The sequence below is a fragment of the Haliotis rubra genome, unplaced genomic scaffold, assembly GCF_003918875.1.
Source record: "Haliotis rubra isolate DU_JTF1 unplaced genomic scaffold, ASM391887v1 Scf330, whole genome shotgun sequence".
NCBI classification, from domain to species: domain Eukaryota; kingdom Metazoa; phylum Mollusca; class Gastropoda; order Lepetellida; family Haliotidae; genus Haliotis; species Haliotis rubra.
The window spans coordinates 728799-872977 of record NW_025767003.1 but is presented as its reverse complement, the minus strand read 5'-3'; the positions used below and the strand labels follow the sequence as shown (position 1 = coordinate 872977).

General features: G+C 39.9%; 1 protein-coding gene across 1 annotated transcript; it reads left to right on the top strand.

Annotated features, from left to right (window-relative positions):
- Window positions 1-92399: 92399 nt before the first annotated feature.
- LOC124284215 lies at window positions 92400-123261 on the top strand. The gene is made up of 14 exons (XM_046720277.1): window positions 92400-92557; window positions 104997-105070; window positions 112204-112406; window positions 117980-118030; window positions 118257-118315; window positions 118600-118694; window positions 119264-119332; window positions 119891-120060; window positions 120211-120454; window positions 120580-120850; window positions 120991-121167; window positions 121432-121677; window positions 121814-122447; window positions 122622-123261. The coding sequence occupies exons 3-14, from the start codon at window positions 112211-112213 to the stop codon at window positions 122837-122839; spliced, it is 2430 nt and encodes an 809-aa protein (XP_046576233.1). The 5' UTR covers window positions 92400-92557; window positions 104997-105070; window positions 112204-112210; the 3' UTR covers window positions 122840-123261.
- The last annotated feature ends 20918 nt before the right edge of the window (window positions 123262-144179 follow it).

Here is a 144179-nt window from a genome sequence, read left to right as displayed (position 1 = left end):
TGCCGCTCTAAAATCCTACCAATACCGCTTTGATTGTAAATTTGAAATTACTGCACAGGTTGTGTTTGAAACGTATACAACGATCGAAAGTGGAAGGTAGGATGCTCGTAACTTGTCTGGGTTTATGGATAGCACGCATCAGTTTAACATGGATTTCCCACCATTAAACAGGCTTCGAACCAAGTTCTCCTTGTTATATACAATCAATGCAGAGCGCCAGGGAGGGTAGCAACGAAGTCTATAGATATATCAAAGCTCAGTATGATGCGACCCGCTAACATTCCGCGCAGAGGGTATTTAGGAACAACAAAGTATCATTATGTAGGGGGTGGGGTTGTCAAGCGGTAAAGTGTTCGCTCGTCACGTCTAGGACCCGGGTTCGTTTCCCCTCATGGGTAAAATCTGTGAAGCCTATTCCTGGTGTGGCCCACCGTGGAATTGTTGGAACATTGCTGAAAGCGGTCAAACCCCACTCACTCACTCACCATGTATGGTATGAACATTGGTAAACGCAGACATGTACAACGATCTGTGAAAATACAAGTACGATATCAGACATCACCAAGACATCCAACAGACACTCTACAGACACTCTACACACTCTCTACATACAGTTGTCTCAGCTTCTGCATTATCTTCCCATATAACCTAAGGCTTCTTTAAGTGGCATTTAGAAGCTGGTATGATGAAGATACTTTTTATGGATAGACAACTTCTTTACTGCAACAGATGCGATGTTTCGTTGTAAACGCTAACACCGTCATCAAGTAAATGAGCACAATGTTTTCTCATCAACTCAATGTCTCAATTCAAATTTTGCACGCAAGCACCTGTGTTTACTTGTGTTTATTCTTAGGTGAAATAAACAGCTCTGTGTCCTGATAGTATCACATGCGGTTCTCCAAACATGTAGTCAGAATTGTCTTGTCACTCTGAGTGAGTGCGTGAGTATGGTTTACACCGCTTTTAGCAATATTCCAGCAATATAACGGCGTGGGAGACCAGAAATGGGCTTCACACATTGTACCCATGTGGGGAATCGAGCCCGGGCCTTCGGCGTGACGAGAGAACGCTTTAACCAATAGGCTACTCCACCGCCCTTGTCACTCTGAATATCCCTATTAAATATTGAGTACTATGTTAAGTCTCCCTAGTTCTAAGCATTGAACGTCTAAGATATCGCTACACAGAGCGTTCTTAGCGCTGAGGTAATCGTAACGTCCATATCTTGACTTAGACTTACGGAAGTCGCAGTGCTTAGATGGTTTTGTTCAAGGGCGGCAAGACCTTTGGATTTACAACCCCGTGTCACTAATACAGCGCCCGACGACCCAGCACACAGCACTATCTTTCTTGGCTTCTAAGTATTCGCGGTGAGGGTCCATATTTTCAATCTTACAATTATGTCCCTGTTGTGTCCATGGTGACAACGAGCGACTGGTCATGACGTAATAGGGCTAACCAAACACGTGACAGCCATTGTCAAGCCATTGAAGGAAAGCTGTCGCGACCTGGTAATTGTCTGGGTGTGACATATGGCTCGACAAATTCTTGTGAAATGTGTTGTGCGCTGGGAAAGCATGGTGAGTGTGACGTCACAGAACTCGCACGTATTTCACGAGACACTAACAGGTTTACAATGGTTCACGTGCAAGTCGTGCTATTGTCTGGTCATGACGTTCCCGGATGTCTGCAATAAAGGTGCAATAAAGGTCTTCACTCGGCCAGTCTATATCGCGGGTTTGCACGAGCACACTGCACGGACTTTTCGTACAAAACATGCTTTCTTCTTTCTCCATATTTTGACAAGATTTCAGCAATGTCCTTCAATGGATGTAAAAAATCAAAAGCTGCTGAGAATTTATGGATTTGAAGCTGTTAAAACAGGAAAAAATCATTAGTTCAAATATTCTTATCATACATATGTACGCGCGTGCGGTTGCACTGATAATGAGAAGAGATGTTTCGTACTATCAGCGACTCGGGTTCCATTCCAAGATGGTTATGCTTGAAAAATGACATTTGCTAAAAACGGCAGATACCATATTACCTTAATTTATGATTATATTGTCATGGATCTGATGCTAGTCTTACCGAAATTAAATCACTTACAAAACGTGTACCAATCTGCATTCGATAAGGTCAAGAGTGATGTTAGTGTTAAAAACATTTTCCTCTCTGTGTTTCGTTATTTATGGAACAGTGAGTGAGTTTAGTTTTACGCCGCTTTTAGCAATACATGTATATATTCCAGCAATATCACGGCGGGGGACACCAGAAACGGGCTATACACATTGTACCCATGTGAGGAATCGAGCCCGGGTCTTCGGCGTGATGAGCGAACACTTGGCCACTACCTTGGCAACCTACCACCTAGATATACATCTCAGATATGTGTAACACAATGACAAACCTGCATCATATAGCTATTAGGCGGGCCTACCCCCAGTAATAAAACCAAAATATGTCTTCTTGAATATTTCATCTGCCTAAATACCAGCTGCCTGGCAAAAATATTATAAACAAAAGCATTAGAAGATTGGACCGTGTGCTTACGGCATGAAGCTGAAGGTTATTATGCGTTTTGATTGTTGCTTTTGAATGTGAACCAGACGATGCAGTGATTGATATTGGACAGACACATACACTGAAACCTCGCTAATCAGGACTCCTTCCTACGTTATCCTTCGGGAAACACACTACCTAATTAAGCGAGACAGTGCACTTACCTGCCATTTGTTAATGCCGGAAGGGCGAGGCACGGCTTTTATGGCCCTCTGAAGGTGTATCGTTTTGAAAGTATGGAATTGGTTAAATTAATATAATGGGCGATTAAAGTAAAACATAAGCATGGACCGGACCAAAGATGAGTGTGTTGTCATACGTTTGTATGTCGTAAAAAATCAGCTTAGGCGAGGTAATTGCACATCTTCAAGTATAACAGAAATGTTTCCTGAAAAACATTGCAATCGGCATGTTCAACTCACACACACACATATAGCGATAATACAAAACAAGCATGTGTTGAAATAAAGTCAAGTTCTCATGGATATACCCATATCTGATACATGACAATTATATGTTTGACAGTCATATATATTTCTTAACTTTGAAGATCCTGGTGGGAAAAGGGACCGTATCTTACCTTGTTCGTTCACTACGTTGACGATTTCGATGCTGTTGATACAGTTTGGATTATCAGGGTTCTACTGTATGCCTTTCATCACTGTAGATTTGTTCTTTAAACCACATACCACTACACTAGACTATTCAAAATAAGTTAAGGATCATTTGACTCTTCCGCATTATATATTGTTAACTTAAGTAATATAAACGAGTACCCCTTTAGGAACCGTTCCTACTTATGGCTAGGTCGCTGGTGTTTTAAGGGGGGTCACCCATTTTGTTCTGGGGAGGTATGTCCGGGGGTGGGGTGGGTAGGGGTGGGGGTGTCAGCAATTTTGCATATTAAAATATTTTACAATTATGCTTTAAAATTATGGGAAGTGGGAGGGGGTCATTGATTTTGTACATGATATGTGGGGGGGCCACTTACTTTGTACGTAAATTTTAGGGAAGGTCATTCACATTGTACATGCTTCTGCATAAAATCATCATCACCCCCCTTGCCATAATTTATGAATAGTCCCTTATTTCTTTTGAGCAATATAGATATACTGTTGTTAAACACTCTGTTGTGTACAATGCTGCACTGTTTTCATCAACACGCACATTCCATTCTCTTGTCAATTAAACAGGAATAGTTTCTCTTATCTGTGCCGCCTACGTCTGAGGGCATAGATGAAGCCATTCATGCAATTAATCCCTTTATAAACTGAAACAACAGCCTTCACGTGGAGCAGCGCGTAGCTCACAGTGCCGCCATGAAATGTCATTACCCCACCCCACGGGGTTCGCAGGGGGGAAGGGTGATGCTTTGTCCGGTTAGTAGAAGGAGGGGGTCATCGATATTAGTCCGATAAAACAGACCGAGCCACGCGCTCATGTAACACCCCCAGGAATCCCCGAGAACCCCCTGTCCTCACCCTGAGGTTTGCTTTGATCTGTACAGAGACACTGGTGACGTTTGTTTTTATTATAAAGGTGTACTTATTCAATGTTGTCCTTGACGAATAATTCTTAATGTAACATAACATCCCTGGTGAATTAATCGTGGATTGATTATTTGTTTATTATTACAAACCAAGTCCGAATTAAGATTAATTGGCAGTTTACGTAACATGAGTGGGTATTCTAATTTAGAATGTGAATATTGTGAATAACGTCCCAGAATTGTATAACAGTTCGTTTACATATACATATATTTTCTTTGATCATTACATAGAATATGAGTCTTCGTGTAAATTGATTTGATTCATCAAGCAGTTCACGTAATATCTGATTTAGGAAACTGTGAGAGACATACAAATATCGCTAGAAAGATAAATGAGTTTTTACAGTCATTAGGCTTGCACCTGTCTTTTCCCGACAAGTTGAGCTTCTGTATAGAGACAAATAGAATGTGTCAGATTTAACCTCCACATCAACGTCACTTCCATTCAAATAGGAGGTCATCACGCGTGTTCCTGTGAGAGTTGAGAAAAATCGTCTTGATGATGCTATTGACACATGAGGTGCCCTCTCGTGGTATCAGCTCCAAATACCATCGTCTACGGATTGCGATACATCAGCAGAATATTCACAGACGCCATTAAGCAACTACGTACAATGGAGGTCATGAATTGTATTTAAGACTCGAGGTCAAAAGGTAGAGGAGATGTATTAAACATGAAATACACCAGATACATATAGAGCTGGCATCTTTTGTTTATTTACTAGTTATTTTAAATTTCAATTTTGAAGGGTAACCAAATAACGATAAAGAGACTGTGGGCTACAATCTGTCTTCATCAACCTATTGTAACATATGGGTTAATAATGGTGACATGATTTGCTAGTCTATACGGATTATTTACGGATAGCCGTCAGAGAGCTTAACTATTTCTGAGGGTGTCGTTTAACTAAAAGACGTTGTTAATGAACAGTGAAATAAATTCGATTAAAGTTTCTATTTGCGTTTGATTTAACAGTGCATATTTTGTAATATCGTCTGGAGACAAATACCATCCAATCTTGGTGAAAAGATAGCCAGGTGAAAAAGATATCAATATTTTGTTTTTCAATATTCGTATTCGGAGATTCTAATCTATGCTTGTGAATACCTTGTCTATGAACCAGTCATATTACACATCATATCGCTAGAATAACAAAACTGTTCTTCGACATAAGCTGTCTGTCGAAGTGAAACTTCCATCGCCTTTAGCCAGTCCATGACAAAAACAAGATTGTCCCCAGAAATATTTTTTGGTCTGGCAACATCGGTGTTCGTGAGTTTCACCGAAGTGGGTAATGTCTAAGAAACGCGTGCATTCCTCTAAGATTCAGTTGACACGATGTGACATTTCTGAAAGACTGGTCAAAGCGCGTTAACCCACATCTTACTCAGACAAAAAGCAAGCAGCAACTTAGAAGGTAACGAAAATATATTTGGGCACGAGAATTAAAATCTGATCGCGTGTCTGTTTGTTTGCAACAAGATAATTACCTCAATTAACTCCGCACCAACACTAAAATGTCTTTTGAGAGTATATTCATGCCCCAAGCCCTCATATCCCAAAATATGACATGTCAATTTCAGTCAGTCAAACTTCAACAATGGTGGCGACCGTTCATTGTCAAACCTCGACAGGAATCTGATAGTTGATTGTAGTTGATAAATAATAATTGAAACACATTTATGATAATTATACATGTTAAACGTGCCTGTTCCCATAAATTATCATATTTATTATCTGATGTTTATAAGTGATAACACACGATCCGCAGGCTCCATGGTGGGATCCTGTCTGAACGCTGCTACCATCCGACAGTTAGTGTCCGAGCTCTGAATGGTCGCCCCATCATGCTGGAGTATTGAAAGGTCAGCTTTGGAATTAATTTCATATTGTAATGTTATTAAAACGGTGGATAATAATCATCTTTCTAACGCCGGAACAGTGACAAGGCTTAGGATCTGAAATGTTCCTATATCTGTGAATGGAATGTAGAAGTGATATACATGAAATGTGAACATTGGATGGCAACTTATGTATTACGAGGAACACGACGACGTTTCGAGTATATGATTTGTCCTTCATCATCTGGGTATATTTTTAGTCTTTCATCATCTGGGTATAATCCTTGTTCACCATATGGGTATAGTCTTACTCCTTCATCATCTGGGTACATTCTTGCTCCTTCTTTATCTGGGTATATTCTGACTCCTTCATCACCTGGGTATATTATTAGTCCTTCATCACCTGAGTATAGTCTTAGTCCTTCGTCACCTGGTACGTTCCTGCTCCTTCATCATCTGGGTACGTTCCTACTCCTTCATCATCTGGGAACATTCTTACTCCTTTATTATCTGGGTACATTCTTACTCCTTCATCATCTGGGTATAGTCTAAGTCCTTCATCACCTGGGTATAGTCTAAGTCCTTCATCATCTGGGTACATTCTTACTCCTTCATCATCTGGGTATAGTCTAAGTCCTTCATCATCTGGGTACATTCTTACTCCTTCATCATCTGGGTATAGTCTAAGTCCTTCATCATCTGGGTACATTCTTACACCTTCATCATCTGGGTACAGTCTTAGTCCTTCATCATCTGGGTATATTCTTAGTCCTTCATCATCTGGGTATATTCTTACTCCTTCACCATCTGGGTATATTCTGACACTATCCTCTGGGTACATTCTTACTGCTTCATCATCTGGGTACATTCTTACTGCTTCATCATCTGGGTGCATTCTTACTCCTTCATCATCTGGTTACATTTTTACTACATCACCTGGGTATATTCTTACGCCTTCATCACCTTGGTATATTCTTTCTCCTTCATCACCTGGGTATCTCCTTTCTCCTTCATCACCTGGGTATATTCATACTCCTTCATCACATATGAATAGATTTTGTCTATGCTATCGAATGTTTTCCATACAATGGGATAAATCGTATTCAGTAATTACGGCTAATTAATCCCACACAGCGGTGGGGTAGATAATATTTGTATATGTTAACCCCCTGTAGTGATGAAGATGTGATCAGCTGGACACGAGCCATGTGGGGAAAGTGTATTTCAATATCCACGGATCACTGGACATATTGTCCAACAAAGGAGACCTCTTCTGTAGCGGTCTGATGGTCGCCCTTAGATATCAGATGAGACGATAACCAAACTTTTAAAAAACTTAGGTTAGATTAGATCTTGAAAGTGATTTTTTTACTTGGGCGTTAAATCTGGGGTCTACTTACCCTGTGTGATTTTGTGCAGTAAAACCCACAAAGCACTCATGGACAATGCAGCTTTTTTTATATGAGCGTAAAATCTCAGGGTCTTGCCTTTATTGAATGTATTGGGTTTTTTTGGTACACCCAAAATAGGTTTTGAAATGTTATTGCTGATTAGATCGTGGATGTTATTACCCGCTCATCATTTCCACTTATCATTTGTACATCAAAATGTATTAAAATGAACATACGCTCAATACCTGGTTTTCTGAGGTAAGCATATAATTATGGAGTCAATGTGATGATTAATTTCAAATCCGTTGACATTTCACTTCATTCTCATATTTCCTTATACGGTAAAGTCTTAGGAAAGGATATCTTTAATACGATTATGACTACTCCACTGGCCCTGTTCATTTGCAAAATAGGGGCGGTGGGGTAGCCTAATGGTTAAAGCGTTGGCTCGTCACGCCGAAGACCCGGGCTCGATTCCCCACATGGGCACAATGTGTGAAGCCCATTTCTGGTGTACCCAGCCGTGATATTGCTGGAATATTGCTAAAAGCGGCGTAAAACCATACTCACTCACTCACAAATTATGGACTGTAGTACGACTGTGTGATTAAAATGTTCATGAATGCAGATTTGATCTCGTCACTATGTGGTTGGAATAATGTCGATGTGACCTAAAGCCCAACTACTCAAACGACTGTGTGTAAATACCCCAGACAACGAGTGGTTGATGTAATGAGCATCAATTCGGAGGGTATGATGACACCAGTCAGTTGACATAATATGACCACTCGTTTTGATTTATTTTATTTGAATCTTAGATTGCCATTTGAAAAAACATCACCAATGAATTATTTAGGATAAAGCATATTTCTAGAACGCTGTGCAATAAATATTGTCCATGAAACTGTCTATTTCATGTTTTAAGATAGCGTTATCCTAATCAAGAAGGTCAGTCTATATAAGAAGACATACAGCTTTATTGACAGTATTGTTTCGCCACTAATGCAGCTCAACTTGGCGTCAAAATTGCTTGATTTGAGAGTACAAATTCTTTACATCGGATTCGATTTTTCTTCATCATATAACCGCCATCGATGACTTTCCCGCCAACAAAATATGTTCTTTGTTATTCAAGTTTACGTTCTAAGCATAAACCCTTTCTTAAGTTTCAGAAGTAGGTCAAGAGTTGACAAACCGCATCGGAACATCATCTACCGGTTTATAATGATTTTCGAAAACTTCAAAACCTAAATGTGTACATACCGAAAGTTCAACATACTACTCCCTGTAGTCATACAAAGGGGAGTAACTGCTGCGCGTCACAGCGTCAATCAACCACCTGTTGCCGATCGCACGTGAAGTTCATTGTCAAATTGAAAAAGGATGGCCGTTGCTTAGAGGCGGGTCATTGATTGAAATAGAGAGGGTCAGTTATTGTTCTGAGGGGGGTAAGATTTGAATGCTTTCGCACCCTTGTGTCTTCAAGGGCCGTCAGCTGCCTAAGACGCGAATATTTTAGTGAAGGTAAAACAAGCGTATTTCTTCTAAATAATTCACGACAAACAGGCAGCATTCACTCATACTGTCGTGAATGGTTGGGTCTGTGTCGCGATAAACGTCGATATTGTGCCTTTGATAAATATTATTTTTCAAAATAATTAGATTGTAAAATATTTATAGATTAATTTATTGAAGACAAAAAACATTCTTTTTTCGAAACAGTGGGAAAACAAGCCCACGCAAAGATGCCAGTTTCACTATTAAATTACTGTACAAAACACATGACTGTATCAGATTGTTGAGATATTCATATCAGCTATTACACATCACCATGCTAGTATATGGACAGACAAGGTTGCAGCATTCAGTACTTAAGCTCGTCTTAACAGTGTCGTGTGGGATACCAGCGAGAAGACGTCAGTTTGAGTGAGTGAGTGAGTGAGTTTAGTTTTACGCCACTTTTAGCAATATTCCAGCAATATCACGGCGAGAGACACCAGAAATGGGCTTCACACATTGTACCAATGTGGGGAATCGAACCCGTTTCTTCGGCGTGACGAGTGAACGCTTTAACCACTCGGCTACCCCACAGCTCCTGGCAATATGGACAAGGCGCCCGATCAGAAGGTCCGTGGTTCGAATCACATCAAAGGGGACTCGGACATTGCATGGCCGCTACCCAGCATACTAAGAAACAAATAACTTGTAGTGTTGTACGCATAGGGCTCTCCTCGAACATCACACTGACACGCGGTGATTAAAGTGGATTGTTGTTAAAAACAGCGTTAAACCCACCCCACACACTCACTCGACTGTTGCAATACATTTGACTATGAACCTAATGATATATACTCATGCCAATAATGGTTGTCACCTCCCTCCCCACCCCAACCCCACCCACCCATTACACCCCTCTCCAATTAAAAAAATTGAAGGGGGTGACAACCATTATTGGCATGAGTATATAATGTATACATGGTAAGTATGCTTCATAAGTGCAGGGTTCATGCTGTTGATCCCTTGATTGTCTGTTCCATACTCGATTATTTACAGACTACCGCCATATAGCTGGAATATTACTGAATTCGGCGTAAAACTAAAGTCACTCACTCACTCATAAGTGCAGGGGGTGCGCAGCAGGGGCGTGGAGGTTGCATTATCAATCACAGACATGACTGGACTCTAACATCTAGTACCTGAAATGAACTTCTGTTACAGAAAAAAAACGGTTCATAAATTAAACCATAAACTATAATGAAAACGAGCCCAGAGGCTTTCTTCATTTTCAGAAACCATGGAAATCTAGACTTGCCACACATTCAAGACTCGCACGGGCTCTCTTGGATATACGTTTTTGTTTCAGGGTCTGACTAGACTAGCTTGACTGGCCATGATCATTTACAGACCTGGAGAGAATGTTGCGTTGGACTCCAGTGTAAAGGCGGCGGTGGGGTAGCCTAGTGGTTATAGCGTTAGTTCGTCACGCCCATGATCCGGGTTCGATTCCCCACATGGGTACATTGTGTCAAGCCCATTTCTGGTGTCCCCCGCCGTGATGTTGCTGGAATATTGCTAAAAGCGGCGTAAAACCATACTCACTCTCACCCAACGGTGTAAGCTACTCTCACTAACATATGATTTTATCAGACAAAAGGATGTAAACTTTATTTAGACAATGATTGTTGTTCTGTGCTAGAAAAGTCACCCCTGTGAAAGAACCGCTCATACACATGCACACAGACAAACACACACATATAAGGGGAAGGGGCCATATATTGGTGTTGCATAAGTTCTCCTAAGGTTCGGTGCTCAAACGTGTTATAACCATATACCACTCACTCAAGGTCAAATGGGTATGATAATATTATTGTTATAGCCTCGTTGTGGCAATGTGACAATTACTTGTGTAAACACAAACGTGCCCTTTGTCCCCAACAGGAAAAGTCGAGAACACTTCATGTTGGCGTTACGTCAAAGAGTGACATGTTTATAACAACTTCACCAGATGCAATACACACAGTCGACACGCGACAAAACTTCTGTCCCGTTTACTTTGCTACAGGTATAAAGACAGATTGACAATAGTTTGTTAATGTATATACATTGTACAACTGCAGACCTTCCACACGACATAATTCTAATAAAATCTCTATTCGTTTCGGGTACTGTGGTCGCTTTCGTCTTTTGACATTTTCATTGGGGTGAGTTAAAATCCGCGATGACATTTCAATGTGAACAACTGCCTTGTTCGGGGTTAATGCAAGGTTTTTAATCGCATTTCAGTCACATCTGGGTCAACAGTAAATGGAATTAAAATACAAATTAACCGCTTTGATGTAACTGACGTCCGCTGGCACTTGGCAGCTAAGGTGATGTGAGGTGAAATTGGGTTAAACGTCGCGTTTGGGATTAGTACACTTATGGAGAAGGATACACCACGAAAACATGCGCCATCGCCAGGGCTGCAGTGCTTGATGGCATACACATAAACGGTGATTGTTTGTTGGTTTTCTATCATTCAGAAATTTCCCAGCTATATCATATGACGGGAGAGCGTAAAAATCGACCCTGGACCAGACGATTCAGTGAGGTGAGGTGAAATTGGGTTTAAATTCGTGCTTGAGAATATTTCGCTCATATGACGACGTGCATGCGTGTGTATGTGTATGTGCGGCTGCTTGTACTAGCCCAGACTTAAGCTGGCTTTATAGTGCTAGCCCACTGAGATACCACGCCGCAGTGAAGCATGAATACCCCACTCAGACACATTATACTGACTCCGAGCCAACCAGTCCTTGTTGTACTCAGTAATGCAAAGCGCCAGGCAGGGACCAACAAGTACCATATGGGTGGATTTCAATCACAGTCCCTGAACCGCATGAATTTCTGCCTTGCCCTTTCTGCCATGGTAAAGTCTCAAGTCTAGATTTCCTCAGGTACAGAGAGGGGCGGTTGGGTACGCCGAAGACTCGGGTTCGATTCCCCACATGGGTAAAATGTGTGAAGCCCATTTCTGGTGTCCCCCGCCGTGATATTGCTGGAATATTGCTAACAGCGGCGTAAAACCATACTCACTCACTCGCTCAGGTGCAGAGTGGGTGAGTGAGTTTAGTTTTACGCCGCACTCAGCAATATTATAGCTATAGGGTTGACGGTCTGTAAATAATCGACAGACAATCCAGGGATCAACAGCATGAACAGCGATCTGCGCAAGTGGGAACCGATGACATGTGTCAACCCAGTCAGGGAGCCTGACCACCCGATCCTGTAAGTCGCCTCTTACGACAAGCATGGGTTACTGTAGACCAATTTTAACCCGGACCTTCACGGGTCCTCTGTTGCAGACAATCACTGGGGCTCCTTGTCGGTTAAGCCGCCTCCATGGTGTAGTGGTTAGAGCGTCTGCCCGGAGAGCGGAAGGTCGCGGGTTCGATCCCCGACTGCGTCATACCAAAAGACGTTAAAATATGGTACTTGTTGGTCCCCGCCTGGCGCTCGGCATTAATGGGTACAACAAGGACTGGTCGCCTCGGAGTCAGTATAATGTGTCTGAGTGGGGTATTCATGCTTCACTGCGGCATGGTATCTCAGTTGGCTAGCACTATAAAACCAGCTTCAGTCTGGGCTAGTACAAGCAGCCGCACATACACATACACACGCATGCACGTCGTCATATGAGCGAAATATTCTCAAGCACGATGTTAAGCCCAATTTCACCACCACCACCACCTTTTCGGTTTAAAAGGAATCATTTGTTGCCACTAAAAATATATATCCAGAGACTAAGCTTTAGTGTTCGTTTACCTTCTCTGAGTTTAGTAGCATTAGAATGCAAGGGATTCCTGGGCCTGACTGCATGGAGGTCTCTGTTTGCCTGACAACGGTTTTGAATTGCAATGCAAATCATGATATGCCGCTCAGCATGAAGTAAAGGCAACAGTAAAGTAAAATTGGAACTGAAACACCAAGGTGAAACATAATTTGAAGAATAACAACACAATTTCAAACAACATTGTCACATTGTCAAAACTAGAATTACCTGTGCTTTCACACGTTGAGCATTTCGAAAGAAAACCTGGCCATGTTTCCCAGACACATTAACTACGATTGATAATAATCTCCTCAATGCGCATGCGCGATGGATGTTAACGGTTGGAGATGTACATATCACTACATTAATCTGTCTGGACACTATTCTAAATGACGTCTATCAACACGACATTTTGTCACTGACCGTCTCACTGGCCTTGTTTATAGCCCAAATGGTTGTGATTGAGATTGTAGACAAGATTTCAACAGTCAACACACGTTTTTTATTGCATGTAATTTGTTGATGTATTTCCGGTATTACTTAATTTTTAGTTTAGATGGGAGGTGTGTTCACCAGCATAGTCGTCGATATTCCAACATTTTTCAAGCTATCAGCTTCTCTATTTTTGTCAACACAACGTTTCGAAGTTTCCCCTTCTGTAGGTGACTCTAATGAGGTAACTCCGAAACTTCGTATTTACAAAAATAGAAAACTTGATATATATATGAAGTCTTTGACTCTTCACTTCAGTTCTTCACTTCTAAATGACCTTCAAGTGTCACCATGGCGCCTAACAACATTTATATTTGTAGCACTGACTGACTGAGTATGGTTTTACGCCGCTTTTAGCAATATTCCAGCAACATCACGGCGGGGACACCAGAAATGGGTTTCACAAATTGTACCCATGTGGGGAATCGAACCCAGGCCTTCGGCGTGAAGAGCGAACGCTTTAACCACTAGGCTACCCATCCGCCCCTTGTAGCAACTAATACGGTGGGGAGTATGTATGTTTTTACTAAAGATGAGTGAGTGAGTTTAGTTTTACGCCGCTTTTAGCAATATTCCAGCAATATCACGGAGGGTGACACCAGAAATGGGCTTCACACGTTGTACCCATGTGGGGAATGGAACCCGGGTCTTCGGCGTGACGATCGAACGCCTTAACCACTAGGCTACCCCACCGCCCCTTACTAAAGATGAAGAAATTTGGATCTGGTATGATTTCAGACAACAACGTAATATTTCACTTGTATGAAGGGGAACACACTATCAACCAAGTCCTCATCATCATTCCCGTCATCCGAGTCATTACGTCGTCTCCTACGACTACAACTGATGAGGAACATTTCTAACTGGGAATAATCACCGTGTTCTGAAATTCGTTCTAGTCGAGCTTGTGAGGGTTGGTAATGCTGTCATAGACTGACATTAAGTCGCATATTAGAAACTTCTCATTCCAAGTCATTCCTCACTTTAGTTGGACTCGTTTTTTAGTATATTCCCTGACGTCCAGAGGGGGCGGATCCGGAGGGGTTGTTTGAAGGGGTGCGCGCGCACGCACGCACACACACACGCACGCACGCACGCACACACACACACACACACACGCGCACACACCACCCCCTTCCCCTTTCTCAAATAGCTGTATCCGCTATACAGACGGACTAACACTGTCAGAGAACAAACGGTTGTGAAAATTGACTGATCGAATGTACGTTATTGGCGTAACGTCAAAGTCAAAGAGTGACATGTTTATAACAACTTCACCAGATGCAATACACACAGTCGACACGCGACAAAACTTTTGTCCCGTTTACTTTGCTACAGGTATGTAGACAGACAGACAGATTGACAATAGTTTGTTAATGTATATACAACTGCAGACCTTCCACACGACATAATTCTACTAAAATCCATATTCGTTTCGGGTACTGTGGTCGCTTTCGTCTTTTGACATTTTCATTGGGGTGAGTTAAAATCCGCGATGACATTTCAACCGCCGTAACGATAATATATCGGACTAAAATGCCAGTAATACTGAATGAAGACAGATCTTCCTGCAGATGTTCATGGTGGCCGCTCGCTCAGGCCACTTTGGCTGCACTATCTTCATGGCGATGTTTGAATTGAAGGTCTCTATAACCCTCATAGGGGTCATGTCCGTACATGTGTTATGGAAATGGTTCCAATACGGATGCCAATAATGGCCAAATTGGCCCCGTCTATGCCCAGACTATCCCGCTGGGGCTGACCGGGGCGATCCCATGGTGGATCCCGTCTTGGCTCTGTCTGACCAATACGTTTAGAAATGCTACGTTTTAATCAGTTGTCTTGTTAAGTAGTCAAGTAGTTTTCGATTTCTAGATTGCCCAGTGATAAAAGCTGGCCAGACTCAATTTTCCGTCTGCACGTTTAAAAGGGAGATAACTGCGATGACAAAGATGTTCTAATGGCGAGCAAAATGGCCGCTCAGTGGGGAGTAGGGAATTCGATCATGAAAATATGGAGGTTCATTATACGGACAGCTGAAGAGGGGATGGGGTCTGGGGGTTATAACCTGCGCCCCTCCCACCAGGGGATTAGGGACGTGTGAGGGAGGGGTGATAATGATTTGGGGAAGATGTTAGATTGATGTGAGTGTCCACTGATAAAGATTTGACAGCTCGGCTTAGTGGGTCAAGGTTTGTTTTCAGATCAAATGAAGGTATTCCAATGAATGAAGTCACGGTGTGTAAACTGCCCAAACTGAGTAAATATCATTGTTCAATTGTCATGTTAAAACTAGGGAGAATGCGTGAATGCACATATTAACACGGGAAGTATTAATAATGAAATCGGGACCAGACAAATCAGTGACTATTATGACTTACAAGCAGTCAAGTCGCAGCACCCCTGACCTCACAATCCATGGATGTTTTTGCGTGGATATACAGAGAATCTTCTTTTGAAATCAAATATATCACCATGAATTGAGCCTTGCTTGAGTTTTCTCACTTTTAACTCGTGGTGATATATTTGATATAAAAAAACCCGCTCGGGTGAGTTTCATCCAGTATCATACGTAATTTGTCGTAACAAGTTCATTTGAAAACTTCCAAATACATCCAAGTACATACATACTCACATTTGTATAGCGCTTTGTAAGGCGCTTTGTTTTTTCCTCGATCACTGGATGTCAATCTCAACGGCACGTCGTATATCAATCTCAACTCCCTGGGGATCATACAACTCTTGCAGCCACTAGGCGCACCGAGTTAGTGTGGCTTTCCCATCCTTACGAGGTACCCATTCACAGCTGGGTGGAATGGGACACATAGTCACAGTACTTTGTCCAAGTTTACTGCACGTTGCTGTACCCGCAACTAGGTGTTTGCACGTATTCATGTGGCCACCATCTGGTCATATACCAACGCATTCGTGGGTTCTTTTAAGTGCACAGGGTTGTGTACTGTACACTAGGGTTTGTGACAACACTGAAAGAGTCTGCACACAAAGTTGACTCCAAGGTTTTTACACCCGGTCACAGGTGGGCTCGATCCCGTCACCTCAAGCTCGCTGGATCACTAGCTTTAACCAGTTCGCCCAACACGCCCAAAGTGAACAAGAGTTCACACATGTGCATAAACACGTGCACATGCATACCTCCATGTATTCACGTACGTGTTTGTGCCACCGGTGGGGCAGGATACGCTCACATTTTTGCGAACACATGCTCTGTCATCGTATCGCAAGGTGACAATCACTGGATTGCCTGGTCCAGACTGGATTCTTTACAAACAAAATCGCACACTCAAAGATGTAATATTGTTGAAACAAATATATATTCATGATATAGTCACAATTGTACAATCGACTCTACTTTAAGCAGAGATTTCTTATGGATGTGGAAAGGTTTTGTCGCGTCTATTCTTTGTACTCAGGAGTTGACTTCAGATTCACGTTGCTGGGAGATGAAACTTCTACCTTCCTTTTAATTCAAAACATGATGAGACCAAAACCAATATAGTGCCAAGCATTAAATATGAAACATTGTGTGAAAATTATAAATGACATTCTCTTTTCTTCATCATTGATCAGTTCTAACGTATCAGGAAGTCAATACGCACACGGTAGCACTGTCAGCTGGTGGATGCCCATACACATATCATTTCTTCCTTAACACTGCCCACCATCTGTTGTGCCAGTGTGATATCGCTGACTTTAACAGCTGATGTAACATGGGTTTGATGGAACATTTGTACGTATTCTTTGTATTGTATAATCCAGAGGGAAAGGGATTCATTTTCAGTAATCCTTCCGCAATCCGCGATGCTTTTTTGTAAACCCATCCTGGTGATATGTGATCCTCGTGCGATGTTGTATTTACATTACGGGGAATTGAAATGCTTTTTTCAAAGTATCAGATTCTTTTTACAACAATAAAGGACAACGAAGTAAAAAAATACACATTAATCTCGCCCACTCGTATCTTTGTGCCGATAACGAGACGTGAATAAAGCGATACGCGGAGAGATTTCATATTACTACCCGCGGAGTCAGGGTGGCGTTTTATGACCCCTCAATTTAATGTTCCCAGCTGCGTGTCTATAAAACTATACCTTAAAACAACCAGAGGTTACCCCAGCCCTTTCTACACGTGTATTTAACGTCCTCTATTGGTAGCCTATACTTCGTCAAATCAGTTTGTTTCCAGTTTTGACTACACAGATTTAGACATTTGTGTGATGTTTTATATATTTTTATATAAACATCTATCTGATCCTTGGTTCGCGATCCATTTGCTTATGGTTCTCAGGTGTGTGCACCGTAACCGAGTTCCTTCAGCATGGTAAACGTCTGAGATCTGCTCCTGTCTCGTCTCCCGAACCGGGGCGGTGGGGTAGCCTAATGGTTAAAGCGTCCGCTCGTCACGCCGAAGACCCAGGTTCGATTCCCCACATGGGAACAATGTGTGAAGCCCATTTCTGGTGTCCCCCGGCGTGATATTGCTGGACTTTTGCTAAAAGCGGTGTGAAACCATACTAACTAACTAACTAACTAACTAACTAACTCACTCACTAACTCACTAACTCACTAACTCACGCACTCACTCACTCCTCACTCACTCACCACTCACACGATGATTCTGTTCAAAGTTGCTCTAACCGAAGTTACTCACAAACAAAACCTCTGCTTCCTACCGATCCTGTAAGGGCCATACCATAGGCTGGTCCAGGCTTATTCTCGAAACGTTCGTAGCCCTACGAACTTCTTAAGCCCATTCTTAACACATTGGCTACGATCAAGCTTACGAATTCTTAGGGCTGCGAACGTTTCGAGAATAAGGGCCCAGGGGCGGTGCCACATACGTTCTTAATTGCTTGTACGAATGAGTTTAGTTTTACGCCGCTTTTATCAATATTCCGGCAATATCACGCCGGGGGACACCAGAAATGGGCTTCACACATCGAACCCGTTTCTTCGGCCTGACGAGCGACGCTTTAACCCCTAGGCTACCCACCGTGCCTGGTTGAGGAAGATAGATGCATGCTATCGTCAAGATTAACACGCATGGTTAGAAATGAAGTCAGGGTACACATCACCCTGCAAACGCATTTACCACCCCCCTCATTGTCTGGGTCATCATCAACTGCACTCACTTCACCTTCACGTTTGACGACCACACCCTCTCCTTCATGCAAAATTCCCTAAGTACCCTCAAACTTCTGTAAATCAATTTCACTCTTAATTAAATATAAAAAATCTTTAAGTATAATCCCACTCAAGGATATTTAACCACAGAGGCAAGTCCTTAATGATGACCTTGGTGTGACATTGACGACAATACCGCCTGGACATCGATTGACCGACCGCGCACCTGTTGGCACGTGGGGTACCTGCGCGTGCGTGCATGTGTTTTGTGTTCAGCTGACCACTGCGACTGACCACTTGACCATCTACAACCCGTGTCGTCTCGTTCAACCTATGGCCACAAGGGGGTTCTGCTAAACCTTTGATGCACGCCGATCACCCCTAATGACCAAAACATATCCTGGTGTCCAATATCAGATGGACACACTCATGTTAATTAAGTTCGGATCTAAACCTGTCTCCCGCAAAACAATAAAGTTCATTGATGATCGGCTGTGTTTGTTCCATGTCAGTTTCTGTATGGGTCGTGTTTATGTTAAGTGAGTGCCAGTGAAACAATTTCCGACCGTAGGCTCAAATGTCTTTGTGGTACTGAAGCAGGTACTTGTCATATTCTTCAAGCATCAACCAGCTGATGAAGTTCGCCAGCTAAAATTAGATGAGACACTTGATCAAGTCCATAGTTTTATCATATAGAAGTGAACACGTTTTTATTTTTAATGTGGTTTTAAACAAGTATGTGAGTATGGCTTTTTTAGTACAATTTCATCAATGTCTCAGAAGTAAACAAAACATTTTACCCGTCGAAACTGGGAATCGAACCTGGGCCATTGCAGTGACGAGTGAACGCTTTAATCTTTGTCCGTTCCATGTAAAACACAAATCGACAGTGACGACTTTGCCACTATGGCGTCATAATGTTTGAGGTGACGTCACTTATGAGTGTTGATTCTGTCCGTATTTTCAGTAACTTTGCTAAGCGTCAGTCGTTTTCAGATCTCTGTATTTTATGATCGTAGTTTAGAGTGGGAGGTGGGTGGCTCGATACCGAAACAAGCGTTAAAATATGGTGGTACATGTTGTCACCCTTGCTGGCGTTCAGCGGTTCGCTTGTAGTAAGTAAACTGTGTCAGAATGTGTATCCATGGTAACAACAACATGGGATACCAGTGGACTAGCACCATACAACCGTCATCTGTCCGTACTACAACAGTCAATAAAAGTACAATGATCCGGAATGAACTCTATTCACTTCGTCACTCTGAAGGCCAGGGTTCGATTCCCCACATCAATACAATGTGTGAAGCCCATTTCTGGTGTCCCCCTCTGTGATATTGCTGGGTTATTGCTAACAGCGGCGTAAAACTAAACTCACTCACTCACTTACTCACACACTCAGTGTCCAACTAAGAATGGGATGAGGTTAGGCTGCTGGAGCTGAGCAAGGAAAAGAATAGGATGAGGGTGATTGTCATACTGGTGTCTGAAAGACATCTTGGTATATTCACTTTACCTGTAAAAAGGGCACAGTCATGTGTTTCTTATGTGCTGTTGAATCCAAGACTGGCACTGTTTATGATCTATGGTTCGTCAGCACCATGCATTAGTTTGTGCGTTAAAAAGGCAAACACTTTCATGCCCAGCGATTCAGTTTTTATCCCTTTTTATTATTTCTTGGGTGAGGTGTGTGTTCGTGCATACATGTGCACGCGTGCGTGCGTGCGTGCGTGCGTGCGTGTGTGTGTGCGTGTGTGTGTGCGTGTGGTGTACTGTGTGTTGTGTTGGGATGGAGTCACTGCCAAACACCTAGGTTCAGCCAAAACAGAAGGTATGGTGGATGTGACCAGGTCGCAGTTCTGACATTGAATCATTAATTTTGAACATTGAATTTGTCAAAGTAAATTGCATTTCAAACTGAATTTCCATGTTTTACCTGTGACGTGTACATGGATGATTGCAAAACGCTCCCTTGAAGCTACATTCAATCAAACCCAAACAGTGTGGAGTTAAAAGTGAGGCGGATGCTGCGTCTAACTATCAGTCAGTGTCAGGCTGACCGTATACCTGTGTCATGTGAAGTAAGTTTTTTGTCGAAGTGTAAAACATTGCTGATTCCATTCACTGATTCCTATTTTTTGCCGGTCGATGTCATCTGAGATGTCACGTGGAAGGCGAGTCCGTATATATCATACTGGTCATCGGTTGAATGGTCGCACCTGTCTGCACGTGGGGTACCTGTGCGTCCCGTTGGCTTGGATTTTATATGTGTTTGTTTTATTTTATTGAAATCATAACAATAATAGTAAACCACAGCATCGTCCCATGCACCTGGCGCCACATGGGTATTCTGACTGGTTGGTGTTGTGTTTAGGGATGACTCTGGGGATAACTGATGATTTGTGTCAAATGTCGTCATGAACACACGGGCTATTTTCTTTAATCTGCGGAAATAGTGATATCTTTCACAGGTTTTGTACTGCATGAATAAAATACCTCGACCATCACGGACACTGTCTGCGTGACCACAATATCTGTCCACATGTGAGGTGCATACGTTGATAGTTTATCATTCAGAGTTGACCAGTTCCACTGACCACTTGACAGGGCACCTGTCGGTACGTGAGTTACCTACGCGTGCGGACTGACCACTTGACCCTCCCAGCCCACCAGGACGGGTCAGCATGTCATAGGGGTGCTGTGACCCATCCTTGAAAAATGTCACTGGTCACTGTAAATGACCAAAACACAAGACGCTACCCGATATCAACCGGTGGGACATCGTCGGGTTGTTTTAAGCCAACCCAGAACCGATGGTTTCTCCACTGAGACAATAAGACCTGCGTTATTAGCAGGTGTATTTACAGGTGTTGACAACTAACGCCGTGGATATCTCCCCCATTGTCTCCGGAACAATATCTCTAACGTATTGGTTTCATATAATCCCGAAACTCTCAAGAAGCCCTCAATTAATATGGGGGATAAAACCAATATACGTTTGACGGAAACAATATACACTCTCAACGTTCGAACCTGAGTGTATTAATCTCTGCTTGTTAGAGATCAGGACAATGATACGGTAGTTTTTTATTGACGTGCGTGTCTTGTTATCAAACAATCAACGCCTCACCCTTATAAAGATATCAATCTAAGAGGATCATATATACATTCGATTGAATATTTACCCATTAATATTTTATATCCGGAAGCGAGAAAACGATTTTATGAGATCTCAGGGCGATAATCGTCCGCCTATCTTTAGGCCATAAACGTCCACTGAGGTCTCGATCGTGTCCATCAGGTTGATGATATCAAACCCTTGACGACTTCAGTGACCTCATGTTCACCAAGGTATGGTCAAGTTACCCTTGTTGACCAATATTAGCTGGTCGTCTTAAGTTGCCTATATCTTCTGAACCCTTCGTATTCGGGACTTTGACAGTGACGTAATCCTTAAAGTTTGGTGTGGTTGTTGTTTAGCGACCTCGGCAATATTCCAGCTATATGACAGCGGTCTGTAAATAATCTAGTCTTGATCAGACAATCCAGTGATCAACATCATGAGCATCGTTCTACGCAATTGGGAACCGATGACATGTGTCAACCAAGTCAGCGAGGCTGACCACCCGATCCCGTTAGTCGCCTCTTACGACCAGCATGGGTTGCTGAAGACCAATTCTAACCCGAATCTTCACGAGCCCTTAAATTTAATTAGTTTTATTCATTGGTTCAACCATAAACAGCGGCATTTTAATTGACATAATTTGTTTAGGTAAGATCCATATCCACCTCGTCCTTTATTAATCGGATCAAACCTACTCATTGGATTTTCGGTATCACATTCGCAAATACCCGGTACAATGTTCAAGTGAATTTCCTTGCCTTTGCGTGTGTGTTTGATAGGGACCACTGGTAGGACTGGATATAGAGAACAGTATATATTTTTCATATACACAAGCTTGATAGGCGGAATCGTACAGCTGACTCTGGTTTGGGCAGAAGCTTCCAGCGTCAATCCCATATCACTCTATGTTCCAGAAACCTCTTCGATTATAATCCTTGCCAGTATGAGAGGTAACGACCTGCATCACTACGGGCTCTCCTCCCACATTAAACAGGCACGCTGTAATATAACCAAATACTGTTAAGACCGGCATTAAACTCAGTTTCATCATCTACCGCAAGGTGGGTTAAAGAGATAACGTATTTTTGGCTTGATATTTTCTCATTGCAATGCATCATGCTCATCGACCTTTAATGAAAGTAAAATTCTCATCAATTCTGCCATTTAGACAGATCAGATGATGTTATCTCTGACATAACGAGAATATAACTTGCGTAAACACAATAGTTGCTGAAAGCGTGATTGAAGCCTCCTTAATGACAGGGGGTGCCTCATCAGGGAAGGCAACTGTTTTTACCTAAGATGGCGTCCGTCACCAGGGGGCGCGACATCAAAGGCCACGAGAACAGCGTGCATCTTGAAGCCGTACAGGAATCGTTTATTCCTTTGCTAAAAATATGCTTTAAATCACAGTGAATCGGGAAGTCCGCACTTACACAATCTCTACAGAAATGTTGGCATAATCAGGGATACTCCGAGGAGTGACCACTCCCCCTTATATAGTCTCCCTGGCATAATTAAGCATTTTAAGACGACCAATAGCTGTGACAGAATCTCAAAAAGGATTAGGTGGTCATCTTGTTCTGAATTTTCTATGCCTTCATTATCTGTATACGGATCAACAGAACATGAATTTGTGGGAATACGTAAACTGAGGGGCAAAAGAAACGTCCCCAAAGTAAAATTGTAAAAAACATTTCTTCTGTTTTCGTTATGACGGAAATTTATTTAGGAACACATCTCCCGAACGCATCCCCACGCCTCACAGAAAGGACATCCACGTGGAGTTTTTTGTAAGCATGAAAATTGCTTTTATTCACGTTTTTTGCATGCTTCTGTGGAAACATACCCGTATGAAAGTACAGTATAAAAATTATGCTCGACTGTTCGAATTCATCACTTCAATACGTTGGACACAAAGAACATGCCTCGACTCACGGCAGAACAGAGAGAACGAGCTATTGGGATGTTGCAGCTGGGTGCTTCTCACAGTCACGTTGCAAGAATCATGGGTTGCAGCACGAAAACCATCACCAGACTGATGACACGCTTCAGAACAACAGGTCGGACTGCAGACAGGCCTAGGACAGGGAGACCACCTGTAACCACCCCTCAGGAAGACCGCCATTTACGGGTGCTTCACTTGCGCAACAGATTAATGACTGTGACGTCATCAGCAACAACCAGCCTTACCCATCCAGTCAGTAGAAGGACCATATCCAGACGACTCCGCCGATTCGGTATCAGAGCCTACAGACCATTCCGGGGCGTGACGTTAACGCGTGAACATCGACGTCGTCGATTGGCTTGGGCACGTAGAGTTCGGCAGTGGCAGCCGCGGAACTGGCGCCGGGTACTCTTCAGTGACGAGAGAGCCGCTTCCAGTTGAACAAAGCTGATGGTCGGGTACGAGTCTACAGACGTCGGAACGAACGCACAGCACGTTGTTGCGTTCAGGAAGTTGAGACGTTTGGCGGCGGTAGTGTGATGGTGTGGGGTTGGAATTTGTGGCGAGAGGAAGACTGACTTGTTGGTGATAGAGGGAAACCTGAATGCCCGTCGATACATTGATGTTGTTTTACGACCTGTCGTGTTACCCTTCCTCCAGCAGAATCGAGGCGTGTTGTTTCAGCAGGATAACGCTACTCCCCACACTGCTGTTGTTACCCGGAACTTCCTGAACAACAACAACGTAAACGTCATTCCTTGGCCAGCAAGATCCCCCGATTTATCACCTATTGAGCACCTATGGGATCATCTCGGCCGTCAGGTTAAGCAACGTCAACATCCCCCCACAGACAAGAAACGCTTTGGCTCAAGCTCTACAGGAAGAATGGCGTCGCATCCCACATCACGTGATCAGACGTCTTGTGCACTCTGCACGACGTCGTGTGGCAGCATGTATCGCTGCAAGAGGTGGACACACTCGCTACTGAGGAGTTGGACACTCAAAGACACTCTGTCAGTACTGATGTGCATGTGTTGTCATGATCGAAAACCGGACATTTGAACCTCCTGTGAAAAACGTCACAAAAACTCTACTTACAGCAAATTGTTTCAATTGTTCTGTAATGACAGTCTGCATAATATGTTCAAAAATTATATCAAACATTTCAACATTGAATTGCACGTGTTTGTATCATTTTATGATACAAAAATGATCGGGGACGTTTCTTTTGCCCCTCAGTTTATTAATCTATCGACGCTTTTTGAGTTTTTGTCTCGATAACAATGTATGAGTGTGAGTGAGTTTTACGCCGCTTTTAGCAATATCCCAGCAATATCACAGCGGGATTCACTCACACACTGTACCCATGTGGGGAATCGAACCCTTGACGAGCGGACGTTTTAACCACTAGGCTACCCGTCGAAAAGGTGAAAAGGTGAGAATATCCTGCCGAAGCACAAGTAACAAACACTTGCAAAGGCAAGTCATGTTGAAAAAATCGCAAAAAAGTAGTACAGCAAAATGGGAAATTGTCCTGATAAATGTAATGCATACCAAATATGTGCATCTGACGTATAATGGAGATAATGTTATTTTGTCTCTTTGTGGAGTGGTTTGTGTATTTTTATCTATTTGTGATGTATTTCTGTGTGCAGCCATTGATATGTTTAGCAATGGGTATGGATGAAACTCATCAAAGGTCAGCTATGAATCCCCTTTAATGCGTATTAGAATGATCTGCAAAGTATTTTGTTTGGTCGTCTTACTATTCGTGGTGAAATACACGACAAGTAGTGTTTGTTGTACGTAAACAGAACATGCTTTAAATAGGGTGGTGGAAGGCGTGAACCTTGCAACACCCCACTGCAACCCCCAAACCCACTTTCCAACCCTAATCCACGTTTTAGTGCGATTCGTCCATATATCAAGAGGGGGTCCGTTGTAAGCATGGCACTTCTACGAGTTTGTCTAATGTGCATATTCAACACTTGTGCTGTATTTGCATAATAAACGTGTTTATTGCATACAGCCACACCCTCTTCCTGCTCTCGCCTTCAGACACGCAGTGGATCTTTATGCCCAAGAACTCATTTATACGGGTGGACACACCCTAAACCTGAATGCGTTGGTTAAAGTGCGTCGACTTTACGACTGCAGCGTTAACAACAGCACCGTCGCTGAATTAAAGATCCACACCTACATCGTTCAGGTTAATCCACGGAGCTGGTTTAGAAATAATTTCTTTGTTTAGAGTGACACGTTTACAGCGTTAATGCTACCCGAGACTGGTCGTCCCGATTAAGTAATTGAATCTGTAAATCTCAGCTAAATGGTCTTCGAAAAGTGGTCACCTTTGGTGGTCAAAAAGTTTGTTTAATCTACTGCTATACTCTCTCATATTGTACGCTTCTATTCTTGTAATTTAAACTATTTTGTATATATCCTGTATATATTACAAATGTATATTTATTATTGTATATATTGCAAATGTATGTCATTTGGGCCAGTGGCCTTTGACTTGAATAAACATCTCTCACCAGTGTGTGAATCGCCTCTTGCTATGCACGCCTATCTCCATACATGGTCTTCCAGTGGAGATGATATTTTTAACTTACATGTTTATTTCATCGTCTGACTAAAAATTATATTATTTTCAAGGTAACGAGATAAGTTGAGCAATAATGATTTTAGATGAACATTTATTAGTTATTACCAATGCTCTTAAATAGTGTAAACATGCTCAGAAATAAAGAGGAAAACATACAGAAGTTTCGGCATAAAATGTCTAGTCACATCGACTGAAATATCGAGTCTTTGAAGGGCATTTAGAATTGATACACATAAAGGCGAGAGTTTTATGGATGTCAACTTCTTTATTGTGAAGGGTCACGACGTTTCGAAGTACTGTATGTTCTTACTCCTTCATCAGGTGAATGAAACAATTAGGAACAGACAGCTATATATGTAGATGTTAAAACAACAACAGTTATGAGATAACACGGCCAACCAGTAGTTAACTGGTAGATGGACAAGTGGAAGACAGGGATTGTTAATCCAGGCATGATTAAGATAACAAAGGTGGCAAGTTAACAAGGGATAAATATCGGTTTAATATTTTCATATAATTATGATATGATATAATTATGACATAGTTAAAACAAACACTGGTCGGCTCAGAGTTTGTATGCAGTAATCAAGTGAGAATGCATATTGAACTGACACATGATTTCTCAGAAGACTAGCACTATTATGGTGGAGAATATTAGTAGCATGCAAGTCGCGACAATCTCGACATGAAACCTATTTCACCTCACCTGTCTTATCAAATGTTCAGTAAGTATTTCGTTTTAACCAAAGCAGGTGTCATTTTCAGTTGGTAGCGAAAGTCTTATGAGGGAAGTTGACTGGTGTTATTTTATTTGGTGTTTATTATTACATCTTGGACCAGACAATCCATAGATTGATTTAATACCAACGATTCACACACACAATCAACCAAGTGAGTGAGGGAGTGAGTTTAGTTTTACGCCGCACTCAGCAATATTCCAGCTATATGGCGGCGGTCTGTAAATAATCGAGTCTGGACCAGACAATCCAGTGATCAACATCATGAGCATCGATCTATGCAATTGGGATACGATGACATGATTGTGTCAACCAAGTCAGCGAGCCTGACCACCGGATCCCGTTAGTCGCCTCTTACGACAAGCATGGGTTACTGAAGATCAATTCTAACCCGGATCTTCACGGGTCACTCAACCAAGAGTGACCATCCGATCAACCAAGTCGCGGGGGACGAACCGGAATCACACCTGGGTGATGAAAGGCAGTCGTGTCCATCGCATCAAATCGATACCCCCAACAGGGGCAGGTGTTTGTGACAGAAAATATAATCATCATGTCGTGACATAAACACCTTCAGGTGTTGGCATTAATATGACATAAACAAGCCTTCGTCTGAGGTGCGAAGCGCACACCTGTAATCAACGCGATGACACAAGGACAGGTAACAATTCCAGGTATGAATCAGGCGTGGATAGTGTGTTTGTGGGAATGTGTAGGTACACAATTCGTGAGATACGAATGCAAATGATTCGTAGAACACTCTGCAGGTTTTTGGGGTTTAATTTTTTGTTGTTTTGTTGTTGAAAGTATATCCACAGCTGATTTTGTTACCTGCTTTGGAACTCTTGGAACTACAAAGACGCCCCCTCACATCCCCGCAGCAACACTTTGGATGAAAAAATTGCAAACACGTGTCAATATGTTGCTATATATCTTAAGGTTAATTGTAAACAATAGCGATCGCATAATAGGAATTAGCTAAAAAAATCGAACCCTGACAAACACATCTTTGAAATTTCAGATATGTGTCAAAATATGCATACGCCACGTTCTCCCATTCGCTTAAGTTCATTGTTCATATAAATAATGGATTAATTGTACCACCACATGTGGGATAGGGTAGGGGTCACAGCTATAATACGACTCCCCCCGGGTAAAGGGTCCTAACCCTGACAGCCGATCCACGAGACACGTGCTCTTCGCCATGGCCCCGAGACCGAAGGAGAGAGACCCTTGCCCCGACCCGTGACATGTGTCGATATCAAATGTCTAGCACGAGTGTTGTAATAGGGTGATTTCAAAATACTCCTGCGAACCTCACCATCTCGCACTGATGCATTCAACAGGCGGTTCTGCCACACTGAGATTACCCGGCGTGCATGCATGGGAAACTGATATGAGCAACTAGTTCTCATGAGTGAGCAACGTTTTTCAATTTAAGGATTAATTATAATTGTTTGTTTTTTAGCCAAGTTTAACCATAAGGGCATGATATATTTTTTTATGTGTTTCACGTAGCAACAGAATTCTGAACATGGGTCGGTCGGTCGGGATTTTTTTTATTAAAAACAAAAGTATCTGAATAATGTTCTTGATTCTCATTTACTGTAATTCATATTACAATTTATCGCTATCTTTTGACTTGTGGCAGCGACTGATTAAGAGATAAATATTTTATATGATGAGGCAGAACGTTTAAGGTTCGAGTCGGCGGTGTTGGAATGACCCCAAAAAAGTTTTTCGGGGGGTCGGCAATAAAATTAGAGGGGTCGGTCGGGCGATGAAAAACACAGGAGATAAAAATGCTGCACTAATGACAGAATTTTTTTTTTTAAATTTGAATATACGACTTTCACATACCTTGTCCTTTGTTAAATTATGGTCGTTGTTTCCGGGAACACGCTCTTACGAGTGAGTGAGTGAGTGAGTGAGTTTAGTTTTATGCCGCTTTTAGCAATATTCCAGCAATATCACGGCGGGGGACACCAGAAATGGGCTTCATACATTGTACCCATGTGGGGAATCGAACCCGGGTCTTCGGCGTGACGAGCGAACGCTTTAACCACTAGGCTACCCCACCGCCCCCACTCTCTTACGACCATATTGCAGTATATCTGACATATTGTAATATGCAAAACAAATTGTTGGTTGGGAAAGTTAGCGTCCCCAAATCAATACATGTATTTAGCGATGGACGACTTATAGGTGCTGCTGTTCGAAGCGATCTTGGCGCTAACTCCATCCCTTATAACACAGACTTGATTTGTACAACGACGCCTAGGTTGATAAACTGTACCAAAATATTAGTGCGTCTTCTACGTGTTCAATAGATAACATGCCAGTGTGTGTAAGGGAAGATCGATTACATGTGTATATTCATCAGTGATGAAGGGGCATAGTTGGTACGTTCACCTAGAGGTCATCGAATCTAGAACCTATAAAACTGTGATTGATATAATGAGTGAATGTGTTTAATTTTACGCCGCACTCAGCAATATTCCACCTATATGGCGGCAGTCTGTAAATAAACGAGACTGGGCCCGACAAGCCAGTGATTAACAGTATGAACATCGATCTACGCAGTTGGGATACGATGACACGTGTCAACCAAGTCAGAGAGCCTGACCACCCGATCCCGTTAGTCACCTCTTACGACAAGCATGGGTTGGTGAAGATCAATTCTAACCCGAATCTTCATGGATGTTGCGAGTTACAGGGCGAAAAGTGTTCAGAAAGTAAACAAATTTGGATCTGGATTTGCACACTGCACACTTGGTACATTGAAACCATGTCAGTACCGACCCCGTTAATCCAGACAATAAATAAGCGCATCGCTAGACAAACACAGGTAATCGAACACATACTCTTTTGTCTTCATAATTCGTGTATCAAGTTGTCCATAATGTAGTAGACACTAAAAAAGAACTATAAGGTAAAAAGAATGTCATTTAGTCGAGTCTGAGGTTCGCAAAAGTAGGACGCAGGACCTCGTAAACGTTGTCCCAACCTAACTGATTTCACGTCTATCACCATTTCAATGGCCAGGTTCTGTTCAAGTGTGCATATTTTATGTTTCATTTCAAACAAAATTCCATTTGACAGGTACTTGAATCTGACAAACATTAGCAAAGAAATAAACAATTCTTCTACATATGTTTACAAGATGCACGCTGTGCAAATGGTCTTTGATGTCGCGCCCCCTGGTGACAGACGCCATCTTGGGCGACCAGAGTTGCCTTCCCTGATGAGGTACCCCCTATGAATAAAGAGGTTTCAATCGCTCTTTTAGCAAGTATTGTGTTTATGCAAGTTATATTCTCGTTATGCCAAAGATAACATCTACCGCCGTCGCTCTGATCTGTCTGCATGAAAGAATTGATGTGAATTATACCTACATTAAAGAGCCAGGAAAATGTTGTGTTTCAATGTGAAAATATCAAGCACTTGAGAAAGATGTTGTCTCTTTAACGCTTCATCCCTAATAAAGTCAGTGAATGGGTGAGTCGGGTTTAAGGCCGTCTTTAACAGTGTTTATGTTATAGGGAGGCGTGCCTGTATAATGAGGAAGGAAAGCCTGAATCGATAGATGCCTCACACGTTTATTTCTTTGGGGAAACATACAAAGCTATAAGGGTCATAACCGGGACGGGTCATATGTGACAATCATTCCTGAACACTGAAACATCTTTTATCGTTATTAAGAAAGTGTAATCCCAAATATAACATATGTTACATTTGGCCACTTTCTAAATTGCATTGTGTAATCATAGCTTTCGGTCGTTGGAGCCGTGCCAATTTAAACTTGTCAGAGGGGTACACAAAGTCCGCAGTCCAGTTGTCCGACTTCTATTTGTGGAAGTCGCGATAGCTGAGCGGGTTAGGCGGCTGACTTTGTGTGCTGGCGATTAGGTGCCTGACTCTGAGGGTGTGGGTTCCAATCTCGGATGGGACTCAATCCAACAAAAGTACTAGAATCTGGACTTTACTAAGAAAGTGTAATCCCAAATATAACATATGTTACATCGTTAATCAGAGTCGCAAATGTCTAGTGAAATCGTCCAGATTAACAAATCATGCATGTGGGGTCATACAGCCGATCCCAACACTATCGTCCCGATATAGAACAAACTTTATGGATAACAACTTCTTTTTATTCGTGAGTTAGTTCGTCTTTTTATTAGTTGTTATCCATAAAGTTTGTTCTATATTGTACTTCCCAACTTCTAAAATGCCACTCAAAGAAACTATCGTCCCGGTTGAGGTGTCTGGATAACCGAGGTTTCACTGTAGTCGATTGTATCACGGTGTCAAGTGATTGTGAAACCCATACTGATTGTACGCTGCTGGCGTAGCCTACGAGAGCGGTTGCAGTTCAAAGGGGTATTGGGATTCGAACCCAAAGTCAAGCCCATACCACATCTAACATCTAACGTTCACCCATTCCACATCTAACATTGTGTGTTCAGACATTTGTTCGGATGCACATAAACTGCCGTATTGCCCAGAAAATTAAGTTACGTGTAAGGTTGAAATGAGATTATTCTGTAAAAGCGAGCGGCGGGGGTAGCCTAGTGGTTAAAGCCTCCGCTCGTCACGCTGAAGACCCGGTTTCGATTTCCCACATGGGCACAATGTGTGGAGCCCATTTCTGGTGTCCCCCGCCGTGACATTCCTGGAATATTGCTAAAAGCAGCGTAAAGCTAAACTTACTCACTTACTGTAAAGGAATCTCGGATCGCTTAGTATATCTTTGACAACAACATCAAAACCAAAATTTATTTATTGTTCATACTTGCTACTCCGTTTTAATAAGGACATTCTCATCTTTCAATGATTCTAAATATATTTCTCATACTAATATCACATGTATATTTAAAGACAATGATGTATACATGTTCACATATTCCGTGGTATCTTTGGTTGAACCGAGTTAATACATTCACTATCCAATATGTTTAGGTTGTTTTTTAATTCCTGTGAATTAGGACAAACACGCTTTCAACGTTTCGACTTTCAAAGTATGTTAATTACACGTATAAGAGACCACTGCATGAGATTGTTTTGTTAAATTCTTGGCAAATTGAATTAAAAAACGATATGGTCAATAAATTTTAGAAGATGCAAAAGTTGATAGGTCCGTCGAATGGTAATTGCGGCCATGTTTCGAGGTGCATTCAACGTGACGAGGGATTCTCACGGTGCCATATGTAGATTAAATATAATGGCCCTGGCGTCCGATATATTATCATATTTGTCAATGAATGCCCGGATATACTATGGAGAGATAGTATCCGCACCACTGTGCCTCCGTAAATAACAATGCGTCGTATGCGTATTGTCGATATACGTATTGTCTGGAAGCGTATTGTCCGCCGGACACATCAATAATGCACAATGGCGAGTCTGTTGGCATCTCATCTTGCAGAAGGAAACACAAAAGCTCACTGTTTATTAAGGAAGTTCATGATATTTAGTGTAGTTTAATGCGGATTGGCAGGTATATATTATAACTGACAATTTTAAGGAGATTATTGTAAAATATTGTGTATATCATTATTTAAACAGAGCGCAATAAATCAATATTTGTCGAGGTTTTTCTTCATCATTATCATCTAGATGGCCGTAGGATTAATGATATCCTCTGGTTTATCCTTTGGTTTGTAAAATGTGCAAAATAATATATTTTAGAAATCAGTACGTTTTTACCACCTCGTTTTACCAATGTTCATACTGCACTCGGTAACTGTCACTGAACTCTGTATCGCCAGGATGGGTTTATCGATGTCTTTTGGAATTGTAAGATCGGTAGGAGTTACTTCTGGTCTTTGATAAGCGCCGGATATTCAGATGTTTCTGAGTATGATATACCACCGATTCTAAGTATGATATACGAAGGGTTTTCATGACATACAGACGATTCTGCCGGGACAGTGTACCACTTCTCCGTAAAATGTATATACAATTCTTCGTATAAATTATGGACGATTCTCCGTATAAAATATGGACGATTCTCCGAATGAAATAAGACGATTCTCTCTATGAAAAATAGACGATCCTCCGTATAATATATGGAATATTCTGCCTATGAAATATAGACGATTCTCTGTACGATGTGTAGACAATTTCAGTTTTAAACAATATTTGCAGATGAAGACCAATGTTTAAAAATCATTCAGTATGTTTAAAGACTGTCACACCGGCGCGTTAAACAGGATCTCACAAAGGATGAAACAAACAGGATGACAAACAAAATCTTAAAGAAGATCATAAAACAGGTTGACAAAGGCTCTGCATGTGTGTGCCGCCCTGACAGTTATCAATAATCATAATAATGATAATATTATTGATTATAAGAATGGCGATAATGATAACTCTCATGTCAATTATATCTTTTCTTGTCGACCACGATGTGCTATGATGACAATGAATTTCTATTCAACCATGCCCTTCACTATTGTCACAGTTTTGATGACATGTATGACAACTCGATATTAACTGAGGTTGATGACCAATCTCAATCATCAACAAATGAACTTGTAATAATCGCACGACCTTCACAGATAGCAGCACAATGAGACTCTATAGCGAACGTCTGTTTTTCCCTAGGGTCATACCACAGGGACGGGTCGGGGCGGGGTGGGTGGGGCCAGGGTGTGCTGGCATCCGCTCCCCTAGGGTTACAAACCCTGTTTCAATAAGCAGACCTCGGGTTAAGGAGGATCGGGGTTTTAGGAAAACCAGCGTTAGGTCACCTAACTAGCATTACTGGGCTAAAGGTGTTGGTTAGAGGCTTTGAGGGCTTAATGTGGGTCAAATCTCCCATGACCGTTGGATAAGCAGCACCCTGCACGTGCCATGGGGCTCCATTTCTCATACTGAAGCGTTAATGACAATATTTGAGGAGTTTAATCCTTTTGATCGGGGATTCGAACAGGCAGCTAATTACTGGGGCTTGAGATATTTGTCCGATGAAATTGAACACATGCAACGGATTGTGAAAAGATTTCATTATTTTCGGTACGTGTAAAATTCTCTAATCTGATTAATTGACCCATGTCTCTTCGGATAAAAAGTAGATAATCAATTTGATCACAAAAACTACTTTTGACTCTAGTTCACAGATATTCTACAAGTTTATGCCACACTAATGGCTTTGATTCTTTCAATGATAATCTCCGGAAAGAGGTGCCTGGATTGACATGGTCTGGGCAAACGAATGTTGACAGAGTCCTGTAGAACTTCTTTGAGTGGCATCTAGAAGTTGGTGTGATGAACAACGAAGAGAGTTCTATGGATATACAACTTCTGTAATATTAATATGAGCGACGTTTCGGTGTAGTGATAACTTGCTTGATAACGGCGTTAGTAGCTACACGCTAAGAAGTTGTATATCCATAGAACTCTCCTCGTTGTCCTGCAGAAAGCGTTACCTCCCTTATCAATGTTAAGGTGCACAGAACAAGATGATAGGAGTCAAACAAGTTAGGAAATAAATATACTGAAATACAAAGTACATACCTTATTCTTTATTTTAGAAATAACGGCTATGGGTCTTAGCATACATTTTGTACGTCCTGATGGCCGGCAACAATGTTGACATAAAGGAATATCTTGTATTTAAATCTGATTGTTTTCCCGTCTCGAATAACATTATAAACATAATGGAAATTTGAATTAATATGAATGAACTAACGAGTATTTTAAATGCCTTCAGTCATACAGTTTGGAGAACACGTGTTTCCACAATCTGTTCATGTCGTGCAATTGTTTATTATCTGTCTTAAAACTTAATTACTTACGTAGAGCTGAAGTCACCGATGCGTGTCGTAATGGCGGGGAGTACGTTCTGTGATTCCCTCTTTGCTGGTGGTCTTATGCACTTTGATGTTTGCCGACTCTTTCGCAATGTTAACTTACACACCGCGTAATCATTGATGCTTCTATTACAAAGCGGATAATTACTTCATCAATCTACACTTCGGACCAAAGCAAAACATACAAATGGACAAACAGGAGATGCCTGTTCGACGGTGATGTGATTTATTTGGCAAGTTCTTGAAAGGCATTTAGAAGTTGAACGAACATGAATACGTGACGCGTTTCATGGAGTTAACCATTGCTCCTTCATCAGGTAAGGAGCAAGAATTAGCTCTGAAACGTCGTATAAAGAATAAAAAGAAGTTGTTATCAATAAAAACGTGGCATGTATTCAAGGGTATCATAGTTCTTTTCAAGACCTTTAATTTGCAGTGTCACGGTGACTGTTCATGTTATAAGTTAGATCCATTTTGCAAGTGAACTCTTTTTGAGGGAAACAGAATTCACGGTTTGGGGGAAAGGCTAATTGGTTTAGTTGTTACGTACTACCCATGTAAAAATGTATATATGACATTATATGTCAGAATGATTTCGGATATCGTATTAGTAAATGGGATAAGACTTAGGTTTGAATGGCAAAGTAGAGTATCTTGGCAGGGTATCTTGCTGTAGTATCACGGAATATACCTTGCAATGTAGATATAATCAATGCCATATTGCTCCACATAGCTGTTGAAATATAATCATTTAATTAGCTGTACCTACCTTCTTACATAGCTTCATGATGATCTATTGATTGACTATTTCTAAATACTCTTGATATATAGCTGTCATATTGCTGAACACACCTTCTTACATAGCTGTGATGTTGCTGACGATATAATCATATATAGCTGTCATATTGCTGAATACAACTTATTACATAGCTGTGATGTTGCTGACGATATATTCATATATAGCTGTCATATTGCTGAACACACCTCATTACATAGCTGTGATGTTGCTGACATTACTGTCATGTGCACGTGTATATAGTTTCTGCATAATGTAGTGCGTAAATTAGTGCCAGATACATGGTCACAGGGAGAGAGAGATAAAATCTTTGAAGGGCATTTAGAAATGGAATACATAAGAAAAAAGCAAGATTTATGGATGTTAACTTCTTAATGTGAATAACACGACGTTTCGGAGTGTATGCTTGCTCCTCCATCAGGTGAGCAAACAAGATTTATGGATGTCAACTTCTATATTGTGAATAACACGACGTTTTGGAGTGTATGCTGGCTCCTCCTTCAGGTGATGGAGGATCAAACATACACTCAAGAACGTCGTGTTATTCACAATAAAGAAGTTGACATCCATAAATATTGCTTTTTCTTGAGAGAGATACTTCAAGTCATTTCAGGACCATTACCGCTTGACGAAATGAACACTCTTCAATGACACCACCTCATGAGTGTTCATAATAAATGTGTTCCGTCATTTGAACTTCTTACAATGTATTTTACAATTGATACACTCAACGGGAAGGAGCTGGGAAAATAGCCTTGGTTGCTGATTGTAGTTTATTACGAGTGTTCAAATGTCTTTCTGGATTGTGAAAGAAGAAGAAGAGAAGAAGAAATATAGTAAATTAACGTGTCACATGCTGCAATTCATTACAAAAGACATAATATTATCACCAGGATATAAAAACAGCATCCGGTCGTATGGCCTATGAGACTCAGATATCACAGTTGTATGAAAACATTGGTAATGAAATCACACCCACACATAGCACTTGAAAGTTGCAATTGTCAAAACACTTTTAGGTTTGAGGACGGTTGAAGATACAACAAGTTTATGCCTCTTTAAAGTCAGAGATAAAGCAAAGAGTGCACTTGAAATATGTACTTGTCGAAACAGTTTTAGATTCGAGGGCGGCTGAAAATGAAACTAACAAATAGTTAGTTAATTAAAAGTACTTTGCCAAGGTTTCTACAGAACAACATCATTTGTTGAATGGTAATTAATGCTTATACGGGGGCGGTGGGGTAGCCTAGTGGTTAAAGCGTTGGCTCGTCACGCCGAAGACCCGGGTTCGAATCCCCACATGGGTACAACGTGTGAAGCCCATTTCTGGTGTCCCCCGCCGTGATGTTGCTGGAATATTGCTAAAAGCGGCGTAAAGCCAAACTCAGTCAGTCAGTAATGCTTATACGTCTCATGTGGTCATCATTGATAATACAGGTTCTAAATTCCAGTTAAGATATGGTGTATTCACTGCCAGATGACGAAGACAAGGTAATAACTCATTTACCAGCGCTGGTCGGGAACCGTGTAGATGGGGAAGGCTTATTTGTATTGTATACAGGTAATGAACTGTTAGAAGCAGCCATGCACGTGTCTAAGTGGGAGGAAGTGTTGTATATTTCTACTACAGTTATTGACCCGTCAACGTAAAGATAGTCATCGACTTACACCAAGAGGCTGGGATATCTGAAGCAACACGTGACCTGAACATGTTTTAATGAAGGTATCAGCACTATGATATGGAGATCGAATATATAAAGCCACCAAATAGTTGTGGAAAGATCGTATCGTGGTTTGTGTTTGTTCATGAAATCCTTGAGTCAAGCTGTTTTCGGAGGGGACGCTCCATGGCTCTGTTTGAAAGTTTGCAATAGTAAGAGGCGGGCACAAGACGATCTTTGAACTATAACAATTGATTTTATGTATAAAACACCATAACGACCCTTTCCAAACTACATTTTTTACTGTTTCTATGGAATCAACATGTAAATATTTGTAATTTATATGTCTGTTAAGTTTATGCATGTACTGCACAGGGATACAATGATACAATGATTACGAAAATGTCCCTGCTCGATAAAATATCCTCTCTAGTTTAGTACAGATATTACCTCAGACACTCTCCCTCTCACTCACTGTCACACTCTCTCTCTCTTTCTCTCCCTCTCTCTGTGCATCTCTGTTAGTCTATCGGTCTCTCTCTCCCTCCCCTCTCTCTCTGTCCGTCTGTGTCTCTCTCTCACTCTCCCACATTCCCTCTCTCTCTCTCTCTCTCTCTCTCTCTCTCATGTCTGTCTCCCTCTCTCTCTCTCTCTCTCTCATTCTCTTCCTCCCTCTCTCTCTCTCTCTCTCTCTCTCTCGCTCTCTCTCTCTCTCTATGTGTCTCTCTCTGATAACAAGAAGTCTTAATGACACCCACGTAGCTGATGGATGTTGTGGTTACAAGTGTTTCGGTAACGTCAGGTAAAGATGTAAGCTACTGTACAATACCGCGCATGAATGTAAAACTATTGTATAGTTATGTCTTGAGCTGCGCTAATTAAACCACGTAACACTCAGCTTCCAGCATCAAAGGGGTAATGTCGTTACACGTTATTTTGTAAAACCTTCTATCTCGGGATTTACCAACAATACCCGGAAGCTGGTCAATCATCATTCCGTGAAACGGGAAGCCAAGTGACCAGTCAGACCATATAATCAGAACACATTTCGCCTTTTTTATGCAACGTTTCACAAAAGTCTAAATCTGGTTCAAATTGTACAATGCCTCAAGCGGCGTAACAGTTACCAAGCTCAGCGAGGACTGGATTAGCATATTATAAACATAATCATCTTTAAATACCTCTTTATCCTTTGATAACATACCTACCTGGGGAGAAAACTAGCGTTAACGAACATTACCTTTTCTGAACACCTGTGAAATGGCGGCGAAACTCTTTGATGTTTACCTGTGTTGTAGAGTCAAGGTGTAACATTGTTGGTTTTAATCTGTTAACGACAGATTGTGCGTCCGATATTGTTGATATATGAACAGGGCAGGGGTTTGAAACCCCAGGGGTGGAGCCGCGGCCCGAGGGTGGAGGAAACGTGCAGCGACGTTGAGGAGTAGTCTTTTAACTCACGAGAACCTATTAGAACCTATTAATACTGTAATGATTACAGGGAAAACGAACGATTCGTTTCTGTGTGTTTCATCTTTTGGAACCACCCGCTTTCGTAATGCTCTGATAACGTTAATGAATATTTGGCACAGTTTTTAACGTTTCAATGCAAATGCAATTTCTTAGAATATGTACTTTTTACAGCTGCGATTGTAAGTCCTTATATTTCAGTTGAAAAACAATGTCAACCATTTGTTTACATTTTCATGTATTATATTTTGTCAATTTTTAGTAATCTGTAAGCTTCTGACTTTATTGGAATGCTGACATGTCTTCAAATATGAAATTAGTTACACAATCACATGCATTATCATCATTGCAGGTTGTTTACGTCGTCAGACGGTATGCCAGTCGAACGTTTTCTCAATGTGTTAATATTGTTATGTCGTTATGACGTTTAACACTATTTAATTATATCTTATCCATAAAACTAAAGGTGCCTTATTCTTTCAAATTGTAAAAAAAATCTGAAAAAGGTTACTTGAGAAAAGTGGTTATGAGGGAGTGAGTGAGTATAGTTTTACGTCGCTTTTAACACTATTCCAGCCATATCACGGCAGGGGACACCAGAAATGGGCTTCACACATTGTGCCCATGTGGGGAATCGAACCCGGGTCTTCAGCGTGACGAGCGAAAGCTTTAACCACTAGGCTACCCTATCGCCCGATTGGAAGGGGAAGGTACGAGCTCCAGCTTGCAATTGGTAACGAGCGGCATGGATAAAGGGCATCACATATTGTAGTGTTGTGGAATGTCTTCCACTGTCCCCCAACTGAGGCTATTGTCAGTTCTTAATGAACTTTCAGCAGCTGGTCTGACCTTGTTCTCGCTGACCCCAGCACTCACCCAGAAACCACACATACATGAATACATATTGCAACCCCCATACAGAATATACAAACATATTCAAATATGAAATTTGAGAAGTGACACATACTCAAATACCTTGACTTTTCAGACTGGCGTATATCTAGAGAATTCAAACACATTCTTAATGAGGTAGGACTGTATAAAAGCTTCATGCTGTTCTTGTATATTAAAGATGAAGAAAAGAACTTAATATTTCACTAAAGATGCCCTGAATCTGTCACAGTGAATCGAAAGAAAATAAATACTAAACGAAAAGCATGTATTTACCGCTACGTTGGAATTCCATTCAGTGGCGTTCTGTATTAAAGATAATTATATGTGACCTTCACACGACCTAAATGACAAAAGGCTTCACAGACAAACTGACTGACGTTCCTGTCACATTGTGCGTCTTTAACTCGCCATGAAATGTGATTGTGTCACGTGACTAGATGACAATGAACCCTTGGGGACACACTCACCGTCTGACAAAAAGAAGATGGCTCGGGGACCGCACCAACAAAACCCCGCAACAGGGAACGTCAGTTCAAGGATATGGTCCCTGTTTGAAACTGTCAAAGAATTTGTCATCTTTTCATTCCCGTTTTACAGTTACGTTGACGCTGTTTCAATGGTGAAGAAGCTTTTGAAATTCTAGCTGAAGAGATCATTTCGTTCAACACCGCTTGTAGCTATTTCATAAACATATTATTAATGGGTTATGGTTATGAAAAGGTTCGGCATTGTGATGGGATGTTCGTTCATTGTGAGCCTGATCATCAGGAAGTTTAACTGTTTTGTGTTGGTCAAGGGTCAACTTTGTATTCACGCTGTTCCGGGTAATTTACTGTCGGTTCTATTGGTGGATCCAGTTATGACTGCAAGGCGCCCTCATACACTAACGCTTAGTCCCTGAATATATATAATATTGATATTTAGATTGAAAAGGAGCCCCAGTGAGTTGTGAGATTCCTGAACCTGGAGAAATCTAGACTTGCTTCATTTAGGGCTTTAGCATTGCAGGGAGGACTAGGCATTAGGCTCGTCAAACATCAATTCTTCTCGAAACACTGTCATAGTAACGTAATGTTTAGACCAATCAAGGTCTCATTGATACACTTCCATAAAATAGCGACTTCCGTCGGACATAAGTTACCGAAACGTCGTCAAATTTGCAAATGTTCTCCACATGTCCTCAATTTTGTGTTAATGCGATTAGGTGAGTGACTGAGAGTGACAGTTCGAATCCCGGATGGGACTCAATCCAAACGAGAGTTCTTCAATTTGTACTTCACTGAGAGAGTGTAATCCCAAATATAACATGTGTGTTACATTTGACCACTTTCTAAATGACATTGTGTATTCAAATACTCACTCATGTTAACACAGTGCTACAGACAGTATATTTCATCATCTGATCACAACAAGGATAACACGGAATAACTCGATATATTTCCAATGATGCAACAGAGTTCGAGGTATCACTGTTTCAGGGCAATAGAAATCAGGTAATTATGAGTTAATGCATGCATGTCCAACGGGGTGATTGTGGCCCCGGGCAGTGACTTTAATTAGATAATCCTGTATTTGTTTTGACAGTGCGTTAAAAACACTTTTCATAAAAAATAGATGACCCTGGTTACGGTTGTAAGCTTTGTGTGTTAACGTGTCACTTCGCAAGGATAATTACAGGTAGACAAAGACAAGCGTGTCCTTTTAAGATAATTTCAGAAATAAGGGGAGGAATAAGTGCCGAAGGACAAACAATCTTTTATTCTTTGGAATATGTTATTGATTACAGATGCGTTACTTTAAGTGTAATCTGGAGCCGTGAAAAATAAACGTCACTAAAGAAACAACAGAACCCTTACCTGTACTATACAGCCAGCGGGCGTACCGAGACGGAATAGGTCATGAGTTTCATGCTTTTCCACCTTGGGATGATTCCGGGTTCGAATTCATTCAATACAAACCTTACAGGTCGCAAGTAGTGACAGAGTAGATCGGATGGACCCTAGTCTTTGTACCCTAGTCTGTCTCACACTCCCTGAACCACATTATTTTCCCTACTGTCAAGCCCTCTCTGCAGTGCTAAAGCCCTAAATAAAGCAAGTCTAGATTTCCTCAGGTTCAGAATCTCTGGTCTCCCTGGGGCTCCCTTTTTAATTTAAATGGGCTTGTTTGTTACTATCAAAATTATATATATTCAGAGACTAAGCATTAGTCTAACAGACGTACTGTAGTCCATATTTTGCAAATGAACAGGGCCAGTAAAGTAGTCATAATCCTATTTAAGATATCCTTTCCTAAGACTTTACCGTATAAGGAAATATGACAATGAAGTCTTTTTGTACCCCTACGGCTCGGATTGCGGGCACATAAGATCAGCTGTTTGCATTTACAAATATGTATGTCTGTCAGTGACCGAATACTTACCTCAAGCGAACGTACAACAAACGAATCCCGGAAAGTACAAGAAAATACAAGAATCTGTACTTTGCTAAGAAAGTGAAATCCCAAATATAGCTTATGTTATAACGTATAACAACTTTGATTTTTTTCCAGATAATTGTATTCATGAACAATATTTTGATAGAGTGTTACTGAAAGCGACAAAATCATGTCCACATTCACAAGAAATCTCTGCGAAATAGGTACGACAAAACCCTTTCCACATCCATAAGAAATATCTTCTAAAAGTAGAGTCGATTGTATATTTGTGACTATATTATGAGTATAAATTTGTTTCAGCAGTGTACGACGTTGGTTAAACGAATTGAGTCTGAACCAGACAACCCAGTGATTGTCACCATACGACACGATGACAGAGCATGTGTTTAGGAATCACTATGAAATACTGATGATACCAGATGTTTGCGAAACGTTGAGCGTATCCTGTCCCTCTGGTGGTACCTGTCATAAACACATGCAAAGGCAAACCAATTGTTCACCTGAAAACCTAAAAACAACCTATAGTACAGATCAAAATACGCAAATGCATCAGGCATCATTTCTGTCAGTTAAGCGTCAAATGTGTAAACCATGTGTGTAATTGCATACTGTATTTCTAAAATGCCCTTAATACACACGTCCATATATACAGAATTATCATGGGGTGGTGGGGTAGCCTAGTGGTTAAAGCATTTGCTCGTCGCTTGGTAGGGTCGGGTTGGATTCTTCAAATGGTTATATGGTGAAGCTCATTGCTGGTGTCCCCCGCCGTGACATTGTTGGAATATTGCTAAAAGTGGCGTCAATCGATATTCACACACTGACGCACTTACGCACTAACTCACTCGCTCACTAACTAGCATCATCGGAACAAAGGCCGATTTAGAGAGCTAGGATCTTTCTGAGGTCATAATAATATTACTGAAATTTGTCGTATTAGTTTACTGGGTAGGAACAATAATGTAGCCAGCTTGGAAGAAAACATTCTGGCTTTCTTGTATTCATTTTATGAGTAAATGCCACTTGTTTGTTTGATGTTTAATGCCACCGAGTCTGATTATACATACAAAACAGTGATTGATATTATGAACACGTATCCACACCGACGGGTCATAAAAGTGACATATTCAAATCAGCTGCCGTGCGTTCTCATCGTAGAATAAATTAAAACTATATATTTTGACAATTCTTGTATTTGTGTCATCAATTAATCATATGTCTTTGAAGGTTGAACACAAGCATGATCTACCTGCTACAAAGATGGTTCCGTGATTCAGTTACGTGATCCCACAAATCTGCCATGAGCGAGATCTAATGACTACGGAAGTCTGTTCTTTTAACATACGGGCAATAAAATCAATTCTTCCTTTACCAATCCACGGTAATGGCCACTTGCCCGTCAAGGAGGAAATCCTGAATCATGCGAAAATGATTCTCTAGTCTTAGTTAATTCTGTAACATTGCACGATGTAATCCTTCCATTCACACACGGGTCACGTCTCTGTTTGGTTCACTTTACCCACAATGCAACTGTTACGTAATCACGTGACACAAAATGCACCTCTTCAATGGAGGAAGGATTGCTGGTTTAGTCGAGAGCTCTCGCGATATGCTTGAAATCAACTTACTTTGCTTCATTGTCAGCTTTAACGTTGTTTCAATAACTGCCGATTTACGAGAAGATTTAGAATGAAGTTTCTCTTAGTGAACTAATCTCACTCCAATGCGAAATCGCGTTCGAAAAATCCCAATGAGTTGTGCTTGCGCCTCAACGACAATTGGTTTGTGGCTGGAATAGTTTCACTTGATGTCAACAATAGATGTGTTATTCTACTGACCTCGGCATAGAGGACATAGTCACCGAATGAATACAGTTCTCGGCTCCGATCGACGAAGCGTTCGTAGCGCTACAACCTGTCGTAACGTTATGGTTCCTCGTTGTCTTACGAAAGTCTCAGGGTTACGAACGCTTTTCTATTTTTGTTCAATAATTTCAATAATTCACTTAAATAGATACATTTTTGGCAAAATATAGATATAAACCGTATTATACAGATTATTATATGACACTCCATTGAGGTTAATAATAACAATCACCATCATGACACCATATTAGTAACACGGGGCGGTGGGGTAGCCAAGTGGTTAAAGCGTTTGCTCGTCACGTCCAAGATCCGGGTTCGATTCCCCAAATTGGTACAATGTGTGAGGCCATTTTTGGTGTTCCCCGCCGTGATATTGATGGAATATTGCTGAGAGCGGCGTAAAATTAAACTCACTCACTCACTAGTAACACAAATTAAATACGCCGTTTTCGATAATCTAGTGCAGTCTTGGGTAATAATTTGGGTTTCTTAAAGTCGCACTTAGCAATATTCCAGTGACATGACGGTGACGGTGACGGTGACACCCTGACAAGCAAAAGAATGTAAAATTAGAATTGTCCAAAATACACTTTACTATACTACACAGTGGTGGAAAACTGCAAACCTAAGTTCCAGAGCAGAATAGCGATTCCGCTATTATGTCAGCCCATGCTCAACATATCATAATTATCTTGTCATATTCAGTATTTTATTAAGGAATTGCCATCATAGTGCTGTATGTAATTTACATCTAGCATGTAGCGCCCCCTGGTGATGACAAAATTCCAAGATGGCCGCCAAATTTAGTTTTCTATAGAATGTTTCAAATGTTTGTACACAATGTCAGTATTATTTGTTCAGATCAGTTTAATTTAGGATTTAAATAATTCCTTGTTACTGAATGTTCTAGCTATTAATACCAAAATGATTTTCCTTGTACATTTAAAGTATAACTTTTGTTATTTATAAAATAATTAACACCTGATTAACATGATGAAAACAGTATTGATCAACGATATTATGTTCCACAATGTTTATTGTTTTATAGCTATATGGATTTTAAAATATATTCTGTTAATACACATATATGAAGTTTCTGCAGTGATACTTGATGGCCCCATGATTGTGCAGATGCTTCATCCCAGAACATCCATAATGTTTCAAGTCGATATCCAGAATGTATTTCTGCCATACATGTTCCAGTATCTTGAACACCAGGACAGACTGGATATTATTTGGGACACCTAAACGCACAGCCTTAAAGCATTCACCAAAGAAAAAGGTGGCAAGGGTCTAAGAAGAATAGTCAAAGCATCATCACTTGTGCGAAGTAACTGAGAAAGCTTCTTCTCAGTTAATGAGAACAAAGATGAGCTTTGCACTGCACATGCTGAACAGGTTTCTTCAACATAATTTGAAGGAAAACAAATTTACAGCACCCTTTGAGACAAGAGTTGTAACCTCTCCTGAAACAGGTGACAGAAGAGTTCATGAAGAAGCCCACACTCGTCTTGTATTGCAATATCTACCGCTTCACGTGGTGCGCTAAAAGGTGCCGATTAGTACTGCTTACACAGACGTTGTTATCATAACGACAACAAACATTCAACAGATACCTTCCAGGTATGGATATCATTTGGCCTAGGCAAGCACAAAGGATACATAGCTCCACATTAAATTGGAATTACCCTCTTTCCATCAAAATAAAAGGCATTGTCAGTATTGCAAGCCTTCACCAACTGCGATGTAACTTAATTTGTTTTGGCTGGGATCGTGAAGAAAACTGCTTGGGATACTTGAAATCTTTATCCTGAAGTCACCAAGCATTCCTGCCACTAGCAGATGCCCCAGCAGATACCTGTATTGTATTGTATCTGACAACGCAATGCAATTCCCTTGAGCTGTTTGTCATTCTTTAATATGACAGAACTAGTGTGACTTGGAGCGTCAGTCAGACAAAAGCCAGACAGACACGGGCAACCCTAAAACAACACACATTACAGGAAGGTGAGGTGCATCTCTGCCACGTCCTGCAGACTGGGGTTGGAAGTTGACATGTGATAAAACATGGATACCATAGTGGACAACGCTAGGTCAGACAGTGTTATGAACTGACATACTGCACCTGTACGAAGTTACAAAGCTGGTCCAAAGTGCACTGCTTTGTGCAGTTGTGAAGGAAAGCGTTTCCAGTGAGTGAGTTTAGTTTTACGCCGCACTCAGCAATATTCCAGCTATATGGCGGCGGTTTGTAAATAATCAAGTCTGGACCAGACAAACCAGTGATCAGCAGCGTGAGCATCGGTCATGTATTATATTCTTCTGATAAAATTTAGGCAATCACAGAGAAATCTGGAAAGTACGTTTTAAAAACCACCTTACTTTGTTTAAGATATGGCCAGGAATATCAGTACAATACATCTTTCTACAGTTTCAATATTCATGATCAGTCACTGGAAACAGACCCATGAAGGTCCGAGTTGGTTGAAGTAGGTGTGGGTTCTTGAGACAATCGCCCGTGAAGATCCGGGTTAGAATTGATCTTCAGTAACCCATGCTTGTCGTAAGAGGCGACTAACAGGATCGGCTGGTCAGGCTCGCTGACATGGATTGACACATGTCATCGAATCCCAATTGCGCAGATCGATGCTCATGTGTAAAACGCCACAATCCAATGTTTAAACACGTAGGTGTACCCTTGTTTGGCCCGGTAGTGTTTGTGAAATACCGACATAATGACTGCGTGTCGCGCATAAGTTGGGAAATACAGTTTTGAGAAAGGAAAATGCCAGTTGTCAGCTATTTGAAGATGTCAGATAAATCTCTTACAACGTTTAAGGTTGACATTTTCTGGGAGCTCTGTCTGGAGCAACTGACAGGTCAATGGGTGGTTTGAAAAAAACGAATAAATTGTAGACACTCATCCGGACCCGTTTGAGTGTTGCTGATACTGCATATTACAATTCTATGGCCCGTATTTAGGATTTCACTTCAAGGTGAAGGCACCCATACTGGTAGAGGGCGTGGCAGTACCCCACTGACGGGGGTTACAAACAACGTCACTACCTACGAGCGATTGCAGGGGGCGTTCCCAGCCAAAAAATGACCATTTTTAGCCCCCTCTCTGTGTGAGATTTACGAGGATGTCATTCGATAACGACATAATGACTAGGTGTTCAACACAAGTTGGGGAATTGCAGTTTTGACTAATCTCTTAATTGCTTTCTTTTTATTGTGTTTTACTTCTCAGTCCTCTCCTCGTTGTTTCCAGAGATTCAACAAAAGAAGAAATGCTATATTCTCACACTTTCTCCAACTGTGTCGAGAATGTCCACTGTGACTAGCCGAAGCCTTGAAGAATGTTACTCATGTTTGACACGCAGGTAAACTGCCGGACAAAAGAAAGTATACTCATATGTTTAATAAAGTATAACATGAACCAAACAAGGCATGGTATTCAATTGTGAACTAGTTAATACGGGTAGCATAGATGCGTTTTGGACCATAGTATTTAAGAACGGTTTAATTACGTTCGTAGTCAAATCTTATTTTCAAGTGTACTTTCGTTTGCCTAATGTTGGGAAGTTTGCAATGATTTATACATCGTCACGCTCAGCAGTACTTATCCACATCCGTTTGTTTCTGTGAACCTTTTCATTTCAGAGACTGGATGTTAGTCTACTGTCAAACTCTGCCAATGTGCATTTTCTATTTAATGCATACAAAGCAACAATAAAGTTCAAAATACGTACAACTTCAGTATTGATTCGGTAGTACATACGTCAACAATCCCAAGTGAAGTTATCAAAGGACATATATACTTCAAATACTCAATACCCATTACCTTCAATCAATCAATCAATCAATCAATCAATCAATCAATCAACCAATCAATCCAATCAATCGCCTCTACGAATCAACCTCAAGACCAATCAATCACCCAAGATCAACGGGTCCATACAATGAAGAATACAAGCAATTGTGTACATGTTTCCATAATAATCAGTTTTATGTTTCCTTTCCAAACTTGATACCAACCAAAACATATCCAACCCTGAAGGTAGTCGGTGGATTAAACGACAAGCATGGGAATACTGATATGACGACGCATGCCCGGATATTCACGGGTCCATATTACGTGAAAGGACACTACCAACGTTATGGGATAATGTGTGCATGTAAGTTAGTAATCAGACAACTTATGTTTCCTTTGTAATAAGTCCTTGATAATTACGGCCAAAACATATTCAAGACTGAAGGATACACTACATGGTATTATCAAGACTGAAGAAGGAAAGTCTAATTAAGATCAATATATACATAGTATTATAAGATACATGGTGTGATTATGATTATAATATAACATTTCATTGGGTTACATAAATATAATGATAATCATAAGGTAATATACACGTAAAATAAATATGATTATGCAAAATTCAATTGAGTGAAATAGATACATTTTTGGCAAAAAATATAGATATGAACCGTATTATACAGATTATTATATGACACTCCACTGAGGTTAATAATAACAATCACTATCATGACACCATATTAGTAACACGGGGCGGTGGGGTAGCCAAGTGGTTAAAGCGTTCGCTCGTCACGCCCAAGATCCGGGTTCGATTCCCCACATTGGTACAATGTATGAAGCCCATTTCTGGTGTCCCCCGCCGTGATATTGCTGGAATATTGCTAAAAGCGGCGTAAAACTAAACTCACTCACTAGTACCACAAATTAAATACGCCGTGTTATCGATAATCTAGTGCAGTCTTTAATATATCATCTCAGTGTAAATCTGTAGTTCGTGTAACCACCTGTTATCACAACCCTCCTCACTCATCCTCACAGACTCCGACAAAAGCCACCTGACAGTTCACGTCGCAGTTCCATTTTTGTCACCTCTAAATGAACAACCGGCGTCGTTATCGACTCTCGATGGCGTTAGTTGTGTGGTAACTGTCATTTAATGTCATTATTATCTGATAACGACATTGGTGGAAACACGCGACTGTCTGTCAACAGCGTTATCCGTGATGGGACGTTGAGAAGTGTGCTTGAGTCAAGCACGGGAAATATTCATGATAACGTAATATAGATTAGGTTGGTTATCTTGGAGAGTAGGGTGAGTGGAAATCGGAGAAGTGACGTGATTTGACAGAGAGAGAAGGGGAATGGATATAGGAAGAATATGTAAGGGAGGAAGAGCAAGGAAGGGGAGAAGAACAGGATAAATATTGGGACATATTGGAGTAACGCGAGGGGTTGGGAATGTAGGGCATACATTGAGAAGGCATTCAGACCTATGGCATAATGTACAGACAGATAGCATCCTAAAGCCCCTACATGTCCGTAAAATACAGTAAAAGAATTCTATAATGACATGAAATGGAATTACGAGAGACTAAAATAATCACGCAAGGAATTTCGCGTACACAATATGCAACATAATTTGTATAGGATAAAGTAAACAATGACACAAGTTAGAAAAATAACATGAAAAGAGAATCAATACGGAGTGTTGCGAAAACAGAGAGGAAGGAAGGAGTGAGTGAGTGAGTGAGTATGATTTTAATCCGCTTTTAGCAATATTCCAGCAATATCACGGCGGGGGACACCACAAATGGGAGGAAGGAAGGAAGGCATGCAGGGATGTTTTCGGAAAAGGGAATGAAGAAGAGAGAAGGGACTGGATTGAGAGAGGAAAAGAACACAAAAGCATGACAAATCATAAAGAGAAATAGCGAATGTGGAATGTCGGGACACAAGGCATGTAAAGTTAACAAATGCTGAAAATCTAAAGTATTTTTGAAAGAAAGAAATAAGATTTAGAATACCCATTGTTTGACTCTATTACGGTATTCGTTAGATTTCATCGTAATCTTTAAACAATGATATGGGACAAATATAGCAGTACTATGGTGGGTACATCATGATTGCCAGGCCACTCTGACTGGGGTGCTTTAAATATAGAACGTCAGAGCAAACGAACACCGAGTCTTGATTATCCTCATAACCAAATTCCGTTTGGTGTCAATGTAAAAATAGTTGTGATATTTATATTGATGGATCAGTGAAAATCAGTGATAAAATCTCTGTTTATACGTACTGTAATGTAGAGTATAATGGAATGGATTAACGTTGCACGAGTGCACGTGTCGTTAACTATATATTTATCATCCAAATCTCACTTCCACAGGAGATATCGCGCTGATGAGATCAAGGCATATCTCCATGGAGATATTGATGCATTGACATTACATCATGCAGGCGATTGTGACACCATGTTACCATGACGCCAGAATAAAATGAAACCATTATTCTCTGCTGCGCATATACTACGTAATAAACAAATAAAACAAATTTTAAAAATCTAAAAAATATTCTCGCTGTTGATGAAGCTGGTAGGTGTATTTGCACTCTCGGTACATGGTTATACGCTCACCGTTTCGCGAACACCTGGTGTAATGACAATTTGTTTGCGAGTCATATACACATGCTTATGATATAGTCGGAATTGTACAATCGACTCTCCCTTTATCCCTTTAGAAGAGATTTTTTAGAGATGTGGAAAGGGTTTTGTCGTTTTATTTTATTACTTTTTACAAACTGATCATGTAGGGAAAGTGAGTGAGTGAGTTTAGTTTTACGCCGCAATATCACGGCGGGGGTATGAACATGAGCGGTGAGTGCTACCAATAAAGAAGGCATGCTAAACCCTTTTAGCGGTCATCTGGTGTCAACACTGACTTTAATGACCCATTCATATAATATTCATCACCACCCTGCCTTTTACACATTATAGAATCTGTTTCGACACATAGTCCAAACTAGTTAGTGTCCATTGTTGACGTTTGAATTCAATACAGGAGTGGATGAATTATCACATTAACCGCAAGGTTTTAAATTTCAAACCAAAGATACCAATCAAACAAGGGGGTTGAGATATTTTATCTTTAAAAGGTAACCCGCAGGGGTGGTGGGAGCTCGGCAACAGACAGTGAGTGTCATCCCGACCCCCGGTATCTCACAGAATGGGTTATGACACTGTCCGTCTGACACTAAAATCACCACAATAAACATATTGGTAACGCTGCACGTGAGACGGGAGGATGAGTGCCTAGTGACAACAGATGTTGTTGATAACGTCGTGATGTTGATGGTAAGGACAGCGGGGGCCGTCACCTTTCCGACGGCGTTGGGGAAACTGACGCTGCAGATGAAGAAAGCGTTTACGTTGTGCACTGCAATCTCCGACCAGTGTCAGCCGAGACAATAAATGAGCCTTTTAAACACTTTCAGGAAACCGAAATCGCCTTTACCTTTTGATTTTTTAAATGTACGAACTTTTATTATTGTTGTACAAACAGTTTACTTAATTTAATTAATATAGGTTGTTTCACTTATAAAATGACAGCCCACACCTTCCCCACGCACATATCACTCAGAACCTTAAAAAATGGAATAAATCTGGAAGTTCTACTGCCTTCCTCGGGGTAGATTCAATGGAACGCTCCCTCATACCAGCCAGCTTGTGCCAAGTTGCAGCAAGTCACGTAAACATTTCACTATCAATTTTTAAGGGTGGCAAAAGTACTTATTGAGCCTTCGTATTATCAATTACATTTCTGTATAGACATGGATGTGTGTACATAGAGTCTTAACCTACCTCTAGGGCTGTATTGAAGGCTAAGCCCATGTATGTATAGTAATTCTATCCTTTAAAAAGGCAAGTCCAGCCAATCTGATAGAGGGATATATATATTTTTTCGAAATTATCATTTAAACTATAATAATTACCTTATAGGCTTGTGCATGTCAAATGGGGTCTATGTAAGTTTAATAACTCCTTGATAAAAAGAAATCTGCATTTTTTTAAATAAAACTAATAGATGATGTTCGAATGGTGTAATTATTTACTGTCGTAGAACTGATCATGCAACAGGTTGATTTAATTTTTTTAATTCTTTGTAAGTTGTACTATTTATTAGGGAAGTACTATCAAACTTTTCATTTTCAAACCTCACTAAATCACCAAATAGTATAGAAGATAAGTCATGTGCTGATGTTTAATTGAGTTTGATCAGAAATACTGTCTGTAATGTACTTTAATAAACTCAATTCAGTTTCGGTAACGGATTTTGCATTGCAGATAGCCTATTGCCTTGAGCCAACTTGGATCATTTATATTGTGAGCTTAAAACACTATAATGTTGGAGACACGTTAATGGCCATCTTGCCCTGTCTGATTGGAATGAGGTGTCAGTGTGGTGTTACATTGTTATTTAACGATTATCAGAATTTCACCACTATTGCCGAATGCTACAGTCCGTTAGATTTGACACTGAACTGTATCTTTATTCGCGTCAACAAAGATTATGCCATCAATAAATGTTGTTTCTTCACACTTGACAACTTAAGTCAACTACAAACATTATTAAGTTTCACGCCTTGACCGATACACTGGAGGAGATAGATACTGTGCTTCGTCAACACTGTACAATAGCTTTAGGTTATGTACAAAGATGATATGTCAGATGCTGCAACTGTATGTAGAGCGTCTGTAGAGTGTCTGTAGAGCGTATGTAGAGGGTCTGTAGAGCGTCTGTAGAGCATCTGTAGAGAGTATGTAGAGTGTCTGTAGAGCGTCTGTAGAGCGTCTGTAGAGCGTATGTAGAGCGTATGTAGAGCCTCTGTAGAGCGTCTGTAGAGAGTATGTAGAGTGTCAGTAGAGTAGAGTGTCTGTAGAGTGTCTGTAGAGCGTCTGTAGAGTGTCTGTAGAGCGTCTGTAGAGCGTCTGTAGAGTGTCTGTAGAGAGTATGTAGAGTGTATGTAGAGTGTCTGTAGAGCGTCTGTAGAGAGTATGTAGAGTGGCTGTAGAGCGTCTGTAGAGAGTATGTAGAGAGTCTGTAGAGCGTCTGTAGAGCGTCAGTAGAGTGTCTGTAGAGCGTCTGTAGAGCGTATGTAGAGCGTCTGTAGAGTGTCTGTAGAGTATCTGTAGAGTGTCTGTAGAGTGTCTGTAGAGTATCTGTAGAGTATCTGTAGAGTATCTGTAGAGTGTCTGTAGAGAGTATGTAGAGTCTGTAGAGAGTCTGTAGAGTGTCTGTAGAGCGTCTGTAGAGCGTCTGTAGAGTATCTGTAGAGCCTCTGTAGAGTGTCTGTAGAGTATCTGTAGAGTATCTGTAGAGCGTATGTAGAGTGTATGTAGAGAGTATGTCTGTAGAGTATCTGTAGAGCGTCTGAGTATCTGTAGAGTATGTAGAGCGTGTAGAGCGTCTGTAGAGTGTCTGTAGAGTGTCTGTAGAGAGTATGTAGAGTGTATGTAGAGTGTCTGTAGAGTGTCTGTAGAGCGTCTGTAGAGTGGCTGTAGAGCGTCTGTAGAGAGTATGTAGAGAGTCTGTAGAGCGTCTGTAGAGCGTCAGTAGAGGGTCTGTAGAGTGTCTGTAGAGCGTCTGTAGAGCGTCTGTAGAGTGTCTGTAGAGTCTCTGTAGAGTGTATGTAGAGAGTCTGTAGAGTGTCTGTAGAGTGTCTGTAGAGTGTCTGTAGAGTGTATGTAGAGTGTCTGTAGAGTGTATGTAGAGCGTCTGTAGAGTGTCTGTAGAGTGTCTGTAGAGCGTATGTAGAGCGTCTGTAGAGTATCTGTAGAGCCTCTGTAGAGTGTCTGTAGAGTATCTGTAGAGTATCTGTAGAGCGTCTGTAGAGCGTATGTAGAGTGTATGTAGAGAGTGAGCGTCTGTAGAGTATCTGTAGAGTCTGTAGAGTGTCTGTAGAGCGTCTGTAGAGCTGTAGAGAGCGTCTGTAGAGTATCTGTAGAGCTGTCTGTAGAGTGTCTGTAGAGTATCTGTAGAGTATCTGTAGAGTATCTGTAGAGTGTATGTAGAGAGTATGTAGAGTGTCTGTAGAGTATCTGTAGAGTGTCTGTAGAGCGTCTGTAGAGTGTAGAGCGTCTGTAGAGCGTCTGTAGAGCGTCTGTAGAGCGTCTGTAGAGAGTCTGTAGAGTATCTGTAGAGCGTCTGTAGAGTGTCTGTAGAGTATCTGTAGAGTATCTGTAGAGTATCTGTAGAGCGTATGTGGGAGGCGTCTGTAGAGTGTCTGTAGAGCGTCTGTAGAGAGTATGTAGAGTGTATGTAGAGTGTCTGTAGAGCGTGCGTCTGTGGAGGCGTCAGTGTAGAGTGTCTGTAGAGCGTCTGTAGAGCATATGTAGAGCGTCTGTAGAGTGTCTGTAGAGTATCTGTAGAGTGTCTGTAGAGTATCTGTAGAGTATCTGTAGAGTGTATGTAGAGAGTATGTAGAGAGTCTGTAGAGTATCTGTAGAGTGTCTGTAGAGAGTCTGTAGAGTGTCTGTGGGAGGCGTCTGTCGAATGTCTGTAGAGAGTCTGTAGAGCGTCTGTAGAGTGTCTGTAGAGTATCTGTAGAGTATCTGTAGAGTATCTGTAGAGTATCTGTAGAGCGTATGTAGAGCGTCTGTAGAGGGTCTGTAGAGTGTCTGTAGAGAGTATGTAGAGTGTATGTAGAGTGTCTGTAGAGTGTCTGTAGAGCGTCTGTAGAGTGACTGTAGAGCGTCTGTAGAGAGTATGTAGAGAGTCTGTAGAGCGTCTGTAGAGCGTCAGTAGAGGGTCTGTAGAGTGTCTGTAGAGCGTATGTAGAGCGTCTGTAGAGAGTCTGTAGAGTCTCTGTAGAGCGTATGTAGAGAGTATGTAGAGTGTCTGTAGAGTATCTGTAGAGTGTCTGTAGAGTGTATGTAGAGTGTCTGTAGAGCGTATGTAGAGCGTCTGTAAAGGGTTTGTAGAGTGTCTGTAGAGCGTATGTAGAGCGTCTTTAGAGTATCTGTAGAGCCTCTGTAGAGTGTCTGTAGAGTATCTGTAGAGTATCTGTAGAGTAAATGTAGAGCGTATGTAGAGTGTATGTAGAGAGTATGTAGAGCGTCTGTAGAGTATCTGTAGAGTGTCTGTAGAGTGTATGTAGAGTGTCTGTAGAGCGTCTGTAGAGCGTATGTAGAGCGTCTGTAGAGAGTCTGTAGAGTATCTGTAGAGCGTCTGTAGAGTGTCTGTAGAGTATCTGTAGAGTATCTGTAGAGTATCTGTAGAGCGTATGTAGAGCGTCTGTAGAGTGTCTGTAGAGTATCTGTAGAGCGTCTGTAGAGCGTATGTAGAGCGTCTGTAGAGTGTCTGTAGAGTGTCTGTAGAGCGTATGTAGAGCGTCTGTAGAGTGTCTGTAGAGTATCTGTAGAGCGTCTGTAGAGCGTCTGTAGAGTATCTGTAGAGTATCTGTAGAGCGTCTTGTTGATGTCTGAATTGTTTCTGCTCACAGCGTTTCAATTACAAGTTACTAATGTGCGCGCATCGTCATCTTTTACAATGAAACCACAATTTCCAGTCGTACAAACTTTGTCTCTCTTGCAGAATACTTTGTGCACCTTGATTTTAAATGATCAATGGAAATAGAAGCCATAATACCGTGTCAATAACCATGCAAATGTCTACTAAACCGCAAAGCCACTTGCCACTTGTACGATTCCGAATATACTTCCTCATCATGTGGACCGCCTCCGTGGTGTAGTGGTTACAGCGTCCGCCCGGAGAGTGGAAGGTCGCGGGTTCGATCCCCGACCGCGTCATACCAAAAGACGTTAAAATATGGTACTTGTTGGTCCCTGCCTGGCGCTCGGCATTAATGGGTACAACAAGGACTGGTCGGCTCGGAGTCAGTATAATGTGTCTGAGTGGGGTATTCATGCTTCACTGCGGCAAAGGTATCTCAGTGGGCTAGCACTATAAAACCAGCTTCAGTCTGGGCTAGTACAAGCAGCCGCACATACACATACACACGCATGCACGTCGTCATATGAGCGAAATATTCTCAAGTACGACGTTAAACCCAATTTCACCTCACCTCACCTCATCATGTGTGACGAATCATTGTGAAGTAGTAATGATTGGAGCTCATAACGTTATCGTTTTTTTAACTTCATTTCACGTATATAACACTTTGATTAAAGATACAGTGGTTATATTTGTGCCGTGATAACGAAATATATGACAATGAGTGAGTGAGTGAGTGAGTTTTGTTTAGTTTTACGCCGCACTCAGCAATATTCCAGCTTTATGGCGGTGGTCTGTAAATAATCGAGTCTGGATCAGACAATCCAGTGATCAACAACATGAGCATCGATCTGCGCAATTGGGAACCGATGACATGTGTCAAACAAGCCGGCGAGCCTCTTACGACAAGCATGGGTTACTGAAGGCCAATATTCTAATCCGGACGTTCACGGGTAGAAATGACAATGGAACTTTGCTAATGAACGGTATATTTCTTTTAGAGAATAGTGAACTTCAGAAACAAGATCGGATATAATTGCCAGTTTTTGTACATAACATGAAATTACCATAGCACCTATTTCTAAGAATTTCTCGTAAAACGCTTGGCTGTTGATGGTATGTTTACCTTGTAATTAAAAGCATCAAATAGAACATTACCTTCCATTACCTGCAAGGAGAAACACAATCACGACTGGCTACCATCTATTCACAAACGACCATCCGATGTTTCATTGACAGCGTTATCCGTCCAGCATACTGTTATCTGTTTGATTGAGGGGAAACCTTCAATTATCTATCTATTGTTATTTGACTACATATGGAGACAGTGTTCCCTCCAAGTGGCACCTGCTGCGATACTGCTACTGGTCACGCCATCTTGATTGTTCTTACCTGTGAAGTGTCGGCATTTCTCTTTCATCTCCACCTGAGCGCTTGATTGATCCTTTATTGATGTAAGATTAATCCTTTAACTACTGATTGATAAACACATACAGGTGGCACATTATCGGTTTTATTTACCACCATTCTTTGAGTCTATGTTTGTTCTAACAATGGGTATAATCTCCTCACTGAGGAAAATCAAACCTCGTTATCTTGTTTTAATTTTAAAAATACGACACGAGGTTTAAACTAGATTATTATTTATTATTATTATTATATGATGTAAAACGCGTTTAGAATATAGGATTTCATTTTAAAGAATTTTGTCGTTATCATATACGCATAATACACGACGTTTCTGGGCTACTTCTTGTCCCTTCATCAGGTCACTGCATGGAAGAAGGGGCAAGAAGTAGCCCAGAAACGTCGTGTTGTAAATATTAAAGAAGTTGTAAAATCATACCATACGTTGTCATGTTACCTTCCAACTTCTAAATGCCAATCTTGCACCTGAGGGAGAAAATAGTTATGTTTGTGTCATATATACTCGTGCCAATAATGGTTGTCACCCCCCTCCCCACCCCAACCCCACACACACCTCACACCCCCGACCCATACCCCCTCTCCAATTAAAAAAATTGAAAGGGGTGACAACCATTATTGGCATGAGTATATGGGATAACATACTCTCCCGACTTCGAAGTGGGAGGATTCAATTAACGGAAGGTAAGACTATAGACATAAAGAGTTCCTGGGATTCTCTTACATGTCTTGTTGCAAACCTCGCCATCTTTTAAGGGTAGCAATCGAGCGCCCCTTGCACAAAAGATTTGACCAGGCTCTCCGGAACTAAGACACGGGGTGCCATCAATAATCATTTGATTTGCTGGAGGCTTTCAATGAAGGTGTTATGCTCACTTCTTCAGAAAGACGCGAAGTCACGTGTTACTTTTGGTCTTCAGTCCTTTGGTGTGACTCGATGACTACCTTTAGCTGCCAAGTACATAGACTCTTACTTCTACAAACAGCAGGAGACATATACAAGGATTGCTCTTCTACAAACAGCAGTAGACATATACAAGGATTGCTCTTCTACAAACAGCAGGAGACATATACAAGGATTCCTCTTCTACAAACAGCAGTAGACATATACAAGGATTGCTCTTCTACAAATTCCAAGGAGGAGACATATCTTCTACAAACAGCAGGAGACATATACAAGGATTCCTCTTCTACAAACAGCAGTAGACATATACAAGGATTCCTCTTCTACAAACAGCAGGAGACATATACAAGGATTCCTCTTCTACAAACAGCAGTAGAGACATATACAAGGATTCCTCTTCTACAAACAGCAGTAGACATATACAAGGATTCCTCTTCTACAAACAGCAGTAGACATATACAAGGATTCCTCTTCTACAAACAGCTCATATACAAGGATTCACAAACAGCAGGAGACATATACAAGGATTCCTCTTCTACAAACAGCAGTAGACATATACAAGGATTCCTCTTCTACAAACAGCAGTAGACATATACAAGGATTGCTCTTCTACAAACAGCAGGAGACATATACAAGGATTCCTCTTCTACAAACAGCAGTAGACATATACAAGGATTCCTCTTCTACAAACAGCAGGAGACATATACAAGGATTCTCTCTTCTACAAACAGCAGGAGACATATACAAGGATTCCTCTTCTACAAACAGCAGGAGACATATACAAGGATTCCTCTTCTACAAACAGCAGGAGACATATACAAGGATTCCTCTTACAAGGTTCCTCTTCTACAAACAGCAGTAGAGACATATACAAACAGGATTCCTCTTCTACAAACAGCAGGAGACATATACAAGGATTCCTCTTCTACAAACAGCAGTAGACATATACAAGGATTCCTCTTCTACAAACAGCAGTAGACATATACAAGGATTCCTCTTCTACAAACAGCAGTAGACATATACAAGGATTGCTCTTCTACAAACAGCAGTAGACATATACAAGGATTGCTCTTCTACAAACAGCAGTAGACATATACAAGGATTGCTCTTCTACAAACAGCAGTAGACATATACAAGGATTGCTCTTCTACAAACAGCAGTAGACATATACAAGGATTCCTCTTCTACAAACAGCAGTAGACATATACAAGGATTGCTCTTCTACAAACAGCAGGAGACATATACAAGGATTCCTCTTCTACAAACAGAAGTAGACATATACAAGGATTGCTCTTCTACAAACAGCAGTAGACATATACAAGGATTTCTCTCACTTAGACAAGTGACTGCTTAACAAAGAACGGTCCATCATCTTTGGTTGAATGCAAATAATTCTATCCCACATCTGCACGTGCAACAATGAACGCGCTTGTATGTGTTTTACCTTGTGTTTGTGATCTTGCAGTATATACATGATATCTTTAAGTGTCCGTTTAGAAACTGAAGTATCAATAAAGACAACACAAGATTTAAGCTTCAGTTGAAGATCCGGAGACCCACAAAGGATGTTGTTCTACATACACTCTAACACGGAGCAGTAATAATTAACTATTCGTTAGTACCATTTTAACCGCCCACGAACCTAAATGTGTTTTGACAAGTGAATCTTTCAAGTTCATTCACAGTCCACAAAGAACTTATAATATGAATACTAGTAAGCCGCGCTGAAAGCTGTTTTCGTAATTCGTTTTGGTTGAGTGCATTAACTGTGAAATAAATGAAGGACATTCAAATGGTGTAACATAAGAACACTCATACACTCTTTTCATAAAATGAGTGTTCATTTCGTTATGCGTAGTGGTGATTTTGAAATGACGTGAAGTGTCTCCCCCCACCCTCGTTCATATATTAAGCAGCAGATTGTCGGCCAGCTTGAGCCTCTTGAAAGCTCTAAACTTTAACCCCAGCAGGTCGGCACTTTAACCCTCCTTACAACGCAGACTTAATCACGGTGTTAATTGATGGTCAAACTTCAAAGACAATCTGGGCAGGCCAAAGAGAGAAATATACTTGCTAATTACATGTGAAATATCACACACGAAACAGAGATGTATATCGGGGTATGCAGTCTGTTCAAACTTTGATCTCAAACATGTAAATTGTTTTTATGTTGTTATGCAGTATATATAACTGATGATTTTTGATAAGATAACATTTAAAGAGATTTGGATGTTGGGATGGTCAAACTGATTGCTTCATTCATGTAAACCCATGTACCTACGATAAATACACGCGTCTATTTCACAGGTGTTTGAAATGTACATTTCAAGTTTTGCACGATGTCTATTTCAAGTTTTGCACGATGTCTATTTCAGGTTTTGCATCATGCCCATTTCATTGTCGCGTATGTCAACAGACACTTCATGTCAATACCGTCGATGCACTTGTCTATTTCAGTTCCGTTTGCTATTATGATATTGATTTAGAGATGAATAATAGCAAAATAAAATGCATGCAGTTTTCTGTTATATAAAATGGCCGTTTTCTCTTGGCCAAGATGCCGTTTTCTCCAGCAGAGGTGGCCGTTTTCTGGTGACCGGTGGCCGTTTTCTCGAATTATTTTTTGGCCGTTTTCGCTGGGGTCCGTCTTCACTAAAACCCGCTCACATATGCATGTCAACCTGACAAAATATACATGTTCATTTCATTACTTTATTCATTTTTGTGTCTGGAAATTTGTTGGGTTTTTGTATGTACTCCTCAAAATTGCATAATAGTATCTGCAAATGTGTATAAGATATATTATCCCAAAGACCATACCGGTTTCCTATTAAGCCATATCTCTGACATTCTTAAAATGCAACATCAAAATAATATATCATGCATATAATATATTTGAATATACTCATGTATGCAAATAATTATTTCAGCACGGTATATCTACATAAACATGTATATACCTATTACTAATGTATACACCTTTGTATTGTATATTTTCTGTTCATGTCTATAGTTTTTTAATAGTCTCTCATAACCTCATAAGGGATGGCTCATCACATGTATTTTATTATTTGATTTGTATATATGTTTTAACTTGTATGATGTGAGACTAACATAAAATATCTGTCTGTCTGTCTGTATATTTCAATACTGTTAATATCACATGTAAATTTCAACATCGTATATCTAAATGTACCTTCAATGTCACATGTATACTAGATATTTAGATATCGCATATCTAAAAGTACATGTATATTTCAATACCTTTATTATATCACATGTATATTCCAGTACCATATATTTAAACGTACATGTATATTTCAACGCCGTATATCTAATTGTTCATTGCTTTATGATGTACATATATATACATGAATTAATGTGTGGGTTATGAATCTGTCCACGTTATTGAATACATATGTAAAGGTACCTGGAAGTCAATATGCTCACCCTTCAACCTTCACCCTCCAAAAGTTAATAAATTGTTAATAAACCAGGATGTTTAAGCTTTTAATGCCGTCACTGGATTTCATTATACCAGAAGATGCTATGAGCTTGTTAAACGATATATCGCAGCTCGACGAGAATTTCAGGAAACTGTTTGAAAAGTATATATATACTAACCGCGAAAATAATGCTAAAACTTTATGAGGGCATCTGATATGATTCAGAAACATTATCCACCTGTTTCATATTTCCCAAAACACATAAAGACCCCTCCAACTTGACCCATTACCCGGTCAATAAATCGCCACATATTTCAACACAGCCTCTAAATGACGTGCAAATTGACTATCTCAAACCTTTACAGTCATAAATGCTGTGCACCTAATGCTCATTTCGTTAACAAACATGCCAATTTCATTCCATTCATCCTCATCCAAGCATCCAAATTGTTTAGTATCATTCAAGGTATTCGAGCACGGCATTTCATCCCCAGGTTTTTTTGGAGGACAACATGTGGTGAGCGAGATTGGGATTTTTTAAGTCGTTTAATAGTGTTCCGGTTCGCTGGAACTCAATGCCGGTCATATTCAGACTAACTTGATCATATGATAAAATATCGTGCGTGACCAGTTAAGATTGCATGAAACGTGTGGCTCTTTTCTTTTAACAAAAAACTTAAAAGAATCTCAAAACAGGTAAAACGAGAACATGAAATGTGAAACTGAATTACAGTTCGATTAAATTTTAACATTATTGTTATCATTCAATAAAACTTAAAAAGGTAAGGTTTCTTTATGTTTCTTGACAATAAAGTTAAAATGTTAAGAAAACGAGATCATAGAAATTAGAACTCTAATTCGGTAAGATTTCACTATGATCATGCTCATGTAGTAAAACGATCTAAAGATGAAATCAAAACCGGAAAGGCTGGTGCAAACAAACATTAGACTCTCAATTGAAGGTATTTTGCTTAAAATCGTTTAGGTTAAATAGTCTTTGAATACTTAAAAAAAAGAGCTCGGAGATTCTTTTCATTCTCATTTAACCGAAGAAGTAAAGTTTACGTGCAGTTTTGTTTCAGAGTTGATACGAAAGTTGATAGGCTAACATTTATACGCTTCAACAGTTTATTCAGTTCACGAGTTGGTTCACAGTGAGTGAGTGAGTGAGTGAGTGAGTGAGTGAGTGAGTGAGTGAGTGAGTGAGTGAGTGAGTGAGTGAGTGAGTGAGTGAGTGAGTGAGTGAGTGAGTGAGTGAGTGAGTGAGTGAGTGAGTGAGTGAGTGAGTGAGTGAGTGAGTGAGTGAGTGAGTGAGTGAGTGAGTGAGTGAGTGAGTGAGTGAGTGAGAGTGAGTGAGTGAGTGAGTGAGTGAGTGAGAGTGAGTGAGTGAGTGAGTGAGTGAGTGAGTGAGTGAGTGAGTGAGTGAGTGAGTGAGTGTTTTGAGTGATCATGATGAGTGACGGATCCGTCCATATGTCGGCGTCTCATATTGCAACAAGTTTGGGAAATGAACCCAGTTCTTCACCTATCGACTGAGTGCGCAAATCGTAAAAGATTCGCCAACACCTGGTGTTATCACAATTTTGAAAGAGTGGTGTTACTACCAACACCCCACCCCACCCACCCCAAAAACCAAAACCAAACCAAACCAACACCGAAAACAAAAAACAAACAAAAACAAAACAAAAACAACAAAGTACACGTGTGTAAAAAAAAATATGGTTCGGTACAGTAAAAAGGTGTTTTGAGTATTCTATATATTCATTTGGTGTAAACAATTGTCTTTCTTCCAACACGATTAAGGTGTTAGGACAATGGTGTTTCTAGTAATGAGTTTGAAATATTCACTAATCCCATAAACCAGCATGTTCAACACTGAAGTGTTCGGGAACATATATATATACAAACAGTTATGTTGTCATTAGTGTTTAAGAGCGCCGTCAATAAAACCGCTTACACCGTTAATGCCTGAAACAATACGAAGTTTTCGTTTTGAGCGCCTTATCTGTAATAATCCTCAACCCAAATACACAGATCCACCCGGATTGTCTTCTCTTAATCAACATTGGGGTCGGGTAGTCACCCTGGCCATCTTTCACAACTGTCGAACTTCACACTGAATTATAATGGTTGCCACACGTCTGTAGACAGAGCGTAGACAGGTAACAGACGGACAAATATTTCAACTGTTAAGTAACATCTGTTAATGATGAGGTGTTAATTCAACACAGAGGTGAACAATAGATTAACGCTTATCTGCTTCAAAAGAAACGCCGCCAAAACTAACATCCGGAAAGGCTACATGAAGTGGATTTCCAGTGACTTTTGACCGCAAAGGTTCACTGAAGATTCCTACAAGGCCTGGGCTACAACTACATACTATATTTCACTATGTTTACACACCTTAACCAGAAACTGTCAATAACAGCAAACAAAATGCCAATCGAACAGAACAATGCTGAATATTTAGGAACAAATCGTACACCTTTATGGTAAACAATATGGATATAACTGTTTTGAGATGTTGGGAAGTACAATATTTACAAATTTATGGATAACAATTTCTCTAATTTGTGAGTGCGACGTTTCGATTCCCGCGGTACAAGAATCTGTATCAAAACGTCGCTTTATGGATATATTCATACCAGGAAGCGGACATCCGAAAAGACACATGATTTCTTTCTTACATTTCAACTTCAAAATGTCAATCAAACAGAACGGTGATTATGATAAAGGTAATGACAGATATGTTGCTGATGATGTTCATGATGATGGAACTCACGGCGTTCATATCTGTATTCCATCTGTATATAGTTTCGCTATATTGTATATAGATTGAGCATAGAATATAGTTACTGTACATTGTGTATAGGGTATGTATACTGTACATCCATCCATCCATCATCCACGACACAATCCACGATAACGTAAATCTTTTCCATCCCTAACAATGTTTCGGTTTCAACACGGAACAAACATACGTGTTGCCTTTTCGCTCAGCATTTGAAGTTTATTTAAACACTTTGTTCCCATGAGCACCAGATAAATGGAGCAGTGTTCAAGTATTGTCACCTGTAACCACCACGTTTGTTACCTAAAGATTGTTACCTGCTGCGATGTCGCTATTCTTCACACGGACGTGATTGTTCTTACCTGTGGCATGTCGGCGTTTCTCTTTGATGTTTACCTGAGTACCTGATGGCCGCTGTATTGATGCAAGATTTAATCACGTAACTACAGATTGATAAACAAGCAGTTGTGACGAACATATCTGTTTCGAGTAGAATTCCTGGCATTAACTCTACTTCAAATCATGTCCCAATAACCACAGCAAGGATATCGCGTGTATCAGATACTCTCAGACAGGTCATGAATCATCTGGGATATTTCATAAGAAATAACTGGACATTTTACCGAAAAATACATCCATCTTTTTTACCCCAACAATAAACAATAATAGGACAGCGTGTCGGGTGACACTCACCATTTGCCACCTGGTCTCATCGTATGTTATAGGGTAGTTCAGGAATACATGTTTATGATACTGCCTGAGGCTTATATTGTACGTCCTCTGATCAGTGATTTCATATTGATTGTGAGAGTGTCCCTCTCCGTTATTGGCATAAATATGTGTGCAAATAAAGATCACACCTACATATCTTTATATGTTTATCAGCAATCAACGCTCTTGGTACATTGGATCTCCTCTCTATCGCATGAATAGAATCTAAAGCGAAATAGAAGCTAGGAATTCGTATAGATCTACTCGTGATAACATGTATGCTTACAATGACACCCGGTGTTCCGGAAAGGTGAGTATGTCCTGCGTTAGTTGGTGCCCCTTTGTAAACCCAAACAAATATTTGACATATATTTGGCGTGAGAAATTGAACGTCAACTTTAGGACGTGACTGTAAATGTGGCAAAAGATACTGAGTAAATACCATTCGATGGGTGTGTGTGTGATACGGGTATCAAAGCTATGCTTTAAAAAATATATATCGTTTAAAAGTTATATATCTGATGGTCCCAGGCGTAGTGAAATTCTTCTCTGTCGTTTGCGCCTGGGCTGCAGTGGTCTTAACTCCCATTTGTCAGACACCGGTTGATACCAACCGTTTTTCATAAAGTATGGTACCATAAGCTGCATCTATTTTGAATTTATTGAATTATGAAACATTTGTCTGCGCAATTTCTATATTTCCATACGCGTATTTATAAACTCATTCGTTATATGTTTATGTTCAGGAGACGCATTTACATAGGCTGTTGCAGCCTGTTTGCTGATCCTTTTTCCTTTTGTATTTATTATTCTTTATAGTATATTATATGTCTTTTGGAAATAAATACGTTTAAATCAAAGTTATGCTTTGGACTCAAAGTTTGCAGTGTTGGGCACCTGTTTTCAGCTTAGTAACGCTTTGATAACGCCTGTAATTGTTTGGACCAATCTAATTTCCAAGCGTATATTTTGCTTTCTTTTACGTTTTTTTAAGCATTTGGTTTGGACTACTTGTTGATGGTGAATCTAAAAACTCTAAGTGTACATGGCGATTTTTGATGTTGTTGTTTTGTTTTTAAATTCCAGGAACGAAAAGGTTTTGGAATGGTCGGTAATTTGTGAACATTCTATTTCGGCAGATCGATATTTTATTAGAGCCTCACCTTATAGTTTGTTTCGGGAAAATCATTTGTCAGTTATGTAGATAATGTCTTAAAGTAGCATCACAGTCGTCAGTTGGACTTTGGCCAGTAGAAACTGGAATAAGTACTTATTCACTCTGTAACATTTGTAATACGCCGCCGAAGACGGAGTACATTTTCTAATGACTGTACTCAGATTGGAGGAGTGATATAATTGAAATAACTAACTCTGTTATGTTCACAATTGTCAGGTCCACATGATCTCTTATCAGAACAACGCTGATCAATTCCTCATAGCAGATTTTGTTTCATACAAAGTATTTAAGAGGAAGGAAACGTTATATACTCTTGAATCACAAATATCCTAGAAGACAGGACACAACTCTTACACAGAGTTAATTCCCCTGATGAAATGAGCATGAATAGCTCTGAAAAGTCATATAAACAATAAAAAGCCAGAAAATGGCTGGTTGTTGAAATTTTTTTACTTATGCTATAATCATGATTCTACATTGTATTCTTAAGGTGTGACACTTTAATAAACTATTTCTGTCTGTCTGTCTGTCTGTCTATAACAAGGGGCATTTGCATGAAAGATTTGGTCATTCTTGTAGAAAGTGTTTACAAACTCGTATGTGATTATATTTCACGGGAATCAGCGAAATCACAATCGACTGATAATCCCAATAATAATCCAATAATCCACTCCACATGCAGTAATAAATGAGGTAATCCATTTGAACACAAGAAGGTGAAAGAAAGCATGTCAGCAATAGGCCAATAAACTGGGGTAGTTTTCGAAACAAACATTATTACGATAGAAAAATAAAATCATTATGATTCCCTCACTTGTGATTTAAAGAGTTAATTGACCACTTAAATCCCAAATTACGCTCTCAACACTTAAGTGACACTTTCCATCACAAATGCATAAAATGAATATAATTTCCCGGTAATTGTCGGTAATCTCTGGAACACAAACAATAACTGACCATTATGGCTTGTTTATTGCACCGGTCAAGCACTCAGTGTCAGTTTATGGTCAAGTCAGTAATTGGGATCGTAATTGACATACTACTAATTAGCTAATTAGCGGACCATCAACTTGTTATGACATCGTGTCAATAGTATTTATTTGTTTACAACCTTATACAAGTGTATGAATGTTTTTTAATGTTTTGAATTTTATATGTTATGGTATGAATATTATAACTGCATATTGACATTGCCAAATTGTCCACTGTCGCCTCAGACTCGACTGTAGCGACTTAAACGCCGATAACTTTAGGCGCCATGTATCAGAAACCCCAGACCGCACAGACAGACAGACAGATAATTTATTTGAGTCTCACCTCAACATCATACATATGTACATAGAAGGGAATAATAAAACGTTGAGCCAATCTTTACAGACTTATGTCGCACATGTCGGCATCAATTTGAGGATACAATTCACTTTGTCTTTACTTGTCATAAATACAATAATATCAGGAAGACTATGTACTTATATATACACGGGTATGACCTGACATCAATACTTTATGGCCATAGTTCAGTCAGCAGTTCCACAAACATGGAAATCCTTCAGTCAGTTCACGACTTTATCGTTAAAAGCAAAAGATTTGAGCAATTTTAAATTCATGAAGAAATGATTACTGCATTATCGCACTTTTCCTCAGACACCACGGACTCCAAAATACTGACTTTATATACTCCGTTTGTGCAACTATATATCATGTTTAGCACTATCTTGTAAAACCTATACATGTACTAACCAGCTGTGTTAACTTTTTACCTGGAGAGGTATTTAAATAAGCAGGCTTTGCTTTTTACCAATCCAGATTTCTTCGAAATAAAATATGTTCAAACCGTATTGACATTTAAATGGATAAAATCATGTGTAATATACAATTTTCTCTCATATAATATTGGTTGTGTTTGAAACTATCATAACTGACATATTTCGTCATATATTATCATCCCTTCGGCTCTACTCACACATTAAGGAAACACGCCATGATATAACTGGATAGTGTTAAAAGTCGTGTTACAACCACTCACAGATGAGCAACACCCTTGGGGATTTCGGGTGAGAATAGGGTCCCCATGCAAAATATTATTCGGGTGGTCAGTATCGATGATATCGATGATTGCATGTCAATGTATCCCAGTTGCATAGATCGATGTTCGTGCTGTCCGTCACTGAAGTGTCAAACCCAGGCTCGGTCATCTTCACATCGCCGATATACCTGGCACATTGCAGAGTGCGGCGTTAAACAACCAACAATACTAAGAAGAATGGACATAACTGATTCAACTGTTCCGGTTTGAATAAAATACAAATAATAACAAATGTATACGATAGTTTTACGCCGTCTCAGCAATATTCCAGTTACTGCCATATAGCTGGAATATCGCTGAGACTCACTCGTTAAGCACGGTTACAGTCTCTAGACAAGTTGATATATTTCTGAGGCCATCGACGAAAAGACGGTGAATATACTGCCTGGCAACAGAAAGTATACACTGTACGTTTCCTGTGATTCTGCTCTGATTTCTCTGTTTTCAGCCAAGTAATGGTCTATATATCGTTTTCATTTTGGCAGTCAAATATGGGTGTGAAACAAATAACATAATTCAACTTCTGCATATTTCTGTAATGAATAAAAGGAAATTAGTCCTGATATCTCGATTTACTTGTGAAAAATGTACACTCAACTGTAACCCTTTTAACTGATTTTAATGATTACATACATATTTCGTAGATACAGTGGTGGCGGGGTCACCTAGTGGTTAAAGTGCTCGCTCTTCACACTGAAGACCCGGGTTCGATTCCCCCACATGGGTACAATGTGTGAAGCCCATTTCTGGTGTCCCCGTCGTGATATTGCTGGAATATTGCTAAAAGCGGCGTAAAACCATATTCACTCACTCCTAGACACATTAAGTGATGATGGGATTGCATTATTTCTGACGTGGCGTACAGCAATCTTCTTTCATTTGACACGATTCTATCACTAAACGAATTCCACTGTTGAATCGCAGAATATTGAGATTTTGGCATACACTATTCGCGCACGAAACACACCTTTAACACGTTGTTTGATAAGTGTTTGCATTACGTGTTGTTTTCGGGATCGCTTGGTATCATCGATATATGAAATAGTCATTCATTAACACATACTTATAATCTAGTGGGAATCGAACACTAGAGTATGTTGTTTTGCAAAGTATTCCATTGGTTATTGCCAGGATATGTCATTTACATAGTGAAAGTGGCAAGTTGTATTTGCATTGCAAGGCTCATAAAAGTACTCAGTATACAAATATTCACACAGTTCGCCGAATTCAAACCATATGCTTGTGGACACCATACTTCAAACTGAATCCCCAGATTTCTGCACTACAAATTGACAGTACCTAAAACAGGTTTGAACAAAACGAGAATGAAAATCTTGATGATCTCTCAAGAGACTATGAATAAAAATGCTAGCCTTTCTGATTTGAACAGATAGTGAGTGTTTCACAATCTCTTGGCAACACTTGTCTGCATGATGGTGTTGTTGAACTATGTGAAATATTTTAAAAACCAAAAAGGCATCCATTTTGTATTTTATTCAACGGTCAACGGTATGTTACCTTTGCCTGACCATTATAGGAAAAAGGTCATCGGTAAAAAAGTACCGGTAAAATAGTCCTTGTTAAAAGGTCCTTTTGCAATAAAAACTGATTTAGTTATTTATTCGACAAGATTGACATGAAAGATTTTTTGTGAAAAAATCACATATAATGACAGATTAAATGTTTAAATTGATGTTTGATCTTTTAAACGGCATCTAAAAACATATGCTGGTATGCTGGTATGCTGGTGTGAAACAAATGACATAATTGGAACTCTTTTTGGAATTATGATGAATAAAATAAATATGGATTATGATTTTCTGATAAGTTGATGTACTTGTGTACAATGTACAAGCAACCTTCACTGATTCACGCCACACACCTGCAATTAATACACCGATTGAAACCTTAATGCTTATTTGATTCATGTTTGTGTGTTTGTTTATTTTTCTTTTAGCATTTAAAAAAATCAAAAGTGCAAATAATTGGACAAAATTTAAACATGAAAGAGAATACAAGTGCACGTCTAGTCAATGATATGCCCTAGAGTCTTATTTGAAAAATCCTCCATTATCTCAAAATCAAATTCAGCGTTCATTTTGCCGTACCTGCTCTTTACAAAACAAACCATTAAAAGGTTAATCCACGGAAATGCATTATCTAAATCAGTTGTAGGTAAACTTAATCCCCATTTACTTAAACATCGCCAGAATCCAAATTTAAATTCCCAGTAATGATAGTTCGAGTATATAATAGCTTTACGTTACCTCCCGCTAATGTCCATCTGTTAATCACACATAATGACCTACAACTAACTCTAGTCTTTATCTGTTGTTCCCTGTTTACCTGAAGATGAGCAGGATTAATGCAATAATTGTCGTTAATCCACCTATCAGTATCTTTCCGGTGATGACAATATGATTACGGGTTACAGGAGTCGTTATGGGATTAAGGTGTGTAATTTGCGTCATGAATAGGCGTTAATATGGCGTCGTATCGACTCGTGTTGAGATTGAAAAATACTGATTGTATAAGTGCCGTTTCTTTTTTATCAAGAAAGTGTGATGTTCGCGTGTTACGAACTGTAAACTTGCATGCTTCGAGTTACAGGTAGCGATCTGGTAAATCGATATATCCATAGTGTGTGTTATGAGAATTATCAGCATCATTGTTTGATAAACATATGGTTTTATCACGAACTGGCTTTTACTTTTGATTTTCTTGTCTATAAACAACTCTGAACTGAACACATTCATTGATAGTACGCCCTGCTTATACATACTCCCTCATTATACAGTCATACTCTTTGAATATACATACTCCCTATTTATACATACCCCTGCTTATACATACTCCCTCATTATACAGTCATTCTCTTTGAATATACATACTCCCTATTTATACATACCCCTGCTTATACATACTCCCTCATAATACAGCCATACTCCTTGAATATACATACCCCTTTTATAATATACATACTCCTCATAATACAGTCCTATTTGATATACATACTCCCTATTTATACATACCCCTGCTTATACATACTCCCTCATTATACAGTCATACTCCTTGAATATACATACTCCCTATTTATACATACCCCTGCTTATACATACTCCCTCATAATACAGTCATACTCCTTGAATATACATACTCCCTATTTATACATACCCCTGCTTATACATACTCCCTCATAATACAGTCATACTCCCATACTCCCTATTTATACATACCCCTGCTTATACATACTCCCTCATAATACAGTCATACTCCTTGAATATACATACTCCCTATTTATACATACCCCTGCTTATACATACTCCCTCATAATACAGTCATACTCCTTGAATATACATACTGACTGATTATAATGCTCCCTGATATATACACGTTATTTCCCGAATAAATATCACACGTATACACACCCCTGTTCCCTCCCTCATAATACACGTCATTCCTTGAATATACATACTGACTGAATTATCAGTTTTCCGACTATAAATATCACACGATAATGATATTACGATTCCCGAATTGGAGTATTTTCAAGAATGTAAGAGAAAATAAACATTCACATTAAGATAATGGATTTTTCATTTCAAATGTCTGAAATACATTCTATAATGATCTTTAGAGAAGCAAGGAAGATTTCGCCCTCGAGTACAGTGTGTTGTAAACAATGATCTCGTTACCATAGTTACTGCAGCATTCAGGAACTATTCGTAGCTTTGGTATTACCGAACAAAGCCGGTCCATTGTCGTACGCTTAAAAGCAGCAAAATGACTTGGATATGTTAATTCTTTTCGTTTTTTTTTGTTGAAGTATATCTTTCTTCCCGTAGTTCTCGTAATTCTCGGGAGTATTGTTGTCCTCGTGATATATGCGTTCGTCTCTATAAGTATTAGAGACCCCCAGAAAATGGTCTCTTAAACAAATATATCTCGACTAAAATGCATATCTACTAAACCAAATAAGAGAAAAATACACAATTTGTCGAAGATATATGATTTTGGAAATCGGAATTGTGAAGGCGCTCAATGGGAACGTTATCACATTAGCAGCAAATACGGGGCGTTTCCGAGGGGAGGTAACTCCTGCTGACAATATCTCCGCCACAGGGCGTTTAACAAGACTTAATCCCCTCGCTGCTCACATACCTAGCAATGATTGAATGCAGCCAGTGGGATAATCCAGGTTTGTTGTGATTACCTGTATATAGGTTTATAACACCTGCCAGGTAGACATCAGGTAATCATCGACCCCCTGCTATAGTAATCGGGGGCCGTGGGTCCTAAAAGTTACAGAGATCCACCCATTTACTGTCAGTCTTTTGTTGGGTTGGAAAATTACTTTCACCAAGAAAAAAAGCTCGACTTTCTCACGGTTAGGGCACATTAACAATTCTCAGTCCAACCACATAATACTTAACAGAAATATATTTCCTATGCTTATTTCGCATTCCAATCCTGAATCTTTATATCCAACTACAAATATAAATTTATGTGTTTGTTTAAGCAAGAATTTGGGTCCCTCAAAGAGAATTGCGTGTGATTTTAAATAAATGAACTGCAGAGGTTAATATTCAAGAAATTATGTAACTGCTTATATCTTACGTGAATTTTCACGTCAACAGTGGTATGTAGTATTTATCTGAGCCAGATAAAATGTCTAAGAAATAGTCAAGCTTACATTGGAGGTATTGAAATAGGATCTTAGCACATAGCACATTAACGCAAATGCTTCAACAGTGAAACTCCGTTTAACCAGACTCTAACGTTTCAAAAGAAATCGGTCAAATAATCACATGCCGGATTAACGGATACGGGCTAAAGTCCACAGTGTTTCGTATTTTTTCTTTCCGGAAAGGAAGGGTTGTCGAATCAATAAGGTTACTTTGTATCCAGTAAAACTTGTTGTTGCTGATGCTTTATACTCCCGATTGTTTACGAACATGTGTTACACTTTACAGATTAGAAATATATAATTTTTTCGATAAACTACAAAATCGGGTCAGGCTTACGAGATTTTAAGTGACACAGCTAAGAAAATATTTGAACATATAACACTCTAGTATTACAGTGACTGAATCCCGATCATGCGTGAAGGGGTTAACGTGAAGTAAGGTGATATTTAAGAACCCAACCTGATTTCAACAATAAAAAACACCGAAACTTATTTGCATCCACATGAATTAGCTGGCAAAAGAAAGTGTTGTACCTGGATACTGGATTTTAAACCTTATCAAAACGTTGGAAATCTAATGACACACGGTGGGGGTGGGGTAGCCTAGTGGTTAAAGCGTTTGCTCGTCACATCGAAGACCCGGGTTCGACTCCCTACATGAGTACAATGCGTGAAGCCCATTTCTGGTGTCCCTCCGCCGTGATATTGTTGGAATATTGCTAAAAGCAACGTAAAACCCAAACTCACTCATTCACTCACTCGCCCAAGACAGTCGCCGAAACAATGCACATTAAAAGACTAAAACACAACCATCAGTCCGATTATGAAATACATCACCTTCGAAAACCGTTCATTTTTTGTTTCATTTTTAACAATCATCAAATAGACTTTCTTTCTCTAAATATCAGTGAAAAGGCCTTTAGTCATTTGCAGTGTTTTCATTACTTTTGTAATAATATTTCCTTAATGTTTCTGTTATATTTTATGAGCTGGGTTTCATGATGCATCAGACATATAATATGATACATAAACTTAGATTTCTTCGAAACTAAGCCTTCAAATACTGATTGAATTAGCTAGCGTGGCTCGGCGAATTGGCGACAGGTGTTATTGAAATTGGCAACCTTCAATCAAGTGTCATATACAACAGATGAAATAGACATAAATGGAACGTAAACACGCGTCAGATTAAGGGATCAGTGCGTCGATATTAGGACAAAGCCCTGCGAAATACGCAAAGAGTGATCACGTGTCATGCTCAATAATTTAAACTATCTCAAGGTTTGGACATTACAGGAATTTTTACACACCAGTCTATGAAAACTGTTAATGAAACTGATAAATCTCTACAGTTAGGTGCTCATTTGTACATCGTGGCCGACTGAGATGAGTGAGTAAGAGTTTCGCCACTTGAATACTTTAACCACTAGGCTAGCTAGTCTCTCCAAAGTGAGTGAGTGAGTTTAGTTTTACGTCGCTTTTAGCAATATTCCAGCAATATCACGGCGGGGGACACCAGAAATGGGCTTCACACCCATTAAACCTCAATATTCTGCGATTCAACAGTGGAATTCGTTTAGTGCTAGAATCGTGTCAAATGAAAGAAGATTGCTGTACGCCACGTCAGAAATAATGCAATCCCATCATCGCTTAATGTGTCTAAAAGTGAGTGAATTTGGTTTAACGCCGCTTTTAGCAATATTCCAGCAATATCACGACGGGGGACACCAGAAATGGGCTTCACACATTGTACCCATGTGGGGAATCGAACCCGGGTCTTCGGCGTGACGAGCGAACGCTTTAACCACTTGGCCAGCTAGTCTCTCCAGAGTGGACGCTGTAGCTACAATAGTGGCAGTATTCGCGAAGGACGTGAGTGAGAGGGTTTTATTTCTGGTGATTGATATTAATACACAAAGTCCACCCCCACAGAGGCCACGGGTCTCAGGTCTCGTGAGCCGATATGTAGAGTCGTGTCCCTTTACTGTATCTGGATTCGGAAGTCAGCAACAAGATTCGCTCCCATTACGAAGCCGGAGTGATGTATCATATTGAACAACCTTCGATATATTGGTTATGCTTTTCAAAATGTGTGAAACCAAATTTAGTTACCCACTTCCTTGTAACTGAATTCTGATTAATGAGATACAACGCAAGACTGAAAATACTGTAGTGAATGAATGAATGAATGAAATAACACATTTATTAGAACAATGCAATATTAATAACGAGAAATGAGAGGTTGTTAAACTGAGAAATGAATGTACAATAAAGTTGAAAGTTACACTTTCTGCATTTAAGCTTTCATTCAACAAAATCTCTTCAAACTTTGTAACAATAAGTTTTTCAATGTTACATTCCTCTGTAACTCCTAGAATGTTACACATCCAGTAATTATTTGTGTTTCCAAGTCTCAGGATGTTTGTCGTGTTTTCTACAAAGTGTTGTGGTCAGTTTCTCAAACACCACATCGACAACACGAGGTCGGGGATCAGGAGGGGCATGTTGACCGATGCCCTCGCCAGGGCTCAGCTGAACACGAAAACAAGGCACGGAGCATGTGAGACGACGCCATCTTGGCCACATGACGTCACATCAACCAAGGATGATTATTGTGAGCATTTTAAGACGGCATCAATATTTCTGTATGAGGTCATGATTGTTTAATTAAAACAGAAAAAGAAACATTTCCGTTTGGCAATGATCCAGCCAATACATAACTCGCAAATGATCACTTTACTGACCATTGCGGGAGGTCCAACATTGGTTACAACAACAGATCTAACAACAGGTGCATTTTTTGAGAAAATGTTTATTACAAAATGACTGAGTACCTACTTGTACCTTATATATCTATAAACGTTTCCTTATTCTGCTATCAGTTTGATGATATCTACTCTATCGACCAACGTATCTATGACAATGTAGTTGATGATCGATGTATCGCTCACGGGCCATTAACTCTGGCAATGCCTCTGCACACCCTTGTTAAATAACCTCGCCAATAAAAGTAACAATAACTTTTTTCTGTGTACTTACTATTAAAATACCCTGGTAGTGAATATGCACGTACATTTACTTAATATGTGTGTGTACATACCAAACAATACATTTGTGTTTGCTGCTGATACAGAGGTGATGCACATTTACCGTGCCAAAGTGCACTAGAAAGTTCTTAATTGACAATCTGTGGAATGTGTCTGATCACCAAGTGAAAGGAAATTGTTTCGTCCAGTACAGACCACGTGCAGGTGTTCGTACTTAAACACGTATACGCGTGTGTGCGCAAATAGAAGTAGGTTTAAGAATGTTAATTGAGGTTTTATAAATCCTCTCCTTTCAGCTTGAACAAAACACCAACTAAATACCCCATTAGCCATCGACACGAATCTTAACCCATGGGCAACGATTTGTGTTTTAAACGTAAATTATATGTACTTTAAAGTACCAGTTTTAATCGCTGTCTACTAGAACAACGCTGGGGTTAACTTTAGGTGTATTGTTTAGTGCCTCCTCGACAAAATCTCGATGTACATCATAACGTACATTCAACACACTCCTTGTAAAGTGTATTTTTAAAGGGACTCTAAATGAGAAATTATAAAGTCACATTAGACCATTATTAACCTTTCTGTTTGTAGATAAGCGGTATTGTCGATCCATCTCCCATTATTACAATATACTCAAATGCAAAAGAAAGGCAGAATATAATATATTTTCTTTATTGATTATGATGACAATATGTTGGGTTTTGTTCAAGTCAGCCGATGTTCCAACTTGTACCACACAATCACATGTCACGACATAAGAATCAGATGATGAAAGTTTCCCTTCAAGAGACCACACTTGGCCCAGTTGATTAGGCACCGCAAAACTATGATGCGCGAGATGCCTATGATTCGTGGTTCTAATCCAAGATGCGAACACTTTGAATGTTTCCCCCCAACACCAAGGACACAAACCGTGTTATAACTGAAATACTACACAAAGCGGTTTTAAACACTACCGGCCAATCATCGACACCGTCCTTTTCCTGGCAAATATACAGCTCAAACGAAATAGAGACCACCAGATATTCCATCACAGTTTGTATAAAACAATGCAGTTATTACCAGCCAAGATATTAAATTAAAGTTTTTTTTAGAAAACTATTTTGAAAATAGCCACACATATAATCATAGATGTTGTTAAGGAAATAATTATTTGGTAACCAACTTTCGAAATTTAAAGTTTATTTAATTAAATATGTTGGATATCTTTGGGGTTTAGTACTTCAAAACCTAGAAACAAAACCAAGGAGTGTTTGTGGTTTTCTAGGGAGGATAAGTCACTTTTGCCACTGAGTATAACCACATGGACAATCTACATATCACCAGTCCTTGAAGCTGTTTCTTTTATCATCATGATGATTGATCTGCTATGGATGCCCTCTAACAGATCCATTTAAGTAACCAGGCTCAAAGTATCAACCTAATTCTCGGAATTGTCAAAGAAAATAAACAGGTATCATTATTTGAAATCGTCTCACAAAGGATATATCCCTCCTCAGTATTCTATTACTCGAGCTGCGCCACATTTTCTCACTAATGTCCATTACTGAATGTTCTCTGTAATGTAGGACTGACCATTTGTGAAAAATGACCACTCGCATGCAATGTGTTCCAGTCATGCCGGCCACTGGAACGCTGGAATGTCCGGCTGTGAAAGATAACCATGTCTATACAAGAACCCCTACCTTCTCAACTGGATCACGAGGGACTTGAGGCGTACATTTATCACCAGGTAGAAAGGAGCATTACACTTTGGGATTAGAGGGGGAGTTTGGGGGTTACTCACAGTCGATGTTTTAATGGGTCGGTAATACACATGCATAAACATGGATAAACATGCATAAACATAGATTAACCTTGTCTATTTGTGGTTGGCTAGCACAATATGAATCATTCGCGGCCAATGTTAGGTATCGAACCCTGGGTGCTCGGGCGCTATAGTAATTGCATTAGGGATATGGACGTATTGTTCAACTTTAAAACGTATGTTATACAAGGCTGCAGTTGTTTCACGAACACAAACACACTAATAAAAACATACCAAGCGCAGTGTGTAGATTTGGGGGGTGGGGGTCATCAGCACTTCCCCATCATGATTTTGAAAATATAATATAACATTTATAGCTTTGCATTACGACTTCCCAAGTGACAGTCTTAACTTCTGATTACTATCCGGCACACACGCACAAACTGTTAAAGTTTAACGTGTGCGCGTGTGTGTGTGTGTGTGTGTGTGTGTGTGTGTGTGTGTGTGTGTGTGTGTGTGTGTGTGTGTGTGTGTGTGTTTGTGGAGGCGGATGGGATTTGGTTGGTGTCAGTCCATTGGGATATACGCCGCGTATAACAATCTTCCAGTAGTAACATATAAACGGACACCTGGAATGTTCTCCAATCTTTGTGCCCAAGAAGGGAATCGAACCCGGATCTTCGGCGTGACGAGAGGAAAATTTAGCCACTAGGCCACCTAACCAGCCCTATTAAATGTATAATAATATTAAACTTCGGGCTTGTACCGTAGGAGTGGACCAAATTGAATTGGTGGTCAGGCTCGGCGATTTGTGGATTTAATGTTCTGTTATAGTCCGCTATGACATTGCTGGAAGATTGTTGATTGTGACGTTAAATGAAAATATCCCCAAACAAATAGACCAAACAAATACAAATGAGAAATAGTAAATATACCACAGCACCTTTGGCATCTGTTTATTAATAAAGAAAACACGAAAAGTGTTTGATGCCTGTTCACATTGCTTGGTGAATGACGTCTTAGTTATGTGACCAGGGCGGGCGCACCTTATCCATCTAATATGACTCGCGTGCCGGGCTGAGCGACCTGGTTATCAGGAGATATTGTATAATACCACAGCACTTCCTGCCACCCCTGGAGATGATAACCTAACACTCACACCGATGTTGGACAAGAGGAATTAGGCTGTGATAATAAACAACTACCCTTGGTTTATACACTTTCTACTGGTTCTGCTGGTGGTGAGCGAGGCTATCCAGCACCTGGTAGAAGGGTACCAAGTCAGCGATGTACGTATTTTCGATGATTGAAATTGGGTCAACTGATGTTAACACATTTCTGTTATAAGGGTTGATAGATTCAACATGAGGCAACCAGTGTCAAAGTCTGTCATACAGACCCTGAAATATATATATCCAAGATAGCCTATGCAAGTCTAGATTACCGCAGTTGGAAGAAAGTCTCTGGGCTCCTTTTTATTATATCTTATAAACATAATTTAGGAACTGTGTTTTCTGTGAAATATGTTCATTTCAGAGACTAGATGTTAGTCTGCCAGTGTCAATCAAGTGTAGCTTATAGTAATACCAAAAATATAACTCATTAAATGCAACCTCAGATAGAATACAACGTGCTTACCAGAAGGAGAAACACTACAGCTATAGCTATAGCCATAGCACCAGGAGACAACCTTACGTGTCTAGTTGCTGGACAACGCAACGCCGATATTGCTGGAATATTGCTAAAAGCGGCGTAAGAAGTCAGCTTAAGTCCATTCAGCTGTGCAAAGGGGAGAAGTTCATATATGGCGTGCCAGAAGCTGCGATTGTGGGTCCGACACCCGGTGTCATCCTGAGTGTTTCTTGGTGGTTTATCAGCACTGCATCAGTTCGTTCATCGGGCTTGCATCCTCAAATGCAGAAAGGTGAAATGTAATATCACGCACTCTCTCACTGACTCACTCGTATCGTTAAGTGAGTGAGTGAGTTAGTTTAGTTTTACACCGCTTTTAGTAATATTCCTGCAATATCAGCGGGGGACACGAGAAATGGGCTTCACACATTGTACCCATGTGGGGAATCGAACCCGCTTAACCACTAGGCTGCCCGACCGTGTCGTTAAGGTAGACGGTAATACGTGAAACACGGGTAGCAACACAGGGCGGGGCGAGACTTGAGCTGGGTGTCATAGGGGTCAAGTTATGAATCGCTTCGGCAATAACGAACATCGTCTAAAGACGAAATTCAAACACGAACGGTACTATAGATAATACCCGTAATGAATGTAAACTTTAATGCTGGATTGACCAGTTGTGACCATTTGTAAAGTTACAGTTAACCGGGCGAGAAATGGCCTGTAACTTGCCATTTATTTATCTAAACTGACCACTGGAACACCAGAATGTCCAGCAGTGAAAGAGGACTACCTATTATTCTTCTCGATTTGTTATAGCTTTACCGGGTAATGGAAGCCTCTCTGGACCATTAACTTCCAGCTTACTCTGAATTTTAAACCTCGTATCCCGAACATTACTCATTAGATGCAACGAAGAGCCTTCGTAAATGGGCAGAAACCGCATGTCCCAAACTGCAGGTAACATATTTTACGTAAAACTCGAGTGAGTGAGTGAGTTTAGTTTTATTCCAGCTATATGGCGGCGGCGTAAAACTCGACCGTCTCCGGGTAAAAACAGTTACTGACTGGCAGTCTCGCAGAAGTGGTAGTTGCATGCATCGTATCCCAGTGACGTAGATCGATGGTAATCGATGCTGATCACTGGATTGTCTGATCCAGACTAGATAATTTACAGAATCCGCATGCATACAGCTGAATGTGGAGTTAAACGTCAAAGACTAAGGATCACCTTTTAATAATTTACTGCAAATATACACTTGTATTGGCAAAAAGTGCCATGCTGGGTGCGAGGACAGCTCACCATGAGCATGAGGCTTGCGAGGTGGGCGTGGCATCCCAACATATCGGCCCGGGGTTAAGTTGTTATAACTCACCCAGGCGGATGTCGAGAGGCTCCGGTGTTTCCACGATAAACAAACCCCAAATTCCAATAACCAGATTATTAATTACATTAGATATTGTCTGTTGCCCTTGTTTTGCAGCGGCTGGGGTTGGGTTTATAGATCAGGCGGTTGGGTGGGTCTCAATCAAATCAACACCCAGAGGACAAAATTTGGTGCACAAATCGTTAGTTACAGACACATTTGCTGGGGAAGGACAAAGAAAGGTCTTTATATAGCAGTACCTCGCCATTGAGGACTATGGCATTCATTAAAATCCTCCGACCGACGTTTTAACATTGGAATATATCATTCATTAACCAGTAATTGGTTTATTCAATAAAGGGAGCACAGGCCCATTATACAGTTACATGGAAAATCTGGAGCGCCATAGCACTGTACAAGATACATCAATAAACATACACTTAATGGGTTGTACAGGTTTTGTTAAGGTAGTTGTTACGTTGTTTGAATGCAAGGAACAAAAACTTCGCTAAACGATTTAAAATACCTGAATCGTGTGATGTGCAAAGTAATACCAGTTTATCATAAGAAGGATGAGTACAATAGAACTCAGGCAAAATTGTATGTCTGAGATTAAAGTAAAAAGGACATTCCAAACACATGTGATATTCTGTCGCAATTACAGGTATAACACACAATGGACATAATCTAGAATTTCCTCGCCATTGAGGACTATGGCATTCATTAAAATCCTCCGACCGACGTTTCAACATTGGAATATATCATTCATTGAAACATAATCAAAGATGTGTAGGTATGCAGCCTTGTTGTGTGGTAAAAATGGTATCGTAGATGACTCGGCAAAATAGTAGTCGCAAAACTGAAAATGAGATAAATAAAAATAGACGACAGTAAATTCAGTTGACTGAAGTGGTCTTGGTTCTTGATGGAACCGTCGTTGATATCACTGTTGAAGTTATTATTTTTAGTGATGTTGTAGTTGGTGATGTTACTGTTGTGGTCGTTGCCATGTTTGCTGTCGCTGCTGCCGTTATCGCTGCAGCTCGTCATTTTTGCTCATAGATTTATATGAAGTTAGTTTAGGTTTACGCCGCTTTTAGCATTATTCCAGCAATATCACAGCGGGGGCAACAGAAATGGGCTTCACATATTGTACCCATGGAAGGGAAGGGGGAGGGTGCGTGTGTGTGTGGGGGGGATTATACTGGGTCTTGGGCGTGACAATCGAAAGCTTTAACCACTAGGCTACCCCACCGCCCAGATTCATATGACAGGAAGACAGACAAAATAGTGCATTTCGGTGTCATGTCGAAGGTTCATATCGAATAAAATGACAGTGGTAAACATAATATACAATCACCAGGACAGCTGGCCAATGAGGCTCACTAGACAATATGTGTATAAGATGTATAAAATATAGGATTAAAACATAAAAGGAGTACCACACATATGAAAGATCTAGGGGGGGAATAAACCGACAAACCCCAGTCAGTTTTCAAGGATAGTACGAACCCGACTCTATCATACCAATGAATGAATGAATGAATGAATGAATGAAAATAGCAACAGTAATGTCTGCCATGTTTGTCACCTTTCTGTGACAAATACAAGTTTCAAATGAACCTTTCCGAGTATCAAAGTTAATCAGATCCTGAAGTTAGTCATTGGATCTAAACTTTGTAAAACCCTATCTTACATATCTGTTCACTAAGATTCCTTTCAAATATTAACAAAACATGAAAAACTAAGGTTTAGGATTATGCGAAACGTCTCGTGTTAACAAAGCCCGTTAGGACATTCAAAAATATGTTCTATTCTAAATTCGCAAAGTACACATTTTACACATTCTTTCCTTGCCACGTGATTATTACCTATAGACACAATACTAACAAACCTTTAAGAAGCGACATATTTGTCAGTACCCGCATCAAAAACTCAAGTGTACTAAAGAGTGTATTATTAATGAAGACAGCTTAGACCTATGGATTCCAACTTCCGTTATCTTTATTGATAATAATGCTTCAAAAATGCTGCATAGACAAAGGATGATAAATACACACACCCCTTCGGCAATAAAGGTATTTAATAAATACCCTAAACAAACAAACACGTTAATACTATGAAAAACAGATATACACGTGACGACAATGAGCAGCATTACATTTGTTTTCTTAACACATCCATATTGCTTTGAAATGTACATCACCCAGACATGTTGTCAAAACAATGTCGAGACGATTGATGACGGGCTGACGAGGTGGATATTTCACATACGAAAGCGAGATTAGTAAATGTAAATAATATGCTTAGGGTTCGGGGTATGGGGACTTCATTTGTTTTTATCACCTCTAAGTGCAATTAACATGACTTGTTGTCTACATGCTGGCCCCTTTGTTTTCCACGTGTAGATGAAAATTCTTAGTTTCTCGAAGTCATTTATTTGTTTGCTATTACTTTATGATATTTTAATGCAACTTTTTGTGTATCGATATGTACTTATATTCATGTTTGTTTATTACAAATTCAATAATTACAATAACCACATATTCATTGTTCCAATGTGATATGTTCCAGTGGCGATTGTTGTCATTTCGAAATGACTTCACCTTTCTTATTTCTTGCTTAGCAGGACCGACTATTGTAAAGCGTATTTGTTCAAAGTTTTCTTTGCGAACTATAAAGTATGTACTTGAAACCCAAGAGGAAAAAGTCTTCATTCTGTACTGAATATGAATACTTCTTTGACTGGCATTCTAGAAGTTGAGGATATGAAGAATGAGGACACTTTAAGGGATATGCAACCTCTTTATTCTGTACAGGCGACGTTTTGACATAGATTCTAATGTCGTTGTCAAGCAATTTCTGGCTGATTGGGTTAGATCGTTGACATGGTGTGCTGGCGATGTGTGACCCCAAACATAACATATGTTTAATGTTTTACTGGTACGTCCTCGCATTCCATTGGCACTGCCCGGGTTCGATTCCCAAAATGGGTACAATGTGTGAAGCCCATTTCTGGTGTCCCCCGCAGTCATATAGCTGGAATATTGCTAAAAGCAGCGTAAAATCAAACTCACTCTTCACTCATAAACGTATTCATTATATCAATCACAGACCATATTGGTGTACGGTATAGGTGTCAAGACTTTAGCCATTTAGTTTGTAGGGATCAGGAGTATGTTGCAATAGCGAAGAAAGTCATCAGACTTTTGTGCTTAATCTTTTCTTAGTGGTACTACCCTAGATAAAGGGCGTTCCCTTTTCGCAACCCCTAGTATACTCAGTGAACTGTGCATATTCCTTTCATTTCCTTGTTTTGTCTTTAACGCCCAGTGATGTCTGTTGTGATAAATATTTGCGTCTACTTTTTCTCTGGCGTTGGTACGCAGCTACAACAACGTGGACAGTGTAGTCAGGATTCAAACAGCTACCCACCGGCTTCAGATGGAGGTTCACCCACTGACCCCCATCCCCATTCTAGTTGAAGTTATAATAGACATATGCAGCCTTTGTGTCAGAGATGAATTCCTTGCGTGTAATCTTTGATTAACTTTCTTCCCCAAATCACACAATATGTCCATCTGCATGAAAAATCACTACTATTTGCAGATTCCAATTCCAACTCTAGTTTCAGGAGAGATTTCTTATGAATATGGAATTGTTTTCTTGGCGCGTAGCCATTTTTTCGTGTAAGCCGGATAGGCTGCAAAGCTTTATATTTAGATAGTATTGAGGGCTTACCCAACTTTTTTTAGCAACAATCATGTGTAAGCCCGGGCATTTTTTCATAGTGGTAGCTACGCCCGCTTTCTCTCGTTTCTATTTATAGCTTTTAGCTCAGAATTTAACCAATTTCAATTTCGATTCTGCCCACCATGTCAATAGCCTGCAAAATGTCACACGTTTCAATTTGGAATGTTATTTATTGAAACAGATGAACAGCAAAATTTCACACATAACCTTGTTTTTATTTTAAATCAAGTGTGAAAGCGACCATTAGCCCCACTGTACATTTTTCAAAATGGCGAACAATACCCGTTTGGGTGGCACAGGACGAAACTGAATTCTGTGTGACACGTTCCAACATTCTCTAGATTGCAACTGGTGTCAGATTCTATGCAGTGACCATTCCATGACGTCACACTTGAATCTACCTCCATTCTGGACGTGACTAATGACCCTCGCGTGCCTCCTACATCACCATGGTGACGTAACAATATATTCACTCTTAGAGCAGTTACTTCCCTTGGTATGATCTGAAGCGCGTACTGACCGGGGTGTGTTCGTGTATGATACAAGCCCCTGGGGTTGAGTTGATGCGCCGAGGGGGAGATACCATCCTGTCCCCCGGACCAGCTCGCCCTGATCCCACTCACACAAAGGGGAGACAATTTCACGGACGCCGGAATCCCCTGGGGTGCGGACTGGGGGTGGAGAAATCTTTACAGTCTTCTGACACGAGATTGGAGGAACAATGGCCGACAGAAGACAACGTAGCAATTACTACATTACGTCCAATTAAACTTCACGAGATTTGGATTTGGATTTCAATGCACGAATCGCTTCATTTTGTCCGTCCCGAGGCGAGAACATCAGCGAGTAATGACGGACGAGGGCGAGGAAAGTAAACAGCAGAATAAACAACGGAATAATCAGCAATTGCAGTTTAATCTGTATTTGGTGACACGCGTTAGATTAGAGAAAATATAAAGGCGTTGAACCAATTTACTTCTCCTCCATTGTCCGCCGTTATCATGTTCCACTCAAAGAAACAGTGCCCGCCTTTTTCCAAAATTGATACCAACGTTTTAACACGTTTTTCAGCATTTGTACAATGTTTGTGCTTGGTCTGACGTCACTCGTGTCTCCTAGACCTTGCAGTATCATTAGTATCAGTACTGGTTCATATTTTATCAGATACAAGATGATACGTAACTATATTCATCACCACAATGCACAATGACATCAAGCCCAGGTATAGTTTTATGGAAAATGCGTCCTTGGGTGCAATATTTGATCACAAGTTGATCACACTTTTGTTTCAAATATATAACATGATTTAGCGATAATAGTGGAATATATTTAACCAGTTATCTCTAAATTGTCCGAATGTCCAAACGCTTGTATATGTGTGCGTGTGTGCCTCCGTGAAAACGTACATGAAAATGTCGCTATTTTTCTACACACATGCATTCATGGTGTGGATTTTAGGAATAGGAGAAGTGAGTTAGGTTTAACGCCTAATTTAGCAACATTTCAGTAATATAACGGCACCAGAAACAGGCTTCACACATTGTACCATTTGTGGAATCGAACCAGGGCCTTCGAACGCATTAGCCACAAGACTACTCCACCGCCCCTGTAAGAGTTAAGGATCCGATCCGTAACGTGTACACTACGGTGCGGAATGATTTTGCCGTGGAAAATTGAAAACAATTCCTCTGCAATACTAAAGTCCTAAATGAAGCAACTCTATATTTCCCGAGGTTCAGGAATCTCTGGTCTCCCTGGGGGTCCTTTTTCAATTTAAATGGGATTAATTTGTTACAATCAAAATTATATATATTCAGGGACTAAGCGTTAGTCTAGGACCTCTCTTACAAACAGCAACGAAACAAAATCAGAGAAAGAACATAAAATCAAAAGAAAAACTCAGTAAGTCGACACAAAACGTTTGGGCCTACTGGTCAAGGAGTCGCTGTTCGTTAGAAAGGTAAGAAGTTTTTTGACATGAAGCGATTTTTATCTTGAACATAAATTCATATAAACTGCAGATGGCATTTCAGAAAGGCACATCAAACTAAAGCGGGTGCTGTTCGCACATTAACGCCCTCTAGCGGCAATACGAATTGCATCACACAGAAACGGCAACCGAGATGAAATTGCAATTAAACAAGGTCATGTGACCATTGACATATTTGCTGGAAGAAATTGATCGACTATTAATGCCTCTTCTAAATACACACGTCATCTTCATGACATACGGTTGATGGACAGGTCGCAACTTCATAAGTTTAAGTTAAGTCAGAAATTGAATAGATTGTTGTGGAGAGCGAGTTTTGATGTGCTCAACTTCAGATGAGACATCTTGTGTGTTGAAACTGAGGCCCATTTAGATGAATGAGTGAGTGAGTTTAGATTTAAAGTCACATCGGCAATATTCCAGCCATATCGTGACTAAAAACAAGTTATAACTGTGCAGTAAATAACGGTATTTAGTTGAATGACATCAGTGTAGTAAAGAGTACTATAGTGAGTGAGTGAGTTTGTATGGTTTTACGCCGCTTTTAGCAATATTCCAACAATATCACGGCGGGGGACACCAGAAATGGGCTTCACACATTGTACCCATGTGGGGAATCGAACCCGGGTCTTCAGTGTGACTATCAAACGCTTTAACTGCTAGGCCACCCCACCGCCCCATAGAATACGACAATATATATTTGTTTGTATAACGCCAAACTGAGCAATATTCGAGCAATAGTCTGGACCACAAAGTCCAGTGATCGATATTATGAGCAACTATCAACCGGATTACAGTGTCATAAAACCTGATAACCCGATCCAGTAGGTATTACGACCATTCGTGCTTGCTGGGGGCCAGTTCGAATTAGCCCAGAACCCATTGGGAATGCACTATCATAGGGGATCGCGTAGTAAACAGACATTGTTTGGGACCTCGTGATTCTGTAAATGAATGAAAACGAAAACGCCGAACTATCTTCACATCGAGATTTTCATCTTCAGCGCCTCACAACGAAAAATCATTTAACCGCTTTAAACATATCGCTGTATACATGTTGGATGTCGTTAAAATGGGGGTTTTAAAATTGCTTTTACTCGGGTTCGTTAACCACGAAGTAACCGAAGAAGACATTATTGTCTCTATGAAACACCCCCAGCACCCTAGACGAGTGTGTTCTGTATGTTGTACCTTCATCCTGTATGTTGTACCTTCATCCTGTATGTTGTACCTTCATCCTGTATGTTGTACCTTCATCCTGTATGTTGTACCTTCATCCTGTATGTTGTACCTTCATCCTGTATGTTGTACCTTCATCCTGTATGTTGTACCTTCATCCTGTATGTTGTACCTTCATCCTGTATGTTGTACCTTCATCCTGTATGTTGTACCTTCATCCTGTATGTTGTACCTTCATCCTGTATGTTGTACCTTCATCCTGTATGTTGTACCTTCATCCTGTATGTTGTACCTTCATCCTGTATGTTGTACCTTCATCCTGTATGTTGTACCTTCATCCTGTATGTTGTACCTTCATCCTGTATGTTGTACCTTCATCCTGTATGTTGTACCTTCATCCTGTATGTTGTACCTTCATCCTGTATGTTGTACCTTCATCCTGTATGTTGTACCTTCATCCTGTATGTTGTACCTTCATCCTGTATGTTGTACCTTCATCCTGTATGTTGTACCTTCATCCTGTATGTTGTACCTTCATCCTGTATGTTGTACCTTCATCCTGTATGTTGTTCATCCTGTATGTACCTTCATCCTGTATGTTGTACCTTCATCCTGTATGTTGTACCTTCATCCTGTATGTTGTACCTTCATCCTGTATGTTGTACCTTCATCCTGTATGTTGTACCTTCATCCTGTATGTTGTACCTTCATCCTGTATACCTTCATCCTGTATGTTGTACCTTCATCCTGTATGTTGTACCTTCATCCTGTATGTTGTAGCTTCTATCTACAAACATACATAAAACAACATGCACGTAGAGGTTTCATAACGCTGTTTTTAGGTTTCCCAAGCATTTACTGAATTTTGATGTCTACTGATTTTATGATATCTTTCACTATCGGTTTTACAGGAAATCACACATTCCATCGAAATCCCTTCTATCATTGTGTATCACGTATCATCATGTATCATAGTGCTTTAAACTCTGTCCATTCCATCCTTTATATTATGACAAAGACCCGTGTATGTATATGATTAATTCCCATATTGACCTATCAAAGAGGTGTATACAGTACATAGCCCATTAACATGCTTGTGGAGACGTAGTGTCGACTTAGTATCGTCATCACATTTGATATGAACAATAAACAATATTAATGTTAGCCAGACTATATGACTTTTATTGCTGTGGCAGCTTGCTGGACCGTGTTCATTACAGTCATGTATTTGTTCGAAAGTTCGGGATAATAAAACAAAATCCTCCATAGGTCTTTTCGTCAGTTTCAAAACTTCAATTATGGTTGTCATTTTGAAGAGTACAATGTATCATTGCCAAGTCTACGTCTAACGGAATCCAGAGGTCAGGCTAGCATTGGTTGATGCAGGTCACCTTGTCCCAATTACGTAGATCGCTGTCATTGTGTCAATAACTGGATTGTCTGGTCCAGACTCGAGTATTTACAGTGAGTGAGTGAGTATTGTTTTACTCCGCTTTTAGCAATATTCCAGCAATATTACGGCGGGGAACACCAAAAATGGGCCTCAAACATTGTACCCAAGAGGGGAATCGAACCCGGGCCATCGGCGTGACGAGCAAACGCTTTAACCACAAGCCTATTCCGCCACCCGAGTATTTACAGAGGCTTCATAGGTGGAATGTTGCTGAGTACGGCGTTTGAAAGAGAAAGCCAATTTTATAACTGTATTAATACCATTTATCGTTTAAATAACATTCCGAAGTTTGTAATCTTTAACTTTATATTATATTTTAAATTTGAAACATCAGTGAAAATTAGTAATGACACCCAGTATTATTGTGGGTACCAACGGTAGCATGCCATCCGCACTATTTCCTACAATATGTATCTCAGTAAATGTTTGAAAACATAAATTTTTAACACAAAACCCCTATTTGTATATTACATTCAGATGCAGTTAGTGAAGTGCGGTTATTTTTTTGTGGTGGGTGGGGTTTGGATTTGTTATTGTTGTTTTGTTTTTGTTATATATCACACCGTCTTTCCTTCGTTATTAGGTCAGATGTTTTCAAATATGACTGTTTAACGGTGAATGCTTCTACATAGTAGCACAGAGCTCCCGTGATTGATGGCTTGTCGTGTTAATATCATTAATGTCACTCAAAAGATTGCGATGTTTATTTCAAGAGAGGTTTGTGAACAAACGTAACGGTATAAATTATCACGTTGATTTCCCCACACATATATACGCCTTCTCGCTCAAGGCTTTTTCTTTGAAGATGAATTTATTATACGGACCCTCGGTCATTGGTCAAATTGACTTTGGGTCAGTTTACACTAATAACTTGACCAGGTCAACCAATTTAATTTCCGTACTGGCTTTACATTACAAATGGCTTGATATCCGCGTGACTTAATCCGCATATACACACGTGCGGGGATTCGTAAAGGAAAATTCTTTACTCGCGGTGTCGCCTTCCACATTTCTACTTTTGATCTGTATTGAAACATCACGTACAAACACATGCGTGGAGAAAACACTTTATTTGAGAATTGTGTGGAGTATTTTATGATTACTGTAAATACATTTACAAGGGAAAGGGTATGGTGTGACAAACAGTAAACTGGTGTCATGAAAAGGGTCTGGCTCTAAATGCATTTCCCTTTCATAGAAAATACAAACGTTTTAATAGCCCAAGTTTCAAATTATAATTTTGGGTATACCTTACAAGAAATATTTTGATAATTAAACATTTTTCTTGGTTAAAGAAAACATGACATTTGTCAATATTTCAGAAGTTACTTTCATGTCATAAAAGGGTCAGGCATTGTGTTCACTGTAAGCGCTAAAACATATTAGACAACACAAATGTCTAAATAGCTGAAATTATAATTTGGGGTATCCATTAATGTCGCAAGACGATTTATTTCTATAGCAAAAAAATATTATTTCCTGGTTAAAAACACGTGACTTTCGTCAATATTACAGAAGTTACTTTCAACTGTAATATGAAACAAAACGATAACTTGACATCAGTGATTCTGGTCATCAGATACAGGCAAGGGGAAGTAACTCTGAGGAAACGGTCCAGTGTTCAAATTGCCTTAACGTGCGATCAGACCGGAAGGTTTGTGGTCTGAGAAAACAGTTCATGACAACTTTGTTGTTATTTCAAATGTCCCACTGTTAGTCGTATTGATTAAGAAAGACATAATTCCTAAACCTTTGAACTGAGATGGAATCTCAGTCTAAATTAATTATAGAACCGGATATTACGCGATTGTATGTATTTTCTAATTTGTTACATGACTAGTTATTGTAATAGAATACAACAGTTATTGTAATAGAATACAACAGGTCAACATCCGATCTGGTTGAACATAGGCTAAACGTTTAATCTCAAACGTCCTACTGGGAAATGGACGCTTCAGGTATTGTTTCATTTCTTAAGCGACATAATCGTACCGTTATTACTTCTAAATTAACATGAACAAATACAGTTCCTGCTTCCTAACATCAAACACGAATCCCGGGGGTGAAGCTGGGGATTTCTTGGGGGGTGACTTCGCAGACGCGTGCTCGAGATTATCTCTTCTGATTTACATAGATTAGCCTCGGTCATGTGACTTCCCCACCCCATCCGCAGCCCCTGGGTGAGTTCAGAGAGATGACCAATTAAACCTACATACGATCTCACAGTTGTCATTAACTAAGTGATTGAGCTATAGACAATGACATATTCTAACGACGCCCTCAGAGAATTTCGTTATGGGGAATTACTTTCACTTAAGGCGGATGGTCGCATTCGAACGGATGTGATTTAATTGAAATAAATTTGAATAACTTCTGTTTAATTGTTTACGTCAAAGATTGTACACAGTGTGAGTGTAGACTCATTGTTGGTCATTATATGTCATTATGTACATACCGGAAAGAAATGATAGCGTTTAGCGATACACAATAACCATCGCAAATTGAGGTCCAGCTTTGAACACATTAAAATCGTAGAAATTCTCTTGGCACTTGACATCGCAAGGTGCACTCTATCATATGTGAAATAATTTCTAGTTTTGTTAGTTTTGCTTAACCTGTCATAACTTGGAATACGTTATTCATATATGAATACAATGTACAGGAGTACAGTTGTTTGCTTATATATAATGTACATGAAGAAGAACATATGTTAAACTTGGGATTACACTTTCTCAGTGAAGTGCAGATTCTAGTGCATTTTGGGGGATATGCAGAATGTCATAGATGTAATAGATTTTAAATGGATAACGCTATACAGTGTCGATACTCATCCGTCTACAAATTCTCTAATGACGGAAACGATGAAAATAACAACAGCTATTACCAACATCAACACCACCACCACCACCAGTCGTAGTAATAGTAATGGTGGTAGTAGTAGTAGTAGTAGTAGTAGTAGTAGTAGTAGTAGTAGTAGTAGTAGTAGTAGTAGTAGTAGTAGTAGTGCTAGTAGTAGTAGGCTAGTAGCAGCAGTAGTTGAATATACAAGTCAAATATATGCGTTACACATACAAAACGTAAAGTGTGTGAATATGCCGAGTCAACACTCGTGAAGGTGTTCATTGTGTGACAATGCCATTTTTATAAGTTTATTGAACCCAAAGGTGTTGAAAGGTGTTAATATATGTCGAGTCAAAAAAATCTCACACAATTTCCGAATCAGTAACTTTTAATTGCCCCATGAATACATTCAAGGGGCTATAACAAACTTTTAATTGATTCATCATTACCTCCTACGTTCACAATCCTATTGTCTAAAGTCAAAGCGTAAATTTCACTACTAAACGATGCATGAGCACTGGGAGATTACTGGTCATTTCCTGGGAGCGGACCCTAAATAACGAAACAAGGGCCCTAAAACACGTCCACGATGCCCCCATAACAATACCCTCAGGTAACACGGTGATACAGGACCCTTTAACTCCCGATAGCCACGCTTCACTGACTCCAAGTACACACAATCACGTTGGAATTAAAGTCTAAATTATTCAACAAGCTATGTTTGGTCTGATCGGCACAATTCAGTGATTTCGATCAGAAAAAAATCTGAAAACCTCAGTATTAAAAAAAGTAATTGAATAGTAATTACCAAAAAAATGGTGAATGGTTTTATTCTATGAACACGTTTTCAGCTGAAACTGAATTGTAAATTATTCCCATGACAAAATCTATTGAACTCAAAATCATAGACGCTAAATATTTCGACCCATATTTTCTGTTATTATAATCAGTAATGAAATGTCTAGAAAACTGTGTGGTGCGACTGCTTCCAAAGCTCTCAGTGTGAAAGTGACGGTGGTGTGTTGAATTCTTCCAGACATCTGATCCGTCGTTCTGCCCCAGTGCCCGCATTGAAACCCCTCCCCAACCCCCAACCCAGCCGCGCAGCTGCTGCTGTCTCCGGATTGGCCGCCAGAGGGAGTCTTGTGACGTCACGTACCGCGGCACGTTCAATTTGGCTACGAATGTACACATTGAACCACGAGAAGTGGAGAGAGGAAGACCGTTGCGGACAGTTCGGACGATATCTGTGTTTATAATTTGGAATATATTGGATTACATAGCTGAACTGCTTGTGCATATACCACAGACTATCAACAGAGACGTTGGATATTTGTATTTTCCATATACGGTGAGTTTTTACTATGTGTTTCTCGGCTTTGTTTCGTGTAGCAGTCAGACGATAGCCTCCATCAGCAGACGACAATCGACATCTGCCAGCCCGGTCTCTATAGTAACGTTCGCAGTTTAAATGATATCGCTGTACCATCTCGTCTAGGGGATAATTGTGTCATTGCGTACTCACAGAAGAAATTAATGTGACACTTTTACGATAGGTAAGATTGTTATCCCAAACTTCATCATGTTACAGCTCAGATAAAACGAGATATTATTTTCATAAATTTCATGATGTTATTTAGATCTGATAATTTATAACTTGCGAAATTATGCTTTCCGACAACTTCTAATTTTGAATAATCGAGATAAATATATTCATGTCGTTTTGATTAATTGGTGTTTGTCATGTGATCGGGCGATAGTCATATTCAGTGATGAAGTCTGTATTATAATAGTGAGCCGGCTTTACTTGTCATTAACTCAGAACCAATGATTGATTATGATTGATTCGTATTGTCTTAGATTAGCTGATATTCCCGCAAATGTCATTTTGTTTCATTAATCTTATACATCAGTATATACCACATATGTATTGATCAAAATGGTTTACGTTTGAACGGTTATAAAAGTGTATATGACATTACAGGTAATATATGACAAACATTAATTCATTCATCATTTTTTTTTGTGTGTGTGTGTGGGGAGGTTGTTTGGGGTTTTATATTTGTACTGTATTGTTTAGAGATACTTGATTACATGCCACCGCATGAACTTTCTCAATGTTCATAACAAACCTGTTCAGTACATCCACGAAGTGTTTGTACCATCAATATTTGACAACTCACATTATTATCAGTGAAGATACCGTGTTTTTATTGAAGATTATTTTGATACACTTTCTAAAACTTTATACTAAAATCAAGACAAATGGGATGACGTTTATCACTTAATGCGCTTCTTTCATCTCTAATGCCAACCATTGTGTCGACTTTCACGAAAACAGTAGGTCCCCAGAAACCCATCTATCGGATATAAAACACGTATCTGCTAACTTCAATATTTTGCCTCATTGTTTTATTCTCATGTTGGTGTTGCTGCCCCCGGTTCTCTGCACCATGGCACGCACTGTCCTCCCTATTCTTCCTGTATTTGCCCCGTGGGCGAAGGGAATCCTACAGTCAACACAGCACGGGAGAGATAACCTCCTCGTCTGAGATCTGGCCTTTGTTTTACGCCATTTTCATCGCTTCATTGCCCCCAGCTTGCAAATATTACGTGAGGGGAGATATAGCGAAGATACTCCTGATATCAGACTACTCGTGTCAACAAACATTGCACTCTAACACTGTTGGAGCAACAATCTAGTCAAAAGTAAACACTGTAAAGTGGTTTATACTCGGACATCGAGTTAAAATGGCAGATATGTGAACAGTTGACATGCTTGTAGCGTGAACGGAATGTTTTTTCATTGTTAAACTTGGAGATAAAATGGGAGACTTAATGGCAAAAACTGAATCCATGAAATTGTTGTGTTTTATGTCAAAACGGACTATGTTGTTGGAAATCGAAGTAGCATAGAAAGCTTGATGGAATTCGAAGTAGCATATAAAGCTAAGTGAAGAAACTAGCAAAGTTTGCGATCTTCTTCAGGCATAGACGAAGTGGAACATGTGTGCAGTAGCAATCTTAAAGGTGTGATTGTGGCCATTAGTGGTTCCAGTAGGAATGTGATTGTAGCTATTAGTGGTCCACAATGGCAGCGGGCACCTGCCAGAAGCGATCTGCTTGTCACAACCACGAATGTGTTGTGATAGACATTAAATTAATGTACAACCCTGAGTGAATAGCAGCTACCGGTCTTTCACTAATGGACTTTCATTTCAGGATATATCGTAGAATAAACAATCAGGGATGAAATTAGTAATGAATATTTAACATATTTGCTTTACAATCTGTCAAATCAGCACTATATTCTGTAAAGAAGTTTGACACTTGAAGTAACCATTAATCACAACCTTGACATCAACTTCAACGTTTACCAGTGAATTAGTTTATTTTCAAGTTTCTGATTTATCAAGGTAAGCATGTTTCCTGTAGACTTTATATGTTACTGCTCAGCTGTTGTTGAGGTCAGAAAACGTCCATCCTCGTTCTCTACCCACCATTAACTCCGTACATGCCAAATGCACCATTATCCCCGAACATGTCAAATGCCTGTCCTTGCCGCAGTCTCGTCGCTTTGTCTCTTCGCCTCATCACATCAATTCATCCCCCAACCTCGTCGGTTGCACATGACGGATTTTGCTATATAGGACTACAGGGTGTATCCGCCTCTTAAGTAACTTCTGGCTATCTATTTTTCGCAAATTACGAATAAGTGTTATTCAATACACCGCCCTATTCTCCAATAACCAGATGTTAAAAGACAGACACTCCAAATGTAGTTTTGCTCTTCGTATTTTAATGCATGTGTGACGTCAACTAATTTATGAATGCGACAGTTTTAAAACATTGACAATTATTTCTAACTTGAAATATTGCATGTGATATCAAGTGATGTCATGGTTTTAGTTTAACGATATGGTATAAATCGATTAGAGGTGGATGGATATAAAGATATTTAAGGGCTGGGCGTTTTTCTTTAATGAAGCGTACCAATGTACTGTCTCGAACGTTTCAATGTTTACCGCTTCTATGGCTCCTATCATAGACTGCAACATTAGAATTTCTTCCACGATTTCTTAGACTGGGGTTGATATGTATTTGATTATCGGTAGGTCATAAAATTAAATATACGAACAATGTTACGAGGTCATTGGACATCTATTAATAAAACCCTTCGTTGTGCATCCCATGAGATCAAAAGCACCGCGTTAATCTTCCAAGTGCTGCTAGTTTGCAGGATTGCACTAAGGAGGCGGGGACAGGGTTGGGCAACCCGTCAGCTGTTTTACATCATGGAATTGTCAATCAAAGAGCCCTGTTGAACTGTGCAAGGTTACTCCATAGACCTACAATAAACTTACGTCCTGCTCGCATAACCGTGTTAATGTCCAGTGACTGCGGCCACCGGTCATCAAAGAGGATAGCGCGTTATCCCAATCCCCCCGAAGCCCCTTTAAGCAACACGTGGTTGTATGAGATCCTGGACAATATCGTGGCTGTCCAGCCTAGTTGACCATCACTCCTTCTGACATTTCAAGTGAGAAATGTATTATTGGGAGCAGGTTGGAATTAACTTTTACGACAACGGCGTTGGACTTGATGCTCGGGGTGATGGACATTATTTATGGAATGTCCCCTCTGTGTTATATATGTCACTAAGATATATGTTGACCCGAATAACAGAAATAAACAATACGCGTCTTTGTTAATGCGGCTCGGCATGTCTCAAGTTTAGCTGATTGATGACAGTGGTGTGGTCATCTGCTGGAAACCCAATGGCGGATATGGCTAGCCATGGAGTGCATTTTATTGTCCGGCTTGACCGCTATGCTGTGATTCACTGAACAAAGCCACAGCTATTTGCTCTTGTGGGGTTCGTCTGTTATTTTATTCTCGCAAATTGCTCTGTCTTTTGAGGGCAGCGTTTCGATCGCAATCTGTTGGGGATAGACCTTTTTTCTGACAAGGTCAGATTTCGCGATCCCTAAATATTCTTTCAAAAGAGCCTTATAATTGCTGTTTGAAAATATTTGGACAATTTAAGTGGATAATTTCATAAGGTGTGGATTCACGTTGTTAAAATATTTTACTGATCCGAAGGATCAAAGGTTTTTTTCTTTTCATTCACCTGAATATGGAATAAAAGATGTTGATAATCCAAATACCGAGACATATCCCGTAGAGTCTTCTGCTAAGCTGGAGTAATGGGTTAATCAACTCCAGAGATGCTTAATTCAAAGAACAAGGATTCCCCATGGTGATCCTGGGGTACGCTCAAGTCTCACCACGTGACTATAATCATCTTCAGGTGGTCAGCTCTTCCATGTGGGTGGTACGGGCAATGGCCATCGAGTCTTATGAGAAAATACGAAATGAAAACATAAGTTTAACAGCTCTATTATTTGAACTCAAACTTTGTGTAAATGCCTGTTCCGGTTCTGATGGACTTTTTTGCCTGATCAGTGATAATATTACCGGAGGTATCATGGGTCAGGCATGGCTGTCATCCGGTACAGTGGAAACGCTAGACCCCGTGGGGACCAAAGTCGGAAGTAATATGCGAGTTTCACAGGTTTGAGAGTATCAAACTGTCACATTTCAGACAGGAATGGCGCCCAGTTTGCCATCTGATCTGTCCCACATGTGAAAATCATATCGCATATCCATCGACATAACATTTGTATGCCTGACGTGAAGGTTTTAACAGGTCTTCAAGTTGCTCTGCCAGCGCCTGATGGGCTTGGTTAGTTTAGGTGCGAATGGAGCTTGTTATGACAACACAGAGTCCAGACAAACATTCAAGCATTCCCTGTTATCACTTACCAAACATAGAACCCAAAATACCATATGGTCTAGGGAGGGGCTTAGCCAATGAAGCCACAGCGTGTCGAATCATTCTTGACCACAAGAATACACTTCCAAGGTTCCTGTTCCCAAACTTCATAAACATATAACCCAAACATTGAAGGATGTGGCTGGGTAAAGAATACAGGGTTTTAACATGCTCAAACACATTCTTCCCTTGTACCATCCCGCCACATGGCTTGTTTTAATTCGAACCACCCATACATATCTGACATGTTGCACCAGGCATGACATGAATAATTGCTGCAAATCAGCAGGACATGAATATCTTACTGCAGTTCCCATGTCCCTAGCCGTACCCAGTGACCTTCCTATGCATGAAGGTAGCATGGGCAGTGAACACGTGTTCATGTCATTGCAGGCATCCATAATTGGAACTGATTGGCTATTTTAATGTTGGTTTTCTGTTCGTATAGTAACTGCTGTTACATATCTATTATTCATTAGCAGGCTGTTATATAACTTAAATGTTGTTCAAAGCGGGCTCCAAAATCAATATAAGGCGTTACTTATATGTAGCAGTGAGTTTGTTAGAATACGTGGCATTAGGTTAGTTTCGGCTTTCGGTTTTAACAGCTTTTGAGAGGATATTCTTCTATATTACTGCACAATTTGAAATAGTAATCGTTTTGCGGAAGGTACTCTGACAATTGCTGAGAAAATGAAACCCCGACTTGTTCATAAATGTTTTCAACCGGGAAGCTATTATCGTGCATGTTAGGCTGTCGGATACAGCTCCAGGTGATTCTGGACCTATGTCATCAGACAAGGATTGATACTGAAATATTCAACCCGTTTCACGAATGCGGTGGAAGCGTTAGACAAGAATCCGACCATCCGCCCTCTTTTGACGCCACCGCCATGCAATATTCAACACCTGGCCGCGGTATGTCCACGCTCTGTCCATCTTAACGGGAGATGGACTCCTTGATTTCTCGCTTCACATATTTTCTAAATTATCCTATATCTGACACCCGTGGAACCTTCATGGGAGATTGGGGATACGGTGTCACATCAGATATGATCCACTTGGATTGACGTCCATCTTGTTTTAGTTGGACCTTTCTCATTGTGACAGCACAGCGAGGAGGATGAGATAGATTACAGATCAGAGTTGACTTCAAGGGTTCTGGCAGGCATTTTAACAAATCTTGTTTTGGCAAAGAACGGAATTTTTATGACACCGAGGTCGGAAGACAAGTGACCCGTGTCAAATCGGACAGAGGTAGATTAAAGCTGAACAATATCAAATTTGACTTTTATTTCGATATAATATTTAAAATCCAACAAATGAGCACTTGGCTGTCAGTATAAATTTGAATGTAATTAGATGATGAGAAGAAATTTCAAAATAATTAGATGAAGATGTCCTTTTCCGCTATGTAGTCAGCGATGAACTTGCATATTTATGTGGAATTCAAAGACATTTTAAAAGGTTTGTACCAACTTTAAGAATAGAATTATTTTGAGCACGTCAATCGACTAAGTCACAATTTTCCAAATCTCCATTGATTACTACAAGTGCGCCGGTGCGAGGCATTTCTACGGCGTTGACATGAACAGTTTGAATCAAATTGGGATATTTCACACGGTAATTTGCAATGTCTGAGAGTAGAACTGCCAAGTGGCTCAGCAGTTGGTAACTGTCCGGCACCCTGGTGGTGGCAATTTGTTTAAATACAGGTAATCATTACACACAACTGTTCTCGATCACAGCGTACAAACTGCGACAAGTACCTAGATGGGTTTTCATAGAAAATATTATGACACAAGCGCCGGAAGGGGGTCGTCCCTCCCAACGCAGCGTCTGCTCATCTCCAACGCTGGGAGGCTGACACTTGAGATGATAGTAACGAAAGCTGGTCAGATTATAATTGGTCTGAATCATCCCTGGATTCTTCTGGATATCATGTTTAAATCTGGAGCGGGATGTCATGTGGTTCGTTGGTGGGAATTTCAAAATTTGAATTAACTAATTAAATCGATCAAGGTTTTGATGCCTGGCAGTGTTTCTTAAGGGTTTAATTGACACGTCCACGATCTCATTGTCAGGCGTGAATAATGTATTTAGTGAGACAGCTAAACATGGTCAAAACTGACAGTATCGGGTGCTGTTTCCCACACAACACAATAACACTATCAGATTTGAACCACCCCACTTCACATGGCTTGTAGCATAATCGTGAAGTGTGTTTTTTATTATCCAATACTGAAAACAATGTGTTGCACTGTGGACGCTATTTGAAATAACGTTCATAACGTCATAAGCAGGATATTGATTTGGGAAACTTTGTTGATTGGTGAAAATGGAGTCGTCGTGTCGTTGTTTTTATCCATGGGTTTACCATTCTTGCTTTAATCAAACTAATTCCGTACAAAGACACAGTTTTAAATTACATTAACAACCAGTAAACCAGCATGTCAGTTTATGCAAATCCCGGTAAACCCTTCCCATCAAGCTAAGTGATAATGTGGTCTAGAGCTCTCCATGTTTAGATTAGGCACGTTTTAGACCACCAGTTCCCCCTGAGCTGTCGTGTTAATGATAACCTTTGACCTTCCTGCAAGTCGTGGTTGATCACTTTTCTGCCAATTTCCTCATTTCTCAGTTCTGATTTACACCAATTAGATTTAATGATAAGCCTCATTAACAACGTTACCGAGGGTGGTACAGCGTGAGAAAGCGCCCTCTACCGAACAGCCTCGTTCTAAAGTGTGATGTTGCGTCACGTGTTACGTAAATCAGCGTCAAGCACATCTCAACAAGTCAAATATCGGCCTCGAAATCAAACATTATCCTTCTTTGGAGTGGATAATGTTGACAGTGTTTTACATTCTGAGGAGTTAGTGACTTCCTATCCGTGATGCTCTCAGATTCTTATAGCTTTTTTGGCCAGGGATGACTGGAAATGTTGCCAGATCGTTTGATCAACACCAATTCTTTCCAAAGTATATCAGTTGCAGCTGATATTTATATATCTGTTTAATTTCTTCAGTAAATCTTGCTTGGGTTTGATTCCGAAAAGATAAATCTATTCAGTCAAACATCAGTGAAGCATTCGCAAGTAAAACGAATTGTTACCACATGCCTTTGTTGCTTAGCAACGGGTAATATACGTACCTGTTGGGGGCGTGTTGTGGCTTAAATGCATTGGGGTTGTGGGCCATAAAAACAGAAATACTGTCTGTGGTTTAGATAGAGTAGTAGATAGCCATTAAAACGCGAGGAAGGATACGTGGGTAGAGGAGTGGTAAACATGGCGGCCATGTTTCGCTATCGCTACCACTGAACAAACTAATTGATGCCATTTCTTATCTGGTGAAATTGAGTGTACAGGTCAATCGATCTGATAGATAGACTAGTATTGCACCATAAAACGGCAGGGTAAACTGTGATTGAGATTGACAGTTGTACAAAGGGCGTAACAATATTTGTTCCGAGTTGATAATTGACGTCGTTGTTTGACCCAAGTGGTGTGCAAAGTCTCAGGCTCGAAGTGAGAACTGGCGAACAACTATTTATCGCTATAAACATCATAGATTGGCACTTGACTTCTACACTGAAGTCAGTGATTGTCTGTTACACGACTGTGACGTAATAGAACAAACGGGGACGTTTTCCCACTGCATGCCACGGCGTGTTCGACTTGTTGAACATTGCTTTCCATTCAGTCCTCTTCTGGACTTAATGTCAGGAGCAACGAAGCGAACGCTACCTTCAGTTCTTATCATGTCCATATTTCCGCCATTTTCTGGTGGGATAGAGTTTGTTCGACGACCGTAAGGACAATTAGTGTCAGGTAAAATTCGGGGTTGGTTGAGGAGGGGAGGGGGAGATGTAAGGGTGGATAAAAATGACGGGGTGGTTTCACTAGCTTGTGCACATCTGCGGGAAGCTGCCATTCAGACCTCTACTGTTATTCAGTAGTCTCAATTAAGCTAATGCTACCCGGTGAAAACATGCTTTCACAGCTTCTGTTCGGAAAACGTTCCCGTTCATCAGCGTAACTATTTTCTTGAAATCTTAGAATTCTTAAGTGAATAATGTCGGTCTAAAACACGAACCATGACATCTAAAAGAGTAATTTTTGAGAACAGGATGTTCACGGTGTAATTATTTTCTTGGTAAATGAAAGCGTTAGAATTACCCGAAAACAAATTTCACCTTATAATTATTTCATCCAAAACCAGTAAGTAGAAAATTACAGACGCAGTCGATTTCAGATACTTCATAAATCGCAAAACATCCTCGAACTATTTTTGTAACAATTTTAGATTTGTATGATATTCCACGGATCAGATCAGGTTATATATAAAGTTACCAATTTTGTGTTTGTAGTAATTTTCAATTATCCCCCCAAAACAGCTGGTGTCCAATGTCGTCTTTAATTGGTAAGATAAAAACCAATATCTCATCAAACAGTATTTTATGAGTCAGTCCTGGCATACTGGTATGCCATTCAGAGGTTTCCTGAACCAAAATGTTTAAAAATGGACTTAAGATGAATAGCATTATACAATATACATATTATAGTATATTGTTATGTCCCAATCGTGTGATAATCCCTTTATATCGCCTAGAGAAGAAGAAAGTACAGGATAATCTGCTGGTGACTGTCCAGTGTTTCAGTGCTGTTGATCGTCCCCAGTGATGTCGTAGGTTGATGTAAGAGATTATTCAGATTGGAAGGTGAACACAGAGGTTCTTTGTGTCGGCCTGCGGGTAGACGATAATCGTTGCGCTGTTGCTGAGGATAGTGGGGGTAAACGTGCAACAACAGCCAAAGGGCAAAGCAGTTGTCGACCACAATACGACAAGACCCGATAGACCTTGCTTGTGAAAAGGCCACCAGAAACAAAGCGGCCTTCATTACAATCTGACCTGTTCCACCGTCTTTGAATGCACAGATTCGGACATCAAGAACCACTTGGCTTTGAAGTTTGCCGCCAACCGGGTCATTTGCGACAATTTTCACTTGTTGTGAAGAAAACTGATACCCCATTGTAGGGGTGGGAGGATAACAGTGTTTGTTTGAGGTTTATCTGATACAAGCCTTGAGTAATCCTGGAAAAGAGCTCGTAATAAAAAGTAATGGCCGTATCGCCCATGGTGGTTTGTGTAATGTTGTTTGGGTTGCTTGTATTTCTTTATTTGTATATAACCCTTGATTTATCGGAAGGAATACAATGGGACTATTCTTTCGGATGAGCTTTCATTATACTGCTACTAAGTAGAATGTACATGTGGCCGAATCCAAGCATTTTAGGAATGGCGTTACATTCGCAAATATTCTGCGAATTGAGACTCCTTCTTGATCCGAACCGACTTAAGAGACTTCCGTGGATTAAGGAAATATTTCAGTCAATTAAAACATCATAAACTATCAACGGACGGTTGTTAGAAAACCCCACAAATCGGCATCGATCAAACGTTGAATTCGTGATCATTTATTCAAATATTTGAAATTCGTCAAAGGGGTCATTTGATGCAGCTGGATTGGAGAATATTAGTACATTGCTTGATTGTTCGTTGGGAATATGACGAATTCTTACTCTGGTGTCTAATAGTAGTCAAAGAAAGTCATTGTCAATTTGACCAAACAAAACAAATTATCAGGTCTGTTTCCTGTAAGTGAACAATTGCAATACTTCTGGCCGTTTTCCGCAAACTCTGTTAAGAAATAGGCCGACCAAGCTTAGCTGATCCATTAACAGATTATGGGATCTGTTCCATAGACAACGATTGTTTCTCAGATACGATTCTGAAACTTCTTGGTCAATTTCCTCTGTGTCTTTTCTGACGACCGCCACGGATTCACTGCTTTTGAGTGACACCAAGAACTAAAGATTGTATAGAGAGTATTTAACCCTTATTGTGGCCGTGTATCGGACGATTAAGCAACTGTGAGCAGAATTTGCCATGGAGGGATTAAGCTTGAATGGCGCTAGGGGTTACTGGTCATGTTAGAGTGCATATCTGTATGTATCAATAGCAGGAACCCCGGGACGTACCTATTAGGTATGAGAAATGATTGACACAAACGGGGTTATTCAACCTGCACAGACGTTAGGTGCCAGGAAACAATAGTATATTGATAAATGATTCTCTTCTCTCCCACACAAGTACACCATGGACTGACACGTTCTGAAGGTCACGTGAATGAACTCCCGGTACAAGTTATAGAAAACTGTTTTTATGATCTGTAATCGTGCTAATTTTGTTTGAACATGCTCATTTTTTTGTAATAGGATAGATTCTGTCATGGGAACATGTGATTCCTTTGTCATGGAGGAATATGTGATCTTTTCCCTATGAATATGTTCGAGTTTAACAGCACTTTAAACGCTGGAGTGTTTCAACTTCGGTAGCTGTTGAGGTCCATAGCTCTACTTTCACAGGAGAACTGTTGGTTTAATCAGGATTAAGGCGACTTTGTGTCAAGGGGATGACAAGTGCAAAATACATTCTTTGTATGTCGGTGTCCACCCCTAGGACGACGTATCCCAGACTATCTTGTCATCGATGACATCTACTTCCAAGACACTTCTTGGGGGAAGGGGTTCCGCCCTCTGGGACTCGCTGCACAAGGCGCTGTGGGAGGGGATGTCAGAACGAGGAACGGGATTAGTAGGGAGGGCTGCCACAAGGGTGAAGTATGGGGAGGAGGTTTTCACCGTGACGGGAAGTTGAAGTTGAGAGAATATTCTGAAAAAGATCTCTACTGGTTTAATTATCAAGGATACGGGCGCTTCTTAAACTATGGTGGGAAATGAATGGTTTTCTTTGGTTTCCAACCTAACAGGATAAGAGGTTTTGTTCAGTGTAGGAGGTTGAAGTTAGATTTATACAAAGACCACGAAACAATACATGAAGTGTTGGCCCTTTTAGCGAAAACGTCCAGTGGTCAGAGAGACCTGTTGTTAGAATGACAGACGTTAAAGGTCCTTGGTGTCAGGCTCGGCTATATCTCACTGTCCGTGATCCTACTTGAGGATGAACAATCATCAAAGGAAATCGTTTAACCCGGAGGGACAGAACAAATTTCAAGATGGCCAACCAACATTTAGAATTAATACTAGAGAGTGCCAACTGTCAAATACGAGAAAAGTATTAATTACAGAAATTTATATTAAATAGATTCCTTTAGTAAGTTAGTTATACGAATCACATTTATTCATAGTGAAACACCACAGTTAATCGTTTCTTGTCGCTGGTGACTCAAAGGGAGGTAACTCTAAGATGGTGATTACGCAAGACACGTGTCTGAGAAGGCGGGGAGCTGATCATTCTCGGTGAACTTTTAAGGTGCTTCGCCTGATTCACCTGGTAAATTACTGTTCCAGATTGGTTTGATGCCTGAACTTATTGACAAATTAATCAACCGAAATTGGACATCTCACAAATTGCATTCGTAATTCAAGTTGCACGCATAGTCAACTTGAAAGATTCACTTTGAAATCCGAAGTAGATCAAATTTCCCCAATCTATGTCTCCATTTGGACGACAAATTGAATTATAATTAAAGGTCAAAGTTTAGCAACATTAAGACAGGGGTGCTTATTAAATGGACGCGCAAGACGAAGGTTGTTCAAAATGCATTAAGATACGAGGCACCTGAGCTACAATGAACAGAGGAAAGGTCACACTTGGTGAAAATGGTCTAATTCACTCTTGGTCACATGCAACGAAAGTGTGATCGCTGTGAAGCCATTTGCGGGAACAATGGGTGATTTCTCAGGTTTCACGCTCGAGGGAATATCGTCCATGTCGTGGAGAATTCCGGCATGGTCTTTGACGGCAATTGAAGACAGATGGGCCCTTCCTCAGTAAAACATCTGTGCTAACGCGTGTCTGCCTTCTTCTGATGTCAGGTTCCTTTTTGGTGTCAGCACCTTTTGAAGACCATTCCTTTATTTTTCAGAAATTGCCCGTGTGATGTAGAAAGTGCTGCTGTCAAACTCTGGTAATGTGAGCCCGGTTGAAAATACATACATGGTGAGTAGAACCTCATTCCTCTTGTGCAAATTTTCACCCAGTTTATGAAAAGGCCAAAGACTACTGTAGTCACAATGCATGCTAACAATGATTGTTTCTGGTTTCCTGAAACGTTACAGTGTTGTAACTTTTAACACTTCATTAGCCCATCATTCCATGTGATAAACTCCAAGAGTATGGCTAACTCAGCTGTTTGATAACCGAGTTATAAGCTCTGCTAATGTTATAACAACCCTTTAGTCATCTGCAATGGTTAGGGATATTCAACAATGGGTTTTATTGCTGTATATAACTGTGGATCACAAATGTGTTTTGACTAAGCTGACCTAGATATAAAGTATTTAGTTCAGGCTGAAAATCAAGGGGGGTCATTAGTGACGCTCCTATCTCCCTTTTGGAATCAGGCAAGAAGTTAAAGCATCATATTGCATCAGAGGCCTTGGACAGATCAATTTGCAATCAATCATGGCTGCTGAAGTCTAAAGATGGGGTTGGATGAAGTTAGGACTAAACTATCTTGAACTAATTGAGTGTATATCTGATTGGCCTGGGGAAGAAGAAAATTGGCCCCTTGGTACCCCATTAGAAATCTCAAGGGGAAGAGCAGTTATCTCATGGGTAGGGGCACCTGTTGGCTCTTTACACTGTTGAGGATTTATAAGGGTAGCCTAGGATCTGGGTACACTTAGGTTTTTATATACTGCTCAACCCATGACCGTAATAATCAGTTATTTCAGATATATAAACTTACGGTTGATATTATGAGAAACAGAAAGATAAAAAATATGGCCATACCAAAAGAAAAGCATTATCAGTGAAATGATGTATAGCCTTAGAAACGAAGCTTGCTCCTAATGTATTGCTTGATAAACTATAAGTTCTGAGTGCCAATCCCAGATCAATGAATGCTTTTGTTAATTCATTATCAGATATTAATGTCATCCTGAATAACCTATTCATTTCAATCAGATATTATTCCTGACATTGCAACAAAGAAATTATGTCCACGTTTCAGGACCCAAACAACATGACACTAATAACTTTCATCAAGTGGATAATAAGAGTAAATAAGCGTGACAATCACCAACATCATTGCATGTAATTACTTGTGGGAGTGCATGAAGTGCATGTCAGAAATTGTAATTTTTAGTAATTACTGTAGAAACAGGCTAATTTCATACATAATGTATGCAAACTTGCTCCAGTATGACATGAGAATGTTTGCTGATATTGAGTTGGGTCAAACATGACTTTCTGATAACTTGATTGCTTTGGCTGACACTTGAACAATGCAGATTCAGTCCAAGGGAATGGACACAGGCTTCGAGAAATGAACTTGACACAAGTAAATTGAACTTATTACCCTGTGCAAACATAAATGGTAAAAATTTTCATCCACACACTACAAGGAACAAAATAGTCATTGTGAAAGAATAAAGAAGTTAAAGATGAATTACAATACCACTGTGAGGGCTAGTGTCAAGCCAGACTCATGTATTTGAATAATCGGATACTAAAGTCAACTATGGGAGCACCGAATTGAAGCTATTGTTACAGCCCGTGTGCTTTCCCTCACAGAGAGCAGGGGATTATGGGATTGTTTGAAGAGGGGTCCTCCTATCGACAACGTTTTACGTTGTTCAACAAATATTGACTGTCTCGATCTGTCACTCATTTCAAATTTACCCAATGTCCAACGTGAGAAGGCAGATTCAGTATGGGACTTTGGTAAGAGATGAACGCCTTCTGCTGTTGGTTTTGGTCACCAAGGTCTACTACCAAGCCGGGGAGGCGCTTCTCCAGACAGGAACATGATACAGGCAGATCCCTTAGGGCCTAGGTGGGCAGAATGATGACATGTGGCTCCCCCTACTGTTTTATGTCTAATCCTGATTACACAGTATAAACCTCTGCGGATACATTTCATGAGGATGAAATCGGAAAGGACAATCTTATTACTCCCTGGACTTCAAAATGTTTTGTCAAGGTACTGGAGAATTTATCACAAATATTTTTATGTATTCTTCTCTGAACCCATGTTCTTCATACACATAATGCAATTTGTTATTTCTTTCAATTTTTATTATTTGGCTGGATAAAAGTGAATGCAGGAAATATTCTGTGCAGAGTTTAAAATTACAAATAAACCTTAGTCATGTAAGCTCTCTGGTTTGCTTTGGACTCATGTAATTAGCTTACAGCCAACTAAGATTTGTATCATTTAAATTGTAAACTTTTTTATTTTAAAGCTTAGTTCCAAGCACAGTTATGGATTGTTATTTTTAAGATAACCTTACATTTAACATGTTGCACTCAGTTGAAGGTCAGTACTTCAGAGAGGCAGCCGTCACACTTTGTGACTTGAAAGCCAAATAAGAGATGGCAGATTATGACACTTAAAAGAATTCTTTCCCATAACTGTCTTGTTATGTGTGCTCTGCTCTGTTATCAGATGTAAATAGTGTTTAAATAGCCCCAGAACTCCAAAACAACTCTGTTTGTTCCTGAAGATCTGATACTCCATCAATATCTGTTCTTGTTAAAGGGGCTGTTTATGGTGATATGTAGACAAAGGAGTCCCTGAAACAACAGTTGTGGGGTCAGTCTGTCCATCAGTGGACTCATAAACCAAGTAGTAGTTACTAGGACCTTCTCCAGTCATGATGACCATAGGTCATAGTTCTCATTACCGCTACACAGGAACTCAAGGAGTGAAGTGTCCTTATTGCCCTCTACAGTACAGCCTAGTTTACGTTATGTATCACCACTCAGATTAAAAGACAAACCAGAATCAAAGGGGAAATCATTGCAGCATATCACTTGACCTTGGAGAAATTACAGCACAAAGTTTTATCACTTGTATTATTGTAGGCTTAGCAGCATTTTGTTTACAATTAACTTTGGTATTTGAAATCTGACACTGTGTGTTCTTCTCCGTTGATCACTGAGTAAAGAGCCTACTAGTCTGCCTATTTTCTAGTCAATATTGGGTTTATGGTTTCCAGATTGTTGTCTTAGCAGTGATAAGCTGGGTTAATGAGAAGATCTTGGACACATTGTACTTGCTAGAGTAAATTATTAGTTGATCAGATCAGTTTCGTGAAATGCCAGTAAGCCGACAGGTAAATGGTACTAGCACTGCTGTAAGTGTCCCTTTGCACCTTACTTTGTGATCACAGGTGATGGAGTGGCAAGGTCTGATATTGTCGGGACACTTTAATGTCCAGCCTTGCCATCTTGACCTTGGAGGCAGTGGTCATTGAATGACCAAATACCCCATGACCAGCTACACAATACTATTCTAAACAAAGAGGCATTCAAACAGGTTTACAGCATGGCACATCAAACAGACTCAAGATCCTCTGTGATGAGGTGAACCAGAGCTCAACCCAACCTTGTCTGTAGGAAAAACAAGATGGCTGACAATGACGTCTGCAGATGTTGTAAAGGCTTAATGAACAGGATCAAACAAACTAGATTGAGGGGAAGGGAAAGGCTAGTCACACAGGGTAATAAAACTGTATGAACTGATGAAACTGTGTCTAGAACGGTCACAGATGAACAGAAGCATCTGACCAAAACCTTTCCCGAGTTCTCTGCTTCATTAATATGTGTCTTAACTGGAATTAAGCATGGACGAAAGATATGGTTGGGGAGTCTTGCAGTGCTGCTATTGTCAGGTTAACTGATCAATGGAGATAATGCAGCATATCACCATGCAGCGACAATAGCATCCTAGACTCCATTAGCATAGGCAGGAGACCGAAACTAACAAGCACATATGAAATGAAAAAAGGACATGGACTGCGATGAAATATAATTGCTACTCTGACCAAGTACTGTAACTAGTGTGAAAGGAGGTTGGTCTTTTGGGGCTGACCATGAGAAAAAACATCAACTGGATTTACAGTTATGCTAATAAAAGGGCAAACCTTTTTTTTATCTTCCTCACCCTGTTGCTGGGTGCAAGGACAAATATGTGACCCCTGTTGATCTACAGGCTATAATTTACTAGTTCAACGAGCTTAAACCGAGATACTGAATACATATACATGCATTAGGGTCTCACGATATGAACTTTTAATGACAGTTTAGGCCAGAAAAAAATCAGTCTTATGACCTTGGGATAGAAATGTGCATTCTGTGCTATAAAACTGGACAAGAAAGTCAAGGGTTTTTTTTACTTTACTGAAAGTTAAGATTTGGGCATCCTAAGATTTTTTCAGGTCAGTGTTAATATGTTTTATATTAACAAACATCATGAACAGTGATTGATTTAAGATTGATTTAGTTGTTTATAAAGTCTCACTTGTTAGTTGATGTCCTAGAATTCTTCAAGATAAACGAGTAACCTGATACTAACAAAAGATAATATTTCTTTTGAAACTACTATTTATGTACAATGCATATGCTTCTTAAAAAAGAGTTATCAGATCGCAGGTCCCATAGTTTGGACCTGTATAAACTGATTACAGTGGACATTAGTACTAAGTGTGCGATAATATCTGAATCCTTCCAGCCTAAGTGAATGAGTAACTGAATGTGTACATGGAGAGACCTGGGTTTAATGGGAACTTAATGATAGTCGCAAATGGTACCTTAGATAAGGGCGACCACCTTATGGGTTCCACTGCTGGTACCAGCTCTATGGAAAGGGCTCAGTTACACAGATAAGGTATCAATGTCATCTATTTGTTTGGGACATGATTAAGGAGATTTAGATGGATTTGAATTCTGCTTAAGTGCTACCTAGAAATAAAGGACATTTTGTAAATCAGTGTAAATCAGAAAACAAATTGAATGTTAAGCGACTGGGTACTTTGCAACTGTGTTGACATTAATTCTGATGGATTGAACGTTTTGAATTAATAAGACAATGTGAGATCTTGTCAACACTTGTTGATAGAGATTAATGTTGATATTAGTTCTGTGGTAGAAATTTTAAAAATGTTTCAAAACACTACAAGAAGCCAGCAAAATGTATTCAACTGAAAATATTTCTTGATAATTGAAAGATTTCAAATTCCCTTTGGGATTTTCCTGGAGGTGTAAAGGGTGGAGATATATGAAAACAATATTTCTCTTTTCTAAAAGGCTGCAGATGCTGGGAGTGGTTTGTGTCTGCATTTTGAAAGGGAAAATTTGTTTCTCTAATAATGGCCACAGGGTGTCAATAGCCGGAGTAGTTTAGAAATGCATTAGGGATGAAATTAATTTCAACTTAAAAGATGACCAATAAGTTTAATGAGACCCAGAGGGCATGTGCCATAGTTGTAAGGGTCACGGTATACAACATGTGAAAACAGGAACCGAAATGAAACAAAACCTGATGTCCCTTTGAGTGGTGATCCGAACCATATTGTAGCAAGGGCTTCGAGCACTTCAGAGAAAAGGTTCCGAACAGAAATTGTCAGATGTAGTTGAGAGTAAAGACATTCAAGATGAAATCATATCATAAAATGGCCAAAACCATATAACCTGGCAACTGGGAGTTGTGTTTACAATGGCTTTGAACTCACTCACCTTAACATGGTTTCTTGTTTGTTATCCTTCATTCCGTAACATGAACCACGGGAGACTGTTGTGAACATATTTCTAAGGCTGTAAAATATCCAAGTCTATCTAATGACTGAAACATGTAACTGATACCCTTTCTATCCTTTTTGTTCTGGTGGACCACATGTTTAAGAATTGTAAGTCTAGCCACCTTGTGAATTACAACATGCATACAAGAGACAATACCTTGTACATAGCTTATCTATGAGGTAGCCTCATAATTATCCTGTTCCTAAAGGTTAATTAAAGGATGGTATAGTTACCTTGTTCGCACCAAATACAGTTGTCTTTGTGAGAGTCTGTGATTATATACACCAGCTTCAGGTGAACTTGAAAGAGTTAACTCTGTCAGTGGGATGTTTGTAACAACAGTGGTAACCGGACAAGACAGTAAGATAGATTGAGTTAATTAGCATGTTAAAACAACACAGGTGATAGTAAGGAGTCCACCTAATCATCGGATTAATAGATTGTTGTACAAACATTGTTGTTATATAGTAGATAAACGATAATCAGCCTATTGTTCATTGACAGGATTTATCAACTTAGAAATAATGCCCAAGTGTAGATCCCTTGGGACAGGTTGATTACCTGTAACGAGTAGTGACTGGGCAGGTAAACAGTATCTGGCCTAGACTTAAATAAATTAGTTCATAGAAATCTTGTTTATGTGCTTGTTTAGGGGATGGACACACAATAGTATCACCTACTTGAGAGATAGTACATTTGAATTAAATGTTCATTGATTGAACAGAATGCAAACAAGTACTCTAAGTCTAGCCTAGGTTTGGGTGTCTAGTCTACCCCTTGGAGTCTCAACAACATCTTGGCTCTAGTTGTGAATTAACTTGTCCCAAATTGGCTCTAGTTGTAAATAAACTTGTCCTGAAATTGTATTGGAAAATTAAAGAAAAAATGGATTAGTTGCAACAAAATAACATGAATCTGTTCTGAAAAAAAGGAGAGAGATTATGCTAGCAGTATTCAGTTGCCGTGGACATAATGAGCATTCATCTCATGCAGATATATATAAAACAGAAAATTCACAGTGCATATCATTCCGTGACAGACTTCAGTGAATGCCCAGTATTCAGTACTACATATTTACACACCTGTATGTATTCATTGAGCATCTTAAACATGAAGGACTTCAGCTATGAACTTGCTTGTTCAGCAGAAAGGTGTAACATTGACTGGGAGAGGGAATCTCTCAGGTGAGATTTGACTCATAATTTTGGCTTCCAGTCTATATAAAATAGCACTTTGGGTATTACACTGGCATTTGGGTGGTAGGGCAGACTGGGGGTTTAAATGTTAACTCTTTTTACGTAATAGGACCAGATTTCATTCTGAACATCGGTGAGTGAGTGAGTTTAGTTTTACACCGCATTCAGCAATATTCCAGCTATATAGCAGCAACATGGGTACTTAAAGCCCTTATCTTGAATCCCCAAAGTTGTTGCTGGAATATTGCTGAGTTCATGGTGCAAGTTCATCTCTTGCATTGATAGGCATTTTGTGACTTGATATTGTTTTTGTTTCAACAGTTTTATTAACTTTGCCCTTTTTTATTTCAGACAGGGAATGGAGAATTGTATGAAACGCCGTGATCTCTTGTCTGAGGACAGTGATCAAGAAAATTGTGTTGAACGTGGAATCATCAGCCCCTACAAGAAACTGAAGCTGTCCGACTCCCCTTTCCTCCGCAGTGGAGAATGTCAAGTACAATATTCAGCGCCCATTGCTACCAAGAAAACACACAAAGTCCTGCAAAGTCAAGGTAAACATATTTGGTTAATTTAATCCATACCATCAAACTAACTACTGCAGTGTCTATCCTTGCACCCATAGCCATTTTTCAGAAAAGCTTTTGAATATGGGCTCAACTAAAAGTAAATTATTAATTGCAAAGGTAGTAGTTAGAATAAACAACCTTCAAACCCCTAAATGGAGTTATCTCCCCTGATGTCACGGACGGTTTTAAAATGATAGTGTAATCTGCAAGAGCATGCAATGTTTGTAGGCAATAATCATCATAACTAGTGTGATGTAAACATTGTATTGTAGGTTTTTAAAGAAAGTTTAAAGTGTACTCAATGCCTCACCCCTTATGGTCACATGACCTCATTAATCATGTGACTCCATCTCTGCGTTATCAGTGTTTATACCATTGATGCACATCAATCAAACATCGCTATCTATAATCTTTACAACTCGTAGTTCCACTGTTTTGACTTTTCGCACCCACAGGAATAACGAATAAAAGGACATTTCTCAACATTGTCAATAATTTTAAGGTTCATTTGTAAAGTTTGAGATAACACATAGAATACTGAACACTGAGATAAACAAACATGCATCTTGCATAAGTTGAACAAGATGTGTCATAGATAAGAAATATAGTTGTCTTTGTCCCGCAAACTCAGCGTTAAGTCTCAGTTGTGGTCCCTCATCACTCAAGAGAAGATGGTTAAACTAGAAGGTAATTCCTTGACTGTAAGACTATTTATGTTATTTGTATATCATCCTCATACTCCCATACTTACCTGGTCATTCAGTTTACAAGACGATGCTTCTGTCTTTGTCAGATTTTAACATGAAACTTATAGTATTCTTATAATTTTCTGAGCATTTTCTTAAATTTTATCACATTGACACGAGGGGCCATTTGAATGATTTGTTTGACTGAATTTAGATATGTTTGGAGAAGCAGTTAAATATATAACAGGTTTCATTGTAATGAACCATGTGATATACTCCTGAAATTCTTTTCACAAATGAAAATTTTCAGCATGAGGTAGATTGACATTTATCTGGCTTAACAAACATGCTAACAGTATTAATTCATGAAGTGACAGTCTGCCTGCACCAGCCATTTTTTAAACTGCCTACCTTTCAAACTCTCAGTGGGGAATAATGATACAACTACTTGTTCACTATGATTCAGGTATGCTAATTAAGTAGGGCTAATTACAGGTATTGTTCAGGTAGAGCTACCTACAAATTAGCACTTATGACCATAATGATCAATATTAAACCATTTATGACAGGCCACTAAAACAATAGTATGCACATGGCTGCGACAGTTGTAGGAAGAGGGGCGTGAATGGGGGTAGGATGTCATAAAGATATTACCTTACCTGTGTTTTACTTACTAGGGGGCCATGTGTTTGGAGAATATGGGATAGGAGGGGGTAGGGATTTTGAAGGAAATGACCCCCTTCCTGCCATATAAACTAGGTGTGAAAAACTTGGTGTCATATTGTTCTTACCTGTAATCAACCAATAGAATTTTACCATGATAGGACAGTGCATGAAAAGCCTATATATATTGAGTGTGGGCCATTCTGTATCATTCCAACCTGAAAATTTACTTTGTGCTGTGCTAGGGTATTAGGACAAGTTATCAAGTACTACAGGAAAACTCGCCATTTCTTTCAAAAACTGATATTTTAATTTGAATATTTTGGATATCATCATGGTATATAACCAACAAGAAATGGAAGGTAAGACAAGTGTTTCAACATTTTATATAAACATCTCTGTGTTTGTAAATGCATAAACATTATTGAAATGTCAATTACAAATTGCTCTAATTCTGAAAATATTGACCTCTGTAAACACTCTGATACAATGTAAATGCCAGCTGATTATCTTAATGTATAAATCCTCAACCTAACACCTACCCACAAAGCATGGCCTTGTATACAAACAGTATAACTCTAAGCTATGACAGCTTCTTGTTTCTCAACTAAAGGTGATCCATTACACTCAATGTTTGAAAGAATAAACAATTTGTTGTTCAGTGCACAATGCCCAAGATAAATATCTCACCTGTGATGATGTGCAGGTACACATACTGTTGTGTTACCTGTAAGGTAGGGGCAAGGCCAATTAGCAAAGCATCAGTGACACTAATGAGTTATTCCATAACAAGCAAGGTGGTATGTCACTTGAGCAAGGCAGCATGCCTCCAAGTCAGATAAAGTCAATATTTAAACATAGACAGAAAAAATAAGACACAAGTAGAAAAATATTTTGTTTTGAAGTAGAGTATTAATGCTGAGGAAAGTTTGAGGGTTCAGTTCTTGGTTTGGAATCGTGGAGACAGCTTGCTTAGACAGAGCAATTCAAGATGGTAAATGCTGTTGATATAGGTAGGTGTTTTTGTCAGAATACTTGTATCAAACTCATTAACGAAGCTTCGTATGAATAACATGCGCGGCAAATCGTTTGATGTCGGGCATCGTTCGAAAGCTCTGAACATCAACAATATCACTGTACCCTTGCCAAGAGTATTTTCACAGTTGTAAGAAGCGATTTTATTGGATAAAGATTGGTTTCTAATGACGCTTTTTCGCCACAGTCTGCTATAAGGGTTGTGATTGGTCAAAATCAGACACGTGACCTAAGGCAGCCAATCATATTACGGCAATGGATACCCTCCTCGTAAACGAAATCTTTTAGATTTGGACAAAAGTTTTGGGTAAAATAATGCTATTCTGAACATATTAAGCAAGAAATCGCTACCAATACGTAAATTATGGAACTTATTGGACGTATCGTGCTAGGTTATGACCTGTGACAAAAATGCTTCATGTATGTATTTTCGCATTAAACATCGTGTCCGAGCGTGAAGATTGAGGCGGCGAGAGCCGAGATGTCACTTGTCAGTGACTTGACTTGCATTACATGATGGATTCATTTTTGAGCAACAATTATAAGTGGTCTTAATAATTTTCTATCTTATTTATTAATATGTTATTTGTTGAATTTTTATTTAAGTTTAAAATAGTACTCTTTTTTCCCCTGTTCTGTTTCTTATCAAAGCAGAGCAGTTGTTGAAATGGGGTTTTTTCAAACACATCATAAAATAGTACTTTAGATGAATTCAAAGGTATATTTTTCAAAATCAATTTTCAGTTTCACCTTCTTTGATTTGATTTTCAAATTTTTAGAATTAGGTCATGATGACAATAATGCTGTCAAGTAATTGCTCCCCTCAAATCATTGCTGAAGTTTGAGGGTCAATATGTGTGTGATATTTACTAAAATATATTTATGATAAATTTGATGCATTAGAAAATATTTCCCAATTATTATTCCTGAATGATTTTTTATTATTATTTTGTTCTATGACATTCTTAGATGGTAATTTGAGTTTTGTCTGTTTAAATATTTCCAAATAACCGAGGGGACCCCTTTGGACCCTTGAGCAAGTGGCAGGTGCTCTTGAGACTAACAGGTTACTTGAGAGAGTCTAACTGATCACTGAGTAGAATAAGACGCGTGCGCACCTGTTGGATGTACCTTGATATCCCATTCTGATTGGTTGAAAGTCCCGCGACCTAGGACAAGACGTGTGGCATCCCTCACGCCCCACCGACCGCCTTGTGTAGTGACACACGCTGGCACAAAGGGTGGATAATATTAGTCGTAGGACAGGAAAACTTGAAAGCTTATCTTAGCTCTATCTAATGCATAGCCGAGATTAAACCTGATGTCTTTTATGAAAAAATATCTAAGATAGTCATGCTGTGATGTATTGTTATGTACATGGGATAGGATGTAAGCAGGAGTTTAAGTTTGGTAGGTGGGAGACAGATGGTTTCAAGTGATATGATGAATCTTGGAAAGCTGTATTCAAAACAGATAAAGTGACACGTGGTACTAGCTTGACAGGTTCAGTATTCTCCATTGTGTTTTTTAAACTTGAGATGATATTACATCCTCAGGTGTAGGTAGGCTTCAACTACATCCTGTCCTTTGCTATTCCTCAAACATCTCAGTATTGTATGAACAAACATATGTTGATTATTCGTCAGACATTGCACAACTTTTTTAGAAACATTGTGACACCCCAAAACCAATTATGTTTTTTAAATTAAATTATGTGCCAATTTTAGTTATGAAAATAGATACGGCATTGAATAATGTAATCTCACTTGAAATAAAACAGTCCTTTCTAAATCAGCAATATCTCTTTTGAAAATATATAATTTTAGTAAATGTTAAGAAATAGCAATAGAAACAAAGGCAGTCAAAATAGACATACATGATAATAATGTTTTTGAAAACACATGGCCTGTTGATAATTGTCTGTCTGACATATATGTGGTATATGTGTTTATGGGTATAGGAAGTGGGAAGCTGGACTGTTAATGAGTGGAGTGGCACCTGACATCAGACACTGGGCATGTTGCCTTGATTGCAGGATGTTTGTATAGGCCTTGATTACCTTAACGATCTCACGGAGATGATCACTGCTCAAGTCTATGTGAGACAGTTTGAGATGCAGTGTAGACTTATGATAAACAGAAAAAGAACAATACTGGAATATTTTAAAGCTATATAGAATATTTATTGATGATATATTTGGTAATGGTTTGATGAAATGTAAAACTGAATCAAGTAGAAAGGAAAATAGAATGATTATTTTTAACAGAAATTAATGTGGATTGAAAACTACACAGAAGGAATGTTTATAAATATTTGTTTACATGTAAGTACTTGAAAAGAAAGTAATGTGGATTGATATATAAACAGAAAGAATTTTAAAGAAATATTTCTTGCATTAAGTACTTAAACAGAAAAAAATGAAAAATGTGTAACTCTTCAATTTCCTTTATAATCAAATTCAAAATCAATAGGAAAAACACTCTCACATCAGAAGTGTATGCAGGTAGTAAAATAAGAAAATATTAAATTATTGTCAAATATTTGTATATCAAACTATCTGAAATATATAAATGTTTCTATATTGCAACACTAAAAATCTGATTGCCCAGACACTTCCTTGAGCACTATTTTCAAACCTGTGCCATATGGCACTGCCAGGTGAATTACACTATGTCACTAAACCACTAATCACCAGCCATGGGGGGCTCATCCTATGTAACAACATGTCACTGGGTAATTGCAGGTAGGTAATACCTACCTGAGTTACCTGTATATTGTCAGTAATCAGAGGCACAAGCCCACCCATGGTGTCAGCCATGAGACCCATCTGTCACTTGCTGTACCAACATCTCTGATTGGTTGATTGACACTACTACTCAACGTGGGATATAACCCCTGCCCCCAGTCCAAGAGCCATTCATTCTCTGCTTCCAGTGCTGTTCACATCTAGATTCGCTTACTTACTTATTACATACTAGTACATTCAATATGGTTTGGTTACCTACTGTGGAAACTGACTCTCAGAAAATCATGTTAAAAGGTAAATTTAGTTGTATTTGTCAGCTACACCTGTAAATATCTCAAACTTTACTATGTTAACAGTCTAAGTGAAAATTGTCTTATTTCATTTATTTCGTTGAACATGTTTTCTTATTTTGCTATTTTATTTTGCAGGACAACTGAAGGTATCTGCCTACATGAACTTTGGCTTGTTGACTGTTCATGGTAAGTGTTACTTGGAATATCTTGATATATATACGATACATTATTTCTTCAATTTGAAGTTGTGTTAGCATAAACCAATGTCCTAAAATGTCCCTGTAACTCAAAGTTAAAGTTTAATTTGTATTGGTAATATTTCAATTATATATTTAAAACATTCTAATGTCACTCCATGATAATATTTATGTTGCTGAATTGTATTCTTATTATGATCTTCTTACTTTTTCAGTCGTTCAAGCCCGTAACCTTTCTTCCAACTGGAAGCCACAATGTGACTCATATGTTAAGGTAAATATAAACATAAAAAGTTTTGGTAATATAATTACTACAATATAAAATATATTTCTCAGCTATTACTTCAACAGTTTAAAGATAGAAGCTTGTGTTGTGTTTGTACCCAAGCTGAGGTGACATGATTTGCCTGATTTGCCCCATGACACCCACTGAGTTTGTCACACCTTAATTAGAAGCTTGGCTTAATGAAGGCCTGACACTGACATCTGAATTAACTCTAACAAACAACTGAACTGTTTTCTTGCCATTTTGCTAATTTCACCTATTTGTTGATGTAGATGTCACTGGTCCCCGATGAATCTCGACGTACTCGCTGCAAGACCCAGGCAGTCTTGGACTCCAACAACCCCACCTATGATGACAAATTCTCCTTGTAAGTATATATACCACAATTGTGTTTACCAAAAGTAAAAATAAATACAAATATTTTAATGTAGGTTTTCTGCTTCTGTAAATAATACTAATCTCTACTGTTCTTTCCAATCTTAAAAAATAAACAGACATTAGTTTACAGAAAATATTTTGAAAATAACTACCATCAAAGTAATTTGTGTTTGTATATATCTAAAACCATGTCTGCCAATCTAAAAATGAGCTGGCTCCATGACCAAATCACAATCAAATTATCACCTATTGTTAGATCCATTGTTCTCGTCAACATCCTTCTGTTAAGTGATTGTCTCGTGTCTCACAAGCATTGTCTGCTGCTTGTCTCTTGTCTAGTCAAGTTGATCTTTATTGTCAGACATGGGATGAGTTGTCAATAGGTGTAAACATCATTAGTGATACTCGCACCTATTTTAAACATTACAAATAGTTTCAGGAAAATTTATTAAGAAACTATTGTTTTATACTTTTATGTATTTGTATCGAATACATTTACAATTTCATGTATTTTAATAAAAAGTCATATAATTGATTGTTTTCTTATTTGTTTTACAGTGAACTCCTTGATGAAGATCAGAATAAGCGTCTTCTGATTTCTCTCTGGCACAAGGACCAAAATAGCAGGTAAGCACTTGGATAATTTAGAATATTTCAGTTAGATCAAAATTGCAATTACAATTTTCATGTACATGTTAATTTCAATTAGGACTACAACAGTAACAGTAAGGATCAGACTGTTCCGGCTGATTGAGCAGGTTGTGATTGCAGCAATGTGATCCCTATTGTATACAAAGATTATCACCCCCTTCTCATACCCTGTGATGGCATTGTTGTCCAATCGGTAGTGTTGTTACAATCAATGTAGGTATCCACCAGCCAGGCATGGTAAATGGACCAGCAATCACATCAGTCCAGACATAGTTAGTGGTGTACATTACATCAAAGGTAGATCCTTCGTTCACCTGGGTGTGAATCTAGACAACAACCAAAGAACAATATTGGTCGGTGTAATTGATTACCACATTAGAGGGAGCTATATTAGGGCAGGGTAGTTAGCAGAGGCCAGTATCACTGCAACCTTTAACACAGTAACATCTCAAGCTTCATCATGGCTCCCAAGTCTACAACTACTGATCTGAACATGAATATCAAGATATCTAACAACAAGCCTATTATTTCCAGCTTGAACGAGTTCCTCGGCTGTATGTCCTTTGGGGTGAAGCATCTCGTGAACCCCAACAAGGAAGTCAATGGATGGTACTACCTTCTTACAGAAGAAGTTGGTCGCAAGAAGCACCTGCAAGTCTCATCCAGACCAAAAACTTCAGCAGCCCCTCTCAAGTCAAAGAACAGTAAGTACAGACAGAAAATTCAAAACAGTAAACAGCAAATTTACAACTAGTTTGTAAATATCATTTTGTAAATTGTAAATTTAAATACACATTTAAGTTTGAGTTCATAATATGTATTTCAGATTTAATATATGTTACTTCTTTTTGCAGATTACCAGAACATCCCCGTCATCAATAAGGATGTTATTGGGCTTGAGCCCATCACTGTCAACATGTACAGAGGCAAGAATGGCTATGGCTTCTCCGTAATTGACTCCTTTCCCGTCAAGGTCGGTCGTGTGGATGGTGCTTCTCCAGCTGAAATGGGTGGTCTGAAGCAAGGTGACTGCATCATCAAGGTCAACGGCCAGAACGTCTCTCGCTCCACCTGTGTCAGTGTCGCCAAGCTTGTCAAGTAAGTAGCAATAATTATTTATAACTATATACATAAATTATATAATGAAAATATTATATAATCATAAATTCACCTTTCCATTTATTTGTATTCATATAATAATTATTTCTCACTTTTTTCTCCAGACGTAGCAGTAGCAAGCTCATCCTGGATGTCCAACGCCAGAAGGAAGTTTCCATTGAGACCTTCGAGAAGTCCCCATGGAAGCCAAAAGCCCCCATCTATGAGTCCATCCACAACAACTCCACTGATGATCATGACTCATCTGATGGTGACATTGAAGAAACAAAGGCTGACCAGTGCATCTCTGTCGACCATGCCTTCATGGAAGACTTGGAGGAGGATGACTTCATTGCCACCAGCACCCCACTCCCTCTGCTTCTCGGTGGTCACAGGGTAAGCATCACAAAAATACATCATAATATGAATAATAACAGTTAATAAATGAATTAATTCATACAGCATCTGTAAATTAAATTAATGACGAAAAGTGACATAATATGACAAAAGCTTATGATTTTATCTTCTTATTCCAGACTGCCTACACTGGTCTTGCTGAGCGCCGCAAGCAGGAAGCTGTTCACCGCCTGATGAGTCTTGAGCTCGACTACATTGACTTCATGCATGCTGGTATGCAGCGATACTCCCGTCCTCTCCGCCACTGCATCCTGTCTGCCCAGCAGCACAAGGCTGTGTTCCAGAACATAGAAAAGGTTAGCGGGCTTGATGTGCTCTGAACTAGTACACAAACTACCTGGACAAAAACAAACCTGGACAACTGCATGAACTGAAGATCCTTGTAATTCCAGATCATTCCATAGCATAAGTGTAATGGCATTGTCAATGATGTCAAGGTTTTTAATTTGTAGATCACTTCATAGTTAAACACTCTGTTTGTAAATCCCATTGGTTCCTTAAGAAATAAATGTTTGAATGTTAAAGCTGTGTTACTTATTTGTCGGCTTTTCTTCCTTCAGCTGGTGACCATCTCAGAGTACCACATCAAGCAGATGCAGGACAACCAGCCATCCATGTACTCGGACACTGATGATGACTCTCAGTCCTCAGAGTCAGGCCACTTCCTCGCCTCCATGGGGCTCATCTACCAGTCCAAGGTCCACATGCTCTGCCAAGCCTATGAGATATACGCACATGGTCTTTCGGATGCCAATGGTGTTCTCTCAGACCTCAAGAGGAATGAAGATTTCATTCGATTTGTCAAGGTATGTATATTTAAGTATTTAAGTAATAATATATAACAATACTTGAATTTAATCAATCACATTTTTAACTTCTCTCACATTGTAGTATTATATTGCTTGTTTCAATAGCTAATGGTTTGTGTCTTCCTTGTTTCAGAATCCTCAGCTTCTGTCAGGTCAGCCCAGCATCTCAGCATTCATCTACCGCCCCATCCAGCACGTGAAGGAACTGTACCAGGTCCTCCAAGATATTTTCGCCAACACCCGTAGTGACTCCCAAGACCACATCACCCTCCAGCAGGTTGTTGATGGCATGCAAGCCTGTGTCAACAACATCACCAACTGCAGCAGCGCTCGTGTGTCAAGCTGGTCCTCCCTCACCTCCTCCAAGAGCAAACCCAGCAGTATCGACAGTGGCAGCATGAAGTCAGGGTCATCCAGCTCATCTGGTAGCTCTTCCTCCTCCCACAAGAAGAGCACTGGCTCGTCCATCCCCAGCTCCTACTCCATGAACACCATCCGCTCCTCTGTTGACTCTGAGGTCATGAGGATCCAGGACAGACTTGTCTTCTCCAAGAATGTTCCCGTGTTCCAGCTCTGCCAGGAGGAACGCCACCTTATCTACCAGGGTGATGCCTTCAAGTGGGCAGGCCGCCAATGGACCAAGGTTCACATGCTCATGTTTTCGGATGTTCTTCTCCAAGTTGAAGAAGAACATGACTACCTCCGTGTCCTTGAAGAGCCCCTCTTCCTCCGAGACATCTGTGGAATTGAAGCTCAGAGAAAGCATGGTATGTATTATTTTCTGTGAAATTTATGCAAATCCACAAATATTTATACTCAAATATAGGTAAAACATTCTATACTCTCTATGAAACTTACAATAATATTCCAAATATATTTGAACATATTTTGCAATACTTTTTCTGTCTTCCTGTACTTATGTATCTATCTTATTCTTCCAGCAACTGAATTCATCCTCCACACCTGCCCCAAGTCACCATGTACCGGAATCCCCATCCAGCAGAAAATGGTTCTCAGAGCCCCTACAACGGAAGACAAGTGTGTCTGGAAATCACTCATTGAACAACGTGTGTACTCAGTCCGCGGCTCCCTCCACACCTTCAGCAGCAGCAGCGGCCACATTGACGAGATCTCCGCCCGATCCAGCATCATCATCTAAGTGTTGTGTTCCTATGCCGACTACATACAGAATGATGGATAGACTGGATTATGTGTGTCATCTTCCAAAGACTTTGTTTGGATGTGTTTATAGTGCTCTGACAATGTGGGGACAACTGATCTGAAATGTGATCCAAGTGCAATCTTTGTATAGTGAATTATTGTACATAGAAAACCATCAGCAATTGTCAACTTTCTGTCCTGCGATGCATTGTTACAGACACCAGCATGCACCACAAATACACTACTTCCTGTTCTTGCTTTCTCATGTTGCAATATTGCTGTCGGATGGTTAAGTGCTATGTTTGTAGAAATGTCTCCGCTTTGTCATCTTGTCCATTTGTACATAGTCCACTGTGCTGTAATCTATCATTCGTATTTATGTCTGTATAGAAATACAATAAATGGCAAATCAAAACAAAATTACTTTTTGTGCTGTTTGATGGCTGAAGGGGTTTTGTAGCATGTATTGGTTTGTGATGGATCATATTATTTAGCTAGCCATGGAAACACCATCGCTAGATGTCTTGGTGTGTATGAAGCGTGTATCAAAACTGACAGATACCATCTGTAGAACTTTGACAGGTATACATGGATGCAGTCTTTATGGTCCATCGGGAGGTGGGGTAGCCAAGTGGTTAAAGTGTTCGCTCATCACCGTTTACTTGATTGACAGAAAATAGTTGCAATGGAGATCCTTTGTTGATCTTAGATAGTTGTGGTTGCACAAGCAGTGGATGCAGTAGAAAATGTTGTGCCACACAACAGTGAAAGTTGTAGAGGTTGTAATAGTAGCTGTAGGCGGGGGTTAAAAGCGCTCGCTAGCCACGCCAAACACCTGGGTTTGATTCCCCACATGGGTACATTGTGTGAAGCCCATTTGTGATGTCCCTTCCGTGATATTGCGGAATATTGCTAAAAGTGGCGTAAAACCATACTCGCTCACTATATAATGTATATGTATTATCGTGAGGTGAGGTGAAATTGGGTTTAAACGTCGCGCTGGAGAATTTTTTCGCTCATATGACGCTGTGCATGCGTGTGTGCGGCTGCTTGTACTAGCCCAGACTTAAGCTTGTTTTATAGTGCTAGCCCACTGAGATACCATGCCGCAGTGAAGCATGAATACCCCACTCACACACATTATACTGACTCCGAACTGGCCAGTCCTTGTACCCATTAATGCCGAGCTCCAGGCAGGGACCAACAAGTACCATATTTTAACGTCTTTTGGTATGACGTGGTCGGGGATTGAACCCACGACTCTGCTCTACGGGTGGACGCTCTAACCACTACACCACGGAGGCGGTTGTATTATCATGATGTAATTGGGGCATCAATGTTGCCTTGATGTTAAAGCATTCACTCAACACACTGAATACACTGGCTGGATTCCCATGTGTGCAATGTGTGAAGCCCTTTCTGGTGTTCCCTTCTCCCCTGCATTGTAGCATAGAATTATATACTCTACCAGGGCTCGATTTAAGCATTTAGAACTTGCACTGGTGCAACCTGAAACTGCTAAATGCAACTTCTCATGTATATCAACTTGCACCCAGAGCATGTTAATATATTGTGTTCAAAGAACACACTTCAGCTGGAAAACAGAATGATGAGGAACTGACTTTTTTGGAACAGTGACTGATTATTGTAGGAACAGTGACTGAAGGACTTGCTGTTCATGAAAGTTTAGGAAGTAAGATAATTACAGATTTCTTTTGTTATAATACTGTTCTAAACCGTCTTTACCAAAACTTAAAATTATACAATTTTATATTAAGCATCAGGTGCAACCTGTTTTTGTTTGGTGCAACAAGGTGATTGAGTTAGGTTGCACTGGGTGCAAGTAGGTTTCATTAAATCGACCCCTGTCTACTGTACTTAGGTATGGCATCAAATAGTGTTGCCTGCTCACAACTGCTAACCTTCCTGTAAGTATATAGTGAGGAAAACCCATGCTGGTGTTATTGGTGGTGTCACTGTAACAAATAAGGCTAGTAAGGCAGACACTAAAGGCCCCAGTTTTAGGAATCTCATGTGGAAATTAAATAAACTGGTTCTACCTTTTGCAAAGATTTTTTTTTCGTGTGCTGCTAAATTCACACAGTTAAATTACCTCTAGTTACAGAATTACAATGTATTAAGGCTCTATTATTTTAATTTTTTAAAAATATTTTTGGTGGAAGTGGTGCGCGCAGTGTACATGATATACATATACCATTTCTCCCACCCCTGACAAACTCAAAAGAATAGATTCATATAACATTTCATTACCAAAGACCACTGGGGATTATTTTCAGAAAAAAATACAACTACACACTTGAACAAAATAGGGCTTGGAATTACACCCATTTCCAATTGAAATCGGAATGACTTCAGCCCTTTCCAACTGACATTATAACATCGTTACCATGTCTGCCGTCTATAGCCCCAGAACAATTTTTGTGTCTGAGATGTTTGTAACAACATCGTTGATTGGCTTGTTACATGCAACAACATCGTCAAATGGCTAACAATGACATCACAGGGCTCCAGGTAATGGGGATGATGTATGTGCTGGGAGGGGACCATAAGTTTAGACAAAAGTGATTGGAACTTGCGAAATCTCACATGTTGAGAATTCATTAATTGAGTGCACCCGACTTTATACACTGTTAGAAATTAAAAAGTATACCATTCAAAAGACGTAGGGGATATTCCATTTTGTGAGCATACCACTAGCCACTGCCAATGCATATGAGAAAAAGTAATATACATTTATATCCATACAAATGAAAGATTTCCAAAGGAATGGAATGAATTGTCACATGTTCCCTTAATTTCTCCTCATCATCTGTTTCCTCTTTGGCTTCATCGTTTGCATTTTATCAATTTTGTAAATCCAATATCCCCTACTTTTTTTAATGGTTAATATTTTCACAAGATGAACGGTATGAGAATGTGTGTGACTAGTTTAGTTTAACGCCCCTTATAACATTATTGCGGTTATATGGTGGAGTGTCCCGTTCATGTTTCTTGTTTAACGGAGGCGGTGGGGAAGCCGAGTGGTTAAAGCGCTCGCTCGTCACGCCCAAGACCCAGGTTCGATTCCCCCCCATGGGTACAATGTGTGAAGCCCATTTCTGGTGTCCCCGTCGTGATATTGCTGCAATATTGTTAAAGGCGGTGTTCAACTCACTCACTCTTGTTTAGCGGCGTTCTCGTCAATATGACGGCAGTTTTTAAATTTTCAAATCTAGTATATCGATCCTCGCAGTATTGGATCTAGAGACATTCACGAATATGAGGTTCGAACCCACGATTCTAGTTTTCTGATATACCGAGTATAAGACACAATTCCATTATCAGAAGAAATCTCCACAGGCCCCCACTGCGGGTCAGAAAATCGATAAACTAGGCCCCGGTTTAGTATCAACACCCCCTACTATATAATATAGAAAGGTTCATCACAGAAATACGGTGACATGATCGAAAACCGGAAAATTACGCACATGTCAATGAATATCTCGTATTTTAAAGGTCTCACAAGTATCAAAAGCTTTTGTCCATATCTCCGATGTATGTATGAGGCATATACATGGGCTTTCCGTGGGGATGCATTTGATGGTTTTTTATTAAATCGCCAAAGACCGAGTTGCTGTGCCGGAGTTGTCCGGAGATATTGACAAAAGCTTTGATACTTGTGAGACCTTTAAAATACGAGATATTCATTGACATGTGCGTAATTTTCCGGTTTTCGATCATGTCACCGTATTTCTGTGATGAACCTTTCTATATTATATAGTAGGGGGTGTTGATACTAAACCGGGGCCTAGTTTTTCGATTTTCTGACCCGCAGTTGGGGCCTGTGGTTTAAATGAAGTATAGAGACCCCGCCAGTGACAATATATACCTTGGTAGCGGTGTTATGCGTTACAAGCCCCTGGATGTATTAGAGTTTAAAAGAAAAAGGAATGACTGAAACTTCATTAGCTCACTCGCTAAGTTCAGGAGCGGAACAGCACCACTGAAAATTGAAACGGGCCGATACGCGAACACGCCACTGGAGCAGAGAACGTGTTTTATATGCACCCCCCTCAGTAGAAGATGAGTGTCGTGTACTCCTACACTGTCCCTTGTATGTAGACATCAGTATCTCACTGTGAAACACTGATGGATAACTTCGCTGTACGCCAGGATATTGAAATTGTGGATTTTGTATGATCAAACCCTGTGATATGTTCTGTTGCTGCCAAAACCTGCACCGATATTTTTGAAACGTAGAAAATCATTTTTATATAATATTTAATTCTGTTTTAAACTTAAGCTCTAAACTGTGGTATTCCTTGTATGTAAATATGTATATATTCATATGTGTATATTTAAAAACATTAACTCATAAACATGGTAAAACATTCTACGTATTTTACAGGGCTTATACATATATTTTAAAGTATTTTAGTATATAATGTCTATAGTCTCCCATAACTCTGTATAGAGTGGTTCATTACTTTTTATATTGTATTTTAATATGTTACACGGGTCTTACTGTAATGAACTGACTTAAATAAACTGCTGTCTGTCTGTCTGATGAACACGAATATTTCTTGCAAGAATCTTCATTTCTATACAGTTTAATTCTAAACGAAGGTGATATTCGTCGAACAGTCTTATACATGCAATTAAACACGAAACTCATATTTTAAGCTGAGATGCTTGAAGAAATATGCCAATATACAACCTATATTGCAGGTGGCGTGAAACATACAATGGAAAAATTATGATGCTGCTATGAAGATTGTCTGCTGATTATTAAAATTAAAACACTACGCCCATCTAAAGTATTTTAAGATCATGTTTATCATTTTCGAACGGTACGTTACCAAGAGTCTCATGTGATTTCAATGAAGCTGTTAAAATGGGTAAATAACGAATTAAGCAACTGTACAACAAAGACAGGTCCATCTCATCACTGTTTACATCCCTTTACACGAAGCTTACATCATACAAATCTGCACTTTAATATCCATTAAACTGTCTGCCGCCCAGACCGACCTGTACTGCGACCACTCCGACCGGGACGTACCATCATCAAATATAACAGCAGCGGTGATTGGCTAATTGTATGTGAAAACACTACCGATTGGCTGCCAATGGCATCAAAGGCGTAAAGAAACGGGTGATAATCTATGTATATGTAGGGATCAGCCAAATTCACAAGCGAACTAGACGAAACCAGCTAAACACTACGGCTTAGTTGGTTAAACGTACCTTTAACGTGAGTTAATTAAGTTGCAAGAGCGATGTCGATTGCAATTACAGAACCAACCGATGCGGTACAAACATGTTAAAAAGATCTTTATGTTAAATGAACAATGTGATAGTTCCAAGGCTACAAAGCTTCTCTTTAACAATATATGCGACGTTTCGGTGTAGATGCTAATACCGTTATCAAGCAAGTGTTAGTATCTACACTAAAACGTCGCATATATTGTAATAAAGAAACTATATCCATAGAATTATCTCCCTTGTTCATCATATCAACTTCTAAATGCCACTCAAAAGTTGTTTCTTCCGTTACCTTAGGATATTTACTGGTTGTTAGGTTATATACTGTATAAGGAATCAGGAATATTTATGGATTATTTTACATGAAATTGTGTTTTCACTCTTAACGAACATTGATCACAAACATTTTATATTCTGAAATATTTTTAAGAAATAAAGTTTGATCTCCTCCATGCATAGTGTAATAAAGTACAGCTTTAAGTCTGAATTATCGGAGTTACAACTCGCGTACACTTGTCATGGTCGTACCTGACTCGTGCCCCAGAACGGTTCCATCACGGCGACAACAATCAAAGCCTTAACAAAGTTTTTGAAGTTTCATGTTATACATATGGTGGGCGAATACTCATGCCATTTAGAAAGTGGTCAAATGTAATGTGTTAATTTTTGGATAACACTTTCTCAGGACAGTGCAGATTTTCGTACTTTTGCGGTTGTGTCCCATCCGGGATTCGAACCCACAATCAGTGTGAGGCACCAGCACCCCAGCACACTAAGTCAGTGAACTAACCATTTAGAAACCTTGGAAGTCCGACAACGGGTAATCCAGATCAGGTATATTTTCACCCTTCTGTCGACCACCGGTGGAACAGGAAGCTTTCACCTTTTTGAGAGCACTAGATATCATCACAGTTTCATAATGATCCACATACACGTGCTTAAGATGTACGTAAATTCGAACAACTAATTCTGAATTTAGCCGACATTTCGGTTGAATATGTAAATGGGTTTTGTCGCTAATCACTATCAAATTGTGACGGTACCGTGTGTTCGCGGACAGGTCAGCGTATCCTGCCGCGATGATTTCGCCATCCACAAACACCGGCAAAGACAACGGGAACACATGGTAGAACTTAAATGGGGAACTGCATCGGACATCTCTTTCTGGTTGATATTGCAAATTTAGGAATGTCCTCCACATGCCTACCGTAAAAACATCAGTTGAGGCCTTGAGTGTTAAACCTTGATCGTACCCAAATGCAAAATAACTGGCATCAAGATATATTGTCACTGACGGGGTCTCGGCACTATATGGAAGGCTTAACTGGCATCAAGGTATATATTGTCACTTACGGGGTCTCAGCACTATATGGAAGGCTTAACTGGCATCAAGGTATATATTGTCACTGACGGGGTCTCAGCACTATATGGAAGGCTTAACTGGCATCAAGGTATATATTGTCACTGACGGGGTCTCCGCACTATATGGAAGGCTTAACTGGCATCAAGGTATATATTGTCACTGACGGGGTCTCGGCACTATATGGAAGGCTTAACTGGCATCAAGGTATATATTGTCACTGACGGGGTCTCGGCACTATATGGAAGGCTTAACTGGCATCAAGGTATATATTGTCACTGACGGGGTCTCGGCACTATATGGAAGGCTTAACTGGCATCAAGGTATATATTGTCACTGACGGCGTCTCGGCACTATATGGAAGGCTTAACTGGCATCAAGGTATATATTGTCACTGACGGGGTCTCGGCACTATATGGAAGGCTTAACTGGCATCAAGGTATATATTGTCACTGACGGGGTCTCGGCACTATATGGAAGGCTTAACTGGCATCAAGGTATATATTGTCACTGACGGCGTCTCGGCACTATATGGAAGGCTTAACTGGCATCAAGGTATATATTGTCACTGACGGGGTCTCGGCACTATATGGAAGGCTTAACTGGCATCAAGGTATATATTGTCACTGACGGGGTCTCGGCACTATATGGAAGGCTTAACTGGCATCAAGGTATATATTGTCACTGACGGGGTCTCAGCACTATGTGGAAGGCTTAACTTTCATCAAGGTATATATTGTCACTGACTGAGCATTTGCACTGTATAAATGAACTATAGTGACCCCGCCAGTGACAATATTTACCTTGGTACCGGTGTTATGCTTTACAAGCCCCTGGATGTATTAGAGTTTGAAAGAAAATGGAATGACTGAAACTTCATTAGCTCACTCGCTAAGTTCAGGAGCGGAATCACTGAAAATAGAAACGGGCCGATACGCGAACACGCCACTGGAGCGGAGAACGTGTTTTATATGCACCACCTCTGTAGAAATGAGTGTCGTGTACTCCTACACTTTATGCAGACATCAGATACGAGCTACTATTTCACTGTGAAACACTGATGGATAATTTCGCTGTACGCCAGGATATTGAAATTGTGGATTTTGTATGATCAAACCCTGTGATATGTTCTGTTGCTGCCAAAACCTGCACCGATATTTTTGAAACGTAGGAAATCATTTTTATATGATATGTATTCTGCTTTATACTTTAGCTCTAAACTGTGGTATTCCTTGTATGTAAATATGTATATATTCATATGTGTATATTTAAAAACATCAACTCATAAACATGGTAAACATTCTACGTATTTTACAGGGCTTATACATATATTGTAAAGTATTTTAGTATATAATGTCTATAGTCTCCCATAACTCTGTATAGAGTGGTTCATTACTTTTTATATTGTATTTTAATATGTTACACGGGTCTTACTGTAATGAACTGACTTAAATAAACTGCTGTCTGTCTGTCTGATGAACACGAATATTTCTTGCAAGAATCTTCATTTCTATACAGTTTAATTCTAAACGAAGGTGATATTCGTCGAACAGTCTTATACATGCAATTAAACACGAAACTCATATTTTAAGCTGAGATGCTTGAAGAAATAGGCCAATATACAGCCTATATTGCAGGTGGCGTGAAACATACAATGGAAAAATTATGATGCTGCTATGAAGATTGTCTGCAGCGTTTTTGCCGCAGCCTGATTATTAAACTGAAAACACTACGCCCATCTAAAGTATTTTAAGATCATGTTTATCATTTTCGAACGCTACGTTACCAAGAGTCTCATGTGATTTCAATGAAGCTGTTAAAATGGGTAAATAACGAATTAAGCAACTGTACAACAGAGAGAGGTCCATCTCATCACTGTTTACATCCCTTTACACGAAGCTTACATCATACAAATCTGCACTTTAATATCCATTAAACAGTCTGCCGTCCAGACCGACCTGTAATGCGACCACTCCGACCGGGACGTACCATCATCAAATATAACAGCAGCGGTGAAAGGCTAATTGTATGTGAAAACACTACCGATTGGCTGCCAATGGCATCAAAGGCGTAAAGAAACGGGTGATAATCTATGTATATGTAGGGATCAGCCAAATTCACAAGCGAACTAGACGAAACCAGCTAGACATTACGGCTTAGTTGGTTAAACGTACCTTTAACGTGAGTTAATTAAGTTGCAAGAGCGATGTCGATTGCAATTACAGAACCAACCGATGCGGTACAAACATGTTAAAAAGATCTTTATGTTAAATGAACAATGTGATAGTTCCAAGGCTACAAAGCATCTCTTTAACAATATATGCGACGTTTCGGTGTAGATGCTAATACCGTTATCAAGCAAGTGTTAGTATCTACACTAAAACGTCGCATATATTGTAATAAAGAAACTATATCCATAGAATTATCTCCCTTGTTCAGCATATCAACTTCTAAATGCCACTCAAAAGTTGTTTCTTCCGTTACCTTAGGATATTTACTGGTTGTTAGGTTATATACTGTATAAGGAATCAGGAATATTTATGGATTATTTTACATGAAATTGTGTTTACACTCTAAACGAACATTGATCACAAACATTTTATATTCTGAAATATTTTTAAGAAATAAAGTTTGATCTCCTCCATGCATAGTGTAATAAAGTACAGCTTTAAGTCTGAATTATCGGAGTTACAACTCGCGTACACTTGTCATGGTCGTACCTGACTCGTGCCCCAGAACGGTTCCATCACGGCGACAACAATCAAAGCCTTAACAAAGTTTTTGAAGTTTCATGTTATACATATGGTGGGCGAATACTCATGCCATTTAGAAAGTGGTCAAATGTGATGTGTTAAATTTTGGATAACACTTTCTCAGTACAGTCCAGATTTTCGTACTTTTGCGGTTGTGTCCCATCCGGGATTCGAACCCACACTCAGTGTGAGGCACCAGATCCCCAGCCCATTTAGTCAGTGATCTAACCATTTCGAAACCTTGGAAGTCCGACAACGGGTAATCCAGATCAGGTATATTTTCACCCTTCTGTCGACCACCGGTGGAACAGGAAGCTTTCACCTTTTTGAGAGCACTAGATATCATCACAGTTTCATAATGATCCACAAACACGTGCTTAAGATGTACGTAAACTCGAACTAACTCTGAATTTAGCCGACATTTCGGTTGAATATGTAAATGAGGTTTGTCGCTAATCATTATCAAATTGTGACGGTACCGTGTGTTCGCGGACAGGTCAGCGTATCCTGCCGCGATGATTTCGCCATCCACAAACACCGGCAAAGACAACGGGAACACATGGTAGAACTTAAATGGGGAACTGCATCGGGCATCTCTTTCTGGTTGGTATTGCAAATTTAGAAGTGTCCTCCGCATGCCTACCGTAAAAACGTCAGTTGAGGCCTTGAATGTTAAACCTCGATCATACCCCAACGCAAAATAACTGGCATCAAGGTATATATTGTCACTGACGGGGTCTCAGCACTATGTGGAAGGCTTAACTTTCATCAAGGTATATATTGTCACTGACTGAGCATTTGCCCTGTATAAATGAACTATAGTGACCGGGCCAGTGACAATATATACCCTGGTACCGGTGTTATGCGTTAAAAGCCCCTGGATGTATTAGAGTTTAAAAGAAAAAGGAATGACTGAAACTTCGTTAGCTCACTCGCTAAGTTCAGGAGCGCAACAGCACCACTGAAAATTGAAACGGGCCGATACGAGAACACGCCACTGGAGCAGAGAACGTGTTATATGCACCACCTCTGTAGAAATGAGTGTCGTGTACTCCTACACTGGCCCTTGTATGTACTGTACGCCAGGATGAACACGAATATTTCTAGCAAGAATCTTCATATCTATGCAGTTTAATTCTAAACGAAGCTGATATTCGTCGAACAGTCTTATGCATGCAATTAAACACGGAACTCATATTTGAAGCTGAGATGCTTGAAGAAATCTTCACATTGTGAACGTGAAACATTAATATCAGGGGCGGATCCAGGGGTTGGGGGTGCCCCTGAATATTGAATCTAAATATGCCAATATACAGCCTATATTGCAGGTGGCGTGAAACATACAATGGAAAAATCATGATGCTGCTATGAAGATTGTCTGCAATGTTTTTGCCGCAGCCCGATTTTAAAAATTAAAACACTACGCCCATCTAAAGTATTTTAAGATCATGTTTATCATTTTCGAACGCTACGTTACCAAGCGTCTCAAGTGATTTCAATGAAGCTGTTAAAATGGGTAAATAACGAATTAAGCAACTGTACAACAGAGAAAGGTCCATCTCATCACTGTTTACATCCCTTTACACGAAGCTTACATCATACAAATCTGTACTTTAATATCCATTAAACTGTCTGCCGTCCAGACCGACCTGTAATGCGACCACTCCGACCGGGACGTACCATCATCAAATATAACAGCAGCGGTGAATGGCTAATTGTATGTGAAAACACTACCGATTGGCTGACAATGGCATCAAAGGCGTAAAGGAACGGGTGATAATCTATGTATATGTAGGGATCAGCCAAATTCACAAGCGAACTAGACGAAACCAGCTAGACATTACGGCTTAGTTGGTTAAACGTACCTTTAACGTGAGTTAATTAAGTTGCAAGAGCGATGTCGATTGCAATTCCAGAACCAACCGATGCGGTACAAACATGTTAAACATATCTTTATGTTAAATGAACAATGTGATGGTTCAATGGATACAAAGCATCTCTTAAACAATATATGCGACGTTTCGGTGTAGATGCTAATACCGTTATCAAGCAAGTGTTAGTATCTACACTAAAACGTCGCATATATTGTAATAAAGAAACTATATCCATAGAATTATCTCCCTTGTTCATTATACCAACTTCTAAATGCCACTCAAAAGGTTACTTCTGTTACCTTACGATATTTACTGGTTGCTAGCATATATACTGTGCACAAAATGTGGAATCCAGGAATACTGATGTATTATTTGTGTTTTCACTCTTAACGAACATTGATCACAAACATTTTATATTCTGAAATATTTTAAGAAATAAAGTTTGATCTACTCCATGCATAGTGTAATAAAGTAAAGTTTTGAGCCTGAACTACACTTGTCATGGTCGTGCTATGCTTACACATTTTCTAATTATGAAGTCATATTTAATGCAACTTGTTGTGAAGCGCAATTCTCTTAAGAAATGTCATCTAGTGCAAGTTTTGTAATGAAACAAAATGGCAATGGTTAGGGATTTTGTCGAAGGAAAACTATCTTTCAACAAAACAAATCATTATTTTATTTTCAAATACTAGTATGTCTGTTTAGATCCTTGGGTCTGTAAGTAGACGGGGCGGTGGGGTAGCCTAGTGGTTAAAGCGTTCGCTCGTCACGCCGAAGGCCCGGTTCGATTCCCCACATGGGTACTATGTGTGAAGCCCATTTCTGGTGTCCCCCGCCGTGATGTTGCTGGAATATTGCTAAAAGCGGCGTAAAACCAAAACTCGCTCACTCACTCACTGTAAGTAGACATCGCATTATTTATGTTCACTGCACGTTATTCACGCACGATCCTAGTTTGAAAAGTTCACCAGTCCAGAAAATCGTGTACAACCTGTGTACAGTTAACGCATGAACCCACGAACCCGCGCCGTGAACTGAATGCAAGGTTTAAATGATAAATGTGTCAATTCCGTGAAACAAATCCTAAAGATGTCTTGCATACTGGTCTAAGTAACATCCTGTTGACATTTCGACCCAGTGGCTACGGCAAATCGCAGATACGACAATTCGTATCTCTTGCGTAATGGCTTTTTGACACAAAACATATTTGAAAAGGAACAATTTGGGAAATGCGTTTTTGTAACATTTCTGATCCAAAGAGAGGAAATATTTTAAATGGGTCTGTTTCCATTACAGTGGCATTACTGTGTCATAGACGGTCTCAACTCTTGTCAGAAAATTGTATCCGAGAGAAATGTTATACATGTGTGGACTGAACTTTAACCTGGTGCAATGGTGGGGTAGCCTAGTGGTTAAAGCGTTCATTCGTCACGCATAAGACCTGGGTTCGATTCCCCACATGGGTACAATGTGTGAAGCCCATGTTTGGGTTCCCTCCGAGATATTCCTGGAATACTGCTAAAACGACGTAAAACTAAACTCACTCACTTAGCCTGGTGCGCCACTGTTTATGTCTGCCGAATAGTTTCATCACTGTGCAGCTTGATAGTAACATGGAACAGGGCCAGACATGTATTTGCCTTGCGAATAGGCTGACCCTGGTGTCGTTGTACAAGACAAGTTCAGCTACAACTGTCTGAAGTCGGAGTGAGGACCACCTTATCGCTGAGATTGCCTTGTACAGCGGTAACCTTGTTATACTGGAAAGTTTGTGTTCGGCTGATTATATATGCGAAGACATAGAACGTAAGCTTCAAAGTCAGTTACAATCAGAATATTTCATTTTCATTTTCACCCAAGCAGTCGATTTTCGAAGTGAAAGGTATGATGTCAGTTCACACTGTACAGGAAGCAAAGCAGGCTCAAACTGATACCATGCAAAATACAATACTTTGATTTTAGCCAAAAGGCCTAGAAGCGATGGACTTTAAATATTCACTCACTCACTCACACACATTGTCAACTATAGACTATAAAGGGTGATGACAATTCACGTTGTCGTTATAACGACAATACAATCGACGAAACATGAACATTTTAATTAATGACAATTTCAATGAAATACAAATTTGTCCAACAAGACTGATATTCAAGGACGAGCAGACAGTTTCTTCCATGGTGTATCTGTGAGTTATGGGATTGATCGTGCTTGTTGTTGTCATCTTGTTAATTTGCGATAGTGTCCATAAATCGTCTCTCTTGACACCGACAGTGTTTAGCGCATCAATCCATTAACACCCGATTTATCTTAACAGCACGACCTGTCTGACTGTCATGTGATCTTCCCGATCGCAATTACTTCCAAGTTAACCAAACCCAGTGACATAACTAGTGCAGCCACCAGGGGGCGCTGTTATCGGGTGTTGGTCGACAGATGGCGCTTTGAAGTAATGGCTAATTTAATACATTAATAAATTCATACTCATTGAAGTATATGATTTGATAGACATAATATTCTTTAATGGGAGAACTTCACGTGATCCCTTGTTCATTTCAAATGATATCGGCAATTAAGTCGGAGAAGAATTGCCTATTAGGTATTCTATGCTTCAACATGTTTGCTTTTGGGATGTTTTGTAAGTTAATGGTCGATAAATTATAAATTAAGGGAAATTACTAAATTAGATAAACACGGAAATAGGCATCACATGTACCGATGTTACACTGGGCTTTGCGAGTGTCTATTTCAACACTAGGATAGGGGAATGACAATATTCCGTGACACAGAACACGTAGTGATTACTTATTCAGAAATAAGAGTGCGCTAGTAAGCTTTTAAGTCGCTTTCAGAACTATTCCGGCTATTACACAGCATTTGAACACAGATATCCACACTTTACCTCCATCCGGTTCAGAGAGGTGGTTCTCACCCACCCACAAACCACCCAGCTTTTACCGCCATCCAGTTAAGGGAGGTGACGGGGAAACTGGTTCTCACCCACCCACAAACCACCCAGCTTTTACCCCCATCCAGTTCAGGGAGGTGACAGGGAAACTGGTTCTCAACCACCCACAAACCACCCAGCCTTTACCGCCATCCAGTTCAGAGAGGTGGCGGGAAACTGGTTCTCACCCACCCACAAACCACCCAGCCTTTACCGCCATCCAGTTCAGGGAGGTGACGGGGAAGCTGGTTCTCACCCAAGGGAGGTGACCCACCCACAACCTACCATTCAGGATTTACCCACGTTTATTACAGCGAGGTGGTGGGGAAGCTGGTTCTCACTCACCACAAACCATACAGTTCAGGGAGGTGGCGGGGAAACTGGTTCTCACCCACCCACCCACAAAACATCCACACTTTACCCAAGTTTATTACAGGAAGGTGGCGGGGAAACTGATTCTCGACCACCCACAAACTATCCTGCCTTTACCCAAGTTTATTACAGGTAGGTGGCGGGGAAGCTAGTTCTCACCCACCCACAAACTATCCAGCCTTTACCCAAGTTTATTACAGGAAGGTGGCGGGGAAACTGGTTCTCACCCACCCACAAACTATCCAGCCTTGACCCACGTTTATTACAGGTAGGTGGCGGGGAAACTGGTTCTCACCCACCCACAAACTATCCAGCCTTTACCCAAGTTTATTACAGGGATGTGGCGGGGAAACTGGTTCTCGACCACCCACAAACTATCCAGCCTTTACCCAAGTTTATTACAGGAAGGTGGCGGGGAAACTGATTCTCGACCACCCACAAACTATCCAGCCTTTACCCAAGTTTATTACAGGTAGGTGGCGGGGAAGCTGGTTCTCACCCACCCACAAACTATCCAGCCTTTACCCAAGTTTATTACAGGGAGGTGGCGGGGAAACTGATTCTCACCCACCAACAAACTATCCAGCCTTGACCCACGTTTATTACAGGGAGGTGGTGGGAAAGCTAGTTCTCACCCACCCACAAACTATCCAGCCTTTACCCAAGTTTATTACAGCGAGGCGGCGGGGAAACTGGTCCCCACCCACCCACAAACCATCCACACTTTACCCCATACAGTTCAGGGAGGTGGGGGAAGCTGGTTCTCACCCACCCACAAAACCATTCAGCTTTTACCCCCATCCATTTCAGGGAGGTGATGGGGAAACTGGTTCCCACTCACCCACAAACTATCCAGCCTGGACCCACCCACAAACCATTACAGGGAGGTGGCGGGGGAAACTGATTCTCACCCACCCACAAACTATCCAGCCTTTACCCACGTTTATTACAGGAATGTGGCGGGGAAGCTGGTTCTCACCCACCCACAAACCATCCACACTTGATTGCCTGCCATAATTAAAAAGTGTTATTATATGTTTACATTATCCAAGAGGAGACGTGATGTGCCAGCCCGGTAGTTATCGTTCATCGTGAGATTGTCGGTCGCATTTTTTTCTAAATGCTAGTTATGTAATGCCGAGTGCAGCTAAAATATAATGACGTGTTACTTCTACTAACCACATTGTACAATCCCTCTTTTCTGTGGTAGCATAATAATGTATGTCACGAGTTATCTACCAGGCCATAGGCTGTATGGCCTGCGTGCTACCCATGTTGAGAAATGACGATGTTTTACTGGACATGATCCTATGCAATGATGGTGAAAATGTTCAACGTACAAATGTATAATTTAACATTCGTACAAATAATGTTTTTTTCTATTGTAAATGAAATTCTGAACGTTATCTAATATCTCCAAGAAACGTAACTGGTGTGTGGCTGCGCAGGTGGACGCCTTAATTTGACCTTGTATAGATACACAATGTTAATTTGACACATGAAGTGCCCCTCTGTTTCTTAAATTTGAGAAGCAATAAACTGACAAGTTAAACAAATTAACGCCTTTCTATTTTACCTCTTTAAATACGTGTCACCAAATACAGATTACACTGCGATTGTTGATTATTCCGTTGTTATTCTCATGTTTACTTTCCTCGCCCTCGTCCGTCATTACTCGCTGATGTTCTCGCCTCGGGACGGACAAAATGAAGCGATTCGTGCATTGAAATCCAAATCCAAATCTCGTGAAGTTTAATTGGACGTAATGTAGTAATTGCTACGTTGTCTTCTGTCGGCCATTGTTCCTCCAATCTCGTGTCAGAAGACTCTAAAGATTTCTCCACCCCCAGTCCGCACCCCAGGGGATTCCGACGTCCGTGAAATTGTCTCCCCTTTGTGTGAGTGGGATCAGGGCGAGCTGGTCCGGGGGACAGGATGGTATCTCCCCCTCGGCGCATCAACTCAACCCCAGGGGCTTGTATCATACACTAACACACCCCGGTCAGTACGCGCTACAGATCATACCAAGGGAAGTAACTGCTCTAAGACTGAATATAGTGTTACGTCACCATGGTGATGTAGGAGGCACGCGAGGGTCATTAGTTGTGTCCAGTTTGGCGGGACATTCAAGTATGACGTCATTGAACTACCCTCACGTAGAATCTGACACCAGTTGCAATCTAAAGAAGGTATCTTAGAGGCGCACGTGTAATTTGCCTATTGTCACGCGTTTAACGTTTGCAATCTCAAAGAATTTCGGTCTCCATTTTGCAAATTGCAAAGGACAACGTTATTTATGTAACTTTAACATTAGGTGAGTGAGTTTAGTTTTACGCCGCATTAACATTAGGTCTTTGAATGGCATTTAGAAGTCATACACATAAGGAAGAGAGATTTATGAATGTCAAATACTTTATTATGAGTAACACAACGTTTCGGATTATATGCTATAATCCTTCAACGAGGTACACAACGTTTCGGATTATATGCTATAATCCTTCAACGAGGTACACAACGTTTCGGATGAGTACCATATACCGATATATGGTCTCTGCTATAATCCTTCATCAAGGTACACAACGTTTCAGATTATATGCTGTAATCCTTCAACGAGGTACATAACGTTTCGGATTATATGATATAATCCTTCAACGAGGTACACACCGTTTCGTAATATATGCTTAATCCTTCAACGAGGTACACCGTTTCGGATTATATGCTCAATCCTTCAACGAGGTTCACAACGTTTCAGATTATATGCTATAATCCTTCAACGAGGTACACACCGTTTCGGATTATATGCTATAATCCTTCAACGAGGTACACAACGTTTCGGATTATATGCTTAATCCTTCAACGAGGTACACACCGTTTCGGATTATATGCTATAATCCTTCAACGAGGTACACACCGTTTCGGATCATATGCTTAATCCTTCAACGAGGTAATACACCGTTTCGGATTATATGCTATAATCCTTCAACGAGATACACAACGTTTCGGATTATATGCTATAATCAGAGACCATATACCGATATATGGTCTCTGCTATAATCCTTCATCGAGGTACACAACGTTTCAGATTATATGCTGTAATCCTTCAACGAGGTATTACAACGTTTCGGATTATATGCTATAATCCTTCCACGAGGTACACGACGTTTCGGATTATATGCTATAATCCTTCAACGAGGTACACACCGTTTCGGATTATATGCTCAATCCTTCAACGAGGTACACACCGTTTCGGATCATATGCTTAATCCTTCAACGAGGTATTACAACGTTTCGGATTATATGCTTAATCCTTCAACGAGGTACACACCGTTTCGGATTATATGCTATAATCCTTCAACGAGGTACACACCGTTTCGGATTATATGCTATAATCCTTCAACGAGGTACACGACGCTTCGGATTATATGCTATAACCTTCAACGAGGTACACAACGTTTCAGATTATATGCTATAATCCTTCAACGAGGTACACAACGTTTCGGATTATATGCTATAATCCTTCAACGAGGTACACAACGTTTCGGATGAGTAACATACTCCGAAACGTTGTGTTCCTCATAATATAAAAGTTGACCCATTTTGACATTTTCAAAATTGACATCCATTTTGTTATTACTGCAGTAAGGGTCTCAATGAGACCGAAGATCATATTTTCTTTGTATGTGAATATTATAATGACTTACGTTTGCATTATATTACACAACTCACAAATGCATTCCATGGCCAGTTAACTTTTCCAAATATACTCAATCGCAAACTTGAAACTGTTATTAAAATCACTTCTATTTATATACAAAAACTGAAAATCGTGACTAAAATGTTATTCTTAAATGTGCCACATGGCCTACATTACCGAATAAAGTCTGTCTGCCAGTTGACATCCATAAAACTCTCTTCCTTAAATTGTCACTAAAACAAGTCAACGTAGACACCAAACTGAGAGAATATATTATACAAATACACAATACCTGATCAAGTGTTACGTGATCTACTTTTAATGTCCATTGCAAACAAAAATGAAAACATTTCAAATGTTCCATCGCACATATATCACATCACAGCCCCTTGTTGTGTTGTTATGGTATGCGTTAATATCGAGATATGATACATTTTTCACGCGATACGTGTCTCGATAGAAGATCGCAACACGATTGAGGATACCATACACATGTAGAGGTGTTTATCTCCCTCCTACGGAGTAAATGACCCAACCCAGATATATCTAGTGAACGCGAGTAAACACAACCAGCAACAAGCAACTAGCAACAGTCAGAAGGGTTTTGTGGCGACACATTGCCTCAAGATACGGTATTCGGATCGTGGCACGATTCAGCGAGGTGCGCAGTATCTCAGCAACCTCTCTAGATTACAGCAGGGGAAATAATACACACTGTCAGCTGAACGTTAACTATGTAAAACAACTCGCACCCCTTCATATAACGATACACAGGTTTCTGTGAAAAGGAACACCAGCCAATAATTCGTGTCATCAAGCGGTATTTGTGATACCAGTGTTCACTCTGAAACAGTCGGTGCTCTCCACCGGTTTATTGTTAGTGTACTCTGTCAGTCAGTCGGTACTCTTCACTGTACAGTGAGTTTAATATTGGTTTTCACTGTCGGTACTCTTCACTGTACAGTGAGTTTAATATTGGTGTTCACTGTCGGTACTCTTCACTGTACAGTGAGTTTAATATTGGTTTTCACTGTCGGTACTCTTCACTGTACAGTGAGTTTAATATTGGTGTTCACTGTCGGTACTCTTCACTGTACAGTGAGTTTAATATTGGTGTTCACTGTCGGTACTCTTCACTGTACAGTGAGTTTAATATTGGTGATCACTGTCTGTACTCTTCACTGTACAGTGAGTTTAATATTAGTGTTCACTGTCGGTACTCTTCACTGTACAGTGAGTTTAATATTGGTGTTCACTGTCGGCACTCTTCACTGTACTGTGAGTTTAATATCGGTGTTCACTGTCGGTACTCTTCACTGTACAGTGAGTTTAATATTGGTGTTCACTGTCGGTACTCTTCACTGTACAGTGAGTTTAATATTGGTGTTCACTGTCGGTACTCTTCACTGTACAGTGAGTTTAATATTGGTGTTCACTGTCGGCTCTCTTCACTGTACAGTGAGTTTAATATTGGTGTTCACTGTCGGTACTCTTCACTGTACAGTGAGTTTAATATTGGTGTTCACTGTCGTACTCTTCACTGTACAGTGAGTTTAATATTGGTGTTCACTGTCGGTACTCTTCACTGTACTGAGTTTAATATTGGTGTTCACTGTCGGTACTCTTCACTCGTACAGTGAGTTTAATATTGGTGTTCACTGTCGGTACTCTTCACTGTCGTACTTCACTGTCGGTACTCTTCACTACAGTGAGTTTAATATTGGTGTTCACTGTCGGTACTCTTCACTGTACAGTGAGTTTAATATTGGTGTTCACTGTCGGTACTCTTCACTGTACAGTGAGTTTAATATTGGTGTTCACTGTCGGTACTCTTCACTGTACAGTGAGTTTAATATTGGTGTTCACTGTCGGTTCTCTTCACTGTACAGTGAGTTTAATATTGGTGTTCACTGTCGGTACTCTTCACTGTACAGTGAGTTTAATATTGGTGTTCACTGTCGGTACTCTTCACTGTACTGTGAGTTTAATATTGGTGTTCACTGTCGGCACTCTTCACTGTACAGTGAGTTTAATATTGGTGTTCACTGTCGGTACTCTTCACTGTACAGTGAGTTTAATATTGGTGTTCACTGTCGGTACTCTTCACTGTACAGTGAGTTTAATATTGGTGTTCACTGTCGGTACTCTTCACTGTACAGTGAGTTTAATATTGGTGTTCACTGTCGGTACTCTTCACTGTACAGTGAGTTTAATATTGGTGTTCACTGTCGGCTCACTCTTCACTGTACAGTGAGTTTAATATTGGTGTTCATCCAATGATCAACAGCATGAGCATCGATCTGCGCAATTGGGAACCGATGACATGTGTCAACCAAGTCGGTGAGCCTGACCACCGATCCCGTTAGTCGCCTCTTAAAACAAGCATGGGTTACTGAAGATCAAATCTAACCCGGACCTTCACGGGTCGTAAGGTTGTAAGATAGAATACACACATGAGCCTGACAGTCCCTTGTTCTGGACTGCCTACATGCCTCTCGACTGTGTAGATACGGTGGTAAATATTTTTATCCCATCATCATCCAACGGCGATGGCCTTTGCTGATGATTGAACACTTCTGAATATGGTATTAGAAACGCAGATTATTAATTTACCAACAATTCAAATGGCTTCCGGCAATCAAGACGCAACCAAGCTGCATTTGATATAAGAAATATCTACATATTAACATGTTGTGACATCGTCAAAATCCCCTCTTACGAGGTCGGCACACAGCTTCTGAGCTGACGCACATGGGTAAGTTGTATATAGAATCTGGCTCCCTCTCTACCTCGTGGCTGACTGGAGAATTCCGCTGTCACCATATGTACAATAATGTTTGGAATGTCTGTCTATAGGCAAGCAGGAATCTGTACATACACGTTACCCAGGAACCTAGTCACCAGAACTAGGTCACAGGGAGCGCTATCGCACGGCTCCATTGTACAGTTGTTTACCGTGAACATGTACACAGACACTGATCCTGCTGTAGTCAAAGAGATAGAGAAAGATGGGGAAGGGGGCCGCTCTCAGCAAAATTCCAGCTATATCAATTATAGTGAGTCTGGACCCGA

Bases quoted from the DNA above. Each gene is read 5' to 3' on its own strand.
- LOC124284215 (XM_046720277.1), top strand. From the start codon at position 112,211: ATGGAGAATTGTATGAAACGCCGTGATCTCTTGTCTGAGGACAGTGAT. The intron at 118,695-119,263 runs GTAAGTATATAT...TTTGTTTTACAG, and splicing joins TATGATGACAAATTCTCCTT to TGAACTCCTTGATGAAGATC. The intron at 120,061-120,210 runs GTAAGTACAGAC...TTCTTTTTGCAG, and splicing joins CCCTCTCAAGTCAAAGAACA to ATTACCAGAACATCCCCGTC.